The sequence below is a fragment of the Canis lupus genome, chromosome X, assembly GCF_003254725.2.
Source record: "Canis lupus dingo isolate Sandy chromosome X, ASM325472v2, whole genome shotgun sequence".
Lineage (NCBI taxonomy): Eukaryota > Metazoa > Chordata > Mammalia > Carnivora > Canidae > Canis > Canis lupus.
The window spans coordinates 81,039,725-81,183,903 of NC_064281.1; the positions used below are offsets into that span (position 1 = coordinate 81,039,725).

The 144,179-nt window shown below is 36.6% G+C and overlaps 2 protein-coding genes across 13 annotated transcripts; one reads left to right on the top strand and one right to left on the bottom strand.

The window, feature by feature from the left end:
• Positions 1 to 2,537: 2,537 nt before the first annotated feature.
• NUP62CL (nucleoporin 62 C-terminal like) lies at positions 2,538 to 96,722 on the bottom strand. 9 transcript variants are annotated; one of them, XM_035711990.2, is made up of 12 exons: positions 96,519 to 96,721; positions 79,342 to 79,425; positions 77,978 to 78,160; positions 42,724 to 42,836; positions 41,094 to 41,192; positions 36,367 to 36,523; positions 30,235 to 30,385; positions 29,950 to 29,999; positions 29,212 to 29,346; positions 27,380 to 27,491; positions 23,342 to 23,408; positions 2,538 to 3,454 (listed from the first exon to the last, which is right to left on the bottom strand). In XM_035711990.2, the coding sequence occupies exons 4-12, from the start codon at positions 42,779 to 42,781 to the stop codon at positions 3,360 to 3,362; spliced, it is 924 nt and encodes a 307-aa protein (XP_035567883.1). In that variant the 5' UTR covers positions 42,782 to 42,836; positions 77,978 to 78,160; positions 79,342 to 79,425; positions 96,519 to 96,721; the 3' UTR covers positions 2,538 to 3,359. The 9 variants fall into 9 exon arrangements, with proteins under 9 accessions (XP_035567883.1, XP_048963589.1, XP_035567882.1 ...); XM_049107632.1 differs by lacking the exon at positions 41,094 to 41,192 and having other exon boundaries at positions 96,519 to 96,722; XM_035711989.2 differs by lacking the exons at positions 77,978 to 78,160; positions 79,342 to 79,425.
• On the top strand, positions 77,145 to 120,323 carry DNAAF6 (dynein axonemal assembly factor 6). Of its 4 annotated transcripts, none has more exons than XM_025431511.2 (7): positions 77,145 to 77,299; positions 83,008 to 83,178; positions 87,215 to 87,287; positions 89,851 to 89,956; positions 92,835 to 92,931; positions 115,176 to 115,261; positions 120,127 to 120,323. In XM_025431511.2, the coding sequence occupies exons 2-7, from the start codon at positions 83,011 to 83,013 to the stop codon at positions 120,254 to 120,256; spliced, it is 660 nt and encodes a 219-aa protein (XP_025287296.1). In that variant the 5' UTR covers positions 77,145 to 77,299; positions 83,008 to 83,010; the 3' UTR covers positions 120,257 to 120,323. The 4 variants fall into 4 exon arrangements, with proteins under 4 accessions (XP_025287296.1, XP_025287297.1, XP_025287295.1 ...); XM_025431512.2 differs by lacking the exon at positions 77,145 to 77,299 and adding an exon at positions 77,994 to 78,133; XM_025431510.3 differs by lacking the exon at positions 77,145 to 77,299 and adding an exon at positions 77,997 to 78,170.
• The last annotated feature ends 23,856 nt before the right edge of the window (positions 120,324 to 144,179 follow it).

Below are 144,179 nucleotides of genomic sequence, written 5' to 3' on the forward strand. Positions count from 1 at the left end.
TAAAGTCATTTGATAGGTGGTCATCTATGAATGAATATTGTTATCCGGTAGGACTTATTCAAACTTTCTGTACTTCCATGCTTAAGTTAGAGGATAAGACCAAAGAACAGCTACTGGAAGACCTTGAGGTACGCAGGTGAATGAATGCTGATATAACATGCACTATTTTGTGGCTGTGGCACAGAGCATAGACAGAATGTTAAGCATGGACTAAGCGTAGGTAATACCAAAGTCTGTCCCAGGTAAATACTATATGGTGGTAGGGCTGGATTCTGCTGCTCAACCAAACTGTCCAATTGACACATCGATCAATACATACATAGAAAAATTTGCCGAAGTTGCTGGTGAGTTTGCCCCCTGGGAAAGTGCCAAAGGGTGGAACACTGACCATCATACCAGAAATGTATACAACTTCTAATAATACATACATCCTATTGGTACAGAAGTGATACTCAGTACATTATGAATCCACTAGGTGGGATAAGTGGAGAATAAATGGCTAGAAAGACAAGTAGGATGGAATTGCAACTCAAAAACAAGGTCACAAGGAAGTTCTCTCTTTACCTGTGTATAACTGTAGCCAGTCCTAGTGGTAGGTACCAAGGGACAAACATTCAGAAAATTGCACTAGAAGGAAAAACAGGCTATTTCTGGCTTTGCCAAACTTATTAACTGTGGAATAATAGCTATTCCATTTCCCACAGTATGCTTTTCCCTGCTTTAAAAGGGACACAGTGTCTAAAAGATTTGAGACAGTTTATAAAAAGATTTGAGAGTTCTAGATGTTATTCATGGGGGCTCAGAGATCTTACCATGAGGTAATTTCGCCCCAGAAGAATTTATGACAAACTGAAAAATATGCCTCATTTGTCTTTCTGACAATTTAATAAGGTTCGTTTAATTAAGCCAGAAGTTCTTCCTTAACATAGACATATTTTCAGTGTTTGTCCTTTTTAGATGTTTTGTTCACAGAACACTTCTGATGAATACATTATGAAGCAATTATAATTTCCAGATTTGGAAGAAGATGCTAAAACCAAAAATCTTCTCTAGAAGAGGGATGGCATCACTCATCCAATATTAAGAGTAATCAACTGTGCGTGTCTTTCAAATTCCCCAAATGAGATAGCATAAATGCTGTTATAGAGAAAATAAATATATCATCTTTTTCAAAGGACAAAGAAAAGTAGATAAGCACTGAAAAAGTGTCAAATTTAAGAACACAGCAGATTTAAGAACTCTTCCTTCAAGCTAATATTTTAGCTGATCTTTAACAATGGTTAGGAGAGGCTCAAGACTAACAAAAATGTTGCCTGAAAATGGGTTATTTGTAATCTTTTAATTAATATTTGTTCAACAATGTCATGTCTTTTAGACACCGATTAGACCCAGAGTCAGAAGCAAACTTAGAGATGAATTAGTCCCAGGCTCCAGATTCCAGACAGTACAGAGATCTGCCAATAAATTTTACATTGTTTTTTTTTTTTTCAAGCCAGGCACCCCCTCTTCAGTGCCTTTATTTTTTCCTCTTTTTTTTTTAATATTTTATTTATTTATTTAGGATAGTCACAGAGAGAGAGAGAGAGAGAGAGGCAGAGACACAGGCAGAGGGAGAAGCAGGCTCCATGCACCGGGAGCCCGACGTGGGATTCGATCCTGGGTCTCCAGGATCGCGCCCTGGGCCAAAGGCAGGCGCCAAACTGCTGCGCCACCCAGGGATCCCAAATTTTACATTGTTAACTGTATTGATCTGGAAACCATTCTCCATCCACTGGCTTCTTCTATGTCCTGGGAAAAAACCCTCAAACTCCCAGTGAAAATTCAATAGGAGTGCTTTAGCCTCTTGTTTTACTGAGGAACTTTAGAGTAAACACATACCATTAGTGAAAGGACATAAAGGAATCACAAAACTTCAGAGAAATGAAAACTAGTTTCTTTTACTTGGGAAAACCTTATTAATACGGTTAAACACTTTCATGGGATAGATAAAAGATAATGCCCAAAATGAAATTATTCGCCCAATTAATTAAGTAGGGACAAGACAAAATCCAGTGTTTCCTCTAATATACTATGTACATTGTACTGAATGTAGAACTTAATTCATAAACCAACTACTTTATAAGAATTAAATCTACAAAAACAATACGGAAAATGTCTTTATCTAGGGTGTAACAGAAACAACACTGGGCTCAAAAATTAGAGATGACTCAAAATCTTAGTAAAAAGCTCTTTACCTATAGAAATCATCCACAAAATTAAATGGTTTCTGGATTATTTTCATATTCTAAAGTTTTGAGTGGTAACAAAAGCTTACCTGATAAACCTGTTACTTTGAGAAGTATGGGTAGGAATGGAAAGGCCACGTAAGTTCCGATGTTTACCTATAAGGTGGTAAAAATCACTGATACTCAATTTCAAAAATATTTCCTTCCTGTAGTATTACCCCTCAGGATAGTCATGTTCAGTCAGTATTACAGAAATTTAGCTCAGTATTTATAGGCAACTAAGATCTAGTCACTCAAATACTTTTAAAGAAGTTTGCTTTCATGTTACACTTTTATTTTTTAGAATATCACCTTTATTTATGACTTAGGTAAAACATGCAACACAAGAGATCAGACTGTTCCCAAGCTAAGAACAAGGCTTTTTCTTGAAAAAACAAAATACACAAAAACCAACAACTAAATCATAGGCTAAAACCAAATAAAATAGTAGGTTATTTGTACATCAAAAATAAATGAATTGCCTGAACCTTACCCTTTTAAAAATAACCTAATTCAAGACTGAGATCCACCCTAACATTTCTTCTTCTCCAAATTTCTATAGAATACCTTCTGTAACTTATAACACACTCCTTTGTATTTTCTATATTGTTATCATACAGACAGGCACTAACTATATCCCAAACTAGACAGTAAGTTCCTTTGAGGAAAAAGACCACAGTATCTTGCACTATATGTTGAAAGTTAACAGGCACCCAGTAAAGACTGGTTGGCATCTGTTTCTTGGCCAACATTTCTTGATGATCTGGTCAGAGCAAGAAGGACAATGTGTGCTGCTGGTAGAATATGGAATCTAGGAGAGTTTAAGATACAAATTACACACACAGAGTCAACATCTATTAGGTTGCTGCCTAGAGACAAGAGGGCTAATATAGTTCTGATTTGCTAATATTAAGAGCCAAACTACAGTATAATTCTCAACAGCACAATATATAAATGAAAAAAACCCAAACCAACCACATGTACACTCTATTGCAACCAAAATTAAGTAATAATTGTGAATACTACTCCATTTCACATCATCACAATTTTTAGGTAATGTATAATCCCAGAACAAGATGCTGAAGATATGGTCATTCAATCAAAGGCAATTCTGATATGGTTTTCCTGCTCCGTGCGACGATGATCCTCGAAAACCTGTGTTACCTCTTCTACTTTCCTTTGCAGCATGCCTACAGGAGGAAAAACCATGCATCATTAATCTGAGGTCAAAATATCCCAGGAACATAATAACTTACATTTGGATTTCAACACAAGATTTATAAAACACCAATTTTATTTAATAGCTTTAAGTATTAGAATATGCAGGAAAAAATCATCTATCTGTTTAGAAACTATGAAAACAGTGGACAAAACTGTTCTTGATTTGCTCTCTCTAGTTTTCTGGTAAATAACTGTCTACTTGACATTTATGTTTTGTTGAAGACAAGTGAGAACTGCTTTTTACTCATTATAGCTTAAAAATGCTATACAAGGTGGTCATTAAATTGAGGGTATAGATTTCGGTAGAGGTCTTTGCTGTCTATATGCAAATTAGTACACATAGTATATTCACATTTCTGTCCCTTTCTAATGATTTAATTTAACTTGGTGGTCCTCAATCTGCTCAGAGGCAGAGCAACACAAAATACCACTAATTTTACCATATAAAACAGCAACATTCTGTAGTAAAAATAAGCTGTCAAAGTAAGCATGATAATCTAGTTTTTTCTATTAATGTGCAGTTGGTCATTTGTTTTAGTGTTCATTAATGCTTACTTCATCAATAGGCAATAGCTGGTGTGAAAGATTTAAAAACAAACTTTACAAGAGAAAAACTAAAAACATGAAACAATATACCTTAATTTTCTTCAGCCAATTAGAAAAGCCCCAACGTTATAAATAAATAAGTAACTGACCAAAACAAAACAGAAAGATACACAAAGCTGGAAGAAACAATCCAGGAAGAATAAAACATTTTTCAAAGATTTTATTTATTTATTTGAGAGAGAGAGAGTGTGTGTGTGTGCAAGCATGAGCAGCGGGGAGTGGCAGAGGGAGAAAGAGAAGCAAACTCCCCACTGAGCAGGGAGCCCAATGTGGGGCTCAATCCCAGGACCCTGAGACCATGACTCAAGCCAAAGGCAGATGCTTCACCAACTGAGCCACCCAGGCATCCCAGGAAAAATAAAATATTTTAAAAAATCATTAATAATGTCAGAGAGAGGATACTGAATCCATGAAATAAGAAATGGATGCTATTTAAAACACATATACACAAATCATAAAACAATAGAAAAAGCTCTTACAAACTAAAAATTATGACAGATGCAAAGATCAATATAAAGACTAGAATAAAAAGCTGAGTACTTATTTGAGAAAGTTTAACAAAAATACAACAGAAACCTAATTCCAGAAAATTCCCCCAAACTGATAGAAACTAGTTTCTTCATTGGAAAAGCTCAGTGAATACCCTCTCAATGGATGAATTAAACAAACCTACACAGAGGCACATCATCTGAAATTTCAGCATTGTGGGGAAGATCCCCAAAACTTCCATACGAAAAAAAAAAAACAACATGAGAAGGATGGGGTCAGATAAAGGTTCAGGAGTCAGAATGGACCTCAAATCTAGAAGACAATGAACAACACTGTCAAATGTTTAAAAGAAAATTATTTTCAAGCTAGATTTTGATAGCCAATTATATCAATTGTGAGGGTAGAATAAAGACCTATTCTCAAAAAAAAAAAACAAACAGTAATTTGAAAGGATACATGCATCATTATGTTTATTGTAGCATTGTTTACAATAGCCAATCAGTTGTGAAAACAACCCTAGTATCCATTGATAGATGAATGGATAAAGAAAATATGGTGTATATATACTATGGAATATTACTCAGCCATAAAAAAGAATGAAATCTTGCCATCTGTGACAACGTGGATGATCCTAGAGAGTATATGCTAAGTGAAATCAGTCAGTCAAAGACAAATCCTGTATGATTTCACTCAATATGTGGGATTTAAGAAACAAAACAAGAGACAAACAAAAAACAAGACTCAACTACAGATTACAAACAGATGGTTGCCAGAAGGAAGGTGGATTGCCAGGGGAATGGGTGAAATAGACAAAGGGGATACTTATGTTGATGAGCACTTAGAAATGTATAGAATTATGGAATCATTATATTGTACACCTAGAATTAATACAACACTATATATTATTATCCTTGAATAAAAAAGGACCTTTTCAGACATGCAACATCTCAAAAAACTTACTTCCCATGCACTCTCTTAGGAAGCTGATGGAATACATGTTATATTAAAACAAGGGAATAAGCCATAAAACAGGAAGTATAAGAGCCACGAAACAGGAGAGTCAACAAAAAAAGAAATAGATGGAATACAAGATTGCTTTAGAGGGAAGAACCTAGCTGAGTAGTAAACCAAGAGAGCAACAATGCCAGATAATAGATTAGAGATCAGAAGGCTCTGGGAGAAAGGAATCCAAGAAGGTGAAATTTACAGATTTAAAGAAAAAGCATGGAATCAGAGAATGAACTACTGGTAAGAATGTAGATAATTTAGCAAATGATGAAATAAAATTCAAAGGAAAACAAAAACTTGTAAAAGAAATAAGACAGGGGATGCCTGGGTGGCTCAGTTGGTTAAGGGTCTAGCTCTTGATCTTGGCTCAGGTCATGATCTCAGGGTCCTGGGACTGAGCCCCACATCAGGCTCCATACTCAATGGGCAGTCTGCTGGAGATTCTCTCTGCCCCTCTCCCTGCTCTCTCTTGCTCTCTCTCTCTCTCTAAAATAAATAAATCTTTTTTAAAAAAGAAAGAAGACATAATATAATATGCTAACAGCTGGACTGTGAGTAACATTTATGCAATCATAACTCAAACAATAAATATTGTTCTATGTGTAATTGATGACATGGCTATCTTGGTAAGATGATAGAAAAGTGTGCTTACACACATGTATTTATATACTTCTCTATATGTAATATGTATATATATTAGGGAGCAGTATGGTAGTACATTATACATACATACTTATGTATTGCATGTACACACACACACACACACACACACACACACACACAAAATGAGGGTGATATAAAAGAATTAAGTCCTTATTTCCCGTTTGGAGAAGCCAGTACAGAAGGCCTAAAATGGAAAAACCAAAAAGTAGCAGTATACATGGTATTTAGAGATATAGAAATATTTTTTAAAAACCAGCTGAAATAATTCAAAGTAATTGTTTCTAGTAGGTGGGAAATGGGGTGTGGATAGGGGAGCTGATATTTCTCATAGACCGTATTAAAAAGCATTATATTCTACTTCCAAGGTAAGAGATAAAGAAGACCTGAAATAAGGCAGTGATAGGAATCTACCGAAAAGAAAAGAATCAGGAGCTATTAAGAAGTATCATCATCATCATTTACTGAAGAAATAGAAATAGTCTACCTTAAGTCCCTGAGTAAATAATAGCAACTGTAGCTGAGAAAAAGAATAGTTGTACTGATCTGGGAAGCTCAGGAGAGAGTGAAGATAATGCGCTTAGTTTTACACAAGTTTAATTTGAGGTGACTTTGGGGTAACTATGTGCATATGTTTGTTAACACAGAGCTTTAAAATGGAAAGTAAAAGAACCATTAGTAAAATTGATGGTTAAAGATGACAACTGAGGTTTAAAAACTGCTGATTTTCAAAAAGGCCTTAAAAGAGAACAGTATTAGAGACAAGGAGAGGTCTCAAATCAATAATCTAAGTTCCTACCTTAAGAAAATAGAAGACAAGCAAAATGAACTGAAAGCAAGCAGAAGGAAGGAAATAATAAGATTGGTTATCAATGAAATTGAAAACAGGAACACTATAGAGAAAAATCAATGAAACAAAAAGCTGATTCTTTGGAGAAAAAAAATCAGTAAAATTGATTAACCTCTACCAAGACAGAAAAAACAGAAAACGCAAATGAAACATGGAAGATCACCACAGATCCTGCAGCCATTAAAAGTGTCAAAAGGAAATCCTAAGAACAACTTTATGCTAATAAATTCAGTAACTTAGCAGAATTGTACCAACTCCTAGAAAACCACAAATTATGAAATTCAACCAAGATAATCTGAATAGTCCTGGAAGCATTATAGAAATTTAATTTGTAATTAAAAAGCTCCCCTGCCCAAAAAAAGAAATATCCAGGCCCGTGTGGTTTCACTGGAGAATTCTACCAAATACTTAGAGAAGAATCAATACAATTCTTCACACTCTTCTAAAAAGAGGCCAGCATTACCCTACTAACAAATGAAGAAATGATAGTATACAAAAAGAGAAAACTACAGACCAATATTTCTCATGAACATTTAAAATCTCTCACGTAAAAATCATCCATAAAATTCTAGCAAACCATCCAACATTGTACAAAAGAAACCATAAACCATGATGAAGTAGAAGTTATTCCACAAATTTAAGGCTGACTCAACATTGGGACGCCAGGATGGCTCAGGGGTTGAGCGTCTGCCTTCGGCTCAGGTCCTGATCCCAGGATCTGGGATCGAGTCCCACATCAGGCTCCTTGTGGGGAGCCTGCTTCTCCCTCTGCCTGTGTCTCTGCCTCTCTCTTTCTCTTCTCTCTCTCTGTCTCTCATGAATAAATAAATAAAACCTTAAAAAAAAGGCTGACTCAACATTTAAAAATGTGTCAATGTAGCCTTTGGGTAAATACCCAGTAGTGTAATTGTTTGATCATAGGGTAGATCTATTTTCAGATTTTTGAGGAAATTCCATACTGTTCTCCAGAATGGCTGCAACAGTTTGTATTCCCATCAACAGTGGAAGAGAGTTCTCCCTTTCTCCACATCCTCGCCAATACCTGTTGTTTTTTGTGTTCTTCATTTCAGTCATTCTGACAGATGTGAGGTGGTATCTCACTGTGGTTTTGATTTGTATTTCCCTGATGATGAGTGATGTTGAGCAACTTTTCATGTGTCTGTCAGCCATCTGGATGTCTTCTTTAGACAAGTGTCTATTCATGTCTTCTGCCTATTTCTTACTAGGTATTTACCCAAAGAATACAAAAATACAGATTCGAAGGTGTACATGCACCCCAATGTTTACCAGCATTATCAACAATAGCCAAACTGTGGAGAGAGACCAAATGTCCATCAACTGATGAATGGATAAAGAGGATGTGCTATATATATTATAAATATAATGGAATATTACTCAGCCATCAAAAAGAATGCAATCTTGCCATTTGCAATGACGTGGATGGAGCTAGAGTGTGTTATGTTAAGTGAAATATGTCAGTCATTGAAAGACAAATATCATATGATCTCACTCCTATGTGAAATTTAAAAAAGAAAACAGATGAACATATGTGGCGGGGAAAGAGGGAAACAAGCCATAAGTGACTTAGAGACAGAGAACAAACTGAGGGTTGATGGAGGGATGTGGGTGGGGGATGGGCATTAAGGAGGGCACTTATGATGAGCACTGGGTGTTGTATGGAAGTGATGAATCACTGAATTCTACTCCAGAAACCAATATTGTACTATATATTAACTAACAAAATGTAAATTTAAATAAGTATCAATGCAAATCTACCATATCAACAAGTTAAAAAAGAAAAAACATACAATTATATCAACTGATAGAAAAAGCATTAGACAAAATCCACTACCCATTCATGATAAAAATTGCCAGCAAGTCAGGAACAGAGTGGAATTATCTAAACTTGATATAAAGAGCATCTACAAAAAGCCTACAGCTAACATCAATACTTAAAGTGAAAGAATGAAGCTTTCCATGCAAACTCAGGAACATGACAAGGATGTCTGCTCTCATAACTCTTATTCAGCACAGTACAGGAAGTTCTAGCCAGTGCAACGTGAGGAAAAGAAATAAATGGCATACAGATTGGAAAGGAAGAAATAAAACTCCCTATTTGCAGATGATATAATGACCTACATAGAAAATCTCAAGAAATCAAAAAACAAAACAAAACAAAAATTCCTAGAACAAGTGAGTTCAGCAAGCATACAAACAAGATCAACATATAAAAACGAGTTGTATTTTTATGTGCTAGCAATGAACATATGGAAACCAAAATGTAAAACATAATACCATTTATAATCACAATAAATTAAAATGAAATAGTTAGCTAGAAATCTAACAAAACCAGGGGATCCCTGGGTGGCTCAGCAGTTTAGCTCCTGCCTTTGGCCCAGGGCACGATCCTGGAGTCCCAGGATCGAGTCCCATGTCGGGCTCCCGGCATGGAGCCTGCTTCTCCCTCCTCCTGTGTCTCTGCCTCTCTCTTTCTCTCTCTCTCTATCATAAATAAATAAATAAATAAATAAATAAATAAATAAATAAATAAATCTAAAAAAAAGAAATCTAACCAAACCAAAATGTATATAATGTCGGTGCTGAAAATTACAAAATGTTGATGAAAAAAATAAAAGAAACCCTAAAAAAATGTTGGGTCACACCACATTCATGGATGGGAAGATTCAACATAGTAAAAAATGTCAATTCTCCCTCAAACTGATCCACAGGCTTAATGTAATTCCTATCAAATTCCAGCAAATTTTTATGGCAAGGAATTAAAATGGCCAAAACAATCTTGATGGCAAAAATAATAACATGACAGGAATCCCTCTACCAGATATTAAGGTTTATTATACAGCTACAGTAATGAAGACAGTGTGATATTAGTGGAGGGAAACACATATTGATCTATGGGATAGAGAGCTCAGGAAAAGATCCATATGCCAAACTGATGTTTGACAAAGGTGTAAAAGCAATTCAATTGAGGAAGAATAGTCTTTTCAACAACTGGTGCTGAAACAATAGGATATCCATAGGCAAAAAAAGGAAAAAAGGAAAAAAGAACCTTGATGTAAACCTCACATCTTATAGAAAAATTAACTCAAAATGGATCACAGCCTTAAATGTAAAATGTGAAACAATAAAATTTGTAGAAAAAAATACGATAAAATCTTTGGTATATAGTACTAGGCAAAAAGTTCTTAGATTTGACATCAAAAGCATAATCCATATAAAAATAGAGAAATTCAGAATTATAAACTTTTGTCCTGTGAATAGCTCTGTTAAGAGGAATAGACAAATGACAAGCCAGGAGATAATATCTGCAAACCACATAGCCAACAAAGGACTAGTATATTTCCTAGAATATATATATAAACTCTCAAAACATTAAAACAAAGGGACACCTCGGTGGCTCAGTTGGTTAAACACCTGTTTTGAGGCTTAGGTCATGATCTCATGGCCCTGGGACTGAGCTCTGTGTGGGGCTCCCTGCTAGGTGGGGAGTCTGCTCATCCTTCTGTCCTTTTGGTTCATTCTTTCTCTCTCTCTCTCTCTCAAATAAATAAATAAAATCTTAAAAAAAAAAGCCAATTAACAAATGGACAGAAAACAAGAACAGACATTTCACCAAAGATGATATACTGATGGCAAAAAAGCATAATAAAAAAGATGTTCAACATCATTAGCCATCAGGGAAATGTAAATTAAAACTGCAATGATATAGATACATATCTATCAGTATGACTAAAATGAAAAAAAAATTGTGAAAATACCAAATGCTATTGAAGACCCAGTCAAATTAGATGTATCATACATCACGGGTGGATATGTAAAATGGTACATCCACTTTGGAAGAAAGTGCAGCAGCTCCTCATAAAACTAAAGATGCAACTACCATATGACCTGGAATTACACTCTTGGATATTTATCCTAGAGAAATGGAAACTTCTGTTCATACAAGAAATATGTACATAAATGTTCACAGAAGCTTTACTCATGAGTAGCCAAAAACTGGAAACATCCCACATGTCCTACAACCTTAAATGTGTAAACTGTGGTGCATATATGTTACCAAGTATTAGCAACAAAAAGGATCAAACCCTTGACACGTAATTTAGATGGATCTCAGGGGAATTACAAGGAGAAAAAAAGAAAAAGCCAACCCCAAATGGTTATATGCAGTATGATTCCATTTATATAGTATTTTGAAATGATGCAATTTTAGAAATGGGAGAATATAGATCGGTGGTTTCTAAGAATTAAGAACTGGGTTAGGGATGTGGGAAGACAGTGGGTGTGGCAATAAAAGGGGGATATGAGGGATTCTTACAGTAATGGAACTGTTCTGTATTTTGACTACAGTAATGGATATACAAACCTACACATGTGATAAAATTGGTATAACTAAATGCACACAAACACAATACAAGTAAAAACCGGAAAAATCTGAAGACAGATTACACCAATGTCAATATACTGGTTGTGTTGCTGTACTACAGTTTTACAAAATATTACCACTGGGGAAAACTAGGTAAAGAATAAATAGGATCTCTGTATTATTTCTTCAGGACCTCTATATTATTTCTTAAAAGTATATGTGAATGTACAATTAACTCAATAAAAATTTCAATGATGAAGACTAACACAAATAAGGACTGGATTCCCAACCTCTTTTCCTAGAAGTGCCTGCTCAATAGGCACATAATATGACCCTCAATTTACATGATGTAACAGTTTTCACAAATCTCTTCTCACTACTTAATATGGTTGGCCATCTTTTCAGCTTTCAATATAGGTTTCCTCATTGTTGCATGCCTGTTAAGCTAAAGTCATATTTTAAGATTTTAGTTACTATAGTACATATGTCTGTATTTGGTTAGGCTGCTGTTTAAAAGCAACCTTGAAATCTCAGGAGCTGAATATAATTTAGGTTTATGTCTCATTCAGAAAGAGGAAGAAAGATAGAAAGGGGGCAAGAAAAGAGGAAAGAGAGGACACTGTCCTATTTGTCTTAGCTACTTTTTAAATTGGTGATGTGAAGATTACTCTGCTTGTGTATAGCATTACCCTCCACACAAAATTAATAAAATATACATTTCAAGGTAAGGCATAAAAAGAAAAGACTGTGAAAGTATCCTGAATTTTTGGAGGTGACATGGCAGAAATGAGGTAGTAGAATTATTATTACATTACATCCTAAGTGGTGTTCAGACAGTCATCCTGTTGAAATATCACTTACTATTCAAGTCTTATCTTAATTCTACCTCTTCTGGGAAATCAACTAAAGATTAGATTTCTCTTTCTTTGTCCCCCAACTCCCACACTTTGAACCTGTTAAGAGAGTGTGCTGCTGATGTCTGTTATCTCCTACACCAATTAACAGTGTCTTGGCCCATAGTAGGTGTTTAGTATTTAAGAGTCACAACGGGATCCCTGGGTGGCGCAGCGGTTTAGCGCCTGCCTTTGGCCCAGGGCACAATCCTGGAGACCCGGGATCGAATCCTACATCGGGCTCCCGGTGCATGGAGCCTGCTTCTCCCTCTGCCTGTGTCTCTGCCTCTCTCTCTCTCTCTCTCACTGTGTGCCTATCATAAATAAATAAAATTAAAAAAAAATAAGAGTCATAACTATGTGGTTCTGACTTGCATCTAAAAGGACACATTCCCATTATACAGTACTTCAGTATCCAAAATGGCTATACATATTACCTTAGTTAAGTCCCACAATATCAATCAGGATAGAGAAAATTAAAAACTCAAGAAGAAGGTAAGGTTCAGTAGCTTCCCAAAGGCCAAAGCTAATGAAAAATGATACCAGGATTCATATCTTCAGACTCCCATCTATGAGTGCTTTTTCTATTACAGTGTGCCTGTTTGTCAAATTCTGTGAAGATTTTAAAGAAAAAGTACTATGCTGGGCTAGTAATTGTCACCACAGCATAATGATATTTGTTATCCTTTCAAACCCTGAAGTGCTCAAAATAAGGCAGCCCTATCTGAACCCCATCTGGGGAGATTTCATCGGTGAAATACTATCAGGCCATTTCATCTATGAAATGGCCATTGAGCATGGGCCCCAAAACAGCATTATAGAAAGACTCCAGCATATTTATAGTTTTTAGTTACTAACAGGAAGAAAATTGCTTTGGAGAAAAATCTGTATATCTCACAAACAATATAAATCCTGCTATTTGGGAGTGATTTAAATCATGTTACATATAATTCATCTGGGGAGGCTCTCCAGCTTGAGGAAATTCACTTGGGCACAAAATGTACATAAGCAGGATTAGTGAGAAATCTAATTTTGCAGATGCATTGAGTGTATTTCAAATCTGGATTTACATATAGAAAAGGAATTTTAGAAGTGGAGCTCCGAGAATGTTAACCATCATGCACTATTTCCTAACAGGAGCTGAAGACTTCATCATTTTTAACCTTCATACCCTAATCTAACCTAAAAAAGATTCTTTAGAATCAAGGAACAATAACATGATGGTAAATCTATCTTGTTTGCAAAGGAGAGCAGAGATAAGGAAGTAGCTCATTAAACAATGGAAAGACATAAAATACGTTTCAGTTAACTGCAATGGGAAGAAGCACATGGGCACCTGTCTCTGTTGAGCTTACAAGACCTTTATAGCAGCAATGTCCACAATAGTCAAACTGTGGAAGGAGCCTCGGTGTCCATCGAAAGATGAATGAATAAAGAAGATGTGGTCTATGTATACAATGGAATATTACTCAGCCATTAAAAATGACAAATACCCACCATTTGCTTCAATGTGAATGGAACTGGAGGGTATTATGCTGAGTGAAGTAAGTCAATCGGAGAAGCACAAACATTATATGGTCTCATTCATTTGGAGAATATAAAAAATAGTGAAAGGGAATAAAGGGGAAAGGAGAGAAAATGAGTGGGAAATATCAGTGAAGGGATCCCTGGGTGGCGCAGCGGTTTGGCGCCTGCCTTTGGCCCAGGGCGCGATCCTGGAGACCCGGGATCGAATCCCACGTCAGGCTCCCGGTGCATGGAGCCTGCTTCTCCCTCTGCCTATGTCTCTGCCTCTCTCTCTCTCTGTGTGTGTGACTATCATAAATAAATGAAAAAAAAAAAAAAAAAAAAAAAAAAAAGGAAATATCAGTGAAGGTGACAGAGCATGAGAGACTCCTAACTCCGGGAAACAAACAAGGGGTGGTGGAAGGGGAGGTGGGCAGGGGGATGGGGTGACTGGGTGATGGGCTCTGAGGGGGGCATTTGATGAGATGAGCACTGGATATTATGCTATATGTTGGCAAAGTGAACTCCAATAAAAAATATATACAAAAAAATAAAGACTAAAAAAATAAATAAAAAATAAAGTGAGTTGCCACATCTCTGGCAGATCCAGAGCATTTGCTTCTCAAGTATCTGAAGTGAAACATGATACTTCAGGATACAACAGGTGACCTTGCTGATCACCAAGATTTCCCAAAGAATTTAAGAAAGAGAAAGGTAAAACAAAACACCTTAATCAGTAAGTCAGATTTTGTTTTAGAGGATAGAAGAGAAAGAAGACATTTTATTTGGAATTCAAAGACATCTTTTGGCATTTCAGCATTCGATGTTCTTCAGAGATAAGAGAGATGAAAGTCAATGAATAAAAATATTTTTAAAGCATCTATCTGACCAAGCTTCTTTAAAAAATATGGCACATTGACATCATAATACCATATTGCATATTTGAAAGTTGCTAAAAAAAGTAGATATTAAAAATTGTTGTCACAAGAAAAACACACAAAAAAACTTTTTTTGTAACTATATAAGATGACAGGTGTTAACCTGACTTATTGTGGTAATAATTTACAATATATACAAATACTGAATCATGGCATTGTGTACCTGAAAATAATAAGTTATATGTCAAATATACCTCAATTTAAAAAAAAAGGTTTTGGGACAACTGGGTGGCTCAGTGGTTGAGCACCTGCTTTCTGCTCAGGGCATGATCCTGGGGTTGAGGGATCAAGTCCCACATTGGGCTCCCCACAGGGAGCCTGCTTCTACCTCTGCCTATGCCTCTGCCTTTCTGTCTCTCATGAATAAATAAATAAAATCTTTAAAAATAAAATAAAATAAAAAATTTAAAAGTCTTAAAAATACCCAATCCTGAAAAATCTAATTTAAAATAATTCCCTCAAACAATAAATATTAACATTGGGTAAAAATGAATTACAATTGTGACATATCACAAAAAACTGCTTCTCTGAAATGATCCCGAAGGCATCTGATGCAAGAGTTAGTCACGCCACACCAGACAACTAAGAATATTTTACATGAAAAAGAAAAAAATAAAGTGATTGTATACTAGTGCTAATGGGACTGTATTTTGGAAACATCACAAAATTCCTTATGATATTTTTAGTTACTCCAAGAGTCTTCTCTTTCTCCCCTAAATAGCAGTCAAAATGTTGTGAGCAGCTATTAAATTATTATGGGGTTGTAACCCATAAGAGACTGCAAAGATCATGGATTAAATATATTTTAGTTGTGATGCTTTCAGACACCTTGCCAAAAATGCAAAATGCCATGAAAATACTCAAGGAACTTCTAAGTAATGATAAGTTTAAGATTTTACACTGCCTGTCCCTTCATTGTGGCATGTGATAAATATTAATATTATGGACCCAACAATAGTGTGGTATATGGAGAAACAAAAAAAGCCTGTCCTTCACCCCTATTTCCCTCTCTCTCTAAGAGAAGTAGCTCCACATATTTAAAATGAATGGCAAATTAGCTCAGATTGATTGGCAACTCTGTCCTAAGTGGTCCCAGAAGAGCTGGAGCTGCTGCAGTTTCAGTGACTGCCAACTCAGAAGACAGATGTATGACCGCATTGTTATCAAGCAAACCTTGAAATAAGGCTGTAATTTTTACAGAGACAAGAGAGGAAAGTGGTATTTGACTATCTCTACTATTAACCTTCAATTTTCAATTATCTATACTAATCAAGAGGAAAAGAGGTAGAGATAATGTTAAGCAATGGATGAATATCAAATTTGCAAACTGGTCAATATGAGCACATAGTCAGACATTCTCTAATTCAATGCTCTCATACTTATCTCAGATACTTTCCAGCTCAGTCTCATCAGACAGTTCTATGGAGGTTAGAGGAAAAAAGGGGCCTGCTTCTCTATAACTTACTCATGAGTATTGAACAGTTGATTAGACAGTACCATCTTTTAACATATTTCAAGTATACTGCATGGTTTCACTTTTAAAGATAAGCTGATTCTTAAGTTAAATACATGATCCTATTAGCATTATGGTTGCTATGTTTCATAATAGGAAAAAAATCATACTAATGTTAAGGATATTAAATCACAAAAACATTTCCCAGAAACCTTTTAAAATACAGATTTTGACATTAAAATCATTTTTTAAAAAACTATACAGTTTAGGGGCACCTGGGTGGCTCAGGCAGTTAAACATCTGCCTGCAGCTTAGGTCATGATCATCAGGGTCCAGGGATTGAGCTCTGCCTTGGGCTCCTTGCTCAGTGGAGAGTCTGCTTCTTCCTCTTCTACACGCATCCCACCTCCACCCCCACCCTGCCCCTGGCGCCCTGCTGGCACGCTCTTTCTTTCTCTCAAATAAAATCTTTAAAAACCCAAAACTAGGGGAAACCTGGGTGGCTCAGTGGTTGAGTATCTGCCTTTGGCTCAAGTCTTGATCTCTAGGTCCTGGGATCGAATCCTGCATCAGGCTCCTGGCAGGGAGCCTGCTTCTCCTTCTGCCTATGTCTCTGCCTTTCTCTGTTTCTCATGAATAAATAAATAAAATATTTTAAAAAATTTAAAAAACTATACAGATTTTTCTTCAGTAGAAAATATATTATTAAAAATATATTATTGCCATTAAAAACACATGCATTAATTTTTCTATAATTATTATTTGAATGTGAATAAATGGACTTATTGAGAAGTTTAACCTTTAACTTCTCAGTCCATAGACCATTTCAGTAAATGTGATCTCATTAACTATTAAAAAGCAAAATAAACCACAAACAACAAAAAAACCCCATTCTTAGCATAATTGAAGCCTGCTACTCTCCATTACTTGATCATGTCATTTCCTGATATGAAAAGGAAAGGTTCCTTGGGTGGGAACAGCAAAAAGGAGCCCACAGTATCATGAATTACTGGGCTTTCCCCCTACTCTTCATCATGACCTCCACTGTCTCAGTTGAGAATCTACTGACCTTATTGTGCTTCCTGCTCAATTGAATTTTAAGCAAGAAAGTCAACTCCCAGTCAGTAATCATTACTATCCATAGTCTTACTCTTTTTACCCTGTGTGGTCTGAGAAATTTACCCAGACATTTAGAACATATGTCCCACACAAAGTACTGCCATTATCATACTTTGAAGACCCTTGTCCTCTACTGTTGGTAGAGGACATGATAAAGATCTGTTTTTCCATCCAGTGATGCCTACATTACAATTGCTTTGAGGGGCACCTGGGTGGCTCAGTCAGTTAAGCGTCTACCTTCAGCTCAGGTCATGATCCCAGGGTCCTGGGATCAAGCCCCACATCAGGCTCCCTGCTCTTTGGGGAGCCTGCTTCTTCCTCTGCCTCTGCTCTCCCACTCTGTCTCATGAAAAAATAAATAAAATATTTGAAAAATTGCTTTGAGAGCATACCAGGAAAAAGAATACTCTTCTGGTAATCTGGAAATTTGGATTCTGGTCCTAGCTTTGCCAGTAACTAGTTGTGTGTTCTTAGGGAAGTCATTTAACCTGTCTGGGCCACAGTTTCTTCATTTATATAAAGTAAGTCCTCTGCAGCAATAGCAACCTTAATTTTATTAGTAGGAAAACATTGGCTGAGAGCCTTGATACTTCACTTTTGACAAAGAAGATCCCAGCCAAGAGAAAAAAATTACTGTAATCTTTCTTTACAGCGTATTTATAATTTGACACCCCCTAACTCCACCCAAGAAGCATTGCTCGTTATAGGAAAATATGCAACACACAGGAAGACAATTGAGTCAAACTTTGCATTATCTTATTCCTTAGTGTTTTCTAAGTCACTGATATTCTCCCACATCTCAGCCATTCTCACAACTTCTCCAAGGTAAGTAATTTTTAGTGATAAATTTCCTGGAACTACCTTCTCTAGACCAATTTAATAGCTACATTTTGAATCCAATGGCTTTGTTGTCTTTCCCCCTCTCCCTCTCTCCTATACACAGTGATCTCTGATAACCAGTTCTGCCACTTTCATTTACTGACTGCTAACCTGGGCCATGCACTGTTCAAGGAAAGTTCAACATTGTTTCTTTTAGTCCTTATAAAACAAACAAACGAACAACAACAACAACAAAAACCCAAACCCTGAAAGGTAAATATAGTCTCTCATTTTTCAAATGAGGATACAGGCTCAGAGAGATTAAGCAACAGTTTAGGTCACACAACTATTAAGTGGTAATGTCTTGACTTGAACCCACACCTATTAGATTCAGAAACTTCTCCTCATCAGGTAACTCATACTAAAGCAATATAGAATTTAACATCCCTGATGATTCAAAGGGTTTAGAAAGAGACAGGACACTTCTTCCTCTGAGAGAAGTAAAGGTGGATGATATAGGTATGTCTGGAAAGGGAAAAAGGTGATAAAGTTCATGGTTGATGACCTCTATTAATGAAGAGAATGAGGAATCTGGAAGTGAGAAATGAGAAAATTTGTATTGTTTTCATACTATATCTTTAAAGAATAACTATTCTGATTGCCTAACTAGCCCCCATTTATCTCAATTACTGAGGTCTCACTATATTCCATATTTTAGACAAAAGCTATAAAAATGATTTTCCCCCATATTTTTATTTTAAATCTATAGAAAGTTGAGAGAATAGTAAAAATCACAAGCTTGTATATCCTCCATATAGATTAACCCACTGTTACTATTTTGCCTCAAATTGCTCTCTTTCTCTTCACAAGATTTTGGTTGAACCACCTGAAGGAAAAATAGACATGACACTTCTCTAATGTAGCACACAGCTTCTAAGAATAAAAATATTTTCCTACACAGCCACAAAAACACATGTAAAAAATAAAAAAATTCATTAATATCATTTAATATACATTTCTTATTCAGTTTCCCTAATTCTAAATAATGTCTTCTTGAGAAAACAGGTGATAAACTCCTTGACGTTGGCCTTCATGATGATTTTTTGGAACTGACTCCAAAAGCAAAGGCGACAAAATCAAAAACAAATAGGACTATATCAAACTAAAAAACCTGCACAGCAAGGAAACCATTAACAGAATGAAAATACAACCCACTGAATGGGAGAAGATATTTGCAAATGATATTTCCAATAAGGAATTAATATCCAAAATATATAAAGAACTTATACTACTCAATACCAGAAAAACAATCCAACTAAAAATGAGAAGAAAACATGAATAGACATTTTTCCAAAGAAGATACACAAATGGACAACAGACATATGAAAAGATGCTCAACATTGCTCATTATCAGGGAAATGCAAATCAAAGTCACAATGAGATACCACCTCACACCTGTCAGAATGCCTATTATCAAAAAGATAAGAAATAACAAGTGTTGGCGAGGATGTGGAAAAACAAGGACGCTCATACACTATCAGTGGGGATGTAAGTTGGTACAGTTACTATGAAAAACATTATGGAGGTTCCTCAAAAAATTAAAAATAGAACTACCAATGATCCAGTAATTCCAGTGCCATGTATTTATCTGAAGAAAATGAGAACACTAAAAAAAAAAAAAGAAAAAAGAAAGAAAATGAGAACACTAATTTGAAAAGATATACACACCCTTATGTTAATTGCATCATTATTTACAATTGCCAAGATATGGCCACAATCTTTAGTGTCCATTGCTGGATAAATGAATAAAGAAGATTTGGTGTACAGAGAGGGTAGGGGTGGGGGGATGGGTGAAATAGGTGAAGAGGATTAAGAGTACAGTTATCATGATGAGCACTGAGCAATGTATAGAAATTGTTCAATCACTATGTTATACACTTGAAACTAATACATCATTAATTAGACTAGAATTAAGTTTTTTTAGAAAAAGAAGATTTGGTATACACACACACACACAAAATGGGATACTACTCACCCATAAAAAAATCAAATCTTCCCATTTGTGATAACATAGATGGAACTAGAGGGCATTATGCTATGTGAAATAAGTTAGACAAAGACAAATACCGTATGATTTCACTTATATGTGGAATCTAAAAAACAAATGAACAAACAAAACAAAACAAAACTCAAAAAAAGAGAACAGCATGGTGATTGCTAGAGGGGAGAAGGCGAAATGGTGAAGGGGGCCAAGAGGTACAAACTTTAATTATAAAATAAATAAGTCATGGGGATGTAATGTACAGCATAGTGACTCTAGTCAGTAATACTGTACTGCATATTTGAAAGTTGCCAAAAGAGTAAATACTGAAAGTTCTCATCCCAAGAAAAAAATTTTTTTGTAATACTGTATGGTGATGGTTGGTAACTAGACTTACTGTGATAATCATTTCATAGCATATATAAATGTCAAATCATCATGTTGTACACTTGAAACTAATATAATGTTATAGATAAATTATACCTCAATAAAAAATAAAAAGGAAGGCAGGCAAGGAAAGAAAGGGGGAAGAGACAGAGAACAAGAACAAGAACGAAAGAAAGAACGAAAGAACAAAAGAATTAAAGAACAAAAGAAAGAAAGGCAAGAAGAGGAGAAGAAAGTCTGGTTTTGATCCAGTATCCAAAATCAACATAGTAGACTTAATTGTTATGTTTCTTTTAGTCTGAGACAATCCCCTTAACTTGGTTTTAAATCCCATGACTGACTTTTTGAAAAGTCCCAAGCCAATTATGTTTCACAATGTGTTACACAGAGTGTCTGATTATTTTGTGATTTTATTCAATTAAACATTTTTGATAAGAATACTACATTATCTTTCAAAATGTCTCAACCATAGAATGTCTGTTTTCTTACGATTAGATTCACATGAGCCATTTTTTTTTCACATGAGCCATTTTTGATAAGAATATTACATATGTGATATTGTGTATTTCCTATCATGTCAGATCAAGAGGCACATCATCAAGTTATCCCACTATTAGTGATATTAAGCTTTATCACTTGATTAAAATGGTACTTGTCAGATAGTTCTGTTGTAAAGGCACATTTTCTTCTTTATAATTTTTAAGTAATGTGTGGAGTGATACTTCTGAGACCATGTAAATACCCTGTTCCCCAACAATCTTAAACTCAGTGGTACTAGCATTCACTGATGAGCCTTGCCTGAATCATCATGATGCTGGGGATGCAAAATGGTGACTTTCTCACCAAACTGTACAATTAAAGTGGGTGAAACTTATGGTATATAAATTCTACTTCAATAAAACTGCTTTTTAAAAATTAACTCAGTAACATGCGATCTGTATTGTGTCCATTCCTTCTAGCATATTTTTTCTGCCAAGAAATGACTGACAGTTGAAACATTTTATAAATGAGGCAAGTTATTCAAGATCAGGGTAAACTTAATATAAATGCTCTGTTGAAATTTTTTTAATTGCTGTTCTCTAATTCTATCATTCCTTCTACAATTATTAGCTGGCCCACTTCTATTAAGACTTCTCCCCCTGTACCTCCTATTTCTCAATCTCTCTCTCTCTCTTTCTCCCCCTCTCTCATCATTCAAGATTCATGGATTTTTCCTCCTCAGTGTATTATAATAATCCATTACTGATACTCTTTTTGATGTTCAAACCATCCTAATTTGGCCAATAGAATCCATTCAAACACAATCTCATGTCCTGAAATAACCCCATTAGTTTTGAACAATCTATTTTCTTGCATAAAAAGTTCCTAGGGGCACCTGTGTGGCTCAGTCAGTGAAGCGTCTGACCCTTCATTCCAGCTCAGGTCATGATCTCAGGGTCATGAGATCAAGCCCCAGGTCAGGCTCTACACTGAGTAAGGAGCCTGCTTAAGATTCTCTCACTCTCCCTATCTCTTTGCACCTCCCCCTCCATTCATGTTCTCACTCTCCCTGTAAAAAATTTAAAAAATAAAAAATAAAAAAGTTCCAAACTCACCCTGTATATTCCCTAAAACCTGAGATCAGCTATTTCCCCAAGAAGCCTTAGTTACTTTTAATGGGAATGGTATTTAGAAACAAAGATTTAGGTCCTTGATGGGGTGTTTATTGCTAATTGGGTTTGTCATTGCTTCCTGGCCCTTTATATAAAAAGAACAAGGTAATAGGAAGTCACACTAATATTTGCATCAAATTTATGATACAAATATAAAAGAATGAACAGAAAATATCTTCTCTTTTACTTTCAATGAAAATCTTGGTTTCCATTATCATTACTACCCTTATGCCTCTGCTTTATTCTACCATATATAAGATGGCAATAATATTGTTATATTAGAACACATATAACATAATATAGTATAATTCTGAAACTAACAATAACCTATTAAGAAAGTCTAAGATTTTTCTTAAAAGATTTTATTTATTTATTCATGAGAGACACAGAGAGAGAGAGGCAGAGACACAGGCAGAGGGAGAAGCAGGCTCCATGCAGGGAGCCCAACATGGGACTCGATCCCGGGACTCCAAGATCACACCCTGGGCTGAAGGCAGGCGTTAAACTGCTGAGCCACCCAGGGATCCCCCGAAAGTCTAAGATTTCTTTACAGTTCTTTTCATCCTTAAGATTACATCCTAGTACGAATGTACTATCAAGAATAACGCGTTCAAAAGTCATCTGAGCTGCATGATTATGTTATAGTTACATAGGTTTGTTTGGTTTCAGTTTGCATGTATTCAATTTTAGCATTTGTCTTTCTTTCCATTATTTTTGGCTTAAGTCTAATTTTTGAGTGTTTAAACTTTTATATGGGCCCAAAATCAAAACTACATACAAAGATACACTTGGAGAAGTCCTATTACTGTCCCTATCTCCTCTACCTCATTCCTATACAGCCCCTATTTTCATTAGCTTCTAATTTATTCTTCCTGTGTTACACTTTATAAAAACAAGCAATTATAGTTCTTCAGAATTAATATACATACTGTAAATTAAGTAATACCCCTAGAACCAAGTTCTCATTTAAATGTGGTCATGGTGCACAAAACCTGACTTACATCCATTGTCTAATTGCAATAATGGATATTTTCATGTACAAATAAACTCCCACCTGAATTCTGATTAATCCACTGTAGAGAGTCCATATGAGCATTCAGAATTTTGCAGATCTGCTGGAGCTAAAAACATATACAAATTTTTTACATTAAGATTATTCTGATATGGTAAACAAAACAAACAAAAAATTGAAATTAAGAAGTGACTTTTCATTTCTTTTGGTAAGAAATGGACTGAGGATATATAAAATATTAATGACATTTTTTGCTATTTCATATTTATAATGTTCATTACATCTTTATATTACTTCAATCTATTTTGTAACTGTGAAGAATGTGATTCCTATAATTCAATAAGACACTGACTACCACAGTACAAAAATAAGTAAAAAACATTTAAAGATGTTTCACAAGATAAGAAATTCATATAATAATTTTAAAAATTATGTTTTTCAACCAAATCAGCAATATTTTACATTCTATTAGTTTCAGGCATATAACTTAATGATTTGTTATTTGTATATATTGCAAAATGATCACCACAATATGTCTTGTTAACATCCATGACCGAATGTAGTTAAAAACATTTTTTCTCATGATAAAGCATTTAAAGATCTAATCACTTAGCAATTTTCAAATATGCAATACAGTATTATGAATAATAGTCACCATGCTGTACATTACATCCCCAAAACTCATTTTATACCTGGAAACTTATACCTTTTGACCACCTTCACCCATTTCACCCACTATCCACCCCTGCCTCTACAACCACCAGTCTATTCTCTCTATGAGCTTGTTTCTTTGGTGTTGGTGTTTTTAAATTCCACACATAAGTGAGATCATATGGTATCTGTCTTTCTCTGTCTTACTTATTTCACTTAGCATAATGTCCTCAAGGTCCAACCATATTGTTGCAAATAGCAAGATTTCCAAGTCAGCAAGTTTTAATAAATGGTAATACTCAGTTGTCAAGTGTGTGGAGAAAATAGGTACATTCCTATACAGCCTATAGTAATAAAAATTGACCCAACCCTTCAAAATGTAAATTTTTACAATATATATCAACAGTCTTAAAATATTTATAACTTTTAACTCAATATATTCTACTTCTAGGAACGTATCCAGAGGAAATAATCAAATCTAAGCATAACTGGTCATTACAGAACAATTTTATAATGGCAAAAAATTGGAAACAATATCTCCACCAATTTAAAAAAGTAATATAATATATTATGGTAAAGTCACTTCTAATGAAACATTATAGTCATTAATACTTTTAAAAAATTTCCAAAGTTTTCAAAGAATGCTTAAAATTGGGCAGTCCGGGTGGCTCAGTGGTTTGGTGCCACCTTTGGCCCAGGGCCTGACCCTGGAGACCCGGGATCGAGTCCCACATCAGGCTCCCTGCATGGAGACTGCTTCTCCCTCTGCCTGTGTCTCTGCCTTTCTCTCTCTCTCTCTCTGTCTCTCTCTCTGTGTCTCTCATGAATAAATAAATTAAAAAAAGAATGCTTAAAATTTTGAGAAAACACTGTGAAAGAATATGAAATGAAGACAGAATACAAAACTCTATATCCTTATGATTCCAATGCTATTTAAAACAAAAGAATTTTTACCAGCATAGCAAAAAGACTTGGAAAAAATATAGCAATATATTAGAAAGGTATTGATAATAGAGATGATTTAACTTTCTTCACAGATTTCCATATTTTCTAAGCATAATACATTGAGTAAGTATATGTATTAATTCTGTAGTGAGATATACTGGACATTTAAGAATGTTTTTAGAATACTTTTGATGATTATTCTAGTAAAGTCTAGTATAATAAAGAAAGTAGGAGGACATGAAAATGTTACCACACTTAAAAGAACAGTATGTAATGAAAATAGAAATTTAGCATATTTTAACATAACAAATAGAAATACAACTTGTGGTAGGAACAATGAGTTTTTGAAAGAAAATGTAACTGAAGACCATATGCCATAATATGGATCTGCTTAATAAAAAATTTAGGTGTTAGGTAGACTCTCCTATCTCACCCACACCCCTCCTCTGCATGGAAACAGTAAAAACAAACAGGTAAATCCCATCATTGTGAATATCATTAAATATCATTGCTATTTTCCTACCCTGGTGTATGGCCCACAGTAAAGAAGGTTTGTTGATCTGGTTATAATAAATTATCTACAAGAATATTATTGTTCAGCAAATGTTTCTCTCTGCTTCGCACCCGCACCCGATGATTTATGCTATCTGAGAAAAAAAGATGAATTGTTGCTGATCTCTTGCTTCTTTTGTCCTGCTACTGAGCTGCAATTATCTTTAATTGACTCATCTTAAATATCTCAATCACTCTTGTGAGGAAAAACAAAAACAAAAGACACACCATTTACTCCCCACTACCAAAATAAAATAAAACAGTTTAAGGCTAAGTAGAGAAAAAGGATAAAGATAGGATTACAGTCCTCTTTTACTAACTCTATTCAGAAACTTCTCTTATTTTAATTCAAACACAGACTAGACATCAGCTCTGCCTCATATCTAAATCTATATGTATTTATTCATAAAAATTCTTTTATAAAGTAAGTTTAGATTTTATAATCACAATGGTGAGCTAATATTTCATAAAAGGAAAACTTATATTCTGTCAACTCTTGATCATCTATGTGAACACAAGGAGATGGTAGCATAGATAATCCCAGACTAATTTATATTTGTCTTTGTTCAATTTTAGATTTGCCCAAAGTAGAGAATGGCATAATTTTTATAGCTAGAGGGGACTTCAAGATCATTTAGTCTACCCTTGACATTTTGCAAAAGAAGGAGCTAAGATCCAGAGAGATTAAGTGACTTAAATAAAACTCTAATGCTTTCTCAACTATACTATGCTGTCTCTTTATGATTAAAAAAGCTAGTAGTGTGTACATAGATAAAGAACTGTCTGTATGATTGGACAAAGAGCTTACTAAAGAATAATCACGATATATATCCTTTGTCCTCACCTACCCAGATCCCAGCCTCACTCTGAATTATAATCAACAGACAGAAAGTACAATGGAAGTTCCCACAATGGGAGATTCCTCTTACCATTACTGCCACAGAGTGAGAGAGGGAAAAGAAGAACTCCATTTAGTTGCTAAGACAATAGGGAAAGGTAGAGGAAATAGGCTCTTTAATTAGAGCATAGATAAAGGAAAAAACCCAAATCCTTTCTTATGGCCAAATTAATTCAAAACATCTCAACTCTGTAACTGGAGCCTCAGCTTTATTTTTCAATGCTAAAATACACTTACATTATGAGATAGGTAGCCTCTACAAGGCAGGTGGAAACCTAATAACCACATCTAACAAAGTTTCTATATATACAAAATATATATTAAGACTCAGAAATTATATTAAGAAAAATATTCTTTAAGACTCAAATAGTTGGCTTATCAAAATTTTAAGATATAACCTAGTCATAAATTAAGGATTGCCTGGATATACCTATTTTTCTTAAGATTTTATTTATTTACCCATGAAAGACACACACACACAGAGAGAGAGAGAGAGAGAGAGAGAGAGAGAGGCAGAGACACAAGCAGAGGGAGAAGCAGGCTCCATGCAGGGAGCCCGACGTGGGACTCGATTCCAGGTCTCCAGGATCAGGCCCTGGGCTGAAGGCTGCGCTAAACCACTGAGCCACCCGGGCTGCCCATGGATATACCTATTAAACACAAACATATATACTCACAATTGAATGAACACACAGATAAATATATAAAAAGAAGAATGAATTAGCCAGTGAGTAAGGGAATAGAAAAATAAGTACAGGGACATATTTAGCTATGTGAAAAACAGGGAGAAAACCCTGAAAATTTAGGGAGGAAAGTCATTTTTTTAATCCTCCTGGGGATAGTCACAAAAAACTCATAACCTTTTCTGTTCCTAAATATCTCCTGCCCTATTTAACTATATCCCAAAGTTCGTATCTGTAAAGGCAGATAAGGAGCACAAGAGGATAGGAGAAGGTGAGTAGCTAAAGGAACTCACAGAATACTAATTTCATATTAAATCTTGGCTGTCTAAATAGATAAAGCAGTTCACACACCGGGTCAGTAGTGTCAGCAGGACTTCCAAATGTATTCAGGTGCTCAATAATGTCCTTGAGATCTTGGGCCATTCGTTTTAGCTGAGCATCTATATTTTCTGCTAATCTGTAACTGAAAAAGCAAGTAAAATAAAATGATTATTAACAAGAAATGCTTTCTCCACTATGTCTTGTTACTGACATAGAAAGAGGATACTGCCAGTTGATTTGCACCAATTTCCCCTACCTTCTAAGTAATTTTCAGTTATAACAAATGGCACATTTTTATGTAGGCAGCATTCATGACCTTATTATTACCATCTTCTACAAAGACACCAAAGGTGAAGGCTTTCACCCATCTTGCCATTTTTGCAGTCACCTATTTACCCTCTGGATAATGTTCCAGGGAGCTCTGAAGCAATGAATCTCTTTTTAGCTCTTACAATGAACTCATAAGACATTTAAATACATGAGAAGTTATCGGATATTAAGCAGTATTCGGTAAGTGCTCAGATGTCTTCAATGTTTTTAAATATGCACATCTTCAAAGTAAAGTCTTATATAAATATACCCCATCATCCAACAAAAGATGTTTTGAGAAATGAGATTAACAATAATCAAAATTAGGTAAATCTGCTAAGTTCACAGCAAATATTAATTGGCTAAATTCTCAGATTTCCACCCAAAGTATTTACACATACATAAATACACACTTAACCTAGTCAATAATGTTTATGAATTAAAGTGATCAGAGTTTTTCAACCTTAATGTCTTATAAAGATTAAAGGATTCAATGAGATTTATTGATAACTATCCATTGCCTTTCTGTCCCAAAGTATTTAAAGGTAATTGATTACCTTGATTGCTGAAGATCCTACTAGGGATCCCACCACAATATAAATCTGACTACATAAAAACAATCGGAAAGAACTAATGTTTCAATTATTCCTTCAAATTACAATTAGGAACTCATGGCCAAAAATGTAACTCTCTGTTTCAAAAAAATGATAGAATTCTTAGAAAGCAATGCAAAGAAAAAAAAGATTCACAAAGGCTGAAATACAAAAGCAGAAATAGAACTAAGGTCCATACAGATTAGCTGTACTTACCATATTTAACATACTTACAGAAGAATTAATTTGCAAGGCTTTAGAAAATAAGCTCCATATTAACTCACTAATAACCTATTACTAAAGGGAGTCTGATTTGGTCTCAGCCTGGTTTATGTAGCACATTCAGACAAGTGTTTCCTAACAACACTTTATTATATGGCCGGATTACCAAATTTCAGTTATGGAGAGATAGTTACTATGGGGACGCTGGTAATGTTCTCAACAAAAAGACTGAATCACACACATAAAAAATATATTCAGCCCAAGACATTGACAAAATCATTCAATTTTGAAAGCTATGCAGTCTGCCCCCAGGTTAACAAATTGCCTTTAAAACAGCCAATGATTTATTATTGAAGCAATTGCATTAACATTAGGTTTAAAAGAGTCAATATAAATAGGAGACCATAAATATCGCATGATACTATGACACCACACACATGAAACTTGTATTTCTAATTTAAGAACAAATTTGACAAATATAAAAACTTTACAGTGGTCATGGATAAGCTTGAGATTATTAACTGTACAAAACGCTATAAAACAAAACTGCCAGAATGATTACTTCATTTTCAAGCACTCTGAAAAGATAAATGGAAAAGAGCCAAGTAAGTTGACAAATGCAACTACAAGAATTTGTCCTTTTCTAACAATTTTTCCCTGCCTTTCAATTTTATTTTCCCCCCTTTTTTTAAGTAGCTAAATTTTACCCCATTCTTTGATCTTTATCCAGTTACTTACGTCTTCCCATGCACCTTATCTGCATGCTGCAGATACACAGACCCACTCTGGTCCTTCACAAACTCCTCTAAAGGGGTCAAGAGATCTTCTAGTTCCTTCTGCTGTGACAGAATAAAATCTAATTCTTGTTCCAGCCTGAAAAAAAACAAGTCAACGGAAGAGCCAATGAAAGGAATTTGGAGTACAAAATAAATGTCAAAAACTGGGCAGATATGTTCTCATTCATTTGGGGAATATAAATAATAGTGAAAGGGAATATAAGGGAAGGGAGAAGAAATGTGTGGGAAATATCAGAAAGGGAGACAGAACGTAAAGACTGCTAACTCTGGGAAACGAACTAGGGGTGGTAGAAGGGGAGGAGGGCGGGGGGTGGGAGTGAATGGGTGACGGGCACTGGGGGTTATTCTGTATGTTAGTAAATTGAACACCAATAAAAAATTAAAAACAAAAAACAAAAAAAAAAACTGGGCAGCCCTGGTGGTTCAGCGGTTTAGTGCCGCCTTCAGTCCAGGGTGTGATCCTGGAGACCCAGGATCAAGTCCCGCATCGGGCTCCTTGTATGGAGCCTGCTTCTCTCTCTGCCTGTGTCTCTGCCTCTCTCTTTCTCTCTCTGTCTCTGTGTCTCTCATGAATAAATAAATAAATAAAATTTTAAAAAATGTCAAAAACTACAACAAGGAAAAAAAAGGACAAGAAATAGATCTTTAATCTTTCAACCTAGGGAGTCTAACATTCTACCTCTGTTGATCCAGTTTCACTTTTTCCACTTCTCCATGTAAAGTAGTAATCTATAAAGGAAAAAAAGAATATAATAATGTAAATCTTTGAATTTATGTTGTAATTTTAAGGTAATATTAATTTTCTCATATACACTTCAAATATGAACAATTTCCTAATTCAGGACACTCATTACATATGGAAAATATTTTTCAGTTGATCACCAATATTGGGATAGAAAATTAACCACAAAACATATCTGTGCTCTTGTGCAATGCAGGTAGATTAATGTGACTATCGTCTTACCTTCTCACCATTCTCAATCAATGTACGGTCCCAAGCATTGACCTGAGTGGCCTGGTGAAGAAAGTACTTCTCTTGATCTTCTAAATCAAGACTCCATTTGTTTATCAGACCCTCTAGCTGACCATATGTCATCACAGGAGTTACAATTGCACTAAAAAAAAGGATACAGTAAGATCATATGATCATACTTTTAAAAGTATAACTATATTTCTGAAATGAATAATGTAGGAGGATTTAGAGAAGAAAATATCACATGAATTTTTCAGACCTGCTCCCCAACAAAACCAGCACAGGTGGTAAAGATTATTTCAAAAACAATCATTTCAAAAGCTGTGGAAATTATCCTAAAGGGATATAGCAAGTTTTTTTTAAAAGATCTATTAAGAAATCTACTAAATTCCAGTAAGAACAGCTAAAGTCTGTGCCACACTTGCTTGCTTCCTTAACCCTCAGCTCAGCACGATGCAAGTTCCATTCTGGGTGCACATGGCCAGAGACAGGACTCCCTCTCCCCATAGCTCTTTGTCAAAATGATCCGTTCCCAGTCTAAGTAGTGGCCACAAAACAGTGTGCAGCTGATCTTCCATCCTCCACTTGGGCAGAACCAAGCAGAACTCTGACTCCCCTTCCAGGTGGTATCAAATAGGCTAAGCAGGTAGCTGATTTTCCATCCCGTGACTGGCAGAACCAGGCGATGCCCTGATTGCTTTGCTGGGGCAGTGTCAGCAGGGCTGAACAGAGAGGTAATCATCGATTCTCTGCTCAGCAGTGGCAGGTAGTGTTCTATTTCCCTCTACCAGGGTTGTGTTGGCACTGGCAAGTGACAAAGTGAATCTAAATAACCACCCAGGGGCAACACAACTTAATCAATCAGTGAGAAAGGGTTAGTTCCCACTGGGCTTCACCACTTGTCTTCGGTGTCAGTGGGACCCAATGGGGAGCTAACCTCTGTGCCCACCTGGCATGACTGAGACTGAACAAAGTGAGGCAAACTGGAGCTAGTCAGGACTCCACATCCCACCACCCTGGTGTCAGCAGGGCTTGATGCGGGGCTTAACCTCTGCAACCTACTGGGGAAAATCAAGACTGAAGGAGGGAGAGCAAAGCAGGGCTAGTCAGCACTCTGACCCCCTTCTCTACAGAGCCTGTGTCAGGGAGGCCCCAGTAGGGAGCCAAGCTTCCATACCAAACCAGCATCAAAAGGCTAAATGAAGTGATAAGAGACAGAACATTGCTATCCTGCTTCCTCACTCCTTCTGTGCCAGTGGTGCCCGAAAGGAAGCTGAAATTCTGCCTCCACCCTTCAGCAACTAAGCAGTATGAGTGGTCCCCCACTTCCTCTTGTTCTGGGGTCCAGAGACCCAGCTGCAAGCTAAGCCAACATCCCAACTTGACGCAAAGAAGTGGCGTGACCCATTGCCCCACATTCATGAGGAAGGGGTCAGAGGACTGAGGGGTTCCTGATTTAAAAAAGAAAATAAAACAGGGCCCAGACTCTCCTAACGTAATAGACTTAATGTCCAGGATACAACTGAAAATTACCTGTCCTATCAAGAACCAGAAATATCACAACTCAAAAGAGAAAAGACAATTAAAGGCACTGACAAGGAGAGGTAGCAGATGTTGGAATTCTCTGAAAAGAATTTGAAAGCAATCATCAAAGAATGCTCCAACAAGCAATTGCGAATTATCCAGAAACAAATGAAAACTAGAAAATCTCAGCAAAGAAACCGAAGTTATGGAAAACAATCAAATGGAAATGATAGAACTGAAAATTAAAATAACTGTAAGAAAAAACTTACTTAGTGAGTTTGATACTGGAGTGAAGATGACAAAGGATAGAATCAGTGAACTTGAGAGTAGATCAATAGAATTTACAGAACTGCACAGGGATAAAAAACACAAAAAATGAAAAAAATCTAAAGAACCTAGAGGATGATAATAAAAGAGATAACATTCCTATCATTGGAGGATGATAGAGAGGAAAAGAGAGAATGGTACTGAAAAAGTATTCTGAAAAATAAAGGTGAAAACTCAAATTTGGCAAATGATATAAATCTACAAATTTAAGATGCTGAGCAAACCCCAAAAGAATAACTCAAAGAAATCTGCACTAAGACACATAATACTTAAATTTCTGAAAACTAAAGATAAAGAAAGAGAAGAATCTTGTAGGTAGCCAGAGAGAAACAACACATTAATTAAAAGGTAATACCAATTCAAACGACAGCAGTTTTCTCATCTTAAACCATTGAGGCTAAAAGGAAGTGTCACAACATTTTTCGAGTACTGTAAGGAAAAAAAAAACTGTTGACCACAACTTCTCTAATTGGTGAAAATGTCCTTCAGAAATGAAAGGAAAATAAAGCTATTCTCTTGCAAGATTTTTTTGTTGCTGGCAAATTAGCTAATCAGAAAAAGAAAATGAAAACAGAAGATGGCTTGGAACTTCATAAAGGAAAAAGTCAAAATGAACAAAAAGGGTAAATATAATAGACTATCCTACTTCTCATGAATTTTTAAGTCATATTTGATGGTTGAAGCAAAAAGTATAACACCACATAATGTAAATGGAAGAAATACTTGAGACAAACTTAAAAGGTAAGAAGAGTAAAGAGAGCTAAATGGAATTACCAAACCTTTTTTCCCCACAGGAAAATTAAAAAAAAAAAAGAAAAACAAAAACAGAAGTAACAAACGAATGACAAGTAATAAAATAGCAGACTTGAGCCCTAACATATCAATAAATTGCTTATATGTAAATGTGCTAAATATACCAACTAAAAGGCAGAAATTGGCAGAGTGGATAAAAATTATGATCCATCCAAATGCTATCTATAAGAAACTCACTTGAAATACAAAGACACAAATAGGTTGAAAGTAAAACGATGGAAAAAGATATACATGCAAGATTAATTTTTTAAAAGAGATGGATAAAGTCAATTTTAGAGCAAAGAAAATTACCAAAGAGGGACACTGCATAATGATAAAGGAATCAAAGCACCAGGGAAGGCCAACAATCTTAAATGTGTAAGCAACCAAACCAAACAGCAGAACCTTAAAAATATAAAAAGCAAAACTGGTAGAGCTAAAAGGAGAAACAGAAGAATCCACAATTCTAGTTGGGGACTTCAAACTGCTGCTCTCCACATCTGAAAGAAGCGATAGAAACAAAAGCTGCAAGGTTACAGATCTGAAAATACAAGGAAGTAGGAACTCATCATCATAAATAAAATAGTCCACCCAATAGCAGAAAACACAACTTCCAGGTACCTGTGGAACATCTACCAAGAACTCTATCTTCATCCTAAAATGAACCTGAACAAATATAAAAGGACTGAAGTCACATAGAGCATGCTCTCCAACTACAATGGAATCAAACTAGAAATCAATCTTTTCTTTAAAAAAAAAGAATATGCAGTATACAGCTAATGCAATGGTGAGGATATTTATAGTATTAAATGCTTACATTAGGAAAAGTGAAAGGTCTCAAAACAATAATCTCAGCTCATACCTCAAGAACTTAGAAAAAGAGCAAAATGAACCCAACACAGAAAGAAAGAAATAATAAATCGTAGATATCAATGCAACTGAAAATGAAAAACAGAATAATCATTGAAATAAAAGCTACTTCTTTCGAAAAGGATGAATAAAATTGATAAAAGAAAGGTACAGAATACCAACATAAGAAATGAAACAGCTATTAAAAGTGTAAAAAGAAAAAAAAAAGAAAAAAATAAAAGTGTAAAAAGAGGGACACCTGGGTAGCTCAGAGGTTTAGTGCCTCCCTTTGGCCCAGGGCAGGTTCCTGGAGTCATGGGATCGAGTCCTGCATTGGGCTCCCTGCATGGAGCCTGCTTCTCCCTCTTCCTGTGTCTCTGCCTCTCCCTCTCACTCTTATGAACAAATAAAATCTTTTTTAAAAAGTGCAAAAAGGAAAACTACAACTTTATATTCATAAGTTCAACAACTTAGAAAATCAAACCAATTCCTTGAATACCATACACTACAAAAACTCATGAAAGACGAAACAGATAACCTAAATAGTCCTAGAACCATTAAAGAAATTGATTTGTAACTTAAAACCTCCAAAAAAAATACCCAGGCCCCAAGTTTTCACTGCCATATATTTAAGAAATACAATTTTATACACAATTTTATACAATTTATTCTATAAAACAGAAGAGAAGACAATACTTCTCAGATCATTTTATAGGCTAGTATTATCCACATACCAAACCAAAAACAGAATAAAAAACGAAAAAAAAAAAAAAAAAACTACAGACTAATAGCTCTCATGAACTTAAATATAAAAGTCCTCAACCAAAATACTACCAAACTAATTCAAAAATGTATATAAAAAATTATACATCGGTCAGTTAACCATCTGCCTTCAGCTCAGGTCATGATCCCAGGGTCCTGGGATTGAGCCCCATGTTGGGCTCCCTGCTCAGTGGGGAGACTGCTTCTTCCTATCCCCCCTGCTCCTGCTTTCTCTTACTATCTCCCTTTCTCTTTCTCAAATAAATAAGTTTTTAAAAATATTTAAAACATGGTCCATTAAAAGAAAAATTGATAAACTAGATCTTATCAATTAAGTTTTTCTTTGGCAAAATACCCTATTAAACAGATGAGAAGACAAGTTACAGATTTAAAGAAAATATTTATAAACCACATATCTGACATAAGACTGAATCTAGAATATATAAAACTCTCAACACTTGAAATGTAAAAATGAAATTCAAGTAGAAAATGGACAAAGACACGACGTAAACAGCCACATTACCAAAGAGGATATGCTGATGGCAGATAAACACATGAAAAGATGCTCAACATCATTAGTCATCAGGGAAATGCAAATTAAAACCATAATGAGATAACATTTCACATCTATTAGAAGGGCTAAAATAAAAAGTAGCGACAACACCAGAACCTGGTAAGAATGTGGACAAGCTGGATCCCTCACAAATTACTGTCAGGTTTGTAAAATGGCACAGCCACTCTGGAAAAGAATTTGGCAGTATCTTAAAAAAATAAACATGTAACAACCATACCACCCAGTTAACTGCACTCTGGGCACTGATCCCAGAGAAATGAGACTTATATTCACACACACACAAAAAAGAACAAAAACAAAAACAAAAACCCAACCCTGCATGTAAATGTTCTCAGCAGCTTTATTCATAACAGCCAGAAACTGGAAACAACCTAGAAGTTCATCAACAAGTGAATAGTTAAACTATAGTATATCTTCAATACCATGGATCACTACTCAAAAATAAAAAAGAACAACTATTGATGCACATGGCAAACTTATCTCAAGGAATTATGCCTAGGGGAAAAAACAATCTTCAAAGGTCACATAATATACAATTTATTTGTATAACGTTTCTTTAAATGTCATTCATAGGAATAGAGAACAGATTCATTGTTGCCCAGGGTCAGGGAAAGGAGGAATTGGTAGTGAGTATGGCTATAAAAGGGCAACAGGAAGGATCCTTGTGCTGATGGAACTGTCCTGTATCTTGATTGTATCACTGTACTCTAGCATTGCAGGATGTTATTACTGGGGGATATCAGGTAAAGGACACACAGAATTTTTTGGATTATTTCTTAGAAGCACATGTGAATCTACAACGGTCTCAAAATAAAAAGTTTAATTTAAAAAACAATTAGAGAGGAACATGGCATAGATTCTAAGAATACAGTCTCTGGAGCTCAACTGCCTGAATTGTAATCCTGGCTCAAGCGTTACCAGAGGCAGATAATAAAATTTCTATGCACTCCAGTTTTCTCATCTATAAAATGGGAACAAAAACCACTGACTACCTCATAAAGTTATTGTGAGGAATAAATGCTATGATGTTTGCAAAGCACTGTCACATCACTAAACATAATAACTGCACAGTGAATGTCAGCTATTCTTAATAATAGTAATAATATAATGGTAATAAAATATAGGTGTGCTATTAAGTGTTCAACTTCCTAAGCTATAGAAATCCTTCATCTACTCCTATGACTGAGTAATTTGCCTAATTTTCAAGCACTATTCTAAAGCTATACAAGCAAATCATACCTTGTACATGATAAATAAAATTAAATTCACACAAATTTTCAAATAAACAGGCTTACTTAACAGTCGAAGTAAAAGGTAGAGAATTAATACCGACTGGAACAATGTTATTAATCCCAGCTGATGTCAGTGACCTTAGGTTCAAGGTAAAGCCACTAGTGGTTGTAGTAGTGGTGGTCGTGGTAACAGTGGTAGTAGTCGTTGTTGATGCTGTAGCTGGAAAATAAAAATGCATGTTAGTAAGAAATTAAAGGCTTATTTTATTTAGTCCTTGATCATTCAGGATAAAAGGTATAGAAGCATTTTTTAAAATGTGAAATTGAACTCAAAGTTGTGTGGGTTTGCACTCAACATTGTTGTAATATGAAATAATATGAAGTGACATACAGCAGGCCAGATACCTGGGTTAACCTTTCTGCTAAAAATAAAAAATTCTGGATATGTGTGTCGAGAAAGCAAATTTACAACTTAACCAGGCCTATAATCATTAAAGAAATTGAATTAATCCTCAAAATTCTTCCCATAAAAAAACCTTCAGACCTAGATAACGTCACTAACAAATTCTACTAAATTTCCAAGGAAAGAATAATTGCAATCTTATACAAACTCTCTGTACATCTGTATCTTTGCATACTTACATGAATATATCTGTGTAATTAATTCCTCGAAATGAAATCTCTAGATCAAAGGATCAGCACGCTGTATATTTTATTTTATTTATTTTTAAGATTCTTATTTATTCATAGAGACAGAGAGAGAGAGGCAGAGACACAGGCAGAGGGAGAAGCAGGCATCATACAGAGAGCCTGAGGTGGGACTTGATCCAGGGCCTCCAGGATCACGCCCTGGGCTGCAGGCGGCGCTAAACCGCTGCGCCACCGGGGCTGCCCTGTATATTTTAATATATCTTGCCAAAGTGCCCAATCAAAAAGATTTTGCCAATTTACATTTCTATCAGTAGGGGAGAGGGCTTGTTTCTCTAAATTATAGCCCATACCAGGCAATATATCTTCACCAGTCTAATAGGTAAAAGCCTCTAAAAGCTTCATCTACAGCCCAAACTTCTCTCTTATGTGTCTTTTTTCATCATACCCCTACTAGAATACCTAGCCCTCTCTAGATGAAATCCTGAATATACTTCATGGCCTAACTCAAACTCTTCCATCCCCTATATCTGTCACCCACTTCTCTTCAACTCCATCATTATCCCTTGGTTTTCAGAACTTCTATAGCACTTTTGGTTTTTCCTACACACTGAGCACTTAAAAGAAGAATTCACAGAAAACTGTGGCTGATGGGGACTGTGAATGTTTTCTTTTCTTCTTTTTGGTTCTCTGTGTTTGCAAATGTTCTTGGTAATTAATAGATGCTGCTTCTGTAACAAGAAATTTATTATAAAAATACATTATAACATGTACACAATTGTTTGTTTTACAATAGCCTTGCTTTCCCAATTAGCAAAATTTTCAGGTTAATGGCCATACTAGATAAATACATAAATAATGTTGCCTGCCAAAATATGCATGGAACTATATTGACCGAAACTGGACTACTCCATTCTTGCTGAGGGATCAAGCTCAGATACTCTTTTTTTTTTATACCATTAATTCTGTCCTTTCCTCCTGGTTCACATTTGACTGGGACAAGAGTGGGCATCTGAAGTACAGTATTCCTCCCATATACTACTGGCAGCCTATACAAGGGTCTGGCATAGAAAGCTCTAGCCAAGCAGGGATAAAATAGGTCAGAATCTCATTTTCAAAAATTTAGAATTACGGAAAGAATGAGACTATAGGTAGAAACATAGAAATATTTCAGAAATATGGGAAGAATCAAACTGTAAGCAGAAATTTGGAAATATTTCCAGAAGTCTGAAAAGAATCAGACTATAGGCAGGGGGGTTGAAAGAACCAACAGAGGACAGAAAAGAAGTAGAATTAAGGAGTCTGAGGAAGTCAAAATTAAGAATAAGGTAAGTGGCACCTGAGTGGCTCAGTCAGTTAAGCATGTGCCTTCTACCTTCAGCTTGGGTCATGGTACCAAGGTCCTGGGATCCCAGCTCATCAGGGAGTCTGCTTCTCCCTCTGCCCCTCCCCCTGCTCATTCTCATTCTCTGTCATAAAAATAAATAAATAAATAAATAAATAAATAAATAAATAAATAAATAAACTTAAGAATAATAAAATAATAAAATAAACTTTAAAAAAAGAATAACTTAAAATAGTACAGTAGAAAAAGAGATAAGGAAACAAATGAGAAGTTAGAAAAGAGAAGAATAAGGGAGAAGAGCTGAATTATGTTTATGCAATAGATTTAGGTCCCTAAAGCTGCCTTTAGAACTCTTAAATTCCAGTTTCTTTAAAGTTCAGTGCCATTACAATACCTGGGTTAGATTTTTAAGAGATTCCATTTCCCTTTTGGCCACAAAAATGCTTACAAGAATGCCCTCCATTCTTTGGGTTAACCTTCTTAAGGGTGGAATCAACACTACAGGGAAAGAGGGTACCCAGTCACAAAGGATCCCTGGGGTCACTTATCACTGGAGTGATAGATAGGGAAGATGACAGATTGGATCCCCTGGGGCATTCTTACAATCCTATGTCATTGAAATCATCTGAGATAAAAATCTTATCTGAAAAGAAACTTCCCCCAGAAATACTGAAACTTAATCACACGATCGAGACCCCACCTTTATTTATTTAATTCGTTCAAACACTGTGTAACTACTACATGCTAGACAAAAAAACAATTAAGAAAAAGAAAAAGTTCTTCTTAGGAAGCTTTTTTCACCCAAAGCTGTATTTTTTTTTTAGCAATCTGGACTTCCTAGCATGGACAGATGTGCAAAGATGATACATAAGAAAGTAGCAGATTCTAGGATTATGTGTATGTGTGTATTTATAATGATCTCATTTTTGTAAAACAAATCAATGTATGTTTGTATGTGTTTTAAAAAAGGCTGGAAAGATAAACACCAAACTGTTCACTCTAGAGACAGTGTTATATGTATATACATATATATACATGTGTGTATGATTTTTTATAATAAAAAAAGCAACTACCATCACTACCAAAACATCTCCACAAAGATGATGAATAATACCTTCAGGAAATTAATACCTGTCAGCCTAAACATAAAAGAATCTTGAGTCATAAAAAAATAGTATGATTATTTTAACCTTTTTAAACAGTATTTATCTTTGTTCCTTATCTTTTATGGCATTTTAAAAAGGTGTAAATTAGCTCTGGCATAGGAGATAATACTCAAATAACAATAGTATTTCAATTAATACCAAAAAAGCAATGGATTTGAGAATGAAGGTTCCATCACAGTTTGATTTTGCAAGTTATGACTTTGGTCTAAACTAAATACAGTCAACTGTATATTATCCATGTAGTAAAAGGGAAGCACACATTTGCATTTAAATAAATCTCATTCTGATGGTCTTAAAGATCGTTATATAAAATAGTGAAAACATCCTTTAAAATACCCTACTATCCAATTTTCCTATCCAAACATTTTCCATACAAAAGATAAAACTGATAACAAGCAAGCTTCTCTTAAAACTTGCTGATTATACCTAGGGCAGAGAATAATCCCAAATGACAATAAATTTGCAGACACAGCCCCTTGAAAACTGCCCTACAAGGCTGATTTGTGAGGAAAAGAGTCTGAGCTAGTAAATATGCTTGGGGAAAAGGAAAAGTGAGCAAGGGGAAAAAACCAACTCTGAGGTAAGGGTGTCAAATTGAGATATGTCTGATGGGGAGATGGGTATATGAGGGAATGGTGGATGGAATGGCCAGGAAGGATAGGTTAGTAGCAAAGGTACCAGTTTACAGGACCGAATCTGAGACCTAGCTAGAGAGGGGATGATGGGTTATGGCAGAGTCACTGAAGAGCCTGCCAATTCATATTTCAGTGACTCAACCCATGGCTGAAAGAATCAGTTCTTTGTTCAGCATTTTACGGGGGAAATTATGGGTTATGCTATTTGTAAATACAGTAACCTATAAAGTTCTCAAGACACACTCTTCACAACTCTCATGGGTTGCCCAGTTGCCTAGTACATAGCAGAAACACAGTTAAGTATCAATCATGCAAAAGAATACATAGATGGTGGACATCTCTGTTAAGAAATAATTTAAATTTAAAAGAGAGTGACTTTTCATTTATGCCAGGTTTGAGGAAAGATTTATTCAGCCTTACATAAACTTTTCAAATAAAATAAATAATACTTTCCTAGGATGGAGTCTGACTTAAGTGGTAGGTTTAAGTAACAACTGACCCCTGACCACCCAGCTCACCATAAACTATAAGGCTACGACTATCCAAGTTCTCTTCAACTGACAACCTAACTATCTCCTAACTGGCAGAAACAAATTTAGGATGGAAACTCTTGTAATCAATTTTGCAGAAGGTCGACTTTAACACAGGTCAAAATTAAATTAAGCATAAGGGAAAAAGAACTATCAATCCTAATATACTGGGTCAATGTAAACACTATGCTCAATAATAAAAATTATTAAATTTAAAAGTTGACAAGAATTTGATAGCAGCATTGATTATGGTCATCTCAAAGAAAGTAGCATCATTGGTATCAAATGTCTCACTACACTTTGGCAATCATCACTATTGGTGTACCTTTTGCATACTATGATGAAATGATCAAAACTTACTTAGTCCTAAAAACTATGGAATACAACTTACTTACTGCTTGTTACACAGCACATTTCCAATGAGTATCCAAACACAGAATACACCCCAGTAATTCTAAAATCTTACTAGATGCAGTATGAGCTGCTCCACCTGCTCCAGGGAATTTTAATCCAAATCCCAAAGTTATGCCACCAAATGTGCCCATTGAAGTTGCTGGAGCACCAACTGCAGAGAATAACATAATATTACCCATTACACTTTAATTTAAAAACAGTGAATAATTTATAGAGTCTTTTTCATCTGAAGAGCCTTTTAGAAACTTCTGGATAAACTCCAAAAAAAACCTATGGTAAATCCATTTATAAGAAATGTGCAGAAAAGGCAAATCTACAGAGACAGAAGATAGATTAGTAGTCATCTGAGACTGAGAGATCTTATTTGGATGACAGAAATATTCTAAAACTAGAATGTCATGGTACTGTGAAGATATCTCAAAAGCAGAGTCAGCTTATATGGACCTGTAAGAAAGAATTGCTCAACATTTGCTGTTATTGTACTAATGTAAGATATATAGTTATTAAGATCACTGAATTGTACACTTAAAATAAGTTAACTTTATATATGTTTTACCTCATTGAGGTTACATATACTATGGTTGAGAATTCTTTTCATTTGGCAAGGACCTCAAAGACAGGAATGAAAACAAGCCTGCCAGAGGTCAGAGGGCAAGTCTTTGGCTGAAAATGGAATGCATTCAACAATTATAACTTTCAGCCTCAGGCATGGTCATATTCACAAAATCTGTTGTGGTGGACAAGGATATTGCTTACATGTATCAAAAGGCTAATTGTGTCTCAAAATTGGAAGTCTATTAGGTAGAAAATACAACCCAAGTGTAACTATGCCAACTTCACAAGAGGATAGGGATGACAGACCATTATTTTTCACCCTGAACTAGGCATGAGTAATTCCCAGAAAGTTTTATTCCCAGGAATGTGACAATCTTGCTATAATAGGGCTGTCCGGGGATCATATTACAGCTAGAATTAAAATAACGAAGTCTAATGATAAATGTCATGGTACTGTGAAGATATCTCAAAAGCAGAGTCAGCTTATATGGACCTGTAAGAAAGAATTGCTCAACATCTGTTATTGTACTAATGTAAGATATATAGCAAAGAAATTGGGATTACAAGATAATTAATATCCCACTTCTCAGCTCAAAGCATCCAGATGTTCCTCTTCATGGAGAGAAGCCACAAGGCAACACACACTGTCAATTAAAACCTAAAACTGGTCCTTCTGTCATCCATCACTTCTGATAGATAAAATGTAAGGACCACAAACCTGCTCTATCTAAAAAGACACATGATAGCAAGGCTCCAACATTTAATTCCCATTTTATCTTATTCACATGGATAATAAGACTTCTTCCCTTCAGACATACTTGGCAAAACTCCCACAATTCCTATTCCCATTAGCTTCAAGAAGTTGTTTCAAAACATTACAATGTTAATTAATTATATGCTTAAAATTGTAACTTTTAAGCTGGAATAATCATGTTAACACAAAATTCACAGCTAAAGCCATGACAATTAGGTTCTGAAGCAAAACTACTATTGATATTAGCAATTACAGATGGGTTGGAGCTTAATGATAATTTATGAGATCCAAGAGTTCCATAGCTTATATTGGCAAAGTGAGTTAAATGGCTTGATGCGAAATAACAATATTTTCTTTGCAACCAGTAACTTACAAGAGAGCCCAGTAGCAGCAGCAGAAGTAGAAGCATTTGACGTTGAAGTAAACAGCATGGTGCCTGAACAAGTAGTGGCGTCAGCAGCCGATGCTGAAGCCAAACCTAAAAATCTAAGTAACAAGCAGAAAAATATGTCACCAAAGAATAATTTTTCAAATATAAAACACCATTATAACAAGGTACATTTATATGAAGAAACTGAAACAAATCAAGGAAAATCAGATACTCTGAAATCTAATAAACAAAACATAATAAAAGCCTGATTTAAAAAAAAAATACTTTATCAGTACTGCTTAGCACAGCCAGCCTTCTAGCACCATCATAAGAAATTCTACTTTACTGAAAAAGTAAATTTAAGTGGGGGATCGGATCCACTTCTAGAACTGCAACACAAGAAGTCCTGGGGACCTATTCCTCAGTGAAACAACCATAACTGGTAATAATAATAATAACAACAACAACAATAACATAATAAAAACAATTTGAAATCTCAGGAAATCATCCTAAAGATACACAGCAAATAAAGAACATTTATTCAAGAAAATCTGCTAAGATTCAGTTATACCAGTGGGAGTCTAGAATATGAACCACAACCCACTCCCTACCTTCCCTCTATACTGCCCCCCCCAACCTTGAAGAAAGTCACACTCCAGGCAGGAATGGCCAACAATAGTGACGTGGCCCCAGATCCCAACTAAGGGATATAATATTTCACTGGGCAAGGCAAGCAGCCAGCAAATCACCTCCAACAAAGATTTAATGGGTTGAAATTCCTGGTGAGTACAGCCAAAAGTTGAGGGACTCCCTTCCTTTAGTCAGCCCTCATTCATAGGACAGAGGCCCTACACCAGGCACAACAGGTTAAGAATACAGGAGGCCCATCACCCCTACTCTGACTGCCTTATAGCACTGAGGTTCCATGCCTGAAGTGATAAGCAAGAGGGTCAGAGGAAACTGGCCCTGCACAGTGCCCAAAGCACTATTTCAAAGATTTTGCCCAGGGGTAAAAGGAGGCCCCTAAAAACAGAGAGAGCTCCCAAGCTATACCCAAAAGAATTGACTTTATTTGAAAAGGAGTATGAGGGGAAAAAAAAAAGGAGTATGAGGAAATTAAAGCCAAAGGACTCTATCTCAAAGAAAGTGGAGATTTTGGTGCTAAGCAATTTTTTTTTTGGTGCTAAGCAATTTAGAGGAAACAAGTAGCTCCATAAGAGTAACAGTTGAGGCTGTAGGCCAGCTAGTTTACCAGGGGCAATGAGGGAAAGAAAAAGCTGAATAGTCCTCCGCCTGAGATCAGAAGAACCAAGTACTCACCTTGGATGAATCTTGAAAATATCATCCTAAATGAAAGAAGCCAGGCACAAAAGGCTACATATTGTATGATTCCATTTATAAGAAATGTCCAAAATAGGCAAATCAAAAGACATAGATTAGTACATGCTAGGAGCTGGGAGTGGGTAATTGGGGGGGGGGGTGACTGCTAATGGGTACCAGGTTTCTTTTTGGGGTAATAAAAATATTTTGGAATTGCACCGTGATGATGGTTACTCTCTGTGAATGTTTTTTTAAAAAGACTGAATTGCACACTTTAAAAGGGTGAATTTTAAGATATGTGAATTATACCTCTATTATGCTATTATTTTTAAAAAGCAGGATCATCTCAACAGAAGTAGAAAAAGCATTTGAGAAAATTGAACACAGCTTCATGATGAAAATGCTTAACAAACTACAAAGAGAAGGGAACTTCTCCAACATGATAAAGGGCACTTACGAAAAAACCACAGCTAACATCACATTTAATGATAAAAAAACTGCATACTTTCCCACTATTATTAAGAATGAACCAAAGATGTCTGCTCTTCCAAACAATACATTAGAAGTTCTAGAGAGAACAATTAGATATGAAAACAAAAATAAATGGCATCTAGGTCAAAAAGGAAGAAATAAACCTATTTCTATTCACAGGTGACTTGATCATGAACATAGAAAATTCTATGGCAGCCACAAAAAAATCTATTAGAACATCAAACAAGCTCAGTAAATTTGCAGGATTCAAGACCAACACAAATAAAATGAATTACAATTCTATATACTGGCAATGAATAATCCACAAATGAAATTAAGAATATCATTCCACTAATAATTTCTCAAAAATACTTAGGAGCAAATCTAGCAAGAGAAGTGCATGCAAGACTTATACCCGGGAAAATAGAAAACATCACTGCAAGAAATTAAAGACATCCTAAATAAATGGAAATATATCATGTTTGTGGATCAGAAGATTTAGTATTTTTAAGATGGTATGGTAGACAGAAAAATGGTCCCCAAAGATAGCTGCCTCCTAATACCCAGAGCCTGCAACATATTACCTTACTTCACAAAAAGGCCTTTACAGATGTGATTAAGGTTCAGTACCTTGAGATAGGGAGATTATCCTGGATTATCCAGGTAAGCAAAATCTAATGACGCAAATCCTTAAAAGTAGAGATTCTTTCCAGCCTGTGTCCAGAGGGAGATGGGACTACAAAAGAACGGTTGAAAAGATACCAAGTTGCTGATGTAAATGGCCATCTATCTAACGCATGAAAACAGACTCGAGGTCATTAGTCATTAGGAAATTAAAAATCAAAACCACAATGAGAGTCTACTTCATACCAACTAAGATGTCTATAATCAAAAAGTCAAATATCAAGTGTTGGTGAGGATGTGGAGAAATTGGGAACCTCACACAATGCTGATGGGAAGGTAAGATGGTACAGCCACTTTGGAAAACCGTCTAGCATTTCCTCAATGTGTTAAATATAGAATTGTCATATGATCTAGTAATGCTACTCCTAGGTATCTACACAAGAGAAATGAAAACATATATCCACACAACAGCATGTGCATGAATGTTCATAGCAGCATTACTCCTTACTGATAAAAGGTAGAAATGGCCCAAATGAATATCAACTGATGAATGAATAAATAAAATGTGGTATATCCATACAACAGAATTTTATTTGGCCACAAAAAGGAAAAGCAACACTGTGATATGCTAAAACACAGATGAGCTCTTAAAAACATTATGCTGAGTGAGAGAAGTTAATCACAAAAGAGCACATATTTTATGATTCCTTTTAGATGACATGTCCAGAATAGGGGAATCTAGAGCCAGAAAGCAGATGAATGGTTGTCAGGGACTGGGGGGAGGGAAGAATAGACAGTGACTACTAATGGGTATGGAGTTTCCTCTAAGGGAGATGAAAATATTCTAAAATTGACTGCAGTAATGACTGCACAACTCGGTGAATATACTAAAAGCCAATTAATTGTATGTTTTCAATGGGTAAATTAGATGGCATATGAATTACATAATAATAAAACTCTGAAAAAAGGAATACATAGAAGTCTGGGATAAAGTTTTAAGAACAGATTACCCGCCTCTTTAAAATTTCAAGGAAAATGTATAAAAAAATAGAGCTAGAGAAATGAAGTATATAAAGACACAAATGAGATTCACTGGTTAACTAAAAATGAAGTTTATCTTTTCATCCCCTTTCTAGACCATTGTACATGGCACATGGTAGTAAGTGCCCAATGAAAGTTGCCGCTGAATTGAACCCATTTTTTCCAGACTCCAATATATAATTACATTTTATTTCCTCTTCAAAAAGAAAAAGTACTTAATAAGGAACTGCACTTGAATCTGTTGCTGCCTACATCCAACTGCTGAACAACTCATGGCAATACATAACAAGACTCTGCTATCCAAAAGATCTAGGGTCACTGATGGTGAAGGGGACAGAGAGATGCTGGGAAGGAATTGGAAACATTACCACATACCTTCAACCATTTAAAATGTGTATTGTAGAGTATCCCTGTTTCATCTAGAAACGTGTAGTGTACTTTTAAAGAGATGGCCAGTTTTACAGAAAAGATGTTCTAATATTTATAATTCATTACCAAGTAGTGAGGCTAAATTTTTATTATGGGTTTAATGGCTACTTTAATTTCCTCATTCAAAATTGGCTATTCATGTCATCTGCTGATTTTCTCATTAGAGTATTGTCTTATTATCGAAACATATATCAAGGCTACTTAGTCAAATGTTGTAGGATGCCTGAGTGGCTCAGTCAGTTTGAGCGACTGACTCTTGATTTCAGCTCACGTCATGATCTCAGGGCTGTGAGATAGAGCCCAGCATCCATCTCATGCTGGGTATGGAGCCTGCTTAAGAATCTCTCTCTCTCCCTCTCCTTTTGCCCCTCCCCCCTCTAAAAAATGTTGCAAAAATTTCCCAACCCCAGTTTGTCATTTGTGTTTTTATTTCGGTTTTATGTTTTATGTAGTCAAATCTTTCCATCATTTTTTCCTTTCTGGTTTATGTCTCCATATTATGTTTCTAATGCCTTCCCCTCTTAAAGATATAAAAGGTGTTTAACCTAGTTTTTAGGAGAAAATCACAAATTATAACTATATTGAGAACAATTTCACCAAACAGATGGTAAGAAATAAAAAACTAGTAACAAACACACTGTGTTAAAGACACTGTGAACAAACAAACAGCTTCTGAGGGTCCTAACAGGAACGTAAATTGGTATAATCCCTCTGGAAAACAAGTGGCCAATGTTCGAAAAATTCTAAATGAACCTATCTTTTGAGCCACTAATATTTCTTCTCAAAATGTATCGGTGAAGATGCACTTGCATATAAAATGACATGTAGGGCAGCCCTGGTGGCCCAGTGGTTTAGGGCCGCCTTCAGCCCAGGGTGTGATCCTGGAGACCCAGGATCAAGTCCCACGTCAGGCTCCCTGCATGGAGCCTGCTTCTTCCTCTGCCTGTGTCTGTCTGTCTGTCTGTCTCTCTCTCTCTGTCATGAATAAATAAAATCTTTAAAAAGAATAAAAAATAAAAAGACATGTAAAATGAGAGCCATGACATCACTGTTTGTATTAGTAAATGAGGAAACAACCTAAATGCCTAGCAGCAAAGGACTAGATAAATTATAGCACGTCTAGGCCATGGGATTCTATGTTGCAACAAAAAATACTGAGGGCGCTGTCTATATACTGACAGATGTGAAAAGATCTCCAAAATGTTTAAAGTAAGTGTATAAAGTTTGTAAGATTAAAAAGGCAAGGTACAGAGTACTGTGTATGCATCATTTATGTAAACAAAAATAAAGGTAGAGGGCTTAAGAATATTTTTTATTTGCTAGCAAATCCATGAAGAAACTGTGGAAAGATATATACAAGGACACATACAATTACAGTGGTCAGTTGAATGGAGGGAGTGGAGGGAGTAGGGGTAATACCAGGTAGATGGGACATAGTATACCTAGGTGTACTATGTACAGTCATTTTTGAACCACCTGACTGAATATATTACATGTTTTTAAATTATACATAAAGGTCCTTTCCCCAACCCAAGACATATTATTTACATATTTTCATATTTACCTGTGCTTTTAAAAAAATGTTTATTGTTTCATTTTCTATCGTTAAATCACCCAGTATTTCTTTTGGCTGCTCTTCTTAAAAAAACAAAATTCAGTGGAGTAAATTTGAAGATCTACTAACTGGCTTTATTAATTCATGAATCTGGCAGTATCTCATCTAGCAGGTAGAGAGGCACTCAAAGGAATTGTACAAAATGGAAGGTTTTTATAGGAAGGAAGGTGGGGCAAGAAAATGATAAGCAAAGAAAAGAAAGAATTGTTTCAGGCAAGATAACCTTCTCTTAGGGGAAAGGGCAGGGAATCTTTTGATGCAGATGACCTCATCTTCTTTCAGGAGATTGAGAGGGCCCACTGACAGATTACCTCATTGGTGCTTATCAGAAAACTCCTGATTGGCTAGTTAAGACTTAGATTTCTGGGGGAGGTTGAAACTGCAGTTGGATTAGGTGTTAAGGCCTGGTTTACTGACTTGGGGCCTTCACCTACGTGATACCATTTTGGCCCTGTGGTTTTCTTTTTGATGATCTTCTTAGGCAAAAATTAATCCCCTTTCCCCCAAATCAGCTGTTTAGCCAGCTACTGAAATTCATTTACTCACTACTGCATCCTCTCTCCCCACAGATTTGAAATGCCATCTTCATAGACCCAGGTTTATTTCTGTACTTTAAATTTTTTCATTAATTTTTCTATCAATGTTCTACAAGAAAGTTTCAATTATTACAGCACTAGAATTCATGTGCTCTTATGTTACACAATATTTTATTTATTTATTTTGTTACACAATATTTTAAATTTATAGGAAGAGAATAAAGTTAACATACATTTTTATGTATTTTCCTACAAGTACTCCATCATTACTTCCTCAAAAAACAAGAGTTGAGGGATCCCTGAGTGGCGCAGCGGTTTGGTGCCTGCCTTTGGCCCAGGGAGCAATCCTGGAGACCCAAGATCAAATCCCACATCGGGCTCCCGGTGCATAGAGCCTGCTTCTCCCTCTGCCTGTGTCTCTGCCTCTCTCTCTCTCTCTCTCTCTGTGACTATCATAAATAAAAAAATAATTAAAAAAAAACTAAAAAAAAAAAAAAAGAGAAGTGTCTCTTTCCTATTTAAAAAAAAATAAAAACAAGAGTTGAGGGGTGCCTGGGTTGCTCAGTTGGTTGAACAACCAACTCTTGATTTCAGCTCAGGTAATGATCTCAGGGTCCTGAGATTGAGCCCCAACACTGGGCACTGTGCTGGGCTGGGCGTGGAGCCTGCTTAAGATTTTTCTTTCTCTTGGGCAGCCCAGGTGACTCAGCGGTTTAGCGCCACCTTCAGCCCAGGGCCTGATCCTGGAGACCTGGGATGGTGTCCCATGTCGGGCTCCCTGCGTGGAGCCTGCTTCTCTCTCTGCCTGTGTCTCTGCCTCTGTGTGTGTGTGTGTGTGTGTGTGTGTGTGTGTGTGTGTGTGTGTCTCATGAATAAATAAATAAAATCTTAAAAAAAAGGATTTCTCTTTCTCCCTCTCCCTCTGACCCTCCCCCTGCCCCCAAAGTGTATGTGCACTTTCAAAAAAAGGTGGGGAGTTAACTAGTCTCATGTATTTATTTCCCCATTTAAACTTTAGATTCAACTATAGTCAAGTCCCACTTTTCCCTTCCTTCCTTCCTCAAAAAAAAAGCCCAATTTGGGAGTGATTTGTTCACCACCACAGGAAACCACTCAACTCAATTATAGTTTCAATCTTTTCCAGAAATGTGACCTTTCAAAACTCAATCTGAAATTTCCTGATCAGCACTAAGGGAGGTAATCTGCATGATAAAAAAAAAAACAACCCTGCTGTTTCCTTCCACCCAAAAGACATCTGGCCAGAAACCTTTCTTTTCTTTTACTAGTAACTTCTTGCCCGACCCTCATTCCCACAAAGACCTTTCATTTTGTACAATTTCTCAGAGCATCACTCTTCTTGCTAGATGGGATGCTGCCCAATTCATGAATTGCTTAAAAAGCCAATTGGATCTTCAAATTTACTTGATTGAATTTTGTTTTTTAACAATTCCCATTATGGTTTTTTAAGAATTACATTAAATGTGTAGGTTAATGTGGAGATAAATGACAATCTTGTATATCAAGTCTGTGCCTTCACTAGGTGTCTTCATTTATTAATGTCTTCTATTATATTCCTCAGTAGAATTTTGGAGTTATCTTTATATAGGCCATGCAGATTTTAAAAGTTTATTGCTAGGCATTTTGAATTTTTGGTTGAAATTGTTGATGGACCTTTTCTCATTATATATATTTACCAATTACTATTGCTTAAACATGGGCACACTATTGATGTTTGTATTTATAACTGGCCATATTATTGAAACTTCTTCACTAGTGCTAATTGAATTTGCACTTGATTTATGCCCATATTTTAAATCCTGATCATTTGTCTTGGGTACTGGCATAATTTCAGGGCCTGACCTTAAATCATATACCCAGAGGTAACTAAGGAAGCAAGTGCCATTTAATATGATTTGCTTTTAAGTTAGAGGAATCTTTCTCTTAAATAAGAAAGGATTTAAGAGATGGTTTTGTTTTCCTAATCATAGAACTAGAGCAAGGTTATTCAACATGGCACTACTGACATTTGGGGCCAGGTAATTCTTTGTTGCAGAGGACTAGCCTATGCTGGGATATAATAAGAAATGTATATTTACTCTGTGTCCCCTTTCCTGGACAGGTCCTGAAACCCTTGTAATTTCCTAAGTGACAAAAGTGTTAGGGACATCTTTTGTTATAATATTTGGCTTTTGTCCCCTGTTCCTGAAATAGCTCCAGAAGCAATAAAGGTGAAAGGAGCCTCTGGTTATTTATAACAAGCCCTTAACAACCAAACCTGATTTATGTTAATAAGGTGAAGTTTAAGGAGCCCTTAAGGATGGGCCCTGGTTACCAGAGGAACCAACCAAGTGATGAGAGGGTTAGAACTTTTACCCCACCCTCTAACCTCTGGAAATGGGAGGTGCTAAAGATTGAGTTCAGTCACCACTGGCCAATGATTTAATCAATCATGCCTACTTAATAGAACCTCCATCAATACCCTAAATGAGGGGGTTTGGAGGGCTTCTGGGTTGGTGAACACATGGAGGTGCTAAAACAGTGACAACACCTGGAAAAGACATGGAAGATCTAGGCCGCTCCCCCATACCTTGCCTTGTGTATCTCTTCTATTTGGTTGTTCCTAAGTTGTAACATTTATAATAAACCAGTAATTGTAAGTAAAGGATTTTCTAGAGTTCTGTGAGTTGTTCTAGCACATTAGTGACCCAAGGAGGGGGTCATGGGAACCCCCAACTTCTAAGAAGTTGGTGAGAAGTACAAATGACATAACCTGGAGCTCACAATTGTTTTCTGAAGTAGTAGACAGTTGTGGAACTGAGACCTTAAAATGTGTGGTCTGTGGTAACTCCAGGTAATGAGCATCATAACTAAATGTAGGAAACCCAGCTGGTGTCCAGAATTGGAGAATTGATTAGTGTGGGAAGAACCTCTCCTATCTGGTGTCAGAGGTACTGAGTGTAGGGGACACAAGGTTTTCTTTTATGTGCACTGCAGGATATTTTGCAGTGTGAAACTGAATAAAATAAACTTCATTTAAAATGGGGTTGGGAGGCCAGGAGAGGGAGCTCTCACATCATACCACTTATTGCAGCCATTTGCAGGCCCAAAAGGAAAACAAGAAAACAAACCTATTTTACTACTCCAGCAGGAGGAAGATTTTCTCCTTGCTCAACAACAGCCCAGCCAATGAGAGACTTCCAAAACTCAGTGAATGAAAAGCCACACACTTCAATCTCCCAATTAACTCCAATGGACTTTCGGTTTACAACAGCCCCTCCCAACTCCCCCCTTTCCTCTAGAAAAGGGCTTTCTCCTCCTTTGTTCTCCAGACTTGCCTGTGGTTTTGCCATACACTGCTTGTCCCAAATTGTAATTCCTCTGCTATTCAAACATATCTTGCTGGCAAAATAAGTAGCTGTTTTATTTCCAAGGTCAACAGCATCCCTGGACTCTACCCACTACTGCCAGTAGCACCTCCCCAGTCTCAACAACCAAAAATAGGACAGGGGGGCAAAATCATCTCCAGTTGAGAACCACTGGACTAGAGGAAGGGTTTATATAATTTTCTCCATCTAGTACTAACGATACCCAAATCACCCTTAATTCCTTGATGTTTAAGAACATTAGAAACTGCCAACTATTTTACAGATTTTATTTATTTGAGAGAGAGAGAGAGAAAAAAACATGAGTGGTGTGAGGGGCAGAGGGACAAGCAGACTCCCCACTGACTGGGGAGCCCTACGTGGGGCTCAATCCCAGGACCCTGAGATCACGAGCTGAGCTAAAGTCAGATGCTTCTACTGGGTATTTATCCCAAAGATACAGAGGCAGTGAAATGCTAGGACACTAGCACCCCAATGTTTATAGCAGCAATGTCCACAATAGCCAAACTGTGGAAGGAGCCTCGATGTCCTTCATTGTGTATATATATACACATACACAAAGGAATATTACCTAGCCATTAGAAAGGATGAATATCCACTATTTGGTTCAATGTGGATGGAACTGGAGGATATCATGCTCAGTGAAATAAGTCAATTAGAGAAGGACAATCATCATATGGTTTCACTCATATGGGGAATATAAGAAATAGTGAAAGGGATTATAAGGGAAAGGAGGGAAAATAAGTGGGAAAAATTAGAGAGGGTGACAAACCATGAGACACTCCTAACTCTGGGAAATGAACAAAGGATAGTGGAAAGGGAGGCAGGCAGGGGTATGGGGTAACTGGGTAATGGGCACTGAGGTATTATACTATATGTTGGCAAATCAAACTTCAATTTAAAAAACAAAACAGGGATCCCTGGGTGGCGCAGCGGTTTAGCGCCTGCCTTTGGCCCAGGGCGCGATCCTGGAGACCCGGGATCGAATCCCACGTCAGGCTCCGGTGCATGGAGCCTGCTTCTCTCTCTGCCTCTCTCTCTCTCTCTCTCCCTCCCTCTCTGTCGATCATAAATAAATAAAATATTAAAAACAAACAAACAAACAAACAAACAAAAAGTCAGATGCTTAACTGATTGAGCTACCCAGGCTGTCAACCAACTATTTTAATAAATTGTTGGCCCTAGAAAATAGTCAAGATTTTTCTTAACAGGACTGGGAAAGGTGGCCCTATGCTACAAGATAGTGGGGCATGCTACAATAACTAAAATGGTGATATTAGAACTATAAAGGGCAGATCAATAGAAGAGAATAGGAAGTCTGGAAGTAGAACTAATCATATATAATTTGCTGTATGTGGAAGACAGCATCTCAAATCAATAGAAAAGAATTGCTATTTAATGAAATATAATGGTTTTACTCACTAATCATTTATGAAAAAAATGATTCCTTAAAAATATAAACCATAATAAAAGTATAAAAAGAACTAAGGGGGACACCTGGCTGGCTCAGTGGTTGAGCGCCTGCCTTTAGCTCAGTGCATGATCCTGGAGTTCCAGAATGGAGTCCCACATAGGGCTTCCTGCATGGAGCCTGCTTCTCCCTCTGCCTATGTCTCTGCCTCTCTCTCTGTGTGTGTGTCTCTCATGAATAAATAAATAAATAAACAAACAAACAAATAAAATCTTTAAAAAAAAGAATTAAGGATCTCGAGATGAAAAAGTCTATTTGGCCAGAGAGAGAAACTCAGGAGATTAAGAGATGTTAAAATATAAAAATTAAATTAAGGACTTCCAGGAAAATAGGATACATGTACTTTTCCTTATTCAAATAAAACCCCTGTTTAACTAAAACGTTATATATAAAACAAACATAAGAAGACTCTAAGAAAGGGTGAGAAGAAGGCAAACAGAGATCTTGAGACCCAAGGAATGATACAGGCTTTCTTTTTGCACTGTCTTTCCCAGGCTTGGAGTTGAATTGGCTAGCAATGTTGATATAACAATGGATATAGATCCTACCCATAAAAGCCCTAATAAAAGCCTGCTCTGTAGACGAAAGACAAGGAAAGGAGCAGACAAATAAGACAGAAAACTTTTAGACAATAACCACTCTAGTATAATCAAACACCACACAAAACACTGTGGCCCCATTTCCTACTTACTAAACACTAAGCAAGGAGCCTAAACTTCTCTACCCGTATGAGACTGGAATGAGGTGTCCTAATACCCCACCAGAGTGGTATCAGAGAAGGTCAAGTAGGGAGCCAGGTTTTTCATCCCTGACAGCAGTGTATGAATCCTCTCCTTACAGTGACACTGAAAACCACACTGGGAGCAGAAATTTCCATCCTCACCCACCAGTAACTAGGAGACCCATGCCTTGGTTAGCAATGGAGACACAAGGGAGAAATGAAGTTCTACTCCCACCTTAGAGTAACAAAGCAGCACCCTTTTCTTCTGCTGCTAAAGCAATGTCAAATTAAACCAGCTAAAGCAAAAAAAAGTGTAAATCAGATTCAGAGTTTCATAATATAATATGAAAACGTCCAGGTTTCAATTAAACACTCATCCTACCGAGAACCAGGAAGGCCTCAAACTGAGTGAAAAATGAGAATACCAAGATGACAGAAATATTAGAATTAACTGGCAAAGACCGAAAGCATCTGTGATAATAATGCATCAACAAGAAACTAAACACGCTTGAAACGTGAAAAAATAGCCTTAACGGGGGGTAAAAAAAGAAAAGAAATTTATAGAAAACGTCAGCAAGGAAACAGAAGATATGAAGAGGAACCAAATGGAAATTTGAAAACTGAAAAAAAAAAAAACAATAACCAAAATGTAAAGCTAAGTGAAAAGATTAGGGAGAACAGAGCAGATAGATAAGAATCACTGAAACAGATGATAGAACAATAGATGTCTACACCAAGATATTAAAAAAAAATCTTGAAAAGCAGCAAGAGAAACATAGCATCTAACTTATAGAGGGAAAACTACTTAAATGACAGATTTATCATCAGAAACCATGACGATACATCATGGCAAGAACAAAGTATCACTGTATTTTTCAAGTACTGAAAAGAACTGCCAACCCAGAATCCTATAGCTAGTGAAAATATCCTCTAGGAATGAAGAGGAAATTAAGATACTGAAAAGGAAAACTCCAAGAATTTGTTGCCAACGGACCACCTTAAATGGACAGCTAAAGGAAATTCTCTAAACAGAAAGAAAATGACAAAAGAAGGAATCTTGGAACCTCAGGGAGGAAGAAACAACAAATAGAAAAGCAAAAATATGGGTAAATACAATAGATTTTCCTGTTTGTCTTAAGTTTTTAAAATTATGTTTGATGGTTTAAACAAAAATTATAACCCAGGCTGATATGGTTCTAAATCTATGTAGATAAAATAATTTAAGACAATTACATTACAAGTAAGGGTGGGTTAAGGGATATACAGGAAGAAAGGTTTTTTTTTAAAGTAGGCTCCATGCCCTGCATAGAGTCCAACTCAGAGCTTGAATTCATGACCCTGAGATCAAGACCTTAGCTGCAACCAAAAGTAGGACACTTAACTGACTGAGCCACCCAGGCACCGTGAGAAAGGCTTTTATATCTCACAAAAACAGGTAAAATGACAAGTAGACTATATATGTATGTACCACTAAAAAAGCCGTACAAAGAGGTATTCTCACAAATACTATAATTAAACCAAAATGGAATTCTAAAACATGTTCAAGTAATCAATAGTAAGGCAGGAAACAGAAAATAGAAGAATGAAAAATATAAACAAAACAAAAAAATTAAGTGGCAGATGTAAGCCCTAACATAGCAATAATAACAGAAAATGTAAATGGTCTAAATAATCCAATTAAAAGTGAGATTGACAGGGACGTCTGGGTGGTTCAGTCGTTGAGTGTCTGCCTTCAGCTCAGGGCATGATCTCAGTCCCAGGATCAAATCCCTTCAGGGAGCCTGCTTCTCCCTCTGCCTATGTCTCTGCCTCTCTCTGTGTGTCTCTCATGAATAAATAAATAAAATCTTTTAAAAAAGTGAGATTGACAGAGGGTATTAAAAAACTATGACCCAATTCTATGTTGTTTATAAGAAACTCACTTCAAAAACGATAGAGGCAAGTCAAGAATAAAAAGATGGAAAAGAAATACTATACAATATTAAGTAGGAATGGATATATTATTATCAAAGTAGACTTCAGAGCAAAAACTTACCAGAGGGGCATATTACATAATGATATTACATACAGGCCTAATTCCCCAATAAATGTTAGCAATTGTATATATATACTAAACAACAGAGCTTCAAAATATGTGAATCAAAAACTGATAAAAGTGAAAGGAGAAATAGATAAATCCACTATCCCAGTTAGAAATTCCAACACCCTTCTCTTTCCAATTGATAGAACTAGACAGAAACTCAACAAGGATATAGACCTCATCAAAACCATTAACCATCAGAATCTAATTGTCCTTTATAAAACGCTTCATCCTATAAAGCAGAATACATTATTTCCAAGTGCCCCAGAACATATACCAAGATAGACCTTATTTGGGACCATAAAACAAACTTCAACTAATTTAAAAGACTAGAAATGATTCAGTATATTCTTCAACTACAATAGAATGGAACTAGAAATCAAAAGCAAAAAATAGGAAAATCTCCAAACATTTGGAAACTAAACACACACTGAAATAACCCATGGGTCAAAGAGGAAGTCTCAACAAAAATTTTTTTTTCAACAAAAAAATTAAAAATACATTGAATTGAATGAAAATGAAAATACATCATACAAAAAAAGAAAATACATCATACCATAATTTGTGGGATGTAGTTAAAGCACTGCTGGCAGGGAAATTTATAGCAGTAAATGTACACATTATAAAAGAAGATGTACAGCATGGTGACAATAGTTAATACTAGTGTATATTTGAAAGTTGCTAAGAGAGTAAATAGATCTTAAAAGCTCTAATCACAAGAAAAAAAATTGTAACTGTGTGGTGATGGATGTTAACTAGACTTATTTGATCATTTCATAATATATACATATAGTGAATCATTATGTTCTACACCTGAAACTAATATAATGTCAATTATCTCTCAATTTTAAAAATTAAAAACAGAAGAAAAATTTCTAATCAATCATCCAAACTCTCACCTAAAAATCTAGTAAAAGAGCAAAATAAATGCAAAGCAAGCAGGAGGAAATAATGAGCAAATATCAATGAAATGGAAAACAAAAAAATAGAAAAAAATCAATGATACAAAGAGTTGACCCCTGAAACATCAATTTAATTAACAAACCTCTAAGGTTGAAAAAGAAAACAGAGGAAAGATACAATTACCAATATCAGTAATGAAACAAGAGATCATGACACACCATGTGGACGTCCAAAGAATAATACTATGACCACAAATTTGAAAATGTAAAGAAGGGACGCCTGGGTGGCTCAGCGGTTGAGCATCTGCCTTTGGTTCAGGGCATGATCCTCAGATTTGGGATTGAGTCCCACATTGGGCTCCCTGCGTGGAGCCTGCTTCTCCCTCTGCCTATGTCTCTGCTTTTCTCTCTGTGTCTCTCATGGATAAATAAATAAAATATTTTTTAAAAAGTTTAAAAACTGAAAATGCAAAAGAAATGGTCCAACTCAAAACATACAAACTACCATAAGTCACTAATACGGAATAGATAATTTGAGTAACCCTATAACTGTTAAGAATTTACTCATAATTTTAAAATTCCTAAAAAAAAAATCTTGAGGTCTAGATGGGTTCACTGGAGAATTCTACCAAATGTTTAAAGAATTTCTTTCAGAAAATAAAACAGGAGAAACACTTCCCAACTTAATTTATGAAACCAGTATCATTGTTTGATAAAAAAAAGACAAAATAAAAAAGAAAGCTGCAGACCAGTATCTCTTATGAATATGAATGAAAGAATAAAAAATCAAACAAAATACAAGAAAATAGAATTTGGCAATGTATAAAAGGGTTATAGACCACAACCAAGTGGGATTTATTCTAGGGATGCAAGGTTGGTATAATATTTGAAAAAGCAATCAGTGTGATCCACATGACCATATTACCTAATGAAGAAAAAGCTTTTATAAAATTCAAAACTCCGTTATGGTAAAAGTCTCAAAAAGCTAGGAATAGATGGGAACATCTTCAACTTGATTAAGGGCATCTATAAAAAAAACTACAGCTAACACCATACTTAATGAGAAACTAGATGTTTCTCCCTAAGATTGGACTCATCACTCTTATCCAATATAGTATTAGGACTTTTAGCTACTACATTAAAGCAAGGGGGGGAAATATCTAAACTGGAGAGGAAGAAGTGAAATTTTCCCTATTTTCAGATGACATCTACAAAAAAAAAAAACCTTCCTAGAATAAATGAGTTCAGCAAGGTCATAGGATACAAGATAAACATACAAAATCAATTATATTTCTACATACTAGCAATAAATAAGTGAATATGAGATTAAAAATACAGTACCATTTACAATCACTTTAAAAAAAGAGATATACTCAGGTGTAAATCTAACCAGAGAAAAAAATCCCAGTTGATCAGCACTCTGTCTTTTGTAAAACCCTATTATTCACTGACATTTCCCAAGTCCCTTTGTAAAAAGGACCCATATAATACTTCACTATTTTTTAATGCTTTTTTTCAGACTCTAAAAGACATGGACAGATTGGATATACAGATGACAAATAAGCACAGGAAAAGATGTTCAACATCATTAGCCCTTAGAGAAATATAAATAAAAACCACAATATGATATCACTATTTGCAAGAATGGCTAAAATGAAAAATAGTGATAATACCAAATGATAGTGAAAGAGCAGAGAAAGTGGATTACACATACTTGCTGATGGGTATGTAAAATGGTACAGCCATTATGGAAGACAGTTCAGCAATTTCTTATAAGATTGAATATACAGCTACCATATGATCCAGCAATTGTACTCCTGGGCATTTATCCAAGAGAAATGAAGACTTATGTTCACAAAAAAACCTGTACATAAATGTTCATAGCAGCTTTACTCATAATGGCCAAAAAGTAGAAACAACACAAATAGCCATCCATGGGAAAATAGTTACATAAACTGCAGTACATCCACACCATGGAATACTATGCATCAATAAAACAAACAACTGATACAACAATCTGGTTGAATCTATGGAAAATTATGCTGAGTGAAAAAAGCTATTCCTAAAATATCTCATATTGATTCCATTTATATAACATTTTGAAAATTACAAAATTATAGTAACAGTTGCTCTGAAGGGGCAAAACGGAGCATCCCTGTAGTGATAGGACTAGTCTATATCTCAATGATCAATATCAACATCCAGTCTGTGATACTGTGTGATAGTTATGCAAGATGTTACTACTGGAAGAAAATGGACAAAGGGTATGTGGAATCTTTATTACCTCTTAAAACAGCATGAGAATCCACAATTATGGCAAAATAAAAAGCTTAATTAAAAAAATTAGGATATTTTAATATCTATAAAAACTCTTAGAAAAATAAAATGTAAATAAACTAGGAAAATACTTCAAGTACAAATATCAAAGGGTTAAAATACTGTAGCTGCATTATCAATAAGAAAAAATAAATACCATATTGGAAAACTGAGCAAAAGATACAAACAAGGAATTTATTCAATTCTTTCTCTCACACACACACAAATACAATTACTCAATAAATAATTCAAAAAGAAGTAATCCTATTAGTAAAGAAACGTAAATCAAGATTATGCTGATATTATTTCCACTGTTAAGCTATCACATTAAAAAACAAACACACAAAAAGGATAATATCCAACATACTTAACACTGTAGGGAAATGTACATTTTCATAAAAACAACGACAGCTACCTCTGAGAGCCTATTACATGTCAGACAAGTTTCTACGCATTTCACCTATATTAACTTATAGAATCCTATGAGGTAGGATTGTTGTGGTATGTGCTGAGCACTTACAGATGAATAAACCAATCACTGAGAGGCTAAAATAACTTGCCCAAGGTCACAGAACTACTAATGAACAGAGCCAAGACTCAAACACTTATTTCCTAGATTTTTTAAAATAACAGATATGCATTATTTCTATTTTTTAAATTTATTTGAGAGTGAGTGTATTATTTCTAACACCAAAAATTCATTTGTATACAATTAAAATGATGCCCTTCCCAAGGCAGTAACAAAATATTCTAGCATAATTATTTCAATGTTCCACTTCATCTCTTCATGTCCTACAATGCTATACCAATCAATGAAAATTGGTTCTATCACAACTATGATTTATAAATAACTTAGTTCTATATTATCTATAATTTTAAAAATATTTTTCCATTTTGGTTGTTCCCAAAAGCTCTGAAATTATTACTATGAATATCTAATTTAATAAACTACACTATAATATAAAATGTATTAATGTGTATTAATTTATTAATACATGTATTAATTTATTAATAAATTATGTGTTAATAAATGTATTAGTATCTTACTCAGCACATTTCCCAAGTTCTAAAATATCTACAAAAAAATCAAGTTTATATGGGTTATAAATCAGAACTCTATTAACTGCATTTTGGTTTAGTAAGATCTTAAATGCCTTCTCATTAATGTTCAATATAGGTCAAATGTATTTTATTGAATCGTAATTATTTAGAAACTGGTAACCCACACGTGTAAGATGTTTCTACCAGCCAAAATATTTTGTCATTCTCCAATCATGCCATAGAAGTGACTTATTGCATTATTAATATTCTCTAAAATTTTACATCACTCTAAAACCACTTTCCTGTTCTCTTGTACCTCCTGATAAATTACATTTCAGAAGTTTTATTTTCAAAATGGAAAACAGAACATATCAACAGACTGTGAATAAGAATAAACTTGTTAAAAACGAGCATTAAACAATTGATCAAAACATTTCAGTATAACTCTCGTTACTAAATGCAGATTTGTCTCAACTGCTGGTTCCAGAAGGTTGTAACTTTTTCCAAAACAAACATTCTTTGGTTCTTTTTTTATGTAAATTTATTTTTTTATTGGTGTTCAATTTGCCAACATATAGAATAACACCCAGTGCTCATCGCATCAAGTGCCCCCCTCAGTGCCCATCACCCCCACCCCCCACCCACCTCCCCTTCCATCACCCCTAGTTCGTTTCCCGGAGTTAGGAGTCTTTCATGTTCTGTCACCCTTTCTGATATTTCCCACTCATGTTTTTCTCCTTTCCCCTTCATTCCCTTTCACTATTTTTTATATTCCCCAAATGAATGAGAACATATAATGTTTGTCCTTCTCCAATTGACTTATTTCACTCAGCATAATACCCTCCAGTTCCATCCACTCGAAGCAAATGGTGGGTATTTGTCGTTTCTAATGGCTGAGTAATATTCCATTGTATACATAGACCATATCTTCTTTATCCATTCATCTTTCGATGGACACCGAGGCTCCTTCCACAGTTTGGCTATTGTGGACATTGCTGCTATAAACATTGGGGTGCAGGTGTCCCGGCGTTTCATTGCATCTGTATCTTTGGGGTAAATCCCCAGCAGTACAATTGCTGGGTCGTAGGGCAATATCAGATAAAGGGCTAGTTTCCAAGATCTATAAACATTCTTTGGTTCTAAACCTAAAACTGCAACACCAGAAGGAGCAGTTTGGACTTAATATCTATCACATTTATCAATTACATTAAACTCCAGCAAGAGAAGTGAGTCATATTTGGATTTGAAGCAATCTAAAAAAGAATCTCAAAATCAGTCTTGAATACTGTGCTTCTCCACTGGGGAGCAGAGTTCCAACCACATGTGCAGGCTACCCACCAAAACTGAAGAAAACAATTGGTTGTGTGGCAGTTGTGCCACTAGAGGCTGAGTAGCAGGAGTGAGGGGTAATGCTACAAATGCTGTGTTCTCCACTGCAGAGACAGCACTGAAATTCCACTTCCACTGATGAATGAGAACCCTGTGGCAGTTGCAGACTCAGTAGCAGAGGTGATAGCAGAGCCAAAAACAAAAGGCTGGACGCTGTCACCCAGTACGATGGGACACTGCATGTTAAGGTGTTGGTAAGAGTGCTGGTACTCAGCCTTGAAGCTCCTGTAATCACTGCAGGTTGTATGAGAGAGCAAGTATTGCCCAAGTTTAATTTTGGTGCACTTATTCTAAATAGAAATATGGAAAAAAATCAATATAATAGTTCTGACACATTAAACGACAGCTAGATAACATAGTCACAACAAATTAAGTTTCAAATATGAATAGTTTGTGAGATTTTGTTCTATAGGTTTTCATCTCAATATGGAAGGGAAGATAACCAGATATTACAAGCTATTAGATACTAACAGAATCAGGGAGAATTCCAGAGAGAATACTCCAGCTTTTCATTGGACCACCAGGTACTACCAAAAGAAATGGCTGGATCCATCTGGATTTTTTTTAAAGGCATGAAGAGGGATCCCTGGGTGGCACAGCTGTTTGGCGCCTGCCTTTGGCCCAGGGCGCGATCCTGGAAACCCAGGATCAAATCCCACGTCGGGCTCCCGGTGCATGGAGCCTGCTTCTCCCTCTGCCTATGTCTCTGCCTCTCTCTCCCTCTCTGTGTGACTATCATAAATAAATAAAAATTAAAAAAAAATAAAGGCATGAAGAGTGCTCCCTTTCAAATTCTGAAACGCGAGAGGGAAGAATGTATATTATAATGATCTCTCAAGAGAGAGAGAGACACTTAATCAAGTAGCCTGATTTCAAGATGATTTATGTCCAAAACTCAGTGAGCACTCCTCCTATGGCTCACACAAAATGAAGGGAAATCACAGATCAGAATTCAATGTGCCTTGTGCCTTAAATCTTATATGGCTTCAATTTATAAGACTATCTTGGAAATGAGGGGTATAATTCCAAATAGTTGACTTAGAAATACCATACCATTTCTTTAGCCCTTCCATACTCTAAATGGAAAGTTTATCTTTGAGATGATGACCTTTGTTACCACTAAAAGAATCAAACTGTACTGCTCTTACCCTAAGAGAAAACCCAGTTTCTTCTGTGGCAGGAGGTGATAACAACTTGTATTCCAAAGCTGAATGGTTTGGTCTGTGAAGCTGGAGCTGCATTACTGAATGAGAACAGGGCAGTAGAAGAGGTACTTACTTATTTATAACTGGTTGGGGTAGAGTCCTAAACTTAAACCCTCTTGCACCAGGTGTAGAGAATGTAAACCCGATAGCTGAAGTGGTGGTTACTGTCTTTGCAGGGCCAAAAGTGAACCCACCTGAAGGGGTACCAGTTTCTCCAAAATTAAACCCACTTATGACTCCAAGCCCTCAATGGGGGCAAGAGAGGAATGGAAGAAAACACACTTTAGAAATCTTGATGAGAGCTACAAGTCAAGATGGTGGAGAAAGCCACACTGGAATCACTCTCCCATACTCCAAACTCCTAGAAATATCAGTTTAAAAGTACTTCATAAAAATAAATAAATAAAAGTACTTCATAAAAACATTCTTTTTTTTTAATTTTTTTTAAATTTTTATTTATTTATGATAGTCACACAGAGAGAGAGAGAGAGAGAGAGAGAGAGGCAGAGGGAGAAGCAGGCTCCATGCACCGGGAGCCCGACGTGGGATTCGATCCCGGATCTCCAGGATTGCGCCCTGGGCCAAAGGCAGGTGCCAAACCACTGCGCTACCCAGGGATCCCCATAAAAACATTCTTAAAAAAAACATTCTTGAAAGTACAAAGCAGAGTTTTTGGAGACAGAAGACAGTTTTTCAGGGGCCAAACAGAGAAGGAATTCGTATTTCTATGCAGAAGCTAAAGCTGCTTAGCCCAAGGGGGACATAAATGAGGTATGTGGCCCTAACAGCTGGAAATATGCTGGGTTACGGGTATGATCTGAGGCCATAGGGCAGGGCTCCTCAATCAGCAGAGGCCTAATGAAACTTAAATCTGAGAAAGATCTATGGGAGAATGGAAAAGGCAATGGAAACATGTAGGAACTCCAAGCTGGTGAAGAAGATAAGCACAGATGGCTCAAATTCCATTCATCTGTATGGAATAGAAACTTCAAGCTAAAATGCTAACATTAAAACTGATTAGGAGCTAAAAAAATAAAATAAAATAAAATAAAATAAAATAAAACTGATTAGGAGCTGATGAAACCTTCAAGGCTCAAGTAGGTTGCTCAGGACCTCATGTAATGGAGGTGCCTCATCCACTTCCTAGGTCACACAAGGTCAGAAAAAGCCCCCAGAGAATTAACTCATTGATAAGAATTATAAAACAACAAAGTAAGTAGTCTATACCCATAAAAAAAGAAAATTCTCATTCAAGGAATTAGAGATAACAGAGCAAAATGAATGCCACATTGAAGTATATATTTAGGGATGCCTGGTTGCTTAATGGTTGAGTGCCTGCCTTCGGCTCAGGGCATGATCTCGGAGTTTCAGAATCGGGTCCCACATTGGGCTCCCTGTGAGGAGCCTGCTTCTCCCTCTGCCTATGTCTCTGCCTCTCTCTCTGTGTGTGTCTCTCATGAATAAATAAGTAAAATCTTTAAAAAAAAAAGAAGTATATATTTAATATGTCTAAAGAGCTCAAGAGGGCAGCCTGTGTGGCTCAGTGGTTTAGCGCCACTTTCAGCCCAGGGCATGATCCTGGAGACCCGGGATCAAGTCCCACGTCGGGCTCCCTGCATGGAGCCTGCTTCTCCCTCTGCCTGTGTCTCTGCCTCTCTCTCTCTGTCTCTCTCATGAATAAATAAATAAAATCTTAAAAAAAAAGAGCTCAAGAAAGAAATAATATCAGGGATCCCTGGGTGGCTCAGCGGTTTAGAGCCTGCCCTCAGCCCAGGGCATGATCCTAGAGTCCCGGGATCGAGTCCCACATCGGGCTCCCTGCATGGAGCCTGCTTCTCCCTCTGCCTATGTCTCTGCCTCTCTCTCTGTGTGTCTCTCGTGAATAAATAAATAAATAATCTTTTTAAAAAAGGAAGGAAATAATATCCATAAAACAAACAAGTGAATGTGAAAAAGAACCAAGGAGTATCCAAGAAATAGATATCACTATTAGAAATAAAAAACTCAAGAGAGATCTAAGTAAACTAGACACAATTGATGAGGAAAAAAAAATCAATGAACTAGAAGAGAGAACAGAAGATATCCACCAGAATACAGACCAAAGAAAGTGATGGGAAAGAAGAGAGAAATTAAGAGATAAGAAAACAAAAGAACATCTTCAATATATATCCAGAAAGAATATCAGAAGGAAATATATAGAATGGCAAAGACAATACTGAAAGAGTTCATAAAAGAGTTTGCTAGAACTGAAGAAAAATGAGTCCGCAGATTAAAAAGGCCACCAGGTGCAAGCAGACAACCCCTCCCCACCGCCAACACACACACATGCGCGCACACACACACACACACACAAGCACACCCTTTATATACAATATATTGAAACACTAGAATATTAAATATAGAGAAGAAAATCTGAACATTTCCAGAGAGAAAAAAACATATTTCCCTAATAAGGAGTAATAACCGGTTTGACAGAAGGCTCTTCATTAGCAGCAATAACTGTTAGAAGATGATGGAATATCTTTAAAGTGTTAAGGGAAAATCATTGTGTACTTATAATTCTGAGTCAAGATTTATAAAATGGGATGTGTCTAAAGATCAGTTTTTAAACAATAGCTCTGAAAGGCAATTCTAAGAATTCAGTTTCAAAAAATCTTTCATCAAAATTAAGAGCCCCATTACTTTATGCACCAGTATGAAAAAAAAAACCTGTCACAATTCCTTCTTCTCATTTAAATTTTTGTATACTTCTTGAAAGACCTCTTCTCAATGTAGACAGATTTTATTTTTTTTTTTTAATTTTTTTTAATTTATTTATGATAGTCACAGAGAGAGAGAGAGAGGCAGAGACACAGGCAGAGGGAGAAGCAGGCTCAATGCACCGGGAGCCCAACGTGGGACTTGATCCCGGGTCTCCAGGATCGTGCCCTGGGCCAAAGGCAGGCGCCAAACCGCTGCGCCACCCAGGGATCCCAATGTAGACAGATTTTAATCAAACATGCATACCTTGGGAAAAAACTATTCAAAATCCAATTTTCAACTCAAATTTTTGATGTCTTCCGTGCCACCAGGAGCACTGCTGACACAGTATCAAAGCCATGATGACAACAGTGAGTTTTTTAGGTCAACTTTTTGATATTATCATATAACTTTATATCATAAATATATAATAAATAACTATAATAATATGCTATTAAAACATCATTTATAGTACCATAACATTTAAAACCTCAGGAGAGTGGTATGCTTGGGAATGTAAGATTACATAAATACAGCAAAAGAACTCATTAAGAGAACTAAAAGCCCCTGAACTATGCTTTCAGGTCAGCTTTGCAAATATGTAGACTAGTGCCCTTTTGTCTCTCATTTCAGCAAAATCAGTAACTAGATCTGGTTAACCATTTCCACCATTCTCTGCCCAAAACCACTGGTTTCTAGGAGTTAAAGGTGATCCCCCGTTGTCTCAGGATTTCCACCCAAACCACCTATTATGCGAGTTTTGATCCTAGACATTTTGATATTGCATGTGCACACAGGAACAACTCAACTTCTGCCTGGCCAAAAGGGACTGTAAAACACCATCGACTGTTCAGACTCATTCAATTTCAGAGAGGTCTAAAATATGAAAAGCTGTACCTCTTAAAGTTGATGACATATGGTATCTTGAGTAGTATTTGTGTCATGGATGTAAGTGAACATCTACCCAAGGGTAATTCTGAAGGACAATATTTATTTTAATGTCTTAGTTACTACATGCTTATCATTATTATTAGACACATGTTAAAACTTATTAAATGTAAGCCTCAAATGGTCAAAGTGTAATATTTCAAGTGTAAGAAGTCAGTCCTAGAAGGCACAGAAAGGCATCTTGAGCAGAGTAAGAGTTTTTGCTGTATTTACTCTTACATTCCCCAAGGGTACCACTTTCCTGAGGTTTTAATTATTATGTTATTATAAACTATATTATAATAATAGATTACTGTTATATGATATATAGTTATATGTATTATATATTTATTATATATAAATATATATGGTAATATAAATGTCAAAAAATTGTTGCCAAACTTTGGTTTTGAGACTGTAATAGAAATTGATACTTTCAGATTTAGGTATTGTCATCAATGTCACATTGCAGGCCAAAGGAGGCTTTTCTGGTAGTCATCAAAGGTGGCATGTTTTTTCCTGTCCCCTTGTATTTGTAGACTTGCTATTCTTTTTAAATTAATTTAAGAATCTTCCTGTTGAATGTAGCATGTAGCTTAAAATTTTTCCTACCTAAAAAATCTGAAAAAAAATTCACATTTGAACTAAAAATGCATTTTTGTCATTAAAAATTTGGCATCAAAGATTCTCTCCCTTCCATTCCATTTAGATCTTAAATCTTTCATATTATGCTTTTTCATTTTTCAATCTGTTTTCCTTAACCATTTTCTACAAAAGTGTTTTAAAAGTCTTCCTTTATTATTAGGGATTGTCAACTTCTCTTTATAATCCCATTGCTTTTTGTTTTTATATATTTCAAGACTATGTGGTTACGGCATAGGTTCATAGTCAATAGCCTCTTTGAAGATTTTTTTCCTTTAGTTACTGTGAAATGTCTGTTTATTATTAAACTGCCTTAAATCATATTTTGTATGACATTAAGGCTGCCTCACAATTTTTCTTTTGGTTGGTATTTGCCTCATGTATATTTTTCCATCCCTTTGTTTTCAAACTTTCTGAGTCATTTTAAGTATAGTTCTTGTAAATAGCAAAACTGCAAAATTTTAAATCCAATCTAAGGGTCTCTTAATAAGTGAGCTTAATTTATTTACATTTATTGTAACTACCCATATACTTAGACTTACTTCTTCCATCTTATTTTGTGTTTTTGATTTGCCAGAGTATACATCTTTTATCTTTGTCTGCATATTTGAATTGATGGAATTTTCCCTATTCCTTTTATTTTTCCCATGCTTGTAAGTTGCATATTCTATTAATTTGTATGAGTTTTTAAAAAAAAAAAAAAATTTGTATGAGTTTTTTTCTTGAATTCTTCTTTGTAACATACAGATCTACATTCATGTTTTTCTAACAGTCTGAAATTAATCCGTATTCCCTATTTTTTTTTAACAAACAAGACCTTAGCACACTTTAGCTTCCCTATGTATATCACTGCTTTATTAAAAAGTGGAAAACATGGACGCCTGGGTGGCTCAGCGGTTTGGCGGATGCCTTTGGCCCAGGCGTGATCCTGGAGTCCCTGAATCTAGTCCCATGTCAGGCTCTCTGCATGAAGCCTGCTTCTCCCCCTGCCTGTGTACTCTGCTTCTCTCTCTGTGTCTCATGAATAAATAAATAAAATATTTTAAAAATTAAAAAGAAAAAGAAAAAGTGGAAAACAAGTCTATACTCCCTATACATGGCTATGAGTGGAAATAGCTGTCTCTGTCATGATGAGTTCCTCCAGCCAACCTCAATTTCTCTTCATCCACACTGCCTGACTATAGGAGCTTTAAGTTGACAAAACTACAGCTTTTTATGTTGAGCCCAGCTTACAGTTCTATCTTGGATGCCTTAAACACAAGCACACATGTTCTAAGAAAGAAATACTGGTTGGTAAAGGATTTCTGCAGAAAACCTACTAGGCCCCCATAAATCATTAGAGCTCATTGAAAAAGTTCCTAGAAATGGGCAGATGCTCCCTGCCAGGACAGTCCAATCTCAATAGGGCTTACTGAATTAACTCAACAATTGGATAGGAAAAAAAAAAACATTCAATGAGTCCTGCCCATAAGACTGTACTAGTCACTTAAATGCACTGGAACCTCGGTGTGCTCACCTCTACAATTCGGGCAGTTCTGCTAAATGAGTAACCAAAATGTTTTTTAACAATAAGTTTATAAAGGGCCCTCCTTGTCTGATTTAATTTAATGTAAAGTGCTGTATGAAAGCTTTCCAGTATGTAATGCTGGGGTTCTCCTCACTGTCAGTGAAGGATCAGCAAATCAGAGATATCAGCCCTCTCGTAGCTGGCCCAGGGAGTGAACATAAATTGGATTTCAAATTACAATTCAAAAAATTACCATACATCTATCTAATTTATCAGCATGGAGATTATCCTATGTATTACCTATCATCATTTATTGGTCCTAGGAGTATTCTGGGTCGTAGAAAAACTGAATGGGGCCAACAAATTATGGTAGGTCATTTTAGGACACATCTTTTACCACTTAAGTTCTTGAATCTCTTATGTAATATAAAGGGGGAAAAGATAAAAGATAGCATTTATCAAATCAGAAACTCCTTATCTTCCAATTACCCACAACAAATCATGAAGGCATTTTGATCTCCATTCTATAGTTGAGGAAACTGAGTCTCTGAAATACTAAATCACTTCCCCAAGGCCAAGTGAAGGAAATGGTCACAATACTTCCATTTTGATATTAGCATAAGCAATGCATTATTAGAAAGACGAGTCTCTATCTCAATGACAGAAACAAAATAAACTCAAGCTTGAGTACCTATAATAAGCTATTTCAGCACAAATGTTTAGAGGCTTCTGTCTCATAAAGTATAAATGATTTGGGGGAATCATTCATGCCATTATTCCCTGACATCACTTGAAGAAATGATGGTCAAGCAGTGACTAGCATAGAAGCTCAACCATGAAATTTTAAAACTGTTTCCTACCTTCTCAGAAGCAAATAGACTATTCTTCCTTGGAGGCAACATTCCCCCTAACCTGTCTGGTTACTTGACAACCATTAAGTTCCACTAATTCACTTCACCTCAAGAACATCATGACTAGGGGTACCTGGGTGGCTCAGTGGTTGATTGTGCCTTTGGCTCAGGTCATGATCCCAAGGGTCCTGGGATTGAGTCCTGCATCAGACTCCCCACAGTGAGCCTGCTTCTTCCTCTGCCTATGTCTTTACCTCTCTCTGTTTGTCTTTTATGAATAAATAAATAAAATCTTTTAAAAATTCATGACTAAGTGATCTGGCATGATTAGTCACGTTATAAAGCCATCTCTATAAATAGCAATGTCTGATAACATGTATGATTCTTTAACATATCATTAATTACCAAAACCTAAAGAGAGAGGCAGAAAAGCAAAGGAAAATACAAATTCACTGAAGAAACTCCTTGTTCCACCATGAAAGCCTCCCAGAAAGTAGAAAAATGTAAGCCTCCAAGTATAGTAGGTGCTTTACTTGCCACTGAATAGTTATGGATGCCAACTCTAGAATTAGAAACTGAGTTACTAATGTTTTATTCTAAATGTTTGAGTCCCCAGAAGAGAAATGGAGAGGGACAGGTAAAATTTGCCCAGCCATTTTTAAGGGAAATAGGAAGGAATCAAAATTGTAATGATGATCATTTTATTTTATGCCACAATAAAATACAGGGTTACTGAAAATGGTACATTAGCTATGAGTTCATATTAAACATCTTAAGCAGTATAACTTACCAATTTTCTTTCACATTAAGTTCTTTTTTCCTCCTTCATCCAATAATATATCAAAGCTATAAGGTCAGAATCCTATTTTTTTAAGAGTCAGAAAAAAAATTTTCTTTAAAAAAATACCAAAATTAAGACCAACTTTCCAAATATGAAAAGTACAACATTGTAGAAGACTATAAATTGCCATGAAACAGGTCTCTTTCTTAGTAAATGCCTACAGCCCTTACAAAATTGGAAAAGGGAAGAGACTAGAGGTGGGATCAAAGGGCAGAAGGACTGGAGAGAGGAAGAATCTTGGAAGCCCTGAGAAAGATGAAAGAGCAAGCAGGGTGTATGTGTGCAGGAGGGAAACTTATGAGTGGGCAGACGTGGAAGACAGAGACCCAAATAGAAGGCATGGCTATTCGGAAACTGGGCATCTGGGCAGAGATGACCCAAGATGGCAGAGCACTGAGTGGGGATGGGGGTTGGGAGAAAGGGGAAGAACAGTGTTATGGGGAGAAGAAAGAGAGTAAAACACTTGAGAGCTAATCAAAGAAACAAAGGAAGAACGGCATTCAAATGCAAAAAGAAAGCCTCAAAGGCATACCCAGATGAATCCTCCCCAAAATACTGGAGAAGTAGAGCAAAACACAAACAAAAAGACCCCAGAGACTTCTGAAGCACAGTATGCAAAAAAACCTTACACAAGCATGTAAATAATAGTAGTCATTTAAAAATTTCAAAAAAACTATCATTTTACAAGGAAAAATAGATCTGGCTAATATAACTTAAAGTTTATTTTAAAAAATAAATCTCGCTGAGTGAAGTAAGTCAGTCGGAGAAGGACAAACATTATATGTTCTCATTCATTTGGGGAATATAAATAATAGTGAAAGGGAATAGAAGGGAAGGGAGAAGAAATGTGTGGGAAATATCAGAAAGGGAGACAGAATGTAAAGACTGCTAACTCTGGGAAACGAACTAGGGGTGGTAGAAGGGGAGGAGGGCGGGGGGTGGGAGTGAATGGGTGACAGGCACTGGGGGTTATTTTGTATGTTAGTAAATTGAACACCAATAAAAAATAAATTTAAAAAAATAATAATAAAAAAAATAAAAAATAAATCTCACTTTTCTCAGTGCTTCATTCCACCAAAACCATGGCATCAAGTATATGCCTTTGAAGAATAAGCATAATTCTTATGTTTGCCATTTTTGACTGTGGTAAAATATTGTATATTTTATCATTTTAACCATCTTAGGCATACAGTTCAGTGGCATTTAGTATGTTCACAATGTTGTTCAACTATCACCACTATCCACTTACAAAACCTTTTCAATGCCAATACAGAGTTTGGCACTGAAAAATAACTCCCCATTCCCCACTCCCACAGCCTCTGGTAGTCTCTATTTTATTTTCTGTCTCTATGAATTTGTCTATTCTAGGAACTTCATATTAGAATCATACAGTATTTGTATGACTTATATGAATATTTGTATACTCAAAACTACCTAAATGTTCAATAACAATAGGGAGATTTTTCTTAAGTGGCATAGTTACATGATAGAATACAGCAATAAAAGCAAACTTTATCTATATTTAGCCATTTGGATAAATCTCAAAAACAATGGTGACCCAAAAAAGTTGCAGAAGAGTAAGTTGCAGAAGACAAATATGGTACATTGTATGTAAATATTAAAGGGCATACAAAAGAATAGATTACAAATCATTTATGGCCTTTCACATTTGAACGCACGTAAAAACATACATAGAAAAATATATAACAACTTCAGAAGAACAATTTTCTCCAGGATAGGAAGGAAATGAGACTGGGAAGGGGTACAAAGAGTTAGCTATAATGTTTTAGTTCTTTAAAAAACATAACCTAAAGAAAATATGGCAAAATCTTAACAACCATTACATCTTTGGTTGGTACATGGATGATGGTGTAGAATAGTCTCTGTACTTTTGTCTGAAATACTTTATAATTCTAAAAAAAGAAGGACTAGTTAATGTTTTAGAATGGCAGAAAATAAGACAATATGTGTGCTTTGAAAAGGGAGATGCACTAATAAAGGCCAATTATAGCTTTTATTCTCCCAATTTAATTGGCTCCTTTATAAAAAATTTTTTTAATTACAAATGAATATGCACTCATACAATCTTTGGAAAATATATTCATAAGGAAAGCTAATCAGCCTGAGTGTTATTATGGCACTTGAATCTGCTCAAATCTGCTATGGTTCACATATCTTGTAAAGTAAGTCATTTTGAAAATGTCTATACCTATTAGTTAAAAAATGCATCCAGTCTAATTCATATGTACAATAGATATTATGGTTGATCACTGCTGCTCTGGCAACAGAAAGCTAGACAGGTAAATTCATACATCTAATTGGGGACAAAAACTAGCATCTCAGGTCTAGATCCCTGGCCTTCCTGTTAGGATTCCTCTTGAGTTTCATGGAAGGTAAAAATTATATAAATGATTTTAAATAACCCAAACTTTATAGTGCTATTTTTAAAAAAATATTTTATTTATTTATTCATAAGAGACAGAGAGAGAGAGAGGCAGAGACACAGGCAGAGGGAGAAGCAGGCTCCATGCAGGGAGCCCGATGCAGGGACTAGATCCCGAGACCCCAGGATCACGCCCCAAGCCAAAGGCAGGGGCCAAACTGCTGAGCCACCCAGGGATACCCTAATGTTATTGATAACATGAAATTACTGGAAATGAATTTTCTGTGGTTAGACTGAGTAAATTATGGCCATCTCACTCCTATGGAACATTAGTATGCTTTTACTAATAAAAAATTTGGAAACTATCAACCTGGGCACCTGGGTCGCTCAGTGTTTGAGTGTCTGCCTTTGGCTCAGATCATGATTCCAGGGTACTAGGATCGAGTCCCGCATTGGGCTCCACACGAGAAGGCTCCTTCTCCCTCTGCCTATGTCTCTGCTTCTCTGTCTCTCATGAATAAATAAAATCTTAAAAAAGGAAAACAATCAACCACATAGAAAAAAATTCCCAGAACAGTATTAAATAAAAGGAACAAAACCTATCTATATAAGCAAGGATTAAGAGAATTTAAAAATATGGGTACATATGGGGCCACTGGGTGGCTCAGTCAGTGAAGCATCTGCCTTTGTCCTGGAATGGAGCCCATGTCCTCAGGCTCTCTGCTCAGTGGCGAGTCTGCTTCTCCCTCTCCCTTTGCCCCTATGCCTGCTTGTACTCTCTCACTCACTCACTCTCTCTCTCAAATAAATAAATAAAATCTTTTTTTAAAATATGGGTACATATGAATAAAATAGGAGGGAACAGAAATAACAGTTATATTTTTTGCTGTAGAATTGGAGGAAATTTTTCATCTTTAATTTCTTTTAATGCTGGCTTAAAAATTACGTACTTAGTGTTTTCAGACAGTTGTTCTATATATTATAGAAGAATTAGCTAAACTAAATCTCTTTTTCATAGCTATAAACTTTTAGGTGTATTTTTTATTGTTTAGATCACTCAAGTTAGTAGTCAAAAGCCAGAAATTCTATAGCCTCTGCAAGTCAGAGCTCTCTGACTTGTTTAAACTTCTGCCTCTAGATCTGACCTGCTATCAAGAATATTACACTTCTGCCTCTAGATCTGACCTGCTATCAAGAATATTACACTTGATTAAGTGAGTTCTATTGCTGAGATCCATTTATTGACAATGTGATCCTGGGCTAATCACGGAAATGCTGTAATGTTTGTGTTCTATCTCTAAGTTTCTGTATTTACAAAATTCTCCATGGAATTCAAGTACTCTAAGATTCACCTCAGATCCAGGGCTCATCCCCTACTTGCCTACCTCTTAAATCCTGGGGAAAACAGTGCTTAGCACTGGATTCCACCTTGCTAGGGGCAATTGTATCCCCAAAGATGAATAGCATTTGTTTCCCAAGAAGTAAACTATTATTTATTGAATATTTGTACATCTGGCACTGTACCAAGCCCTTCAAATATATTCTATGAACCACCTTCCCCACCACAGACACACAGAACCTGGAGCCAGGGAAAACTGCATTTGCAATTTAGGGGCCAAAGGCAGGCATCCTCAAGATGAGCGACTTGGACCAAAGATTATGCTGAGCAGAAAACAAAGCCCAAAGACTCAGGAAGAAACTAACCCCACCACCCACCCCCATGCACACACACAGCTGCCCGAAAGATTTTAGATAAAGGACCTGTTCCAGCAAGAGAGCTATGAGCATAGATAACATTATAATATGAACTAGGCAAAGTAGACAGGAAGGAACCTAGCAAAGCCTGTTTGGTTAAAGTCCTCTCTATGTCCTATGATTTCTGAATAGCCCAGAAAACCTTTATTTACCAAACATTTACTCTTTTTCATCTTCTAGCGAGTTGTGTTCCTTCCCTTTGAAATCCCAGACCACTTTTTCTCCTTAGTTCAGGATGACATATATACCTCCTTTTGCTTGTCTGGAATTTCACCTGTAGATTCATTCCCCTTATGTACAAAATTACATTGATTTTCTCCTCTTAATCTGTCTCATGACAATTTAAGTCTTAGTCCACCTAGAAGAATCTTGAGGGTCAGAGAAAAATTTTCTTCCTCTCCAAGAGTGACAAACATCCTGTGTGATTCCTAAACACATACGTTTGAAAACCAAAGATAGAAAGCCAATATTTTTCAAACTGAATGAAAATTCATTAGTGGGTTGTGGTCTACATTAAAATACGCACACACACACACACATATAATGGATATAATCAGAGTAAATTGCATGTAGTTAAGTATTGTTTTTGTGAAATGACTGTCAATTATATATTGTATATGTATATACTAGGTCACAACATAAAATTAATTTCTTACTGTGGTTACAGCAAAAAGGTCTGAAAAGTACTAGCTAGGCATTACTTAGAATACTGCACAATGAGTAGAATAGTAACAAAAAAGCAATCAAAAAAGAGCATATAAACCTAAGTTCCACAAATTTCTAGGGAAATAAAATTTAAGACACTTAAACTCCAATCATCTATAGTCATAAGGGGTATTGTGGTATAATTAATTTGGCCAAAAAGCCAGTAACTTTACTTTTAGCTAATAACTTAAACATTATACCTCGATTTATTTTGTTCGCTGTGCTAATAACAAGTAGAATGGACCAATTATTCAGGCTTCACTGTCGCCTTCACCAGATAAGATGGAAGCTGGAAAACCATGATAGCCAAAAGAAGGAAAGCAATTTAGTGAACTCATTAATCGAATTCCAATCGCTGGCTAACCAAATGTAACCATCCATTAAAGCCATTCTATCGCTCTTTGCCCACAACGCTCAAATAACAAATTAGGGGCCCCACAATCCAACGCAACTAATCAGTTCCGAAAAGTCCAAATGCTTATTATGTCATCCCCTTTTGCCCCTTTTGTTCAAAACCAAACCACGGAATTTACGTGAAACCCGTGTCACAACTGTACCTCTACGTGAAGTGAAGACACTCAGATTGCCAAGCAGTGGCAAGCGGGCGGCGCGCCTGCGTTTCTCCGCTCCAAGGCGGGAAAAGCAGGGCGCCGGGTCCCCTCTGTTACTGCGAGTGGGACTGTAGTTCTAGCGGCAGCAGGGATGCTCTCCCCCCTTCAGGCGCCAGAAGTCTTGCCCACCACAGCAGAGGAAAATAAGTTAGATCCCACCCTACCCTACCCTACCGTACACACACACACACACACACACACACACACACGCTGAGCGGAGGAAAAGAAGCGCGATCCCACCTTACACACAAACACGCCCCGCGTGCGCGCGCGCGCGCTAAGCTGAGGAGAAGCGCGATCCTATCCTACACACCTCCCCTCACACACAAGCTGAGCTGAGGCAAAGAAGCGCGGTACCCCCTTACCTGCGCGCGCGGGTGTATACACATACATGCATGCACACAGAGAGACGCTGAGCTAGGACGGAACCACAACACGTGCCTCTGTCGCGGGGCGGGGAGGGGGCGTGGGGAGCGCGTGCAGAGCTGCAGCAAAACCTTCTCAACCCCCGGGCCACCGAGCCTCTCATTCCACCACCAATGTCCCGGATCCACGGGATCAGTTGTCCAGTCTGGAATTCACTTGCAGGAAAAGTGCAAAGATGAGCGAGCCCGCTGAGGATTGGGACCAACGAAAACCCCGCAAACTTACCCTGTTGCCTGCCGCCTCTGCGCCGCTCGCAGTCAGGAATCCAAAAGAAATGGGGAGGACCTCCGAGACTGTCTAAGCGGTCGGAGAGGCGGGCCTGGGCCTAATCCCACCAGAAAAAAAAAAAAAAAAAAAAACCGGCCTCTACAGCAGGCAGGTTGCTGCTGGAGTGACGCTGAGAGACACTTCACTGGGGTCCACCTAGTTAAACCGAGAGGGCGGCCATTGACCCTGACTGGAGCGCGCTCGGATTGGTTGGTTCTGGTGTTGTTTCAAAGGAAACTCTTCTGTGATTGGCCAGGAAAGTCAAGCGGGAACCCGGGAGGTGGTGAGTGGAGGGGGCAACAAAACTGTTACCTAGGCAACAGAGAGACGCGGAGCTCTCCGCTGTTTTCCGCCCAGCCAGCGACCCGAAAACTGACCCAGGTGAGAAAACCTGAACCTTAGGAAGGGGAAAGAAAGGGTCCACAAACACCCTGTCTATCGGAAAAACTAAGGAGAACTCTAGAGTACTTCTAACTCTGAAAAGATACCCCCAAAAGCCACAAGTAACAAGTAGAACAGACCTTTTCCCTAAGTTCCCCTGACCTAGACACTAGAAACCGGAGGCAGCTTTAACAAAACTCAAATCTATTCAGGTTGTGAGAGGTGGGACGGTTTTACAATACTAGGGAATAGATGCTGTTCGACCGTCTGAAGGCCAAAATGAACACATGAAGGCTTCTCAATGCCCTTTGTCAACTCACACATACAAATGGTTGTAACACTAATTTGAGAGTGAAAACTGTGCCCTTATAGGTAGATCTGGGTGCTCCAGATAACCCACTGTTCCTTGTGTTTTACATACACAGGCATCATTTACCAGAAGGGCTTGGTTGGGAGATTATATATATATAATATATATATATCTGTATATATAGAGATAAATATATATCTGTATTTATATATTAAATATACAAATCTGTCATATATATTCATATATATATATATATATATATATATATATATATATATATATATATTTAAGGGGTACAATGCTGTTCAAATTGAAAGAATATTGGCCCGTGCCACTTTCTACATGGACAATGGCCTGTTTGCGCAAACCTGAACACTGTGGCCTGAGGGTTCCAACGGACGTTGGTCAGATCCGTTGAGGACCGAGAAGCAGTCAGACGGCACTTAAGTGGGCTGAAGCGCCGTGTGCGAAGACTACTTGTGAGCCTGCTACTCACCCAGGCTCACCGAGGGTGGATCAGGCGAGTAAGTATTATAGTCGTTGGACTATACCTGTCAAAAGGTAAGAAACAGTGTCAAAAATGAAATAAAATAAAATCAAAGGGGAGAGAACAGAATTTGACCAGAGTGGTAGGGGTCATTTCTCCTAAGAGCTTCCTGTTCTGACAAGGATTCAGAACAGAAACTGTTTCCCAAAGAAATTAATCACTGGCCTGTTGACTTAGGGAGAAAATTTCAAAGCACTGAAGGAAAATTTGCTGTCTCAGGTCCTTTTTAGATAGAGGTAGAGAATGAGGATTAAAGAGAAAAAAAATGCCAAGTGTATTGAGTTTGTCTAAAATAAATTGTAATAGAGGAAGTATTAAAAGAGGCTCATTTATGAAATATTCCGGGTACTTTCAAAAATCATCTTCCTATTAAATATATTTTAAATTTATAAAAAAAAAACCCTGTTAAGTCTTCATAGTTACTTATGACTTGGTACATTTTATGGCAGTGAAAGTTTGAGACCTAAAAAAGGAAATCATTCTTGGTATTGTAAAGACAGAGTAAAAAATGAATTATTTTTAATAATCATTGATATGTATAGCTGTCAAAAATGTAAAAAAAGAAATTAGCCAACATACTGTAATTTAATTCAGACATAGGCAGAGATGATGTTTACTTTTGTATTTTCAGAAGAATTTTAATTCAGAAGTTGCTAAATAAGAATTATGTGAATAAAGTTGCCAGAGAAATGCCAAATTTAAGAGAGTAAATGGATATTGAATTCTTTGAGATCATTCAACTATAAACAGGGCTTTACATAGGGGTATGTGTTTACCTATTAAACAAGTTCCCAAAGGATACTAGCTATGATTCCTTATTTCCCTGGTTTTATTTACTATATATACTTGAATTAATATAACATTTGCCTTTGAGTAGTCTGTTATTCAAGGTTTTTACTAATTTCACTTAGATTTTTCTCCATTTAGTTCAAGTCAATCATCTCTACTGACACTGTGGATGGATGCAAATAATATAGAAGGAATGACCCCAGCCCTCACAACCAGAGTCAGACTTAATCCCTGGTTACTGATACTGCTTCAGTGCCATGGGTCTGGAGCCATCCTGGTTGAGCTTGTTTATTCCCTAACTGGTTTCTATGTTTCTGTAATGAGCCGTTTCTGAAGTGTCTGTCTCCTTAGCTCTTTGTGGCTAGTACCAAGAGAGATTCCCCCAATCATACATACCTTTATGTATGAAGGCCCCAATGGCTCAAGTTGATGTGGGCAAATCATAGGCTTTATCTGGAAAATTCTGCCTTTGGTATTAGCCTAGCAAAGGAGAGTGCGAGAAATAAAAACAAAGGGCCTAGAAAATCTATTTTCTAATAACCAAATCTCAAATTTATTTAGCAATATATTTTGTTTTTAATGAAACTATTACTTAAATTTTCTTTAATTTCAATTTATTCTTGGCCTGTTTATGTGGCAATGCCAGATTCAGGCAATGGGGCTCTAGAATGTTCTTTTTTTAAAAAAAAATCACTACACTGGGTAGTCTAGGCAAAAGGAAGAATACATTCTAGGGTACAAAGGCAGGAGATTATAGAGTATTTTTTTAAGATTTTACTTATTTGGGGAGGAGGGGCAGAGGAAGAGGGAGAAAGAATCCAAAGCAGACTCCTCGCTGAGGTGGGAGCCTGGAGCTGGCATTCAATCCCACAACCTGAGATCATGACCAGAGTGGAAATAAAGGCCCAGACATGCTTAACCATCTGAGCTAAGCAGGCGCCCCATGGGGTATGTTTAATAAGCAATTCAGTTTTTAACAGAACACAGATTGCATGTAGGAGAATAAGGAGTGGCAGAAAATTAGGTTAGGGTGACATCATAAATGACCTTGGTTGCCAGGTTTAAGATGAACCTGATGTATCTCAAATTTACAGGTAAAAGATAGCCTTATAAATGAATAATACTGCATGGTTTGTAAAAAGGCATCTTGCTTTAGTTTTTACAATGTGATGTTTCTGTCAAATAAACTTTAATGTTTTCAATAAAGTTCAATAAATTATTTTTAATTTGTTAGACTTCTAAAAAAGGTGATAGACTCTGCATTTCCATTAAATTTATAATATTTTTTTCCAAAAATTCACATCACTGTTTTTCTCTTTTGATCCTTTCAAATAATTAGTTATTCACAAAGTACTGGTGATTCATTTCTCAAAATATAATATCAACAAGAATGTTTTGATTTATTATTTTGTGTGTGCAGGTTATTGTTAGAGTTGATATGGTAAAAAATATTTTTGCTAATGTGCCAATTTCATTATGACATGTCTATGCCCCTTTAGCTACAGAAGAATCTATGCCATTTTATGCCAGCATAATTTAGAATTTAAGAAGTCTAATTCCTAATGTGCTTTATTTATGTAGAGTGTTACTATAAATTATTGTGGATGATTTGTTATATGATCAAATATACATCCCAAGAAGTGGCATCCCCTTTAAAACAGTCACTTTGGGAGTCTATCCACTTGCTCTTGCTATTGCTCAAATTATTTTTCAAAATACTCTTTTAGAATAGCTTTCAGGCCTATAGCACATTCTCTTGAATCTCCTCAAAGTAGCAAATCTTCATATTTTGAAAGTAGATGTAATATCTAAATACATCTAGAAATCACTTGGGGACAAATCTGTTGTATAATCAAACTGAGTGATGCCATAATGATACCTATTTTCTTGGTGATACATATGAAGGCAACTCCAAAATATTTTGAACACTGATATTATAATTTACATCAGCGTATAACCTTCCAAGGCGACTACTTTGAAATACAATATTCGTGTGAATTTAATCCTACTTCATTCAGTATTCATAAACTGTTGACTATATGCCAGCTCTGGCTTTTGAGACTCTCAGCTTACAGGGATGGCTTCCCACTGCCCATGCCCTGCCTCTCACCAGATAACCAGGCCAGAGCTACTTCCCAACTGGTAGGGATTTAGGATAAATCTGCTTTCCCTCAATCCAGTATCCACTGTACCCACTGAACAACAGCCTTGCTTCATAATGTAGCTACCCAGTAACATGAGAAAGCCTTTGATTCAGTGCCTAGTTCTCTTTTCCAATTGTAACATTGAGCCCTGCCCTATTCTGAACCTTCATCTAGCTGCCAACTCCCCAGTAATCCTCAAGAATCAATTGGCCCTGCCTCCTATACACTCCCACCTATGGACCAGGGTTCTAGGTACTGTTCACCTAAACAGACTTCCTATACCCCCACCTATGTACCACTTCTAGGCACCGATTACCTAAACAGACCTCCATGTAACCATGATTATTCAATCTTTCTGCCCTGAAACATTGCTCATGTCCCCAAACTCCCGCTGTCATGCCCCTGCCAAGCAGATGAAAATATATGAATAGTAATTCCGATCGCTACCTCAGACACTGTATTTGGGACTTCTGAATACCCTTCTTCTGGGTTAGCTTTGCTGGTTCCAGTTTATTCCCCTCTCACCAGCCCACCATTAAGCTCTCACAAGCCTCATCATCAAGTATCTGTGTGTGCAGGCCCTATGTGCCAAATAACAATGACAATTTTATACAGCTTTTCAGATTTTAGTAAACTCTTTCACCTGCATTGCATAATAAGGCCATCACAACAATTGTGTAAGGTGTGAAATGCTGGAATAATAAAACAGTTTCTGCTATATTTGTTTTATAAAAGCTTCATTGTTTGTGCAATCTCAACTCAAAGTATTGTTCATATCACTGCGTCTGAGACCTGGATCCATTTCCTCTTTTGTTTTCAAAGGTAGAAAATGTGTCAATAAGCTTTTTGCTTTTAGTGTTCAGTAAATATTTAATGAACAGATAATCAACAGAACTTTTGAAATATAAACAAGAGCCTTTGTGTTTAATTTGTCAATTATTTATTTCCATAACAGACTATCAGGTCATACCATGAGAGAAGATTGTTTTATCACTACTTATTTCACCTTTTCCAATTTAATGAGTTTCCAATGTAATAATGAATTTTATCATTAACTTATTTGACATCATTATTAGAAGTGATATTCATGCCCAGTAAAATTAAAATTTTAAAGGACCAATAATAGCTAACACATGTTGCACGCTTACTATGTGCCAGACACTGTTCCCAGCTCTTTGACATGTATGAAGCTTCTTAATCCTTATAACAACTCTATGAGGTAGCACTATTATTCCTGTTTTACAGGTGAGGAAAATGGGGTGTATAGAGTTTAAATGATGTGCCCAACATCAAAGAGCTGGGAAGTAAATAATAGATACAAATCTAGGCAGCAGGACTCCAGACACCTTACTCTAAACCACTGTAATACACTGCCTCTATGCTAGATGTATAAGGCAATTTCACATTTGTTTCATACCCTTGACATCTCCTATAGGCAATAAGATAGGTTTTTCATTTAAAAAAGAAAGTCAAAATAATAGTAAAACATAATAAAACAGAAGGTTTGTAAAACACCATCCGTATGCAGATTGATTTTGACAAGTGATTTTGTACCAGCACACATTTGAGAGTCCCTTTGTATTACTGTTATAGGCACAATGCAGGAATTGTAGTGGATCATTTAATAACAGTGCTAAAGAAGTGTTCCCTGTGACTTAATTTTATAAAATCATGTTTAAAAAATATTAGCAGAGGTATAGAACAGATTCCTATTATATTTATGCCCAAATAATTAACAATAGTCTTTACTCAGGCTATTCATTAAAGTCTGTGACACTTCCAAGATGTTTAAGGACTCTGAATTCCTACCCTAAATGTAACTGTAAGGATTACTTTAAAGGCTGAAGGTTGATTTAATCTTTGGTTGTCAATGAAACAGAAAACCAAACTATCTCTTTCTGATTATCTTCTTCCTCAGAACATGGAACCTGAAAATATGGAATCGGAAAATGCAGAAACCGAAAATATGGAAACCGAAAATCCAGGGTCTGAAAATATGGAGATCGAAACCATTTCTTCGGTTTCAGCTCTGCAAGCTCTCTCGAAGCTACTTTATCCTGAAGAAGAGGATGATTTTGAGCCTGGACAGGTGGTCATAGACTTACAGATGAATTAGTTCTATTCACACTAAGTTGTTAAACTGTATTTGAACATCTTGTCCCAACCTTGCTGTGGGGAGCAGGGCTATGTCATTCGATATATTCACAGGAGGTTGCAGGACTGATTATGCATGAGAGTGTAACCTCTGGTACATTTCTAGCAAACACAATTATATTTTTTCTAAACTACCTGAGTACTGAATAGGAAAATAGTTCTGTAACTATGGTAGCAATAGCCACATTTCAAAATGTTTGTCATTTATATTTATGGCCAAATAATGCTTGACAACCACTGCAAAGAGCGGTAGCTTGGGTTTTTAAGCCTAGACAGTATTCCTATAAAACAAATAACTTCAACTAGACAGTATTAATTAGGCCCCCATAATCCAGTTCCCTTAATTTTTAAAAATTTGTCAAAAGGGCATCCCTGGGTGGCTCAGCGGTTTAGTGCCTGCCTTCAGCGCAGGGTGTGATCCTGGAGTCCTGGGATCGAGTCCCACATCGGGCTCCCTGCATGGAGCCTGCTGCTTCCTCTGCCTGTGTTTCTGCCCCTCTCTCTCTCTCTGTGTCTCTCATGAATAAATAAATAAAATCTTTAAAAAATTTTTGTCGACACATGAAAACAGAACAGAGAATCATTTGAGCCAGATAATGGGACAAACTACCTTTAGCTTACAAGAATTTACATCTGGATACCGGCTCACACAGAGCTGTGAAATCTAATTTGTTGGATAGCATTTGGGATCAGGGTAGGTAACCCCAGGGAGGCTTGCAAGCAGCAAGAGACGCTTCATTTTGGGTAGGAGAGTTCCATGAACTGACCTTCGCCCCTTCACAATCACTGCTGGTATTCCCAAAATAATCAAAATGCTTTTAGGTAACCCTCTGCTCTCTCCATTCCCCTGCTCCTTCAGTATCAGCAAACCTTGGCTGTCAGACTATCTACATGAAGGCAAACAAAATTTGGGGCAGAGATCTCCTACTCTTGCAGAATATGTCATATTGCTTTAAATGATCTTAGTGAAGTTGTTATGATGACCAATCTGCCATGAAAAAATCATCTCCAGTGAGCATGCATATCAGTTTGTTCCCCCCCCCCCCCCCCCCCCGCCAAATTCTTTTCTGCCATTGTGTAGGGAAACATATGTAAATACAGGGGCTCAGATCAATACTGGATGCAACTTTCACCCTCCAGGAAGAGTTTAGGTGGAAGGTGTAGAATTAAGGAAGATGTGCAATGGAAATAAAATTTGTAGATGGTAGCTGAAGCAATTTTGAGATAGGATCCAAGAAGGACTAATCAGGGAAAATGTAGTAGAGGCTAAACAAAAATCAAGAGATTAATAATAACATTGAATATATACAACAAGCAGCACCCTGGAGAAAAATTTAAGAGCAACGTATCAATGAGGTTAGGAAGGTAAATCCATTTTTTGCCACGTTAAGCTGAAATAGAAGGCTACATCCTGGGAAGGGTAGAGCTATGTCATGTACAAAAAGTATATTAAATATTTGAGACACAGCAACGTTGAAAAGAGGTAAGTGGATCTTCTCACTGGGACAGATTCAGAGATAAAGATTTACCCTGGTAAAACAGCCTGTTCTCTTTGGTGTTTACGTATGGAGAAGTTTATTTGCATTTAGAGGTGATTCTAGGAGAAAGATGAGTGATTATGAGAACAGAGAGATGAAGATTATTTTACCAAATGGTACAATTCATAGAGGAAAATTACTGTAATAATGTATGATTCTGTATATCTGGGTTATAAGCAATTTTGAGGTAATTGGTCATTCAGACACTGCAGTACAGATATCATTAGAGGATATAGAATTGGAGTATCAGAACAGTGGGAGAATAATTAATGTTTCTAATGAACTCTTAAATTTTCCAGGAGAGAAATGGCTTTTCATTTTTTTAACATGCATTAATCTTGGGAACTGTACAATGATTACAAGAATGATGGTTTTTGGAAAATGCTCTCTCTGAAAACAGCATCAGAACTATTGCAAATGAGTTGGCTTATTTACCCCATCCCCACCATGAATTGCTAAGAATCTGGGAGGTTGGGAAGAGAGTGTTTTTTTTTTAAACTCACAAGGGGATCTTAACATCTGTTTGAAATAAGGTTCACCACTCCACAGATAATTGTAACAAAGTTGTTCCAACTCTCTCCCATATTGCAAAGTGGCATGAATTGCAATGATAAATTTCTTAGATAATTGGGTGTGGGTCCACGCTAAAGGCTGAAATTATTTTCTTAGAGAAAACACTTGCAAGATGGTTTTTAACGTTTTTATTATCCTGGGTCGTTTTTTCACCTGAAATTTTTGTTTTTAATCATTTATTTTCATGAAGTTAATAAACCACAACTCCCCTTCTGTTGTGATGCAGTGATCCAATCATCACTGTGCATGGAGAGCATACCAATTTTGGTCAGCAATGTTCAAGTTTTTCTTTCTACAGATTTTAATTTTCCACAGAAGGAGTCACTCAACAAAACAAGAGGCCCTCATGTTCCAAGATACGCTTTGCCCTGATTTACTATTAGTATTCTGGTGATTAATAACTTAAGAAAGGCACTATAAGTTTATATGACCTTAGTGGTGAAAAAGAAAAAAAACTGTACAGAACACTGTCTTGGGATTTTTCATATAAAAATGCCTGTAACACCTTAACTGCAGACCTAGCACTTTTGAAGCACCTTTTGGAAAGGAATGGTTACTGTCTTAGAAACCGGTGAGATGTTACAGATTAATTTCTGATTTATAGCTGTTGGAATAGTTTAGTATAATAAAGACACAGGTGAGCTTTTTCACCGGCTTTCAAGGACAGACACTATTCCTCTTGCCCCAAACAGGACATTGTAACTCCTGTGCATGTCTGAAGTCTTGGGAGATCGAGGCAGGGGCCTGAGCAAAAAGAGCCAGATGTGCTAGTTTGCCAGGATCCAGGGAGAGAAGAATTCGTTGACTTCCAGCAATGGTAAATTGGAGCGGCAGAGTCTGGCATCAGCAAAAACATTTTAATAAAATATTGAGATTTTCTTGAAATATCCAAAGACCCCGAGAGGGATCAATGAAGTGGTTGCCACTCTTTGATAGTGTAAAATATGTTATATGTACTTATAAAAGTAAAATTGTTCTTGTACTGGTGAGGAGAAGGGCAGTCCTGTGGGGGCGTGCAAAGAGGATGGCGAAATGAACTTACATGGACTAAAGTGGTCCAGCATGTATCTGACACTGTTAATTTGGGGTCGCTGCTTAAATCCATTAGTTTGGGGCACCTGGGTGGCTTAGTGGTTGACTGTCTATCTGCCTTTGGCTCAGGTTGTGATCCTGGGATCCTGGGATGGAGTCTCACATGGGGATCCCTGTGGGGAGCCTGCTTCTCCCTCTGCCTATGTCTCTGGCTCTCTCTCTCTCTCTCTCTCATGAATAAATAAATAAAAATCTTTTTAAAAATAAAAACAAAAATAAATAAATCCATTAGTTCTGTGTCATGAGGTAGTGTGACAAGGAAGTGTCTCAGGCCCACTGTGGAAAGAAGGAAAATCTGTTATCGGGAGTTTCGAATGAGTTCTTTGCTATCCAAACACTTAAGATTTGAGTTAGTGGCTTGTCTTGGTTTCTATAGAACTTTCCCATCCTTTTCCATCCCCCATCCAACTATGGTGAGATACGGCAAAAACCCAAAAGTGTCAATGCTCTTATACTAATACGTGGTTCTGACCTTCAAAGAGATGAATATGGCTCATTCCCCTATCCGCAGGGATACAGGATTCATTGGGCTAAAACCAGGGATTTAGTCTGATCAAAGATCAGTTCTGCCTTAGGGTCTATTAAACTAAATACTTTTTGAAAGGAAAAGGAAAACACATTCTAAATAATACTTGGCATCTATCTCTCTGTTGTATAACAATGATGATTAAATGAGAAGCTCTATGAAATTTTAGATGGAAAGCTTGTCAAATTTAAGTTACACAAGTAGTAATTACAGAATGTTGGACTTTTTTTCTCCTCTCCCAGCCAAATTGTTCATCTGCTTTTGGAGCCATGGGGCCTGGGAATATTGGACCTCCAAACACTGAAGAGCTCAGAGGTAAATTATTTAACAAGCATATAGATCAATACAATCAGTACAATCTTTTCTTTGGGAGCAAAATTATAGGGAGAGTAGTACTAACACTAGGATTTGTCAAAGAGGAACTCAAATAATCATGGAAATGATGGACAGCCATTTACATATAAAGATGTTGTTTTAGGGATCCCTGGGTGGCGCAGCGGTTTGGCGCCTGCCTTTGGCCCAGGGCGCGATCCTGGAGACCCAGGATCGAATCCCACATCAGGCTCCCGGTGCATGGAGCCTGCTTCTCCCTCTGCCTGTGTCTCTGCCTCTCTCTCTCTCTCTCTGTGACTATCATAAATAAATAAAAATTAAAAAAAAAATTTAAATCTTTAAAGATGTTGTTTTACTCTATTGTTGTAGGTAAGTCATTTTTATATTAATGGAAATTAATTTGCCTTGAATTATTCACATTCATTTTTTGGCATATTTCCTGAGATGTAAAACCAAGAAAGTCATGTGTGGTTAAATAACTTTTTTATTATTTGAGGTCTAGTTACCAAGATGCTTAGTTTCTTCACCTTCTACCCTGCTATATTCTGGCAATTTCACAGAATTCATTAATTCATTCAACAAATATTTATTGAGAGCCTGTTATGTACCAGGTAGTATGAACATCCCTGGGGTATGATGATCAAAATGGAAAAGTCTCTGCCCCCATTGAGCTAATTTAATAGTCCTTTAGAGAAAACAATAAAACAAATAGCTGCATAATTTTATCTTGCATCAAAATGCTTGTAAATTAAGGCCCATGGGGGGGACATATATATTGATGGGTCCAATAAATTAGAATAAATATTTGGGGGGAGGTTTTCCCAGCATTTTGGCCTATACATTTTCACAGAGTTGAACATCTTACACATCTCTAAAAATATGGAAGGCTCTAATTCTGTCAAAATGACAGTTACCAGAGGGTGGACAGGGAAAGGAAGTGAAGTTCCTTCATCAATTTAGCTGATTATAAAAGATTTTATCTGGAAAATTGTTTAAAATAATGGCTAACATGAGGTCTGAGAGGATGATTTTAATATTTCAGTGATTATACTCTACATACTCAAGAGTCTCTTTGCCTCATTCACAAGATGTTGGAAGACTAGTTCAAATTTTGATGTATTTCTATGCTTCCTGAATTTCTGATAGCATCTGCCTAATATCTTCTAATTTCTGAGAACAATGAGTCATATGTAAACACTTTTACTTACATCTGTAATTAGGCTTTACAAAGCCCATGTTAGACAGAAGCAGATAATTTTACAAGAGTTAGCAGTATTGAAAACCTGGTAATCAGGGATCCCTGGGTGGCGCAGCGGTTTGGTGCCTGCCTTTGGCCCAGGGCGTGATCCTGGAGACCCGGGATCGAGTCCCACGTTGGGCTCCTGGTGCATGGAGCCTGCTTCTCTCTCTGCCTCTCTCTCTCTCTCTGTGTGACTATCATAAATAAATAAAAGATTTTTAAAAATATTAAAAAAAAGAAAACCTGGTAATCAGGTGCATTTTGGGGATGCTTAAAAGGAGAACTCAAAATAATATACTGCACTTAATGTTGAACAAATATAAGCAGATCTTTTGCATGCCTTATTTACTTTTAAATATTTAAAGATGACATGTAGATGCCCAGGTACATGCTCAGTCCAACATAAAGGACAAGTAATAAAGATTTTCTTGAAGGCTCACACATCTACATGAGGAAAATAGTGAATTAAAAAAAAATGATCCTGGGAGCGCTTGGGTGGCTCAGTGGGTTAAGCTTCTGCCTTCCATTCAGGTCATGATCCAGGGTCCTGCTTCTCCCTCTCCCTCTGCCTGCCGCTCTTCCCTGCTTGTGCTTTCTCTCTCTCTCTCTCTCTCTTTCTCTCTCTCTCTTTCTCTCTCTTTGTCAAATAAATAAATAAATAAAATCTTTTAAAAAAGTAAAAAAATGATCATTGTATCCACTGCTTTCAGTTTCTTTAACTGATAGTATTTTATAAAGAGTTATGTCATGCTTGCATGGCAAAGGTATCAAAGAGCTTTTAGATAGTAATACCCAATGCAAGATAAGACATTGGCTCCCCAAATCAGAGTGATTGTATGTTTGATTGGTTCTTTTACATAAATGTTTTACATATGATCCTATCGATGTTTCTGGAAAAAATGTGCAATATTTCTTTGCATATATATGTTATATATTTTTTCAAATAAAATGTTATTTCACATATTAAGTATATATTATACATTATATATGTACACACATGCATGCACATGCACAGATAGGCTACAAAGATCCAGACCAGAATGCTATCTCTGGGTAGTTGGATTATAGATGATTTTATTTTCTTCTTTTTCCTTATATGTCATTTCCAAATTTTCTACTATTATTACAATTTTACAGTGTATTGGTTGTGGATTGATTTAAAAAATTCACACTTCTACTAATTTAGCTTGTTTGGACTAAAACATAAGCTAGTGATTACAAATAGAAAATGTTTTACTTTGATGATCCCAAACTGAGCGTGAAGAACAGACAACAGCCTCAGCTTTATCTTCCCTTTCTCCACAGTCATCCCTCAGAGCAGTGATGAAAATGCCGAGGAGATCTGGAATCCAGAAGAGGTTCCAGAGGGAGCAGAGCACGATGACATGTGGGATGTTAGAGAAATGCCTGAGTAAGTCAGATGATGCCAGCAAAGTGTTTGGGGGCTTAAGGTAGATGTGTCATCTGATACCATTCTATTTTTGACAAGATTGGTAAAGTAACTTCTACCACATAAAAGAGAAAACTATGGTGACAGTTCACAGAAGGCATGTGTAATTGATGATTTTTTTTCCCTCCTGGAGCAGAAACAAATAATAAAACATGACACCTTCTTTTCAGTTATTATCAAACAAAAACTGTCATTTCCGTGACAAATTTATATTTAATATTGGCCAGTTGTTTAATGGGGAACTAAGACTGGGAAAACCCATTGAGTTCCAAGCATTCATACAAGCTAAATTATTATACCATGTTTATGTGTCAAAGACCTGCTTTTAATTACTCAATGCTCCACAATTTCAGTAAAAGGCTGTGTTCTCTCTCCAATTATCTATTATTACCTGGACCTATTTACTAGTTATTTTAGGATTATGTTTAATACATTTTGCAGGCAGGCTTAAAGCCTCACTTTGTAGCCTTTTCAATAGGAATTGTGAATATGAATTGTAAATATGAAATTTAGGATTATTATCATGAATAGCCCTTCACTCTGATGAAATAAATCACCCACAATTTCAAGGAACTGAAAGTGTGTTCACATCCATAATTTAAATTAATGGTTAGATACACTAGGCTTTAAATATATGTATTCTAAAATAAAATCTTGATTATTTGGGATAGCTTGAGAAACCAAGGCAGTACTTACTAAATTATAATGTACTTTATAAATTTTTGAAGACTTCTATGGTAAGTGATCTGACAACTTTTATAATTCTGACTATAAAATTGTGTCCAATTTTTTTTTAAAAGAAAACAACCCTATGCTTTTATCTTCTACATCAGTTCTGAAAATAGAAGCAGTGGGAGACTGCAGATAATTAACTGGAAAAATGTATCCAGCTTTCAAATAAACAATGTCAAAAAACCCCATAAACCTCATAAAAAAGATCAAAAGGGATTTTAAAACATTTCTGTGTGTATCTTAAAAATGAAGAGAGTAAATCTCAGGTTATGTTTATACAGTACCCACACATCCGTGTGAAAGGTAAGAGGTAAGCCACACATTTGTCATATTGTCTGATGAATGTCAAACATCCATATGTGGCAAGTTCCAAATTTGAGTAAATTTTCACTTCTCCTCCTGATGTTTGATATTCTGCAGAAAGAACATCCATGAAATCTTTAAATGTATGAGAACTCCAATAAGGACATGAAAAAAATTACATTTTTAAAATTTCTTTTCTATCTTACACAAGTACATTTCAAAACGTCCCAGTAGGTAAAGATGAAAATGAGTAAAGGAAGTGAATAGGCAGCTTACAAAAGAAGAATCATGAGTGGCCAAAAAAAAAGTAATAAGGGCCTGAGCTAAGTCACTGGTCTTGGGGAGAAGTATGAGGGCCCTTATTTGAAAGATTCTTAAAGGAATCTATGGTATTTAATTAGACATAATAAGTGAGAGGAAAGCCTCAGAAACTATGCTGAGGGTACTGACTTGGGTGAGCAGGTGAATAGTGAGGCCCTTAATTGTGATTAGGAATGAAGGTAGAGGGGAAGCAGTGAGTTTGGTTTTGGACGTGTGGATTCTGAGGTGCCTTTGGGACATCCAGGCAAATGTATATAGTAGACAGTTGGAAAAATGCATCTGGAGATGGAGAGAAGAGCAGCAGCTAGAACAAATCTATTTGGGAGTCATGGGCATATGGATCAATACCTTTCTGTTTTGCTTTAACCTGGCTTCACCTTTGTAAATATCAGTTAAATGTTATAGTCTATTAAGAAAAAAGTGCCCCATATCAAATAGCTACTTATTGTGTGTCTTGTTCAAACTCAGAAAAATCCCTTTTTCATTCTTGGGCAATCCTATTTGCAAGTGATCAGAAGGTCGAGGTAGTCTTTTAGTCCTCCTATCCAGAGATTTAGCATCTCTTCATTAGGGGAGAATTAAATGGAAAAGATCATTAGTAAATGTTTGCTCACTTCACTCCACCTAAAAAGATGGGGCACATTATGGCTGAGTGTTTCTTTCTATAAACCATTATATCCCTAGGGATCCAAATTTGGGGGCAAGGAAAGAGTTGTGAATTGTTCATGTGTGAGGTGAAATACCAGGAAAATCTTTCATTGGACTAAGAATTCTGTAGGCCTAGATTCTGAATACTACAAGGTAGTTGTGCTGAATGCATTATCAGTATTTCTATTGTACAATTTTAGAGCCAGAAAAAAGGTTGTAGAGATCACTGAGTTCAAACCTACCCCTCTCCCATAGATTGTACAAATCTGGAAGCAGACAACCCCACAGGTTTGTGACATGACCAAGGGCACACAGTTAATGACAGAAACAGATCTATACCTGGATTTTCTAACTCTACTCTGTAACTTAAATTCAGCAGATGAGAATTTCCACCTAAACATCAAACTCTGGGTTCTGGGCCTACTATATTTCTGAGCCATCACTTTTCAGGAAAAAAAAAAACAAAACAACAACAACAAAAAAAAAACCACCTTTTTTCTTCTTCTACTTTTAATCTTATTAGAAGTTCCCTCAATCCACTTTATTTGTATAGCTCTAAAACAATTAATCTTATTTTTTTAAAGAAGCAAATACACTGTAAATCCTGCTTTACAGTGTCAAGTATTTGTTTTTAATGGTAGGTATTTTTGACTGAATTTTCTAGACTTCTATTCCTTTATGTTCTGCTACATCCCTGAAGAAACTGTCAGCACTTATTTAGTTCTTTTATTTTTTGTAATAGCATGTCCACATAATTTTCTATTTTTTTTTCCTCTGGGACAGAAATTTGCTCTTTCTCTTGAGTCCCTGTATCACTGACTTTTTTTTTTTTCAGATATGAGGTTATATTCAAACAGCAGGTGGGAACTGAGGATATATTCCTAGGATTTTCGAGAAAGGATTCTTCATCCGCATGTTGTGAAGATCTAGTGGTGAGCCTCTCTATTTTCTCTATGACCCTGATAGCTACGTTTACTAACTGTTGTATACATAATACCACAGGCAAGGCAGTAAACTCTTTAAAAATAGTGGTTGCTATGTTTTAGGTACTAAGGAAATAATGGGATTGACAGTTTAAATTGTAAACACAAACTAAATTACATATATGGATAAGATTTACAAATAAAAATAGTAGAATCATAGGATGTGATACACTATTTCTAGTCCTATGAAAACTGCCCTTCCCTGGATCTCTCTTATCTCTTCTATCTGTATTTTTTCTAATGACTCAGCTTACATTGTGAGACTTAAAAAGGGACTTTTTTCTTACTTTTTGGATCAGAACTTCTGATTTAAAACTCTAAAACTCCCTGATCGGGATGACACTGTTTCTACGTAATAACAACAGCAATACCAATGAGATCAATAATATCCCCTTACTTCTACTTATTTTAGCCTCAGAATGATTGAAGAGTCTGGACCTAACCAAGAAGATGGGGTGCAACTCGTTTTGGCAACCTACACTAGTAATTTTGGTGTAGAGAATTATTTTCCTGAGATCAGGGGCTATGCATTTATCTTTTCCCCTCCCTCTTTACTATACTCCACTGTATAGAGTACTGAGGTACCCATTGGAGATGCTTTGCTTAATATTTTTTTCTTAAGCAAATGATAAATGGAGTCTCTCTTTTGCATGAACTTCAGGGTTTTTCTTATTAACAAAATTTAAGACATTGAATTGAATCAAGTAACACAATGGGAATAGTGAGTTTAAGTACCTCAGGAGATTTTTCAAACTCTAATGAGTTAAGGTTTAAAGTGATCTTGAAGTAATTAGCTTCCAGGGTTTTACCAGTAATATCCCAATTCCTCTCTTTTAAATAACTGTAAAATGACAGTTTTGATGTCTACGATTGAGGATTGCTATAAACTATGGAGAAATTCTAGGCCCTAAGTAAATAACTGCTGTGAGCCTTTCTGTCTCTCTCCTGTAAAGTGCTACTAGTATTAATAATAATTGGTTATTGGAAACCAAATTATACCTCAGAGTAGGAGTATACAATTTATGCAAAACTCAACAAGTAGGGGATCCCTGGGTGGCTCAGTGGTTTAGCGCCTGCCTTTGGCCCAGGGCGTGATCCTGGAGTCCCGGGATCGAGTCCCACGTCGGGCTCCCCGCATGGAGCCTGCTTCTCCCTCTGCCTATGTCTCTGACCCTCTCTCTCTCTCTCTCCTCTCTCTCTACCTGTGTCTTTCATGAATAAATAAAATAATCTTTAAAAAAACTCAAGTATATACAGAAGAAGACTTGATCCCTCCCTTTAATGAACTTCTAATTGGGGAGACAGAACTCACATGAATGAAATCATCTTATTAATAGTTAAACTCACTGTTGACAGTTTTAAGTCTACCAGGAGTTTAGAGGGTTTGGATAAGGCATGGACAACACTGAATGGAAACCACATGAAGTATCTGTTGGTGCTATGGCACTTCACCACATGTACAATGTTTTTTTCTCTTGCTTTTTCTTCATATATGCAATTTTTAAATACTTAGTGAGTACAATTGCATACTAGGCACTGTTCTAAGTACTAGGGATACAAAGATAAATAAGATACAGTCATAACCCTCAAGGAATTTATAGTAAAAGAGGTGGACATGTAACAAATCATTGCAATTCAGTATGGTAAGTACATATTTAAAGGCATAAACCAGGTACATGGTGACATAAGGCAGAAAGGGATCAACACTGGATAGACAGGATTTTTCCAGCAGCAACATTCCAAGAAGGGCATTTCAAACAGAGGTAAAGCACTTGGGAAGGTATCCAGGCATGAAATAACATGGCCTAATTGAGTAAGTTGTGAGTATAAGAAGAGTAAAGAATAGCTGTGGAAAGTGGCATACTGGTAAGCTGACTCTCAAAAAAGAAAAAAAAAAACCCTGATTTGTAGCTTGAATTTTATCTTGTGGGCATATTAATGATGATATCCACCATCATTGCTTAACCCCATTGGTAAGACTCAGACTGAAGAGGCTGTTGACCACATTTCAAGTATTTCTTGCTCAAATTTATAAGCTTATTATTCCTGTTGATAATATGGATTTTCTCAGATCTAAGATATCATCAAATTGTCATTTATTTAATAACAAAGGAATAACATTGATTGCATGAAGCACCCCAGAATCAGAAATACCAAAGTGTGGGGGAAATTACACCTTAGAACTGGCTAAATTTGTCATTTGGAGGCTTGACCTGGTGTATATGTAACAATCCAAAACAGAAACTTTAAGAAGAAAGAAGACCTCTGTTTAAGCTGAGGAAGATAGCACAAATAGTCTAAGTACAAGGAGTGATTTAGGGTTTAAAAATTCACAAAGATTACCCTTTTCTGTATCCTCCCCAGACTCTAAATAAGAGAGCAAGTTTCATGAGTCTTAAATTAAAGCGATTGTCCTAAACAAAATTCTCAGTACAGATATATATATCTTCAGCAAACCTTTTGTTCTTTCCTTCTAACCTCAAGCCAAAGAGCTTCATTATCTAAAGTTTACCTGCTGCTCCTCTCCCGAGTTTGTAGCTACCACTCTTCCCTTGCCTTAATCTATATTTAGTCATTTTATGCTCTAGGTAAAAATTGTACAACATGATGATTTGTGTACAACATGATGATTTGATACACATATACATAGTGAAATGATTACTGCAGTCAAGCTAATTAATGTATCCTCTCCTCACACACTTACCATTGTGTGTGTGTGTGTGTGTGTGTGTGTTGAGAGCACTTGAAATCTACTCTCTCAGCAGATTCCCAGTATTCAATATGGTATTGGTAACTATAATCATCATGCTGTACATTAATTTTAGAGCTACAGCTAGGTCAGTGGTTTGCAGGTTTGTTTTGTTTTTAGCTGCCAACCATTTTCTTCAAACAAAATTTTATGAGAAAGCCCAACGTATAAAATACATAAAAGTACCACTGCCTTGGTTAAAAGGGTACTCTCACTCATGAAGCAGCTCCTAGGAGAAAAACTGGGGCTCTTTGGAACATGGTTTAAAAGATGCTTATCTAGCCTTTTCTCCTTGTATTACTGTTAGGTAAATAAGGTATCAAATACTCATAAATTAATGGAAGAATAATAAGAGCTAGAGGGCTTTTTCCCTCCTGGATAACATGTATGTTTTTCCTTACATTTCATGAGTATAATGCCCCTGTATTGTTCTATTTTACTTTATTTTAATTTATTATTTTTATTGTCTCTTTTGTTCTCTATACTTTCCAACCCTCCCCACAAGAATCCCGTTATAATGGGTTTGATATATATCCTTGACTATATATCCTCAAATACATATTTACCATTGTTTGCTCTACTTTTTAATTCAACACATACTTATTGAGCACTTACTATAGGCCAGATACTTGGTATACAGTGTTGAATAAAATAGATAGGTTTCTCTTTCTCACAAGGAGCTTACTTGCTATCAAGAGATCAAGCAGTCTATAAGCAGCAGCACAGACTTCCATAGATCCATCCAATAAGGAAACAGTGAGCCCAAATAGATATAGGTTTTACTTACACAGGCAGAACAAGCAAGATCAGCATGGTGTCAGGTCCCCATGTCCTCTTGCCCCACAGGACAACATCAAACTAAAAATACAAGATGACAGGTGACATGAGCAGTAGGGCAGTCTGTTGCTGAAGAGCCAACTCTAGACTGTAGCTAAACTGTTTCATAGCCTGCATCTGTACCCAAGAGGAGGGAGGTAGAAAACCCTTATGCCTTATTGGAACCAGGGAGTAGGGTGAGAAACCGCCTCATGGTAGCCTCCTACAAGATAGGGAGCCTCCTACAGGGTAGAAACACAGAAAAGAAACAGCCTTGAGGCAACTCCTCACAAGATTGTATATCTCCCCATGTTCCAGGAGGATCACAGGATGTTCTGCCAGGACTTGGGGCAGATTGCAGTTGAGACCTGCCTATGTGGCCTATGTGGCCTATGTGGCCAATGTGGATAGTGCAGGGTCACTGGAGTGCCAAAACAGAGCCATTTCCCTAAATTTACAGTCTATGAATAAAGGTTTTTATCCTGATTGCTTTCACTTAAAATGATATAATAATAATACTAGCAAATAATTTATATAATGCTGATTATGTGCCAGGCATTTCTCTGAGAGCTTTGCAGATAGTAAATCATTAATCCCCACATCAACCCTATAAAACAGGTGCTATTGTTTTCATTTTATGGAGGAGGTTGCTGAAGCACAAAAGTCAAATGACTTGCTTAAGTTCACACACTTAGAATCAAGCAGAATTATGATTTGAATCCAAACAATTTGAATTTGACAGAAGTGCGTATAAAATGATGTGATGCAAAGAAGTAATCCAAGCAGATGTCACAATACAAGGTGGCGTTTGGCCTGGACATTTGAAGTACATACTATTTTGCCAGGATGGAAAAGCTGCTGCTGTTGAAAGTATATGATGTGTTTTGAGAGCTATTTGTGATGTTCTGGAACCCCAGAAGGTACTGGCATGGAGCAACAAAAAATAAAATGGAATAAGCTTAGAGCTAGTCATAAAAGCCCTTGAAAGCTGTGGATCGAATTTTGTCCCCCCCAAAGTTCATATGTTGAAGCTGTAACCCCTGTTGTAATGGTATTTGGAGATGGAACCTTTGAGAGGTAATTAGGTTTAGATGAGGTCACAAGGATGGGGCCCACTTGATATTAGTGCCTTTCTACAAAGATGCCAGAGAGCTTGTTCTGCTTACTCACGGCAAGAAGGCAGCTTTCTGAAAGTTGAGAAGAGAGCTCTCACCAGAAACCAACTATGCTGGCATATTTGGCATGCTCAGAATTCCAGTCTGTAGTATTTGTTATGGCAGCCCCAGCAGACTAAGACACCATAAAATTTGGCATTAGAGTTGCAAAATTTCCTAAAGCAGGTGAGTTAAACAATTAGATGTGTATTTCAGAACAACTCTAGTGGCAGATTATGGTGGAGAATTTGGCAGAGATGATGGTAGGAGATGAGTGTGAGTTAGGGAGATTGGTGGTAGGAAAACTAGCTGGTAAACAATTGCACTAATGCAGTAAGAAAGGTAGGAGCCTGGAGTGTGGCATTGGTGATAGAGAGCAAAGTAGACATTTCAGAGATACTATTGATAGGATTTAAAAAGTTGTCAAATGAGATATGTAAGGGAGAAACAGGAGTCAAGAGTTCCAGCTTGGGTGACTGGGTAAATGGTGATGACATCAATCAAGATATGGGAATGTTAGTGGTTTGTCTCTAGATGGTAGTCTTAGAGGTGGTTTCTATTTCTTTTTGCTCATCTGAATTTTCCTTCCTTTTTAAAAAATACTTACCATCTATTGCTTCTGGAATAAGAGTAAACAAAGAGTGGTTTTGTTTGTGGTATGGGGATACAGGTATGGAATGCAAAAGAAGACAATTGCTTCTTGGCCTTTTGGCTAAGATAAAGTGCAAAAGAAAGCAAAGTACTAAGAGAAAAAACACTAAGTTTTGGTTATATTGAGTTTGAACTGCCTGCAAGAAATCTTGTTGGAGGCACCCAGTAGGCTGTTAGAAATATAAATCTATGTGGAAATCAAATACAGGGACGGGAGATGTTGATTTTCAGAATTGGTATTTGCTCTCTGGGAGATTAGAATATATTACCACTGAGTGCTGGCTTTGCATTGGGCTTAGAATGAAGTAGAACTGATTTTAGGTAACACCTGTATGTTAGGAGAGGACAAGGTGTTGAGAGGAACACTAGGAGACTAGCAGAAATGGACTGAGGACAGAATACATACCCCTTGGGATGGGGTCAATATTCAGAGACAGAGTTCAAACAGAGGCATTGGAAATTCTCACTCCAGTTCCAAGCCGGGTACTGAAAACCAAAAGGATGTGGATCAGTGAAGTGAGGTTGAGACTGTGTCATGGCTATAGAGATAAAACAATGATGATGGGGGAAGCAAAAAATCTGTCATAGAAACAAGGTGGGAAAAAATAGGAACCTGCCTACCCCTGAGATATAGGGCTGACCAAAGTACTGACCTCTTGGGTGCCAGTTGGGGGCTGTAGGAAAAGGAACTTTAGGTATCAAAGTATGTAGGAAGATAGCCTGTCTTCCCTATAGGATTATTTGTGGTAGGAAGGGGGATGGGTGCAGTGGAGAAGTAGATCAATGGATTCCCATTTTCACCCTTGCATGATGAACAGCAGATTATCTCTAAAATTCAAAAGTAAATGGGCATACGATTATTGATATTCTGCCAAAATGACCCATAGTTTGTTCTAGAGGAGGGGAAAAGCGTCCTGCATGTAGTTTGATGCTCTCTTAAGCTGCAATGGATACATATTTTGGTTCTTCTGCTTTAATGCATCTGTATTGATAAGGGGAGTTTCTGATGTGACCTATAAAACAAGAAACTAAGCCTGTTTCTTTTTCATCATCATCTCTTCACTGGGATATGAGCCTTGCTCCATCTCTAAATCTCACTGAAAATGCGATGAGAGTCAGGGATGGGATAGGAGTCAGTCACTATCTGGCAGACACAACCAGGAGTCACATGTTTATCACACATTCTCATCTTAGAAACGGCTATCAGTCATTCTGAGCAAAGTGTCTCCCTATCTTCTGAGAATTCACTTGTTTCTTGAGTGGTCTACTTCTCAGGTCCTGATTTCCCTCTTAAGGTTAAATCAGTCATATTCATTTACTTTTAATTAATAAATAGATTTGGCTGCTTGATAATGGAATGTATTATCTTTTTCCATATAAATTCACACATTTTTTGTAGGCTTTCTGGTTATGCTAACCTTATTTGATTGGTTACATATCAGACTGTGGTCACAGAGAAGGATATTTGAGCTGTAATACAATTCCTTATTACCAGCTCAAGGCAGCACAGTAAACCTTCATTTCAATTTCTAATAGTTCTCAGTAATATATGTACATTTATAGTTAATATCATAACAGTCTTTCATAATGATGGTAGGGGATAAATACTTCCTTAAAAGCAAATCTAATTGTATGGATTTAATATATTTGTGATTATGAACATTAGATGTATTTAAATTTTTAAATAGTACCAAAATTAGTAGAGTTGAAAATACAAGTCTCCCATAATGAGAGATAGATGCAGAATACATATGGGGGAGAGAGAGAGAGATGGGGGGAGAATTTGAGATGGGTTTAGTGTCAGGTGTGAAATAAGAGTGAAAGGTGTCTTACCCATATTACTTGGTTAAAAAAAAATTAGTAATTTTACATTTATGTAAAATGATGCCATTTTAAGGAGGCTTCATCAAAATATCTGAATCATATGGTCCAGAATCCTTGAACCAGAACTGGCAGAAACTTCTGAATCTATGCAAACAGATTAACAGATTGACAGATTGACCCTAAGAAAATGCCAACATTTGAAGGATGGATAAGGAAGAGGAACTGAGAAAGATATTCATAGATGGGGGAAAGCTGTAACAGTATCTACTGCTATATAGGAGTAAACCAGAATTAAAGTGCAGAAGGAATTTTTAGATTCATCAGTTAAATCTTTGGCGACCTTTGGAAGACAGCAACTTCAGTGGTGTAGTGTGTGCCAACACCAGATTGAAGAAAGCTGAGAAGGAAAAAAAAAAAAAAAGCTGAGAAGGGAATAGGAAGTGAGGAAGAAGAGGCAGCAAATGTAGATCATTCTTTGAGGAAGTTTAACAATGAAGGAGAGGAGACAGAAGAGATGGTTGTTGAGGAGGAGGCAGTATTTAGTGGTATTTTGTAGGATAAAAGAGAATTAAGAATGATTTTCAGACAAAGATTCCTTCATTTGCTTATGTAATATTTATTGAGTGCCTACTGCATGTCATTAGAGTGAATGAACAAATAGGAAAAAAGTAGTCATGGTATGGGCCCCCAGAAAACTTTTAGAAATGGATGGCAGCATTTTTGGTTATAAGGTGTTATTGAAATTTTTGGTTATAAGGTGTTATTGAAATTTAGTACTTAGGGGCCAGAGATGCTCTAAATCCTAAAATAAGAGGCACAATCCTAAAAACCAATAGTTGTCTTCCACAAAATTAGGAAAAGAGAGTTTGATGATATGAGGATGACCACCCAGCAGTAGTTTACCCTTTTGATTACTTCCTCCTTCTTAAAACATGTTTTTTTCTGTACATTAATGACTCCCCTCACCTGTTTTTTTTTTCTTTTTCTTTTTTTGTATATTTTTTATTGGAGTTTGATTTGCCAAAACATAGTATAACACCCAGTGCTCATCTCATCAAGTGCATCCCTCACTGCCCGTTACCCAGTCACCCATCCCTCAACCCCACTCCCCTTCCACTACCCCTAGTTCGTTTCCCAGAGTTAGGAGTCTCTCATGTTCTGTCACCATCTCTGATGTTTCCCACTTATTTTCTCTCCTTTCCCTTTAAACCCTTTCACTATTTTTTATATTCCCCAAATGAATGAAACCATATAATGCTTGTCCTTTCCTGATTGACTTACTTCACTCAGCATAATACCCTCCAGTTCCATCTATGTTGAAGCAAATGGTGGGTATTCGTCGTTTCTAATGGCTGAGTAATTTTCCATTGTATGCATAGACCACATCTTCTTTATCCATTCATCTTTCGATGGACACTGAGGCTCCTTCCACAGTTTGGCTATTGTGGACATTGCTGCTATGAACATTGGGGCACAGGTGTCTCGGTCTTTCACTGCGTCTGTATCTTTGGGGTAACTCCCCAGTAGTGCAATTGCTGGGTCAGAAGGTAGATCTATTTTTAACTCTTTGAGGAAGCTCCACACAGTTTTCCAGAGTGGCTGTACCAGTTCACATTCCCACCAACAGTGCAAGAGGGTTCCCCTTTCTCTACATCCTCTCCAACATTTGTTGCTTCCCATCTTGTTAATTTTCACCATTCTCACTGGTGTGAGGTGGTATCTCATTGTGGTTTTGATTTGTAGTTCCCTGATGGCAAGTGATTCAGAACATTTTCTCATGTGCTTGTTGGTCATGTGTATGTCTTCTTTGGTGAAATTTCTGTTCATGTCTTTTGCCCATTTCATGATTGGATTGTTTGTTTCTTTGCTGTTGAGTTTAATAAGTTCTTTATAGATCTTGGATACTAGCCCTTTATCTGATAGGTCATTTGCAAATATCTTCTCCCATTCAGTAGGTTGTCTTTTCGTTTTGTTGACTGTTTCTTTTGCTGTGCAGAAGCTTTTTATCTTGATTAAGTCCCAATAGTTCATTTTTGCTTTTGTTTCCCTTGTCTTCATAGATGTATCTTGCAAGAAGTTGCTGTGGCCAAGTTCAAAAAGGGTGTTGCCTGTGTTCTCCTCTAGGATTTTGATGCATTCTTGTCTTACATTTAGATCTTTCATCCATTTTGGGCTTATCTTTGTGTCTGGTGTAAGAGAATGGTCTAGTTTCATTCTTCTGCACGTGGCTGCCCAATTTTCACAGCACCATTTTTTGAAGAGACTGTCCTTTTTCCAGTGGATAGTCTTTCCTGCTTTGTCGAATATTAGTTGCTCATAGAGTTGAGGGCCCATTTCTGGGGTCTCTATTCTGTTCCATTGATCTAGGGGTCTGTTTTTGTGCCAGTACCACACTGTCTTGATGATCACAGCTTTGTAGTACAACTTCAAATCCAGCATTGTGATGCCCCCAGCTCTGGTTTTATTTTTCAATATTCCCCTGGCTATTTGGGATCTTTTCTGATTCCACACAAATCGTAAGATGGTTTGTTCCAACTCTCTGAAGAAAGTCTATGGTATTTTGGCAGGGATTGCATTGAATATATAAATTGCTCTGAGTAGCTATGACATTTACACAATATTAATTCTTCCAATCCATGAGCATGGATATTTTTCCATCTCTTTGTATCTTCCTCAATTTCTTTCAGAAATGTTCTGTAGTTTTTAGGGTATAGATCCTTTACCTCTTTGGTTAGGTTTATTCCTACGTATCTTATGATTTTGGGTGCAATTGTAAATGGGATTGATTCCCTAATTTCTCTTTCTTTGGTCTCATTGTTAGTGTATAGAAATGTGTCTGATTTCTGGGCATTGACTTTGTACTCTGCCACACTGCCAAATTGCTATATGAGTTCTAGCAATCTTGGGGTGGAGTATTTGGGTTTTCTATGTACAGTATCATGTAATCTGCAAAGAGGGAGAGTTTGACTTCTTCTTTGCCAATTTGAATGCCTTTTATTTCTTTTTGTTGTCTGATTGCGGAGGCTAGGACTCCTAGTACCATAGTGAATAGCAGTGGTGAGAATGGACATCCCTGTCGTGTTCCTGATCTTAGGGGAAAGGCTCCCAGTGTTACCCCATTGAGAATGATATTTGCTGTGGGCTTTTCATAGATGGCTTTTAAAATGCTGAGGAATGTTCCCTCTATCCCTACACTCTGAAGAGTTTTGATCGGGAATGGATGCTATATTTTGTCAAATGATTTCTCTGCGTCTATTGAGAGGATCATAGGGTTCTTGTTTTTTCTTTTGTTGATATGATCACGTTGATTGCTTTTTGAGTGTTGAACTAGACTTGCATCCTGGGGATAAATCCCACTTGGTCATGGTGAATAGTCTTCTTCATGTATTGTTGGATCCTATTGGCTAGTATCTTGTTGAGAATTTTTGCATCTGTGTTCATCAGGGATATTGATCTATAATTCTCCTTTTTGGTGGGGTCTTTGTCTGGTTTTGGAATTAAGGTGATGCTAGCCTCATAGAAGGAGTTTGGAAGTATTCCATCCCTTTCTATCTTTCTGAACAGCTTTAGTAGAATAGGTACTGTTTCTTCTTTAAACGTTTGATAGAATTCTCCTGGGAAGCCCTCTGGCCCTGGACTTTTGTGTCTTGGGAAGTTTTTGATGAATGATTCAATTTCCTCCTTGGTTATTGGCCTGTTCAGGTTTTCTATTTCTTCCTGTTCCAGTTTTGGTAGTTTATGGTTTTCCAGAAATGCATCCATTTCTTCTAGATTGCCTAATTTATTGGTGTATAGCTGCTCATAATATGTTTTTAAATTGTATTTCCTTGGTATTGGTTGTGATATCTCCTTTTTCATTCATGATTTTATTAATTAGAGACTTTTCTATTTTGTTTTTAATAAGGCTTGCTAATGGTTTATCTATCTTATTAATTCTTTCAGAGAACCAGCTCCAGGATTTGTTGATCTGTTCTACAGTTCTTCTGGTCTTTATTTCATTGAATTCTGCTTGAATCATTATTAAAGCTCTTCTTCTGCTTGGTGAAGGTTTTATTTGCTGTTCTTTCTCCAGTTCCTTTAGGTGCAAGGTTAGCTTATGTATTTGAAGTTTTTTCCAGTTTTTTAAGGGATGCTTGTATTGCAATGTATTTTCCGCTTAGGACTGCTTTTGTTGTATCCCAAAGATTTGGAACAGTTGTATCTTCATTTTCATTAGTTTCCATGAATCTTTTTAATTCTTCTCTAATTTCCTGGTTGACCCGTTCATCTTTTAGCAGGATGCTCTTTAACCTCCACGTGTTTGAGTTTCTTCCAAATTTCTTCTTGTGATTGAGTTCAAGTTTCAAAGCATTATGGTCTGAAAATATGCAGGGGACAATCCCAGTCTTTTGGTATTGATTGAGACCTGATTTGTGACCCAGTATGTGGTCTATTCTGGGGAAAGTTCCATGTGCACTTAAGAAAAATGTATACTCAGTTGCATTCGGATGCGAAGTTCTGTATATATCTGTGAAATCCATCTGGTCCAATGTATCATTTAAAGCTCTTTTTTCTTTGGAGATGTTGTGCTTTGAATTTCTGTTATTTGCAGAAAGTGCCGTGTTGAAGTCCCCCAGTATTAGTGTATTATTATCTAAGTATGTCTTTACTTTGGTTATTAATTGATTGATATACTTGGCAGCTCCCACATTAGGGGCATAAATATTCATGATTGTTAGGTCTTCTTGTTAGATAGACCCTTTGAGTATGATATAGTGTCCCTCTTCATCTCTTACTACAGTCTTTGTGATAACCTTTAATTTATCTGATATGAGGATTGCTACCCCAGCTTTCTTTTGAGGATTATTGGAATGATAAGTGGTTCTCTACCCTTTCATTTTCAGGCTGGAGGTGTCCTTAGGTCTAAGATGAGTCTCTTGTAGACAGCAAATAGATGGGTCTTGCTTTTTTATCCAGTATGAAACCCTGTGTCTTTTGATGGTCATTTAGCCCATTAATGTTCAGAGTTATTATTGAAAGGTATGAATTTAGTTTCATCGTAATACCTATTCAGTCCCTGTTTTTGTGGATTATTTCTTTGGGCTTCCGCTTTCTTTTACAGGGTCCCCCTTAATATTTCTTGCAGAGCTGGTTTGGTGGTCACATATTCTTTCAGTTTCTGCCTATCTTGGAAGCTCTTGATTTCTCCTTCTATTCTGAATAAGAGCCTTGCTGGATAAAGTATTCTTGGCTGCATGTTCTTCTCATTTAGGACCCTGAGTATATCCTGCCAGCCCTTTCTGGCCTGCCAGGTCTCTGTGGAGAGGTCTTCTGTTAATCTAATAGTTCTCTCCATATAAGTTAGGGATCTCTTGTCTCTTGCTGCTTTAAGGATTTTCTCTTTATCTTTGGAATTTGCAAGTTTCACTATTAAATGTCAAGGTGTTGAATGGTGTTTATTGATTTTTGGGGGGGACCTCTCTATCTCCTGGATCTGAGTGCCTGTTTCCCTCTCCAGATTAGGGATGTTCTCAGTTATGATTTGTTCAAATATGCTTTCTGGCCCTCTGTCTTTCCAGGCGTTTTCTGGAACCCCAATTAAACGTAGATTTTTTCCTTCTGAGGCTGTCATTTATTTCCCTTAACCTTTCCTCATGGTCTTTCAAATGTTTTTCTCTTTTTTTCCTCAGCTTCCTTCCTTGCCATCAACTTGTCTTCTATGTCACTCACTCTTTTCTACCTCATTAACCCTCATCGTTAGAACCTCCAGTTTGGATTGCATCTCACTTAATTGAGTTTTTATTCCGGCCTGATTAGATCTAAATATTGCAGTCATGAGTCTCTTGAATCCTGTATGCTTTTATCCAGAGCCACTAGTAGCTTTCTAATTGTGCTTCTGAATTGGCTTTCTGACATCAAATTGTAATCCAAATTTTGTAACTCTGTGCAGAGACTACTGTTTCTGATTCTTTCTTTTGTGGTGAGTTCTTCTTTCTAGTCATTTTGCTCAGTGCAGAGTGGCTGTATGAGCAGGCTGAGTGAAGAATATCAACCACAACCTAAATAAATTTCACCCTAGATGATTCTGACAAGGTCAGAGACCAGAAATTGAAAACAAAGATCAGAACGATATAAAACAAAAGGACCAGTAAAGTGAAAAACAAATTTTAAAACAAATTAGTAAAAAATAAAAGGCCAAGCATCCCAAAGAAGAAGAGGAAAAAAAGGAGAAGAAAAAAAAATGGGCAGGGGCTGGGAGATGGTGGTGGTGACGAAGTTGTAGTAGAGGCATAATGTAGTCTAACTGAGGAGTTCTAGAGGGTGATCCTTTGGTTCTGAGTTACTAAGTTCTGTATGTCAGAAGATGCTCAGACCCAAATATATTAAACAGAAATACTTGTAGAAGGCCCCACCATTGACCACCAAAACATAAATTAGATAAAAGAGGGGGGGCAGAATGGGAAGGAGGAATCTCACAGAATGAACCAGCATGGTATACCACTTGGTTCTGGATGCATGCTGGTCATGTTTTAGAAGGTATTAATTTACGCCATTGTAGAACAAAATGAGGCAGAGAAAACAAAATACACAAAGCCAAACAAAAAAAACATATGTTGTATATCTCCCCAAATTAAGTTGAGTATGTTGAAGGGAATATAGAAGTGGAAAATATATCTAGGACCTGTAATTGTAGAAATATGAAAGTCAAAAAGGAAGAATCTTAAAAATGAAGAGGTGGTAAAATATTGTTGTTAAGGTGGGGAAAGAGAAAAAAATGGAAATTTACAGTCTGATATAAAAACGAGTTGTACTGGAAAAAGGAAGAAAAGAAAAAAATAGGAGGGGTACCCTTTAGTTCTATATACTGTAAATCTCTAGACTTCCCTTGAAGCTTTCCAGCGCTGCTTGGTCAAAAACTCGCTCTTCTCCTGTCCTTTCAGCTGATCTTCTCGGGGAGGGGCCTGCTGTGCTGATTCTCTGGTGTGTGCACCTGAGGGAGCTGCCCCACCTCCTGCCGGGTGCCGGGCTCAGTGGGAGCTGTTTACCCCCAGAGGCCTCTGTTCCCTGGCGGCCCTGCCTCTCCCAGGCACAGGGTGACAGAAGGAGGGACAACAACACTGGCAGCGGCCAGCTCTCCAGCTCTGGAATCAACTCCCGCAGTAACTACCACAGTCTCCCAGTCTGCACTGGCCTGGATGCTCCCCAGCCGGCAGGGGGCACTGATCTGCACAGCTTGGGGGCGCCCCGCGGCAGGAGAGTCCTCACTGTCCTGTGCCCTCCCCGCCTCCGCCTGTCCCAGGGCGAGTGCAGGATCATGGACTTTGTCTGCTGGGTGCTCTGGGATCTGGGGCCTGTGCTGCTGGAATCGCGCTCCCAGGGCCTCGGCTCCTGAAGGCAGCAGGGCACAGACCCCTCCATCCAGAGCCCCCGCCTGACCCACCGGCTTTTCCCCAGGCCTTTACTGAGATCCGCCCACAGTTTGTGCAACGCTTTCCCCCGGCACACTTCCTCTATTATTGATTCAGGGAGACTCTCCGGGTTTTTCTCCAGAATCACTGGGCATTCCTTATCTCCTTGGCCCCAAGGCACTGTTTTTTTCTCTCCTGCCTGAAGTTCTCTAGGTCTCTGAAAAGAATCTATTTATTTTTTCTCTATTCTCTTTCCATCCAGTCCCATGACTTTAAATACTATTTCACTAGTCTTGGTCTCTCCCTGAAACTTCGGATTCATGTAACCATCTGCTTACTTGACATCTCTCACTTTAGCAGGCAACTCAAGCCTAACATGTCCAAAACAGAGCCCTTAATTGTCTTCCCCAGACCTCTTTTTCATTGATCTTTGTCATCTCAGGAAATGGCAAGAGCATTCACTGCACAAACTAAAAACGTAAATCATACCTCATTCCTTTTTTCCTTTATACTATCTGCAAGTCTTCTTGGCTCTACTTTCAAAATATATTCTAAATTCATCTAATTTTCCATTACCACTCCATTATCATGTTCCAAACCACCATCATCTCTCACCTGGACCTTTATGATTCCTTTCTCTCTCTCCTCCTTCCTTCAACAGTTGCTTCCTTGAAGCCTTTCCACTGTCTTCAGAGAGATCATTTTAAAAAGTAAATCAGGTATATTTTTAACTGTTTGAGGAACCTCCACACAGTTTTCCAGAGTGGCTGCACCAGTTCACATTCCCACCAACAGTGTATGAGGGTTCCCTTTTCTCCGCATCCTCTCCAACATTTGTTGTTTCCTGCCTTGTTAATTTTCCCCATTCTCACTGGTGTGAGGTGGTATCTCATTGTGATTTTGATTTGTATTTCCCTGATGGCAAGTGATGCAGAGCATTTTCTCATGTGCATGTTGGCCATGTCTATGTCTTCCTCTGTGAGATTTCTGTTCATGTCTTTTGCCCATTTCATGATTGGATTGTTTGTTTCTTTGGTGTTGAGTTTAATAAGTTCTTTATAGATCTTGGAAACTAGCCCTTTATCTGATATGTCATTTGCAAATATCTTCTCCCATTCTGTAGGTTGTCTTTGAGTTTTGTTGACTGTATCCTTTGCTGTGCAAAAGCTTCTTTCCTCAAACAGTTAAAAATATACCTGCCCTACGACCCAGCAATTGCACTGTTGGGGATTTACCCCAAAGATACAAATGCAATGAAATGCCGGGACACCTGCACCCCGATGTTTATAGCAGCAATGGCCACGATAGCCAAACTGTGGAAGGAGCCTCGGTGTCCAACGAAAGATGAATGGATAAAGAAGATGTGGTTTATGTATACAATGGAATATTACTCAGCTATTAGAAATGACAAATACCCACCATTTGCTTCAACGTGGATGGAACTGGAGGGTATTATGCTGAGTGAAGTAAGCCAGTCGGAGAAGGACAAACATTATATGTTCTCATTCATTTGGGGAATATAAATAATAGTGAAAGGGAATATAAGGGAAGGGAGAAGAAATGTGTGGGCAATATCAGAAAGGGAGACAGAACGTAAAGACTGCTAACTCTGGGAAACGAACTAGGGGTGGTAGAAGGGGAGGAGGGCGGGGGGTGGGAGTGAATGGGTGACAGGCACTGGGGGTTATTCTGTATGTTAGTAAATTGAACACCAATAAAAAATAAATTTAAAAAAAATAAAAAATAAATAAAAAGTAAATCACATCACATCATTTCTTTGTTCAGAACCTTCAATGGCTTCCTACAGCACTTAGAACAAAAATCCAAACTCTGTATCTTGACCTATGAGGCCTTATATGATCTGACAACTACCTACTTTTCAGTTTCATCTGACACCACATTCTCTTCCTTGTTCATTATGTTCTAGCCATCCTGGCCTTCTTTATGATTCTTTAATGTGTCAGGTTATTTCCTGATACCTTGCTTCTCATTCTACCTGGAATACTCTTCCCTTAGATAATGACAGTTTTACCTCCTATTTTTTTCTTGTTTAAGTGCATCAGTCTGTACATCTAGAACCATATTACATTAGAGTAGTAAGTGTTGGTCATTATTTCCTCTCACTTTAATTTGAATGTTTCTGGGGCTTCCCCATTTGACTACTCATTCAGATGCTGACTTTGGGGTTGTGTGTTAAGGAACTATTCATCTATTCGGATTTTATTAAGAGTTCTAAGTAAGAATGGGTGATGAATTTGATAAAATGCCCTTTTAAGATTTGTAGAAGGGGAGGTGGGTGGGGGGATGGGGTGGCTGGGTGACAGGCACTGAGGGGGACACTGAGTGTTATACTATATGTTGGCAAATCGAACTCCAATAAAAAATATATATATAATAAATAACAAAAACTACTTTCATAGGAATTAAATGATGTGGTCCAGGTAGAATGTTTAAAAGTGTATATAGGTCATATTAAAGGCTTGCTATTGTCATTTTCATGGTTCTTCACATTAAAAGTGCTATTTTATAACAGAAACAAAACAAAAAAACAACAACAAGAAAGATTTGTGGAGATTATATGATACTTTTCCTTTTGATCTATTGGTAAATTTTATTAAATCTCTTAATATTGAACTACACTTGCATTTATTCATTATTCAACAATTATTTACTGAGTGCCTACGATGTGCCAGGTTCTATCCTAAGCACTGAAGATACCATAGAAACAAAACATAAGTTTATCATTGCCCTAGCAGAACATACCTTCTAGTGTGAGAGAAAAATGAACAAAATACATAAATTTTATTGTATATTGGAAGGCAACAGATGCTGTGAAGTAGAAAATAACAAGGGAAGTGATAGGGCATACTAAGGTTGTTAGTAGCTGCAATTTTTTTAAGTAGGCTCCATGCCCAATGTAGGGCTTGAACTCATAACCTGAGATCAAAAGTCACATACTCTACTGACTGAACCATCCAGGCACCCCATAGCTGCAATTTTAAATAGTATGATCAGGGAAGGCCTCACTATGAAAGAAATATTTGTGCAAAGACTTGAAGGACATGCGAAAGTTAGGCTAGGAGGTTGGACAAGTTATCAAGACTGAAGAGAGAAATTTAATGTTAGAAGTATCAATAGAGAACAAAGAATTATTCTCAGAGAAGTAAAGAATTGGAAGATGATTGCAACAAGGAGGGTAACTGGTGGTACAGTGTGAAGACATGAGATTCATTTTTAAAAGCTAGAGGGAAGGGGCATGCCCAGGGATATAAATGTAATGGGAGGAAAAAGAAACAGGCACCACTTGAGAAGACTAGGGAGTGTCATCAAGGGAGATTCAGATTTCAAGAAATTGAAAGGAATATTCAGAGGCTGAAGTGATAAGGGATGATGGACTGTGTGTTCTGGAGGATCTATGGAAGTGTTTCACGAGTTGGTGGGTCATAGGAATTGGAAACAAAATGGGAGATATGAATATCCAGATGGTCATTATTAGGTTATAAACAAGGACTCGGGAGTCTGAGGCTCCTTGTGTTTATTGACAAATAGAGATAAAAGTATAATGTATTTAGTTCTGGTGTCTCAAGACAGCTAGTGGTAGTGAGGCTGTGAGTGTTTGAGGGTGATCATGGGGGCCAGTAGAGATATGGAGGTCCTATAGACAAATCTTATTCCAGAATGAACTGAGCTTACCCTGGACTCCTGTGAGAGAAAAGGTACAAAAAGAAGTACTATGCTTCCATGATCTCATAAGACAGGCATGACAATATAGTACTGGAATCTTTCCAAGTGGTAACATCATAGAAAACTTATCCATTAATTTAAAAAGATATCTATTGGTTTTGTGTCCTGGCTTTGGAGAACACATACCTCTATATTTTTATTCTTCAGAGGTAAATGTTTATATTATTTCAAAGTAGGGATCCATCAGTTTTAATATTTTTCATTTTCCTATAGATCTTTATTGCTCATGAGAATTTTTATAAAATACTTAGATGGCTGCAATGGGAAAAATGTCTCCATAATTAGACATGGGCTTCCATAGTTAAATAACAGGAAGTTAAAATACTGAAGCAATTTGGGATGAGACCTACCCAAACTTTTTCTGTTAATCAAAATTTCCTAACACTAAGTTTCCAATTGAAACTCAAATAGTCTTAACTTCTTTGCTAAGAATCAAATATATTGGAAGTAGCTGCTGTATTTCTGTCAAATAAAAATTTTTTGTGTCTTCCTCAATTTCTTTCAGAAGTGTTCTATAGTTTTGAGGGTATAGATCCTTTACATCTTTGGTGAGGTTTATTCCTAGGTATCTTATGCTTTTGGGTGCAATTGTAAATGGGATTGACTCCTTAATTTCTCTTTCTTCAGTCTCATTGTTAGTGTATAGAAATGCCACTGACTTCTGGGCATTGATTTTGTATCCTGCCACGCTACCGAATTGCTGTATGAGTTCTAGCAATCTTGGGGTGGAGACTTTTGGGTTTTCTATGTAGAGTATCATGTCATCGGCGAAGAGGGAGAGTTTGACTTCTTCTTTGCCAATTTGAATGCCTTTAATGTCTTTTTGTCGTCTGATTGCTGAGGCTAGGACTTCCAGTACTATGTTGAATAGCAGTGGTGAGAGTGGACATCCCTGTCTTGTTCCTGATCTTAGGGGAAAGGCTCCCAGTGCTTCCCCATTGAGAATGATATTTGCTGTGGGCTTTTCATAGATGGCTTTTAAGATGTCGAGGAATGTTCCCTCTATCCCTACACTCTGAAGAGTTTTGATCAGGAATATAAATAATAGTGAAAGGGAAAATAAGGGAAGGGAGAAGAAATGTGTGGGAAATATCAGAAAGGGAGACAGAACATAAAGACTGCTAACTCTGGGAAACGAACTAGGGGTGGTAGAAGGGGAGGAGGGCGGGGGGTGGGAGTGAATGGGTGACGGGCACTGGGTGTTATTCTGTATGTTAGTAAACTGAACACCAATAAAAAAAAAAAAAAAAAAAAAAAAAAAAAAAAAAAAAAAAAAAAAAAAATTTTTTTATAATATTCCAAATCCATAAATTAAATAAGATTATGTTTTAAATTTTCAGTCCAAACTCTCTGTCAATCAGTTTGAAGTCAATAAATAACCATGTCTATTTTCCAGGAATTCATTAAAAGTATTTCTAGGGCAGCCCCGGTGGCCCAGCGGTTTAGCGCCGCCTGCAGCCCAGGGTGAGATCCTAGAGACCCGGAATCGAGTCCCACGTCAGGCTCCCTGCATGGAGCCTGCTTCTCCCTCTGCCTGTGTCTCTGTCCACCCCCCCCCCCGGGTGTCTCTCATTAATAAATAAATAAAATCTTAAAAAAATAAAAGTATTTCTAAAGAAGTCTGATTTAATGTTTCAGAAATTTTTCTGTTAAGATTCCTATTGAACCTTCTACCTTATGAGATATTAACGTGTATGATTCCACTTAATTTGTTCCTTCCTGTCCCTCCTCTGAAACCATTTTTAGTACACAATTTTAATTTTCTCAAGAGGAAAAATTAGTGAGTTGTTTCTGAATTACCCTTCACTAGAGTTGCAAGTGATTTTAAGAACCACTTTAAAGTTCTACCCAGGAGTTGTATCTAAATTTCACATAAGTTATAATTTTTTTCCTTTCTCAAATGTCATTTCAACCTTGGGGAAATTATCTTTTACCTTGAAAAATCTAAACATTTCATACTAAAGAAATAAATATTTATATGCCTTGGTCCAGGTGATATGAGTCATCCTGCAACTTAAGAACTTCTCAACTATCAGATCTGCAAGTTATTATAATAAAAATAGGTCCTTCTTTGTCCAGTAGAATGCTCTGGACATTTACTTTGATGTAGAGCACCTATAACTACCACTTTAAGAAATGCTCTATTTCTCTTAAAATATCTGTTATTATGAAGATTTGAATTTTCAAAATATAAATTAGGAGGTAATTCTTTGCCTAATGAAAATATTAGCCATAGGACATATTTAGGTAATAGGACTTCTGGAGTTCTATTTACAAATATTTTTATATGCATATTTAGTAAACTTAAAATATAAAACTCACATACATGTAATGGTCCACATATTTCATATTGTAAAAACACTTGCTCTCTTTAAGCTTCTTACAAGGAATTCCATTTTCTCCATTACTTATTTGATATGTATTTCCGTCATAACCTGGTGCTTTCATCCTTACCATTCCAGTTCTTAAATCACCAGATGTCTGATATTTCAAGTCTTCTAGCTCATTTTAGAGAAGGCTTTATAATTTACCTTAAACTTAGGTTGTTTTCATTTGTTTATAGAAACCATAGATGGATGGATGGATGGATGGATGGATGGATAGATAGATAGATCATCAACTTGTATCAAAAAGAGAATTAAGGGGCACCTGGGTGGCTCAGGGGTTGAGCATCTGCCTTTGGCTCAGGGCATGATCCCAAGGTGCTGGGATTGAGTCCCACCCACATCAGGCTCCCAGGGAGCCTGCTTCTCTGTCTGCCTATGTCTCTCCCTCTCTCTCTCTCTCTGTATATCTCTCATGAATAAATAAATACAATCTTTTAAAAAGGGGGACTTAATTAGAGTTAGAGATGAGGCTTTGTACTGTGGTAAAATACACAATATAAAATTTACTGAGAGTGACATGTAGTACATTGACAATGTTGTGCAACCATCACCAATATCTAATTCCAGAACATTCCATCAACCCAGGAAGACATCTGTACTCTAAACAGTCACTCCTTTTTTCTCCATCTCCAGCCTCTGACATCCACCAATCTGTTTTCAGTCTCTATGGGTTTATATATTCTGGATGTTTCATATGAATAGAGTCCTACAATATGGGCCTGGCTTCTTTCACTTAGCTTAATGTTTCAGGGTTCCTCCATGTAATAGTACTTCATTGCTTTTTATGGCTGAATAATATTCTATTGTATGGCTATACCACATTTGGTTTTTGTTTGAACACCTGTTTTAAATGATCTGGGGTAGGTACTCAGGAGTAGAATTGCTGGGTCATGTGCTAATTGAGATGAGACATTTTTCAGTAAAATCTTACCAAACCAATCAACAGTCCCATTTTTGTGTGTGTGTGTAAGGATCATGTTGTTGTCTTCTGTTAATAACTATTAGGGGCTCCTAAACTTCTCTAGGAATTGTGGTATGGGAGTATATACTGGGATACTACAGATGGCATCACCAACCCACACCCAACCTAAGAACTAACTACTTTTTATTCAAAGTGTCAACTGATGTAAAGTCCATTGAAAGCCCCCAACCTTAGCAGGTACACTAGTCTATACCTTCAGACAATGAAAGTTACAAGCAAGTAACCAACATGTTCCTATATAGCATTGGAGTCAGACAGACCTTAGTTCAATTATACACAATTGCTCGTTGGCCACTCAGTAAACTTATCCGTATCTCAGTTTCACCATCTATAAAATGAGGGTATTCCTGCCTCTCAAGATTGTTATGAGGGAAGGGCCTAGCCCTGCACAAAGCTGGAACTTAATAAATGAGTTCTCATTTCCACTTATTTCCCTACACTCTTCACATTAACTGTTCTTCAAGACAGCAGTATTTTTCTTCTCATTTTCTCTTTCAGGTTAAAATTAAACTGCCAAATACGAACCCTTCTGAAATTAAAATTGATATCCAGGAATTGATCATTGACCTCCGTACTCCTAATAAGTGAGTACTACTTAGAACTAGAATAACAACAACAACAAAAAAGAACTAGAATAACATGTTATAATATTAATGAAACTTTAGTCAATATTCTTAAAGTGTACATTGTTATTTTGCATCACCCCTAAAGTCTGAAAAAAAGTGAAAGTCATTCAGATGTTTGATCTACATAGTATAAATATAAATGTATTTGGAAACACCTAATTTTTTTCTGCTTTGCATCCATACATTTGGAGTAGGTTGATATCACCAAAACAGTTCTTGACATTCAGATATAGTTTGCTTATCTGTGAGGAAAAATAATGAGAAGTGAAAATCTCTTAAGATGTAAGTCTTTCATGTGTTTTTTTGTACAATGATGGCATAAGAGAAGCAATATCTTTAAACTTTGTAGTTTTTGTGGGGATCTAAAGTTAAATTTGATTATACTTATTTAGAAATGAACAGAAAAATCTTGTCATCAATTACTTAAAACAAAAATTCTAACAACTAATTTATCACTAGCTCCTCAAGTAGTGCGAATACGTTGAAAAATAATACAGGTAATAGTGGAATAATTCAATTAAGCATTGATATTTTCAAGAGTCCTATTACACAGGTTCAAATTATCTTCCCAAAGCACAACATACAGTAAGATTCTGATATAAATATTATCTTGAAGCCTGGACAAATCAGTGCTGTCTCTCAAAACCAACTGTAAAGAAGGAATCCATGGAACCTAGTGTGTGCTAGATAAAATATCTAAATATCTCACTGCTAAAAAAAATAAAATATAAATAAATAAATATCTCACTGCTTTGTTCACTTTTCATCTCAATGTATAGCAGTTAGCACACTTGGGTTGATAGCAGTGGTTCTTTCTCTGTAACTCACGAACATTTCAAACTGGGTGTGGCTAGCAGTCAGCTACTGGCACCTTTTCTTTCTTACATTATCAGTATCAATAGTTCTCCCCTGTTGATCTTAGGACTTCAAAAAATAAAAAGTAGATCCTTCACACAAAAGACTTCTATGTGTAAACAACCCAGTGTATATACATAGCTTAACCTTGATTTCATTACAGCAGATGGATTTAACCCAAAATGATCTACAGATGAATATATATCAAATATTTTTCATTACTTTTATCATTTCCAAAATATATTCTCACAAGAAATTGTCTCATGTTATAAAAATTACACCCACTATTCCTACCATTCACTTCAAGGAGTATTGTACTTTTTAAATTCATATTATAAATGCTTCTATTCTCTCATACAACCTCTGCATGGAAAGTTGCTTAAATGAACAGTTAATCTTCCATAATATTGGTGTGCTTGTTAAAAGCACATACATATCTACACACCATGGAATTAATTTCCGTTCCCGTAGCAGTTCTCCATCAATCTTTAGGCAGCTGCTCTGTCTATGCTGTCATTCCAGATATCTATCAGAGCCCACTAAATGAAAGACTCACACAGAGATACCTGTCCACATAGAATGTGAGCTACACTAGAATTTTTGAATCATATACTGTTCTTATATATTAAATGCTCTGTGCAGAGAGGTGCTGTCTCCTGAGAAAAGAAATCATGAATTATTATAGAAGACTGAAGATAGGTTTTCATCATTTTTACCATTTTTCCTAAACACTTGAGCATTTTTTGGAGCCATGCTATTACCCAAAATTGTATTGTTGGAAATGTGTCTTTTTTTTTCAGTTTATTGATATTCACATAAACTTTCTTTAGTTTCTAATTTTGACACACTATAACACTGTTTACTCACCCCAAGAAAGGTAAGAGAAAATATCCTCCTGTTCGTGTATGTATAAGACAGAACAAGTGAATCTATTTTAATTGAATGGACTAGTAATATCAGTCAAATGATAGTTAACTGCATTAGAATTATCAATAAAACCCAGATTTTTGGAATTATACAACCTTAAGAAATAAAGCAATGTCTTAAATTTTTCATTTTTAAAAAACTGGTTGTTTTGCATTGTCAATTCCCAACATGGAGTAGATGGAAAGGAGGAAAGATAGGAGAAATTGGATAATTTCCCAAGGACTTTTGTCTTCATAAGAGGTTTCATTATTTTTTGAAGTGAATCCTAAGAATGTCATAAATGAATTCCATGAATGGGAAAATAAAAACATATTGTAAATAAAAGTATGAGTTAATTTTTGGTTGAATGCTGTTCAGATTATTCTCACCTTTGCTGTGTCCTTTAATTCAGATTGATTGAGAATTGACTGATACTCAAAGTGAAAAAATTTTTTCAAAATGAAATAGTGAAGTTCAGCTCAGTAGCTATTTCTGCACTTTGAAAATAGTTATGGTTCCAATAGAAAACTTTTATTTTTTTATTTTTTTTTTTAAATTTTTTTTAAATTTTTATTTATTTATGATAGTCACACAGAGAGAGAGAGAGAGAGAGGCAGAGACACAGGCAGAGGGAGAAGCAGGCTCCATGCACCGAGAGCCCGATGTGGGATTTGATCCCGGGTCTCCAGGATCACGCCCTGGGCCAAAGGCAGGCGCCAAACCGCTGCGCCACCCAGGGATCCCCCCAATAGAAAACTTTTAAAAAGCCATATTTATTTTAACCCAGATATTTAGATAAAATAATTTATTAACTATGTAAAATAAAAGCTGCATTATGTGAATATGCACAGAACAAGGTTGTCCTGTATTTAAATCTCTTGCAAGGAACATCACCTTGACTTTGCTAATATAAATGTAAGTATGCAAGTCTCTAGAGTTCATTTTATGGATAGTTTTTTTTTGTCTTTACTTTTACATATTATAGTTCACGTTTAAATAATTGCTAATGAAAATCAACACTGGATGAACATTTGATCAGTGCTTAAACTGTAGCTTCTTAAAAGCAAGTACACTATCGAAATAAAGGCTGAGGGATTGGGTTTAAATGTTTATTCATATGTGGTAGTGCTAATCTATAGTAGGTATTCAAATATTATTTTGTGGTGACCTATTTGCTTTTCATCCATTTATTTATTCACTCAACAAACATAGGTCTTCTGCTAGACACTGGGGGGACACGAAGATAAGATATAGTTCTGTCCTTCAATGAATTGTACATGGAAAAGTATTTGTAGATTTTTATTTTGTTTAAATATAAATCTCAACTCAGATATCAAGCAGTAAAACAGACTAGACAAAAATACTTCCTTTCTCCTAAGATCCTAAATAAGTTTCAGTTTCTGTTGTTCAAAATTTTAGTATGTGAAGCCATACTACTAAAGACTAGACAGAAATGCAGGGATAGATGGATCATTACAATGGCCACTGTCTCTTCTGAATTTATTTCTCTCTGGACAAAGAGGTGTACATTATCATTGGAACTCCTTCTTCGGCTGATTTATAGTTGTCTTAGTGCAATGAAGCTACCACCACTGAGCTTTGCTTTATTTTTAAAGTGCATATATTATCATTTGTAGGATAAAGGATAAAGCAAATCTAACTCCAGCTCAACCTATATTATAAACAATTTTAAAAAGATAGACTCTAAATATTTTTTGCACCTGCTTTTTTTGAGATGCCAAATATAGACTATATTGAAATACATCACCATATCATTACTTCTGATAGAGAGAGCAGTTTTTCCTACCCTAAATATCTGGAATGGAACAAGAGTAACAGAAAATTTCTCCTTTAGGTTCCAGAGACATGTGATAAATACTTTTAATGAGCCCAATTTCCTGAACTTAAGTATTTGCAAATGAGTAAAGAGGCAATTGGTTTTCAAGAGTTTGTTTTCAAACACTAGTTATTTATATAAGTATTCAGTAAGTATCCCTAAAAAATACCAGATTACTTTACTAATTTGGGTCTTATGCCTTCTAAAAGAGTTTTTTGGTCCACTTTTTATAGAGATACTCAAGCCTTCTCTATGAAGAATGTGAGGTAATGAGTTTTGTGCATTTAATTTTCTTCAGCTACCAGCATGTGCTGACCCCATGCATAATACAGATTCATACCACTATGAGAGAATTATGGATGTCTCATCCCAGCAATGCATCTAAAGCATGCAGCTATCCAGCAACTGAGCCACAACTGCAAAATAAACCCTGAAATCTCTCACAAGGCTTTCATTCAATGTATAGTAGAAAGAACCAGAAGCAAGCCCAGAGTAGCACTTTCATTGATCTGGTATTAGAATTATTCCAGGCCGAATTTCAATAACTATACCTGTAGTGGAGACTCAGCCTAAGGTTGCATTAGCAGAATTATTATAGAACTATTCCAATTTTCAGATTTGTGTCAATCACATTCCATCTACACGTAAGCATGGCTGGCAACAGATCTATCCAACCAACTTAAAATTGCAGTGGCTCGGGACTCCTGGGTGGCTCAGTAGGTTAGTCATCTATTTTCAGCTCAGGTCATAATCCCAGAGTCCTGGGATCAAGCCCTGCATTGAGGTCCCTGCTCAGTGGGGAGTCTGCTTCTCCCTCTGCCCCTCCGCCTGCTCATGCTTATGCTTTGTCTCTCCCTGAAAAAAATAAATAAAATTTTAAAATCTTAAAAAAAAATAAAGTTGCAGTGGCTGTATTCTTCTGCCTATTATCCAAGCCTGAGACTATGTGTCTATAATGCAAAATGAGGTCAATTTTGGAAAAAAAAGAGTGGGGGATCAAAACCCCTGCTTGGACTTTTAAGGCCAAAACTCTGGTATATGATTTATGTTATTTAGGCATATTTTTGATCCAGTACTTGTACTGTCTCATATTGTTCTTTGGTTCCTAATCTTCTGATACTTTGTATTGCTTTCCATTACCTTATTAAAAGTGACATCTTCTGGATTTCACTTTAGGAAGCTGATTCTGGGTTTTTATCCTGTCTTGTTTTGTTCTGATTTTTAGGAAGTTGTTGATAACTCTTCCTCAACCTGTGGAATGCAGCAGTGCCAAAGCTTTCTATATCCTGGAGACTGAGACTCTTGAAGTCACCATGACTATGAAAAGAGAACTGGATCTCATTAATTTCTTCTAAAACTTCATGAATAAGAAGGAAAAATGGCACAATAGCACTGATAAAAAATAAAACTTTGAAAAAATTGGTTAATGTTTTCTATCTTATTATTCTGACATATTTCTGAAAGGGTCTAAATTCAATTAAAGTGAGATCCTGATATTTACAATCATGTCTATTACTCTGGTGAGAAATATTGTTTTCTCATATTCATAAGTTATTCCATTTTTATAGCAATAGCTGGATAAAACTGACAGGTTAGCCAGTCAGATTACTGCATGGCCAATTAAAACTGAAATATTGGGCAGCCCGGGTGGCTCAGCGGTTTAGTGCCACCTTGGCCCAGGGCCTGATCCTGGAGATCCGGGATCGAGTCCGACGTCCAGCTCCCTGCATGGAGCCTGCTTCTCCTCTGCCTGTGTCTCTGCCTCTCTCTCTGTCTCTCTGTGTCTGTCATGAATAAATAAATAAAATCTTAAAAAAAACTGAAATATGACCATGAAATGGTTGGTCCACTTATTTCAGGAGTCTGAAGAACTTAAGCCAATTAATTATACTATGATGCAATCAGTTGCATTGCAGTTGGACATTATTATCACCAGAAAAGTTTATTTGGTTGCCTTTTCATTGATTTGATCAAATGATCTACAGTGTTCTCTGGTTAGGCTCTCACAATTCTGGAAAATATAAATAACAAAGGATTATAAATAGTTTGGAGCACCATACTAACAACATGTTTTACTTGAATAAGCAATACTTCAGAGCACACAGCATTATTTAGCTTCCCCAGTCCTGCTCTTGATATTTGGATCTAGTTAGGTTAAAAATAGTCTTCCTTTTGTGCACTAATAATTACTAACAATGCCTTTTGAGGTACTGTATGTATATTTAGTATCGAAATCCTTGACATTTAAAAGGAATATAAATAAAGTGTAGTGCATTCATAAAACTTGTTCTTATTTCCTATCTTTATTCATAATTGATCATACCTATTTTTATTTTTTTAATTTTTTTTTAAATTTTTTTTCAATTTTTATTTATTTATGATAGTCACAGAGAGAGAGAGAGAGAGGGAGAGACATAGGCCGAGGGAGAAGCAGGCTCCATGCACCAGGACCCCGATGTGGGATTCGATCCTGGGTCTCCAGGATCGTGCCCTGGGCCAAAGGCAGGCGCCAAACCGCTGCGCCACCCAGGGATCCCGATCATACCTATTTTTATGAATTATGTCAATGTCTTCTGCCTCTTCTAGACTGTATTTCCTGTTTATTTCAGAATTATGAATAAATCACATTTTAAAGCTCATTTAAGTAGGCTTCACACATCACTGTAGAATTGTGAAGGTAACAGTGAAATTTTGAGAAGAGATGAAAAATTGAAAGATGTTTATCACTTCTGTATGATTAAAGGACTAAATATTCAAGCAGATGTTTTCTGGACTTACTTTTGTTGATAACTACCAAGTGCCTAGTTTGTGATGATCTAATAGAAGGAAAAGACTGAGATTTGGGCCAAAGTAGTTGTGTTAAAACCTTGAGTTGTAGAGAATTTGCCATTGAAATTAACAGCATGACTCCTCTATGGCAGCAAGAGTTGAGGGTAGGATTAACTAAAAGGAACTAGTGTCTGTGAATTTAAGTCCATGATGTTGCAGGAACAAAAAAATGTCCTACTTTGCTTCCTCAGCATCTTTTTTGAAGGCTATATTTTAAGAATTTAAGATTATACCCTGTAGTGTAAATCTGGGAGGAGGCCTAAGCAGTAACCAATATTTTTCTTCTCTAAAGAGCAATAGTGAGTCAGTGGAAAATGTATCTCTTTTTCCTATGTACTGGCCCTAATTACAGAGACCATTATTATTCAAGCTGACTGAATGTGTACAAGTTGTCCCTGGAAGAGAAGATAAAGCATATCCAAGCCAACTTGAATTGGGCTTTGGTTATGTTGTAGTGTATCAATTATATAATGAAACAGAGCTTCAAGACAGTGAAATGTGATCCAGTAATTTATACCCATCTGCACATCATCCTACTTCACTGTCTTTGGCCTCAGAAATAACAACTTTGTTGTCGTTTTGTTTTTAAGCTAATTCATAGGACTTCCTCCCTTTAAAAGGGACTAGTCCAGTAAAGCAGACAGAGAAAAGAGAAGACAAAAGGAAACTTATCTGGTCAGCATTTTTCAATGAATCTTAGCCATACCAGGAGAACTCAAAGATATAACCACAATTGTGGCATCTTAGTAGCCTTCTCCTTTATGAACTTCTTCATTTTTTGTTTCCATAATGTCCAGTAGCACTTGTGAGGATTCAATCATGCATCCATCCATTTATGCTTTCTTTCAACAAATATCCATTGAACGCTTACCACATGCCTGGCTCTATATTAGGTGCTGGGGATATAGCAATGGGCAAACCATCCATGGTCCCCATACTTACAGAGCAAATGGTTTATCAAAGAAGACAAACAATAAACACATAAACATGTATTTGTAAGTTTCTTTTTACTGCTAAGAAGGAAAAGAATGGGTGCTTTGAAAATATCTATCAGAGAAACCAAACTTAGTGTGGGGGAGTGAGAGAAGAAAAAGTTTCCCTAAGGATTTAATACTTCAGCTGAAACATGAAGAATACTTGGGACTTGGAAAGGTGAAGAGAGTGTTGGGGGAAGGAGAGCAGCTGGACTTCCAGGTTCAAGGGGTAGCACATGTGAAGACCTAGATAGCAAGGACTTGGAGAGTTCAAGGAAATGAAAGACAGCATTGTTGGACTAGAGTGAATCTGGGGAGTGTGGCTGGAAGTAAGGTCAGAAATGTAGGCTAGATGGGGTACCTGGGTGGCTCAGTCCACTAAGTATCTGCCTTTGGCTCAGGTCATGATCCCAGAGCCCCACATGGAGCTCCACATTGAGCTTTCCTCAGTGGGGAATCTACTTCTCCCTCTCCTTCTGCTCTTCCCTCTCCCTCCCTTGCTCATGCTCTCTCTATCTTAAATAAATAGATAAAATCTTAAAAAAAGGAAATGTAGGCTGGAGCAATGTCACCCAAAACCTTGCAGTCTCAGGTTAGGAAATTGGATTTTATTCTCAATGGTGTGGGAAAGAGACTATATTAGGGCCAGAATGGAAAGGAGGAGACCAGTTATGAGGCTATGGCAAAAACCAAGCAAGTTGTTATTCTACAAGTTATCCTAAGTGCAATTCATTGTTGTTTTTTTTAATTAGGAAAAATATATATATGTGTACATGTGCCAAGCAGGAAAATTTAACAACACAGAAAAGTCTTTAAAAATAAATCAAAGCTATAAATAAATAAACAAAGCAAAGCTAAAAATCACCTGTAAGCCAACAAACCATATATAACCACTATTACCATTTTTAGTGCCTCTTTTTAACCTTTTTTTCAATGCATAACGTAGATGTTATTTTTCCCCAGATGGGATAATATTGCACAAACTGGTTTTATTACCTACTTTCTTTTTAATTTCCAAGTAAATACTTTTTTATTTTTGTTTCTTGGAATTCTAATTGTATTGCAATGTGATAAAACATCTATGTGTATTTTTAAAGAATGAGTATTCTGTAATTATTTGGTATAGAATTCCATGTACATCTTGAATTTTTTTAATTGGACTGTTTAAATCTTCTATATTCTTGTTAGTTTTTGGTCTGCTTTCTCTATCAACATGGAGAGGTGCATTAAAATTTACCTCCAATGATAGATTTGTTGGTATCTCCTTGTAATTCTGTCAGGTTTTCTCTTACGTATTTTGAGGCAATATATTTGGGTGCAGACAGATTTAGAACTGTTATATTTTCCTGGTAAATTCTTTCTTTTATAAATATACTATGGCACTCTTTATCCTTAATATTTATCACTTTGTATGTTTTATATGCTTTATATGTTTTGTATGTTTAACCTTACCATACCTACATCAATTTTGGTTAATATTTGTATGGCCTTTTCCCATCATTTCTTATGCCCTTATGTTTTGGGTGACTTTTATGAAAAGAATTTAGCTAAATTTTGGATTTTTAAATTTTTCAAAAGATTTTATTTATTTATTTGAGAGAGAGAGAGAGAGAGCATAAGGGAGAGGAGCGGAGGGAGAGGGAGAAGGGGATTCCCCGCTGAGCAGGATTGTGGGGCTCCATCTCAAGACACTGGAACCATGACCTAAGCCAAAGGAAGAGGCTTAATCAACTGAGCCACCCAGGCGCCCCTAAATTTTGGATTTTAAAATGCAAGCAAGATTCTGTCTTTAAACTCACAAGTTTTAGTCTAGCCACATTTATTATGATTAACGATATATATGGATTTATCTATATCACCTTATGGAATTTCTCTCTTATTCTGCTTTTTTCTACCCTTCCCCCCCTCCTTTCATGCCTTATTTCCCTATTAGTCAATTTTTTAAATTATTTTTTTTCCTCCCAGTGGTTTGGAGGTTATACATTTTGGTTCTTTCTTTTCCTTTTACTTAAAATGTCGAAAATTTCTCAATAGTTCTGCCCTCCCCTAAAGCAATTCAAGGACTTAGACAATTTTATCCAAACCATGCCGCTCCAACTTTGTTTTTATAGCCCCAAATTATTCACCATCCTCATTATTTTTTTTTACAACCAATGCTTATTTAGATCTACCCACATGTTTACCAATATTTTTGTTCACAATTCTCTTTCCCACTTCAGTGCTTCCTTTCAGAAGTAAACACATAAGTATGACTTTTGGCAAGGATTTATGAATTCTTGATCCTCTCGGTTCATTTCTGGAAATGTTTTTACTGCCCTCACAGAATAATAATTTAGCTGGCAGGAGGAGGTGCCTGCCTGGCTCAGTTGGTAGAGTGTGTGACTCTTGATCTTGGGGTTGTGTTTTCAAGTCCCACATTGGGTGTGGCGGTTACTTAAAAATAAAATTTTTAAAAAATAATTTAGCTGCATTTTGAAATCTAGGTTGACAGATATTCTCCCTAAGAACTTTGAAGGTATTATTTACCTGTTTTCTAGCCTATATTTTATAATTTCAAAGTCTGCTGTTTATCTCATCATTGTTGCTTTGGATGTAACCTGTCTTTCCTCTTATAGTTTTCAAGAATTTTCTCTTTGTTTTTGGTTCTGTAGTTTGAGTCTAACATGTCTGGATATAGATTTAATTTTATTTATTTTATTTGGCACTTGCCCTTCTTGAGTCTTTTATCAATCCTGGAAAATCCTTAGCCATTATCTCCTTGAATATTGCCTTTCTTTGGTTCTATTTTCCTCATGGAACGCATCTCAGATTAATATTTCAACCTTCATTCTCTCCTCTATGTCACTTTGCCGCTCCATCATACTTCCCATCTCTATTTGTTCTTTATACTGGACAATTTTCTCAGAGCTAGCCACCTCCACCCCCAGCTCAGTGGTTCTCAGGATTCTAAGCTTGCTGGCGTCTGTGTCCACTGGTTCTCACTCATGTTAGATAATTTATTCTTGCAGGTTTTTATTGTGATGTCTTCTTTAATGGGATTTGTAAAAAAAATTCTGTGAAAACATTTGTGGTCTGTGTTGTGGGAACATCCATTCAAAACAGTTCTACTTTTGCTTCTGCCAAGAGCATCAGAGTAAAGATTCCTGGTAATTCAGATAGTATAAATTAAAATCTAAAACCCACATGAGTTTCAGGCCTGTGCTTTAATTCACAGATATATATGTATTTTTTTTTTATATCTAGGACTTCGACACGGACAGATGAACTTCCTTGTACTTTCCTTCTGTTAAAGATGTAGATTTTTTTCTAGTCCAACCTTTTATGGAGAGTACATCCCTCCTGGGGGAACTTAACTGATGGGACCATTGGACCCAAGACTTCATCTCCTGTCCCTGTGGTTCTTTTTTGGTTAACTTCTTATTTTAATTCCATATAGTTAACATACAGTGTTATATTGGTTTCAGGTATACAAGAGAGTGATTCAGCACTTCTATTCAACACCAAGTGTTCATCACAGCAAGTCCACTCCTTCATCCCTGTCACCTATTTCACCTATCCCCCCACCTACCTCCCAACTGGTAACCATCAGTTTGTCTCTAGAGTTAAGAGTTTCTGTTTCTGGATTTGTGTCTCTCTCTCCCTTTATTTTCCATTGATCAATTGTTTTGTTCCTTAAATTCCATATATGAATGAAATCATATGGTATTTGTCTTTCTCTGACTGACTTATTTTGCTTAGCATAATATTCCATCCACATTGTTGCAAATGGCAAGATTTCATTCTTTTTGATGGCTGAGGAATATCCCATTGTGTATATATACCACATCTTCTTTACCAATTCATCAGTCGAAGGACATTTGGGCTCTTTGCATAGTTTGGCTGTTGTTGATAATGCTGCTTAAATGTCGGGGTACATGTGCCCCTTTGAATTTGTACTTTTGTGTCCTTTAGGAAAATACCTAGTACATTGCACTAGACCTAGTGCAATTGCTGGGTCCTAGGGTAGTCCTATTTTTTATAATTTGTTTTGTGACCTAATATGTGATCTATTATGGAGAATGTTCCAAATGCACTTGAAAAGGTGGTGTATTCTGCTGTTTTAGCATGGAGTATTCTGAATATATCTGTTAGATCCATCTGTTCTAGTGTGTCATTCAAAGCCATTGTTTCCTTGTTGAATTTCTGTTTACACAATCTGTCCTTTGTGTCCTTTAAACTAAGTCCTTTGTCCTTTAACACCCTTTAAGTGGGGTGTTAAAGTCTCCTACTATTACTGTGTTATTATCAATTAGCTCTTTTATGTTTGTTATTAACTGTTTTATGTATTTGGGTGCTCCATGTGGGTGCATAAATATTTACAATTGTTATATCTTCTTGTTGGATTGACCCCTTTATTGTGATAGTGTCCTTCTTTGTCTCTTGTTATAGTCTTTGTTTTAAAGTCTATTTTGTCCAATATAAGTATTGCTACTTCAGCTTTCTTTTGAAATCCATTTGCATGATACATGTTTCTCCATCCCCTCACTTTCCATCTGCAGGTGTCTTAAGGTCTAAAATGAGTCTCTTGGGGATGCCTGCGTGGCTCAGCGGTTGAGGATCTGCCTTTGGCTCAGGGTGTAATCCCAGAGTACCGGGATCGAGTCCCACATCAGGCTTCCTGCATGGAGCCTGCTTCTCCCTCTGCCTATGTCTCTGCCTTTCTCTCTCCGCCTTTCATGAATGAATAAGATATTTTTAAAAATAAAATAAAATGAGTCTCTTGTAGACAGTATATATAGATAGGTCTTGTTTTTTATCCATTCTTTCCCTCTATGTCTTTTGATTGGAGCATTTAGTCCATTTGCATTAAAAAATTATTGATAAAGGGATCCCTGGGTGGCGCAGCGGTTTGGCGCCTGCCTTTGGCCCAGGGCGCGATCCTGGAGACCCGGGATCGAGTCCCACGTCGGGCTCCCGGTGCATGGAGCCTGCTTCTCCCTCTGCCTGTGTCTCTGCCTCTCTCTCTCTCTCTCTCTCTCTGTGACTATCATGAATAAATAAAATCTTTAAAAAAAAAATTATTGATAAATATGTATTTATTGCCATTTTGTTTTGTGGTTGTTTCTGAAGGTTTTTTTCTGATCATGTCTTATCTTTCTCTCTTTCATGGTTTGTTGGTTTTATTTAGGGATATATTTGGATTTCTTTCTCTTTATTCTTTGCATATTTATTAGTGGTTTTTGATTTTTGGTTACCATTAGGTTTGTATATAACATCTTCTGCATATAGCAGTCTACATTACATTAATGATCATCTAAGTCCACTCCTGCCTGTGTTTTAGGTATATGTTGTCATATTTTACACACTTTTATTTTGTGAGTTCCTTGACTGATTTTTTTTACAGAAATATTCATTTTTACTGCTTTTGTGTTTCCTACCTTCAGCTGTCATTTTGGGTCTTTCCTTTCCACTCAAAAAGTACCCTTCAATTTTTCTTGCTAGGCTGGTTTTATGGTCATGAACTCCTTTAATTTTTATTTCTCTGGGAAACTCTTTATCTCTCCTTCTATTTTGACTGGTAGCCTTCCTGGATAGAGTATTCTTTGCTATAGATTTTTCCCATTCAGCACTTTGAATATATCATGCTCTTTTCTTCTGGCTTGAAAAATTTCTGCTAAAAAATCCCCTGATAATTTTACGAGGTTTCCTTTGTATCTTACTGAATTCTTTTGTCTTGCTGCTTTTACAATTTTTATTTGTCACCATATTTTGCCAATTTAATTGCAGTATGTCTTAGTGTGGATCTAAGACACTTTTGTTGGTTTTCTTGGGGTCCTCTGTGCATCCTAGACCTGGATATCTGTTTTCTTCCCCAGATTAGGGAAGTATTGAGGTATTATTTCTTCAAATAACTTTTCTGCCCTTTTTTCCCTTTTTCTGGGACTCCTATAATACAAATGTTATTACATCTGATGGAGTCCCTCAGTTCCCTTAGTCTATTTTAGTTTTGCATCATTATTTTTTCTCTTTTTTGTTCAGCCTGATTACTTTCCATTTCTCTGTCTTCTAGGTCATTCATTCATTCCTCTACTTATTCAAGCCTGCTGTTCATTGCATCAAGAGTGTTTCTAATCTCATCTTTTGCACTCTTCATCTCTGATGGGTTCCTTTTTGTCTCTGTATTAAGGGTCTTACTGATGTCCTCTACTCATTTCTGAAGTTCAGTGAGTATCTTTAAGATCACTACTTTAAATTCTTTATAAGGCATGTTACTTATATTTGTTTCACTTAGATCTCTGGCTGCAGCCTTGTCCTGTTCTTTCATTTTGGACAAACTTCAGTCTTCTCATTTGGCCCAAGTCCCTGTGCCTATTTCTGTGTATTAAGAAAATCAACTGTGTCTCCTGTTCTTTTTTTTAAGATTTATTTATCTATTTTAGAGAGAGAGAGCACACATGAGTGGGGGGAGGGGCAGAGGAAGAAGGAGAGAATCCCCAAGCAGACTTCCCACTAAGTACAGAGCTCTATCCCATTACCCTAAGATCATGACCTGAGCCAAAATCAAGAGTTGGATGCTTAACCTACTAAGCCACCCAGGCACCCCATATCTCCTGTTCTTAAAAATAATGGCCTTATGAAGAAGAGGTCCTATAGTTCCCTGCCATGTAGTATCCCTTCTTCCCCAGGGCCTGGAACTTTCAGGAGTATCTCCAATGTGTGCTGCATGTACTCTGCTGTTTTGTTCTGGCTGCTGATGGGCAAGGGAGGGAAATGGTGCCTGCCAGTTCCTTTGTTCTCAGAGGTGTCTCTCCATGAATGCTGTCACTCTGGGACATACTATAAGAGGAGCAACTAACCTCCCCACTGTGTGCCCCAGATGCTCTTCAGATCATTGTTTCCACATTGTATGTTCCACAGGCCGTTTGCAATGGCTTCTCTCCAAGAGTAGCTCCAATGCCCTCTGGGCTCTATCTGAGCCAAGCCGGCTAATCTTTAAAGTTCCAACTTTTAACCCCACTGGTTGAAAGAACTAGCAAAATTCAGGCCCTGTTGCTTTCCAAGGCAATTGCTATGGAGACTTGTTTTCCCCATGCAGTTCTCTGTGTGCTAGTCTTTCTCTTACCCTTCTCTGAAACCGTGGCTCCCTCACTACCACAGTGGCCACAGTCCATTTCTCTCCCAAACCATGTCTCTGTACTTCCTATCTTCTTCAATGTGACCTCTTCTCTACTTTTAGTTGTGAAGTGTTCTGCCAGTCTTCAGGTAGATTTATGGGGTATTTAGGATGATTTGATAGTTATCTACCTGTATTCATGGGATTAAGTGAGCGTAGGGTCCTGCTCTACCACCTTCTTCCCCTCCTCCCCCTATGATTCTTAAAAGTTGGAATTCCCTTCTCAGGGCAACAACAACTTCCACTCACAAGATTACAACTTTGATTTTCAGTTTCCTCTTTGTTTCTAGAATCCAGGGGTTTTCCTTTATTTCTTGGGAGCTCAGTAATGAAATTTATTTTCATTCATGCAATTAAAAGAATGTTTGTATATTTTATCTTGCACTTACAGAAGTGTGTAACAAAAGGTTTTCAGGTAATTTAGTTGGCCATATTGTTGAAAATGGTAAGTCTTCTTCCTTAACTTAGCAAAATATTTTGAACATCTCCCCATGTTAATAAATATTCTTTAACATAATTATAGATTGAATTTCCCAGAAATCAGTCTCCAAGTAAGGCAAGAGTGTATGGGAGAGTGCACTTGCTAGAAGTCAAATTGCTAAGTAATTGCATTTTAAAATATTTTGATAGATTTAGCTAACTTGCCTATCAAAAAGCTTATACTTGTGTATACTTCCCCCAAAAGTATATGAATAATTACTTGTCTGCACTCTGAGAAACCCCAAATATCATTATCCTTTTTCATTTCCAATTTAATAAGGAAAAATTACATTATATTATTTTTACAATCTACCTTCTTTGACATTGACATCGTTTTGTGTTGGTCTCAGCCTACCCATACTGATACTAACAGCTAGGAATGCCTGGAGCCACACAGGCATTTCCCCAACAAGAGCCAATGTGTGGCTGGACTGGCCCTCATGTTTTTTACTGTGATTGCAAGAAATTTCTACATAACAACCAGTAGGGAACTTTGGAAAAACAAAAATTATCATTTACATATTCAGGAAGGTACACAGCATGCCAGGGCTACACAGAGAGGTCACAGGTAAGGAGTTTGTGTTCTGATTTTATTGAGTCAAAGGTGAGGTGCCTAGGGCTTCCTGGATTCACTCTTCATTGGTGAATTTAAAACATAAAAGTGGGAATTAAAGCACAAGAAGGGTAAAGCAGTCAGTTATCTAGATCAACCAGAGCTTTCTTCTTCTTTATTTTTAAAGATTTTATTTATTTATTCATGAGAGACACAGAGACACAACACAGGAAGGAGAAGTGGGCTCCATGCAGGGAGCCTGACATGGGACTCGATCCTGGGACTCCAGGATCATGCTCTGGGCCAAAGGCAGGTGCTAAACCTCCGAGCTACCCCAGCTGCCCTAGATCAACCAGAGCTTTCTAAAAGGGGAACTTCATTGGGGCACCTGGGTGGCTCCAGTCAGTTAAGCATCTGACTCTTATTTCTGCTTGGGTCATGATCTCAGGGTTGTGAGATCAAGTCCTGTGTTGGGCTCTGTGCTGGGTGTGGAACCTGTATAGGATTCTCTCTTTCCCTCTCCCCCTCCCCCTAAAAAATAATAAAATAAAATGGGAACTTTGTAGGTGGGGGTTGCTTGTCTCTTTATCTACTTGTGTAGCTGGTAATGTATTTATTTGAGATGGAAGTCTTTGATATGATGCCTCAGCAATCAAAAGTTTAATATCAGGCCTTTATAATCAAAGAAACTAATTGTCAGGTACTTACACTATAGACATGCTAGGGAAGTTGAACAATATTTTATATATTAATTAGTCATTTGTGTTCTTGTTTTGAGGACTTTTTTTCTTTTGATCATTTTTGTATTAGAATATTTAACTTTTTCTTATTTATTTGTAAAAGCTTCTTATATATTAAAAATATCAAATTTGCGGGATCCCTGGGTGGCGCAGTGGTTTGGCGCCTGCCTTTGGCCCAGGGCACGATCCTGGAGACCCGGGATCGAATCCCACGTCGGGCTCCTGGTGCATGGAGCCTGCTTCTCTCTCTGCCTCTCTCTCTCTCTGTGTGACTATCATAAATAAATAAAAAAGGAGAATTATTAAAAAAAATATCAAATTTGGTTATCTGTAATATATTTTACAAATATTTTCCCCAGGATGTTCTTTACCTTTTAATTTTGTTTCTAGTATTTTTAATAGGAAGTTTTAAATTTTATGTAGCATATTTGTAAACAAATTATTCACTTATTTTTATTTTGATATTTTTAAGGCTTCATCTTATACTTTTAACTGTATCCATCTGGAACTTATTTTAAAACAATTAATTTTTAGCATCCTGATACTAGACTCTGACTTCTTCCATTTAATTTTAACCATGAAATCATCCATAAATTATAGTGTTAGAAGAGCAGTTGATGATTTGTAATATATTATAAGGTAACAGAATTTGAGTGCCATGCACTTTTAGTCAACTCTTCTGACAAGCTAATTTTTAAATGTTTCTATTTGACTTTTATAGTATATAAAATACTATATATATATATATATGCATATATACATATATTCAGTCTTCACTGAATTTATACCAGTGCAGATTTAAGAACTCTTTTATGAACATCCAACTAGACATGAGCTAGAAGGCAACCTGTTTTCCTCATCTTGCCAATCTGTTTTATCTTTGCTTGTTTGTTTCTTACTCCATGCAGAAAAAAGACAGAGTATCATCTTTCAACCTAAGCAGTGTTTTTATCTAAATATCCTGTCTGAATATTCCCACATTCAGGAGAGGAGCATTAAACAAATGAGTTGTAAGGGCAAAGGTAATTTTTTTTTGTTTCCAAACTTTACCTTGTGGATAACTAAGAGCATAGGAAAAGGCAAGCCCAAGATTAACGTGGAATCTTTCTGCAGGTAAGAAAAAGATTTCCCCCACTACACATTGACAAAAGGCCCCCAAACTGCACCCTCCGCAAAGAAACTGAACACAGAAAGGGACACTCCTCAGAGGCCAACTAGGAAAAGGCACTAACCAGTGCCTATGCTGGATTTTGGCCTCAACTTACTCCCTCTTACTCAGATATCTTTGCCCTACAAAACTTCAGGGAGTCTTTCTCTGCATCCTCCATTTTTTCCCCTCTACAATCTTTGCTGCACTACAGACTTGAAAAGTCAGTTGAAGAATCCAAATAAAGTCTCTAGTTTAGTTCGTATATTTCTCAGTTTTGATCATTGTATTATGGTTATGCAAGATATTAACATTAGAGGAAGCTGGGTGAACAATGAGAATGCTATATAATTTTTGTCACTTCTGGTGAGTCTAAATATTTTAAAATTAAAAGTTTGATTTAAAAAGTTGGAGGAGTGAGGCACCTGTGTGGCACATTTGGTTAGGCATCTAACTCTTGGTTTGGGCTCAGGTCATGATATCAGGGTATCTGGACTGAGCACCAATGTTGAGCTCAGTGCAGATTCTGCCTAAGATTCTTTTTCCTTCCCCTTCTGCCCCTCCTCCCCCATGCTCACACACACTCTCTCCCTCTAATAAATCTTTTTTAAAAGTTGGAGGATAAAGCTATAGGATTACGATCATAGCATCACTAGTCTGTCTTTCTTTGCAGCTTGGCACTCTCTAGTTTTTGCTATGCTCACCTGTGTTGTGTTTCATATTTTGCTGCATATACTCCACCAAGCAGGGACTCTGTTTATGGATGACAGCTGGTTTTATTTCCCAAATACAACCTGTTCAACATAAAGACATAAAAAAATAATGAGCTTAATCTCAATTCTAATAAGGTTGATTAATGAACTTCTTTGCTAGACGCTGTGGAGGTAGTATACAGAAATATGCAGTAAAAAAAATCTATAGTTTGGGGAACATAAGTCACACGCAATACAGAAGCAAACAGATAAGATGGTATACAAATGTTAAACTGTGTACCATAGGACATTAACGAAAATGGTGTAGTAAGAACCACTGAAAATCCTCTTCTGCATAAAAGCAATGAGAAAACTAGCAAAAACTCTTAAGAATTAACTTTCTAAGACTCTGAAAATTAACCAAAAGCTTGCAAGAATTCAAGGAGTGTTTATTCAAGTAAAGGGGTTGAATGAGTAAAAACAGCAAGATTTGTGGCATTTTAACTTACCTTATTCCTACCTCCAGCCTCTCCCCAGCTTCATAGAAACTTTGAAAACTATGGGGGGGCACAATCATGATGAAATCAAGCAACCTTGAAACCACTGGAGGGAGCAAAATGAGATTGGAGCTTGTGATGGTCAAATTTATGTGTAATTTGACTCAGTCACAAAGTGTCCAAGTATTTGGCTAAACATGATTTCTGGTTAAGTCTGTGAAAGTGTTTCTGGATGAAATTAGTATTTGAATCTGTGAACTCAGTCAAGCAGTTTGCCCTCCCCATTGTGGGTGGGCATCAACCAATCCCTTGAGAGCATAAATAGGACAAGAAGATGAAGGAAGAATTTGCCCCTTCCTGCCTGATTGCTTGAGCTAGAACGTTGATCTCCTTTTGCCATTTATGCTCTTGGTTGTCAGGCTTTCAGACCCAGACTGGAATCTACATAATCAACTCTCCCAGTTCTTAAGCCTTTGGACTCATACTAAATTACACCACTGGCTTTTCTGGTCTCTTGCTTGCAGATGGTAGATCATGTGACTTCTCAGCTCCATAATTGTGTAAACCAATTCCTTATTATATATATGTTATGTAATGTAGTTATATAATATATAATTATATATAATATATAATCTTATATATTATATGTACATAAAGACAAAGAGCTATATCTCCTATTAGTTCTGTTTCACTAGAGAACTCTAATACAGAGTTCCTTCAAACTTCCGTGTCCAGCATTACTCTAACATATAAATAAGACAAAGGCATTGCAAGAAAACAAAACTAGGGCCAATATCCTTTATGAGTATAGATGAAAAATCCTCAACAAAATAGTAGCAAACTAAATCCAGCAATATATATTGTACACCATGTACATTATACACCATGATTAAGTCGTTTCTATTCCAGGAATGGAAAGTAGTTTCAACATATGAAAAACAATCAATGTAACACTGCATATTAATAGAAAAAAGACAAAAACATAATTATCTCAATAGATACAGAAAAAAAGCATTTAACGGAATTCAATACCCTTCATGACAAAAGCACTTAATAAATTAGGAAAAGAAGGAAATTTCGCCACTCTAATAAAAGGCGTCTATGAAAAATCTAAAACTAACAAGCTTAATGGTGAAAGGTAGAACACTTTCCCCCTAAGATCAGGAACAAGACAAGGAGGTCCACTCTTACCACTTCTATTCAACATTGTACTGGAGGTTCTAGCCAGGGCAATTAGGTATGAATAAAAAAATAAAAATCATCCTGATTAGAAAGAAATAAAACTAACTCAATTCTTAGATAGCAAGGTTTTGTGTATTTAAAAAACTATAGATTTCTGCATATAGAAAATCCCAAATAACCCTAAAAAGGCCTCTGAGAGCTAATAATTGAGTTTATCAAAGCTGTAGGAAACATAATCAACATACAAAAATCAGTTGTATTTCTATACAAAAACCAGTTGTAGTTCTGAAAATGACTTAAGAAAATAATTCCATTAGCATCAAAAACAATAAAATGCAGAAGAATAATTTAAAAAAGAACTGCAAGACTTGCACATGGAAAACCACAAAATATTGTTGAAAAGAATTAAAGAATACCCAAATAAGTAGAAAGGCATCCCATGGTTGTGTATTGGAAGACTTTATATTGTTAAGATGGTAATATTCCCCCAAATTAATCTATAGATTCAACACGAGCCCTATTAAAATCCCAGGTGGCTTATTTGCAGAAATTGGCAAACTGATTCTGAAATTTATGTAGAAATGCAAGGGACCCAGCATAGTCCAGAGAATATTAAAGAAGAATGATTGGAGAACTCACAATTTCCAATTTTAAAACTTACTATAAAGGTATCATAATCAAGAATGTTTTAGAATAGGCAAACCCACAGAGATAGAAAGTGGATTTGTTGTTGCCTACATCTGGAGAAAAGCAGAATATGGAAGAATTGGCTAGTGGGCATGTCCCCACTTTGGGGGGTGATGAAACTCTTTTAGAAATAGAAAGTAGTGATGGTTTGTGGTTCAATATTATGTATGGCTTTGACATCTGAAATGAAGGGGAGGATTGACTCTAGTGGCCTAACTGTAAGCCATCCTCTCAAATCTACTCCTGTGGATAAGGTCCTCTAGCCAAACAACTTTCTTTGTGTGTGTGTGTGTGTGTCTATATTTTTTTTATTGTAGTTCGATTTGCCAACATATAGTATAATACCCAGTGCTCATCCCGTCAAGTGCCCCCCTTCAGTGCCTGTCACCCAGTTACCCCATCCCCCTGCCCACCTCCCCTTCCACTACCTTTGTTCATTTCCCAGCGTTAGGACTCTCTCATGTTCTGTCACCCTCTTCTGCCAAACAACTTTCTTTATCATGAGGACCAGGCAAAATTCCTGCTTATCCTTAAATAAAAGGTTTTAGTTTCCCTGCCAGTTTGCGAAATTATTCAAACAAACCACTCACATCATCTTGTGGGAACCAATGATTACTCCACCCTCCTGACACTACAAAGCCTGCCTCCTACAGCCCCTGCTTATTCACTCTGCTCCCTAGTATAATTCCTATGTGATCCTGTGTGACATGCTATGTCATTCCCCTGGGATTTGAGTATATGTGATTAATAAACTGCTTTTAATCTCATCTGTTCAGTGTTAGGTATCATATACCTGGCCATCCCTATAACCTAAAAGCGAGACTCCATCTCTCACCAATGAGGTAAAGAGCAAGCAATCGAAATATGGCTGCACATCTTTGTGAATACACTAAAAATCACTGAATTGTACACTTTAAAAGGGTAAATTTTATGGTATGTAAATTACAAGTCAATTTAAAAATCATGAAAAATTATTTGCTACAGATGATAAATTCTATAGATTTTTAGAGGAATGGGAGCTCGGGGAAAGCTTCATAGAAGAGATGGGTCTTGATTTGGCTTTTGTAGGATGGCTGAGATTTGGGCACTCCAGGTAAGTGAAGGCCAAGAATAAGAAATGAATATGACAGATGTGAAGTTCAGTATGGAAACTAATCTTATTAAATTGGATGATTGTTTTAGGGATTAGCAGAGAATAAATCTGGCTATAGGTAGGTGGAGTAAAAATTAGAGAGGAGATTGAAAGTCAGCAGAGGAGTTTAGTCTTGATCCAGTAAATCCAGATTTTTATCAGATAATTGACATGATACAGAGAGGAAAGGCAGTATGTAACCTAATAATTAAAGAGCATAGGATCTATAGTCAGACAGACCTAGGACTGAATTGTGACTCTATTTCCCTCATGATCACCATACTTTTACTCTTTCACAGCTTTAAAGTCAGTTAACACCTCTGGATCTTGCTATGGCAAGGCATCATTGTCCCTTTTTCTCATTAACTGTGCTAGCATTCTTCCATTTACCGCTTGTTCTAAATATTCTTTCTTTAAGCCTAGAATGATTGAGCAATAAGACTCTGGAAAGGCTTGCTAACCTGATCCTCTTTTACATTTGAAGTGCTTAGATAATTATATTGCTTTGAAATAGCCTGACTAGAACTGAGCTAAAATTTATCTTTCATTGATTTTATAGGAAATAATGTAAACAAAATAGTTTGTTCCTTCAAAGTATTGAGAAATTAATTTTGGGAAGACTTCAGCTTATGTTTTAATGGCACTGATGCCCGATGTAATGGATAACAGTTGGAGTAAACAATAGATTACCTAAAAAGCTTAAAAGGAAAAACCGAAAATGAATTGTCCATAGGGACTTTGAAAAGCTACTATATATTTCTTGTAATCTAGAAGGCCAGACACATGTGTAGGGCTCTGCACACACTCAGAAAAGACCTAAGAAATCGATAAGCTTTCACCTCTGGCTGATTTTGAGGTTCTGTGCAAGCACGGAGTGCAGGCTAATGCAGAGTTTTAAACTGACTGGGAGTACAACTTGCTTACAGATCCCCTTGGCAAAGACTAGGAGACAATTAGTTCTAGGCACTTAAGGAAATTGCTAATAATTAGCTTTCCTGTAAACTAACTGAGCAGAGACTTTACTGGCCACATATGACAAAGAAGGTAGAATTACTGAATTAGTTCAGAAATTTACCGAATGCAAACAACAAAAACCACCACCACCAACAAACCCTGGAGAGAAGGAATGGCATGATTCCCAGGATTATGAAATTATATTATTTAAAATATCCTGTATTTGATGAAAAATTATGAGAAAGATAAAAAAGGAAAAAAATACTATGGCCATGACACAGAAAAAACACCAAGCAATAGAACCTATCCATAAGGAAGCTCAGACATTAAAATTATTAGATATAGTTTTAATCATCTATTGTAAATATGCTCAAAGATTTAAAGGAAACTATGTCTAAAAAAACTAAAGGAGGGGCATCTGTGTGGCCCAGTTAGTTAAGCCTCTGATTCCTGATTTCAGCTCAGGTCATAATCTCAGGGTTGTGAGATCAAGCCCCACATCAGGCTCCATGCTCAGTGGGGAGTCTGCTTAAGATTCTCTCTCTCCCACTTAATTTTCCTCTACCCCCTCACTCACTCTCTATCTGTCTCTAAAATAAATAAATAAATCTTTTTAAAAATAAAAATAAAAAAACTACAGGAAATTATGAGAACAATGTCTTATTAAACAGATAGTATAAAGAGATAGAAATTATAAAAATGAACCAGATGGAGTTGAAAAGTACAATAAATGAAATGAAAATTTCACTAGAGGGGCTCAACAGCATATTTGGACAGAAGAGTTTGAACATAATGCTAGATCTGTTGAAATTATTAAGTCTGAGAAACACAAGAAAAAAGAATAAATAAAAATAAACAGAACCTCAGAAAGCTGTGGGATATCATGAATTATACCAACATAACTGTGAACTCCAGAAGGAAAGAAGAAATATGGAAACATAAAGAATATTTGAAGAAATATGATTGAAAATGTCCCAAATTTGATGAAAAACATTACACATAAAAGGCTCAATGAAGTCAATGAAGGACAAACTAAGAGATCTGTACTGGGACACATCATAAACAGTCAAAAGACAAAAATTTTTGAAGGCAGCAAGAAAGAAGTGGCTAAACATAAAGAAGTCATCCTCAATAAGATTAGCAGCTGATTTCTCCTCAGAAACCATGGGAGCCAGGAGGCAGAGGGGTAACATATTTAAAGTGCTAAAAGAAAAAAACTTTAAAAAAATATTTTATTTATTTATTCACGAGAGAGACACACACACGGGGGCGGGGGGCAGAGAGAGAAGCAGGCTCCATGCAGGGAGCCTGATGCGGGACTTGATCCCGGGGCTCGATCCCAGGGCTCCAGGATCACGCCCTGGGCCGAAGGCAGGCGCTAAACCATTGAGCCACCCAGGGTTCCCCAAGAAAAAAACTTTTAAAGGTCAATGAAGTATGTTATATCTGGCAAAACTGCCTTCAAAATGAAGGAGAAACTAAGACACTCACAGATAAATAAGAACTGATGGAGTTAATCTCTAGCAAAAGTATTCTCCAAGAATACTAAGGGGAGTTTTTCAGACTAAAAAAAAGGACATAAGATGTTAACCTGAATCAACATGAGACAATAAAGAGCACTAGCAAAGATGACTACATAGGAAAATATAATAGTATGAATGTATGTATGTAGCTCCATTTTCTTTTTTTTAGAAGATTTTATTTACTTATGACAGACACAGAAAGAGAGGCAGAGACACAGGCAGAGGGAGAAGCAGGCTCCATGCAGGGAGCCCGACGTGGGACTCGATCCCAGGTCTCCAGGATCACACCCCCCGCTGAAAGAAGTGCTTAACCGCTGGGCCACCGGGGCTGCCCAGCTCCATTTTCTTATATATGACTTAATAGACAACTTCATAAAACAATAATTATAACTAAGTTAATGAATACAACATATAAAAATGTAATTTGTGAAAATTATATGGATAAAGGAGGGGTAGATAGAGCAATATAAGAGCAATGTTTTTTATACTATTGAAATTCCATTAGTTTTCATCTAAATTAGATTGTTATAAATTAAGAGGTTAATTATACTTCATAAAGCAATCACAAAGAAAAAATACTCAAAAATATATAGTAAAAACAAAAGACAAGGAATTAAAATAGTACACTAGGGGCAGCCACAGTGGCTCAGCGGTTTGGTGCCGCCATCAGCCCAGGGCTTAATCCTGGAGACCCGGGATTGAGTCCCACGTGGGGCTCCATGCATGGGGCCTGCTTCTCTCTCCCTCTGCCTGTGTCTCTGCCTCTCTCTCTCTCTCAAGAATAAATAAATAAAATCTTTAAAAAAAATGGTACACTAGAAGATATCTATTTAACAAGAAACTGCAGTAATTGAGGATTAGTAAAACAAAAAGGCAAAGGACACATGGAAATACTAGCTGAATGGTAGGCATAAGTCCCTATTTTATCAGTTATTACTGTAAATGAAAATGTATTAAACTCATCAATCAAAGGTAGAGATTAATAGAATGTATAAAAATCAAAATCTAGGGCAGCCCGGTGGCTCAGCAGTTTAGCACCGCCTTCAGCCCAGGGCGTGATCCTGGAGACCCTGGATCAAGGCCTACGTTGGGCTCCCTGCATGGAGCCTGCTTCTCCCTCTGCCTCTCTCTGTGTTTCTCATGAATAAATAAATAAAATCTTAAAAAAATAAAAATCTAACTATTTGCTGTCTTTAAGAGATTCATTTTAGAATTCAAAGATATAAATCTGTTAAAAGTATGAAAAAAGATATATCATGCAAACTGTAACCAAAAGATTGGTAGTTTAGACTAATAATATACAAATAGACATGAAGATAAAAATTGTTTAGAGAGACAAAGTAGAACATTTTATAAGACTAAAATGATCATCAGGGATGAGGGAAATGGGGGATAGGAATTTAAAAAGTACACTTATTATGATAAAAAATTAAATAAAATGTTAAAGAAGATTAAAATGATCAATCCAGAAAGAAGATAAAACAATGACAAACATATATGTACCTAACAGCAGAGATCCAAAAAACTTGAAGCAAATGCAGGCAGAATTGAAGAGGAAAATAGACAATTCAACAAAAAATAGTCAGATATTTTAACATACCACTATCAATAAGGGATAGAACAATTAGAAGAGCAGCAAGGAAATAGAAGACTTGTACAACACTATTAACCAAAAAGACATGACAAGCATCTAAACAATATTTCACCCAATAACAGGAGAATATACATTCTCAGCTGCACATGAAACATACTTCAGGATAGAAGATATGTTGGGCCATAAAAAAAGTCTTCATAAATTAAAGAGCTTTTACATCATACAAAATATGTTTTCAAATCACAAGGGAATGAATTTAAAAATCAATCAATAGCAAAAAGAAATCTAGAAAATTCACAAAAATGTGGAAATTAAACAACATATTCTTTTTTAGAGATTTTATTTATTTATTCATGAGAGACACACAGAGAGAGAGAAGCAGAGGCACAGGTAGAGGGAGAAGCAGGCTCCATGCAGGGAGCCCAATATGCGACTTGATGCCAGGACTCCAGGATCATGCCCTGAGCTGAAGGCAGACGCTTAACCACTGAGCCACCCAGGTGTCCCGATGAACAAGATTTTTAAAAAAATTTATATGAAGATGCAAGGAACCCTGAATAGGCAAAATAATCTTAGAAAAGAACAAAGTTGGAAGACTTACACTTCTCAATTTCAAAACTTACTACAAACTATAGTAAACAAAACAGTATAGTATTGGTATAAGGATAGGCTTATAATCAATAAAATAAATTGAGAGATAAAAACCTATACACTCTAAAATTTAAAAAAAAATTTTTTGTATATTTTTTATTGGAGTTCGATTTGCCAACATATAGTATAACACCCAGTGCTCATCCCATCAAGTGCCCCCCTCAGTGCCTGTCACCCAGTCACCCCATCCTCCTGCCCACCTCCCCTTCCACTACCTCTTGTTCATTTCCCAGAGTTAGGAATCTCTCATGTTCTGTCACTATCACTGATATTTTCACTCATTTTCTCTCTTTTCTCCTTTATTCCCTTTCACTATTTTTTATATTCCCCAAATGAATGAGACCATATAATGTTTGTCCTTTTCCGATTGACTTACTTCACTCAGCATAATACCCTCCAGTTCCATCTACGTTGAAGCAAATGGTGGGCATTTGCCGTTTCTAATGGCTGAGTAATATTCCATTGTATACATAGACCATATCTTCTTTATCCATTCATCTTTCGATGGACACCGAGGCTCCTTCCACAGTTTGGCTATTGTGGATATTGCTGCTATAAACATTGGGGTGCAGGTGTCTCGGTTTTTTCATTGCATCTGTATCTTTGGAGTAAATCCTCAGCAGCGCAATTGCTGGGTTGTAGAGTAGCTCTAATTTTAACTCTTTGAGGAATCTCCACATAGTTTTCCAGAGTGGCTGTACCACTTCACATTCCCACCAACAGTGCAAGAGGGTTCCCTTTTCTCCACAGTCTCCAACATTTGCTGTTTCCTGTCTTGTTAATTTTCACCATTCTCACTGGTGTGAGGTACATACACTCTAAATTCAATTGATTTTCCAAGAAGTGCCAAGATCATGCAATGTGGAAGAAATATCAGTCTCTTCAACAAATGGTGTTGGGACAATTTGGTATCTGCATACAAATGAAGGAATGTGGACACTTACTTCTTGTCATATGTAAAAATTGACTCAAAATGGATCAAAGACCTAAATGCAAGAGCTAAAATTATTAGCCTTTTAGAAGAAAACATAGGGGTAACATCTGCATGACTTTGAGTTTGGCAACAAATTCTTATTAGATATGACAAAAACACAAAGAGCAAAGGAAAAAAACATAAATTCAACTTTAACAAAATCAAAACTTTTGGAGGTGAAAGGATACTATCAAGGAAGTGAAAAGGTAACCCACAGATGAGAAAAAATATTTGCGTATTATATATCTTTTTAAAAAAGATATTATTTATTATTTATTTATTCATGAGAGATACAGAGAGAGGGGCAAAGACGTAGGCAGAGAGAGAAGCAGGCTCCAAGCAGGGAGCCCGATGTGGGACTCGATCCTGGGACTCCAGGATCATGCCCTGGGCCAAAGGCAGACACTCAACGGCTGAGCCACCCAGGTGTCCCACATATTATATATCTGATATGATTTTATTATAAGTATTATATAATGAACCCATACAACTTAACAAAAAAGACAATTCAATTTAAGAATGGGTAAAGGAGTTGAATAGACATTTATCCAACAAAATATACAAGTGGCCTACAGCACATGAAAAGATGCTCAACATCATTAGTCACTAGAGAAGAGCTAATCAAAACCATAATTAAATGCAACTTCCCACCCACTACGATGGCTATAATTTTAAAAAAGCAAAAACAACAGAAAATAACAGGTGTTAGCAAGGATGTAGAGAAATTGGAACCCCCATACACTGCAGAAAAGAATGTGAAATGAAACAACCATTGTGGAAAACATTTTGGCAGTTCCTCAAAAAGTCAAACATAGAATTACCATATGACCCAGCAATTCCACTCCTAGAAAAATAAAAACATATGTCCACATGAAAGTTTGTACATGACTGTTCATAGCAGCATTATTCAAAATGGAAAAAAGTGTAAATAGTCTAATTTCCTATCAACTGATGAATGGATAAACAAAAGGGAGTATATCCATTCAATGGAATATTATTCAGTTGTAAGAAGGAATAAAGTATTGATACATGTTACAACATGGATAAATCTTCAAAACACAAAGGTTTCCATACCGTATGATTGCATTTTTATGAAATGTCCAAGACAGACAAATCTGTAGACACAGAAAGCAGATTAGTGGTTACCAGGAACTAGGGGGAAAGACATTGAATTGTACACTTAAGATGGTTACAATGGTGTATGATGTGATGTGAACTTTTCCTCAATATTAAAAGGATATGTGTACTAGCATAAAGATAGATATATAGATAATTGAGATGCATTATACATTGAGATAGAATTGTGAATCCAGTAATAATCCTATACAACCGTGGTCAATTGATTTTCTACAAAAGTGGCAAGACCAATAAATGGGGGGAAATAGTCTTTTCTAAAATTGGATGTCTTGGGGCACCTGGGTTGCTCAGTTGGTTAAGCCTTTGCCTTCGGCTCAGGTCATGATACCAGGATCCTGGGATCGAGCCCTGCATCAGGCTCCCTGCTCAGTGTGGAGTCT

Bases quoted from the DNA above. Each gene is read 5' to 3' on its own strand.
- NUP62CL (XM_049107628.1), bottom strand. From the start codon at position 76,622: ATGCATGTATGTGTATACACCCGCGCGCGCAG. The intron at 42,837-76,590 runs GTAAGGGGGTAC...CTTGTTACTTAG, and splicing joins GTATACACCCGCGCGCGCAG to ATTTTTAGGTTTGGCTTCAG. The intron at 30,000-30,234 runs GTAAGACGATAG...TTTCCTTTATAG, and splicing joins TGATTGAGAATGGTGAGAAG to ATTACTACTTTACATGGAGA.
- DNAAF6 (XM_025431511.2), top strand. From the start codon at position 83,011: ATGGAACCTGAAAATATGGAATCGGAAAATGCAGAAACCGAAAATATG. The intron at 92,932-115,175 runs GTGAGCCTCTCT...TTTCTCTTTCAG, and splicing joins CATGTTGTGAAGATCTAGTG to GTTAAAATTAAACTGCCAAA. The intron at 115,262-120,126 runs GTGAGTACTACT...TCTGATTTTTAG, and splicing joins GACCTCCGTACTCCTAATAA to GAAGTTGTTGATAACTCTTC.